The sequence below is a fragment of the Eleutherodactylus coqui genome, chromosome 4 (genome assembly GCF_035609145.1).
Source record: "Eleutherodactylus coqui strain aEleCoq1 chromosome 4, aEleCoq1.hap1, whole genome shotgun sequence".
NCBI classification, from domain to species: domain Eukaryota; kingdom Metazoa; phylum Chordata; class Amphibia; order Anura; family Eleutherodactylidae; genus Eleutherodactylus; species Eleutherodactylus coqui.
Window position 1 is genome coordinate 287,310,817 of NC_089840.1, and position 121,896 is coordinate 287,432,712.

The 121,896-nt window shown below is 48.1% G+C and overlaps 2 protein-coding genes across 3 annotated transcripts; one reads left to right on the top strand and one right to left on the bottom strand.

The window, feature by feature from the left end:
• Positions 1-7,890: 7,890 nt before the first annotated feature.
• LOC136624426 (zinc finger protein OZF-like) lies at positions 7,891-117,910 on the bottom strand. 2 transcript variants are annotated; one of them, XM_066598402.1, is made up of 6 exons: positions 32,774-32,826; positions 23,108-23,252; positions 22,072-22,204; positions 21,665-21,844; positions 21,452-21,575; positions 7,891-9,051 (listed from the first exon to the last, which is right to left on the bottom strand). In XM_066598402.1, the coding sequence occupies exons 3-6, from the start codon at positions 22,147-22,149 to the stop codon at positions 8,213-8,215; spliced, it is 1,221 nt and encodes a 406-aa protein (XP_066454499.1). In that variant the 5' UTR covers positions 22,150-22,204; positions 23,108-23,252; positions 32,774-32,826; the 3' UTR covers positions 7,891-8,212. The 2 variants fall into 2 exon arrangements, with proteins under 2 accessions (XP_066454499.1, XP_066454501.1); XM_066598404.1 differs by lacking the exons at positions 22,072-22,204; positions 23,108-23,252; positions 32,774-32,826 and adding an exon at positions 117,781-117,910.
• Positions 58,581-69,215, top strand: LOC136625016 (uncharacterized). The gene is made up of 4 exons (XM_066598933.1): positions 58,581-58,673; positions 60,804-61,060; positions 67,684-67,953; positions 68,312-69,215. Exons 1-4 carry the CDS (start codon positions 58,581-58,583, stop codon positions 69,213-69,215), a joined length of 1,524 nt encoding a protein of 507 aa, XP_066455030.1.
• Positions 117,911-121,896: the final 3,986 nt, after the last annotated feature.

Here is a 121,896-nt window from a genome sequence, read left to right on the forward strand (position 1 = left end):
GACCATATTTTTCTACTTGTGGTTGTGCAAATAGCCTCATAATCCACAAAAAACCCTGCTATAGAAGTTATTGTGGAATCAGTCTGATATGTCATAACGATCCTTTGTACACTAGCTTAACATTTCTCCTGAAGATCCACGCACACGGCGTGGTGAAACGCGTTGAGATTCAATTACCTGAGCTAAAGAGCATCTTGTTTGAGATCATTCTATCTGAGACTCCATTGTCTGAGCAAAAGAGCATCTTGTTCGGGATTCTTCTATTTAAGATCCCTTTATCTGAGCTAAAAGATTATCTCACTTGAGATTCTTCTATTTGAGAGATTTACTCTCTCTAAGCCAAAGACCATCTCATCTAAGGTTCTTTATTTGCATCAAGACCACTTCAATTTAGTTGTGCTACGAAACTGCACTTACACTGATAATAGTGGACTCGAGATAGGAAATGAGACTGCATCTATGATTCTAGAACAGTCCTCTCTAGAGCCACTAAGAGCAGTTTATTTGAATTATCCATTGAGAATACATTTAGACCTAATTTCAGTTCTGTGAGCCACCAATTAACCCCTTGAGTGGCGGGTTTCCTACCTCCCTGTCGTGCCCACCAGGGCAGGTTTTTTTAAAATGGTCTAATCATTGAATTTCAACTAATTTTGCAGTTGCGTCTCAAGAGCCATAACTTTTTCATTTTTCCATTGACATGGCCATATAAGGGCTTGTTTTTTTGCGGGACAAGTTGTGATTTTTTTAAACCGAGGGGAGGAAAAAAAGAAATGGGGAAAAAAGAAAAAAAAGGGGCCATGTCATTAAGGGGTTAAATAATGTATTAACTTCCTTCTCTGGGTCATTACGACGCACACGGATACCACATGTGTGATTGTATTTTTTATTTTTTACAAAGTAAAGGGAGACAAGTGTTTTTATAATTTTTTTTTATAATTTTGAACCTTTTTTTTTTTTTTTAATTTTTATTTATTTATTTATTTTTTGTCCCTTTAGGGGACTTCCACAGAGACCCATCAGGACTCCCTGATCACATTCTGGAGGGGGGTCCCATGGTGACAGCCCTTTACATGCTGCAGTGACAGCCCTTTACATGCTGCAGCATGTAAAGGGTTAACACAGCAGAGATCGGAGGTTTTCTCTGATCTCTGCTGTAGGAGCTGGTACCTAGCTGTCCTCTCACAGCCAAGCACCAGTTCTCCCTGCCACAGAGACCATCGGCTTGCTTCTGACAAGCCGATGGTCTCTATGGCAACCTGTAAACAAAGCAGGAGATTGCCGGCATATCGGCAATATCTTCTGCTGTTTTTTCAAAGCCCTTGCTTTGTTCTCTGTGGGTCTGTGTAGGCAGAGCACAGTGTCACAGCTTGTGGCATTGTGCTCTGCAGCTCCCATAGTGATACATAGCCCGGAAATCTTCCGGGCTATGTGGCTATGAGCAGTGGAGCTCGTCCCGGAAAATTTCCGGGCGTGCCACTCAAGGGGTTAAACCTGCCCTCTCCTCTCATTATTCAATTACAGGCTGAAGGATAAGGGAGTTTCATGATAATACTCCACTCTCAATTTGAGTGGGGAAATTGGAAGTAATAATGGTGGACCAATAACAAACTGGAGCACTTATGAGAATGATATTTGAAGTGTACACAATAATATTGAATACGCAAACTGCCAGGGCCTATGATTAAATCTCATCCAGATATACAAAAAAAGATATTTGGTCCTAGTGACTATATTTATGTTAATTGTAGTGTCTGTCTTATGTTTTAGTATAATGGGGTATCCATGACCCAATTGGCGACGATACACCTCATATCTTATTATTGATGTCAGTAACTGTGCCCTATGTATACTAATTTTAATAGTTAATTTAATATATACCTTTTTAGATAAGTCTTCCCTGTGAAAAGGGCTTAATTGTAATAGATAGACTTTACTGCCCCCCTGTGAATTCCAATTAGTAGCGTGTGAACCACTGGGAGCTGTATTCAGAGAACAGACCACCTGCTGTTCTCTGAATAAATTCCCTTTGTTCTGCTATGGGGCTGACAGCTAGGGCAATGTAATCAGCGCTCCCTGAGCAGAACACAGTGTGCGGTCCGTCTTATCAGCTCTTCTGATGACTGATCGAAATTATGCCAAACTGAAAATCATTGTTTAGCAGAAAAGTGAAAGATGGGCACATTCACACCAACGATTATCACTCAAAAGATGGCTTTTGAGCGATTATCATTGAGTCTAAATAGGCCTTTAAAGTTGCGAGCACTTTGCTGGAGTCCACAGCCCTGCTGCCTCTCGCCGCATACATCATCATCAGCGGTTTAACAGCGGAAGGGACCTGTAATATATTTAGACAGATATCTGCCAGATAAAAGAAGTATTGATTGAGCTATTCTGAGTCACTTCAAAGCATAACAGACCTCTATCCATTTTCCACTGCTCACAAGCCTTGCACTGATGACATCTAACTAGTGGAACACAGTACAACCTAGTGCCTGAAATCGAAGGTTGTAGCAATCCATAACCTTGATTCTTCACAGAGTATTTCCATAGATCTCATTCAACCTATCAGAATATTCTTTCTCCCACAAATAAGTCATAATTTTCAAACCAACATCACTAAAAGTTCAACTTCCCTCCTCAGCATGTAATAAATTCCGTTCTACTAAGGTCCTGCTCTTCCAAAAACATCCACGTGCTAGCAATTTACTAATGTGAACAAATCAGATCTTCCTCTCCCCCAGCGTAGTGATATTCAAAAGCAGACATAATGGGGAAAAATGCTAGAGTTGCCAACACAGACGCAAGCAAAAGTACTAAGACACCAAAAGAGCCTTGGATAGCAAAAAATTCCTCAAAAAATTTACACCTGGAACTCCGAAACCATTCAAAAGTAAAAACAACACAGGAGAAGACAAATCCTCATCTTTGCTAGGCCTATGCTCAGACTCGGATAGTGCTCTCGATGATGAAACGCAAGTAGAAGTCAACTCTGAGCTGAGAAACTACAATAAGGCCTTGCCAACTAAAGATTGTATTAGAGACGTATTCAAAGAATTCATCAAGACGATTAAAGAGGAAATATCGCAGCTGAGAAAAGACATCAAACAAGTCTATTCAAGAGTTCAAACCCTGGAGGATAACTATATTCAGGTGGTTAACCACTCAAAAAGGTGTCAGAGATCCTTGTTGAAAAACAAAAAGAAGCTTACTTTAAAACATTGCAAATTAATGACCTTGGAAACCACTCGAGAAATAACGTTCTATTTAGAGGAATCCCTGAAACTGTCTTGGGCAAAGAAACACCAGCGGTTCTATCTGCTTTTTTCCAACAAGCTCCTGGGTAAAACAGATAACTACGGTCTGGGGCTGGAAAGGGCGCATTGAGCCTTCAGGCCAAGAATTATCAACACAGATAAGCCAAGGGATATATTGTGCTGCCTGTAAAGTTTCAAAGTTAAGGAGGAGGTCACTCATAAAGCCAGAGCTTTTAAAAAGATTGAATATGCTGACAAAGAGATCTTAATATTTCAAGACCTGTCCAAAATGACTCTTGACTAGCGATGAGCGAGCATACTCGCTAAGGGGAAATTGCTCGAGTGAGCATTGCCCTTAGTGAGTACCTGCCCGCTTGAGAGACAAGGTTCGGGTGCCAGTGGCGGGCAGGGAGCTGTGGGGGAGAGCGGGAAGGAACAGAGGGGAGATCTCTCCCCCTGCTGACTGCCGCAACTCACCACTCCCCCGCGCCGGCACCCGAATCTTGTCTCTCGAGCGGGTAGGTACTCGCTAAGGGCAATGCTCGCTCGAGCAATTGCCCTTAGCAAGTATGCTCGCTCATCTCTACTCTTGACGTAAGAAGACAGCTTCAGCCCATCACTAAAGCACTGAGGAAAAAAGCTATAATTTATAAATGGTTGTTCCCCTTTGGTCTAGCGATATCCAGTCAAAACAGAACATGGACCATCAGAACCCCTGAGGATCTCCCTCATATTTTGGCTAAATTAGATTTGGGTCATATCCAAATTTCTGACTGGACCACAGCTGAAGACCGTCTGGTAATGCTTGCTCTTCCTACTTGCGAGACCTGGTCTTCGTTTACACCACACTAGACTAAGAAGTCTCGTACCCTTGATACAGACTCACTAAGATCTTCTAGGAGCAGGGTACCCAATGACAATGCTTGAACCCTATATCATCCACCTAGCTATGTGGAATTACTTGGCCACACTACTTATTCTCACTTTAACTATTTTGCTTTTCTTGTTTTATATGTTTATTTACTTCTGCTTTCTACTAATTATTCCCTTACTGGTAGCAGACTACACAGAGTCGTGGACTCGCTGTGTCTTCCCACGTCCACACAATTTTTCTAATTCTTGCTTGATATTCTGGTACCAGATACGACTCTGTGCCTATGATTATATCCAGCAGCAAAAAGCTTGCAATGTTTTTGTTCTATGCCGGCCCTGCGAGAGCCGTGGTTACAGGTTTATGTTACGATTACACTGTTTTGAACCTTTATGGCAGTTCTGCTGATGCTGTTTACTTCAAAAATATTTTCCATAATCCTGCCTATGGCTGACCTCTATCTATCCTCATTTAATGTAAAGGGTATTAACATACCGCAAAAAAGGTCCCAAATATTGCATTGCCTAGAGAAACAAGGTGTTGATGTCATCTTTTTTCAGGAGATGGATTTAAAAAAAACTACACGCCTACTACCAAGAATAAATCATTCACCCAAAGGTTTAATGCTTCCACACCAATGGAAAGGCATAAAGGGGTAGCGATAGTCCTACGTAAAAAAGTGCCATTTCAAATGATAAATTCCATATCGGACCCAGAGGGTAGGTTTGTTTTTGTAAAGGTAAAGTCGGTGACAGTTTATTCACCCTAGCAAACGTATATACCCCCAACTCTCACCAAAATTCTTTTTTCGCCAGCATTGTTAACCAACTACAGGAGTTCTCTGAAGGGGATCTCATCTTGGGTTGAGATTTCAATGCCACCCTTGATACATCTAATGGTTCATCAGCAGTCTCCTTGCCCAAATTTAAAAAAATCAGGAAATTGTTGGCCGACCTCCACCTGATGGACCCTTGGAGAATGCTTAAGCCAGACATGAAAATGTCTCTTTACTCCCATAAAAATGTCTCTTTACTCATAAAAATACCCACGAATAGATTGCTGTAATTTGCCCCACCATGCTCCATTGCCTTCAGTTGCTGAACACAGTGCTAAATGTCCTGCGGCCCAGAACGGAGCAGGGCCAAGTCCCTAGAAGGAGTCCGTGTGCAAATTATATCAGCCAATTAAATATCACCTCCCCAGAATCTTTCTGCCTATATTAAGAAGCGCTATGGGATGCCAATTCTCAATAAAAGTTGGATCTTGACCCTTTGACAGAATGATGCATCTGAACTTCCTCATTAACTTTGGCAGAAAGCCTAAAAATAAACCTACATTAATATGTCAGTCAAAGGGGAACCAAGATGTCCTTAAAGGTATTATAAAATCTGCATGTTATGTTATCTGGACCTTTCAACTTATTGTGCTGAAGTCCGTGAATCCACAAGACTAACTTCAGGAAAATTAACTTCATCAAGAAAATCGCGGCAAAAATCGCAATTTTGTTCATGAGATGTCTGAGCGTCGGCGCTGCTTTTTCTTGCATAAACATTGCTGCCGCTTGTGTTTTTTTCGCACGGTTTTCTCACGAGTAAAGATAATAGGACTTTCTAATGTTAAAAACGCATCGCGTGAAAACCGCAAGTTCGTGTTTTGTGATGCAATAAAAAGGCTGTTCCATAGGGAAACATAGGAGATAAAAAAAACGCAGAAAGATAGGAAATGCTACAATTCTTTTTTCACTCCACATCACCATTAAAAACAACGCAAATGGAAATGAGACCATTGAAAATCATGAGTTTCATAATTCAGCATTTTAACTTGTTCTCGTTTCGTGTAAAAATCACGATTTTCTTTCCCACCAGTGTGAAGGCACCCTAAAAATCCCAAAAGTGAGGTCAGCTCTCGGCTCAGGGACAGTTTCAGCCAGGAAAGCCAACATTACATCCTGCTCTAGATCCCGCTCTCCCCATGAGGTGTGAGTAGAAGGATCTGGTAATCCCTGATTGGTGGGGTCTTCAGGATCGCTGATAGATTTTCCCAGAGATCCCTTACTGCTAGCCTAATATATAAAAACAGAGCGGCCCTTTCATTCTGTGAGCATTATCTTGGCTTGTGCTGGAAGTATTAATGCTCCTGGGAGGCCATGAATATCCTTATCTTCCCGGAGACTCTGTCTCTAGTGGGTGGTATTCCACAACACCTTCTATGTCACTTTACCACTCCATTGTCCATATAATACCAATCCGCAGCTGGACTTTGCAGTTGCACCATCAACAAGAAGTATGTTGACCGGAACCCCATACTGATTGGCTTTGCCCAGTAGAAATCAGCAGCGTGAAACCCAAGTATAGGCAATAATCCGGACGTGCTTCATGGTTTGAATCTGATTATTGTGTTATATATTATTGTTGTGAGTATAGTTCAGGTCTTTTCTACTGATACATTGTCTGTACAGGGCGACTTTATGTTATATACATCTTCAGGGCAGCTGATCTGTATAGGATTCCAGGTGATGGTGGAACTGCAGAGCCCAGCTGATCCTTGCATACAGCAGGTTCACAGCCATTGCAGCATCTGTTGAATATTACACGGTGTGAAGAGTATCTTCCTGAGAACAGATTGTTTTTATATTAGGGGCTTTGAAGCAGTAAAGTGACAGTGATTTTACTACATTTGGAGGTATATTTTATTTGCCTGCTCTGGTTTGTTATTGTATGGAGGTGTGCTACAGACACTTATTGGGATCTGCCCTTTATCGACTAACTCACATCTGTAAGCCTTGTTAGATTAAACGGAGTTCCTGAATCACGACACCAATAGATCCCAACATCTGGGAGATGATTTTATACCTACAATGGTTCTGTGCCAGAATTTAAACCTTTTGGACTTTGGTTAGAAGGAGTATTGTTTCTCTTAGGGAAATTACCTAAAAGGTGTGAGAAGACTTATAAAGCCATGCATGCTCCTCTGGGAAATTTATGCAAATGAAAGGATGGAACAGTACCTCTACAGTGACCCCTGTTGGAAGACAGTATTTTCGTAAGGCACTGTAATTGCTTCATCTTTCCATTTGCATAAATTTCTCAAAGTAGCTTGCATGACCTTATAAGTCTCCTCACACCTTTTAGGTGCTCTCCTTAAGGGAAACGACATCCTTCCTGACCCACATCTATAGAGGCCTCTCACTAGCGAAGCCAGCAAACTTACTGCACACTGATGAGGGGTAAAGATCACTAAATGGCTGTCTGTGTATGGTTTAGCTTTTTTTTCCTCGAGAAGATTTTGGCTTATATTACCAGTTATTATTACAAAGCTTGTTAAAAGGTCTGACATTGACTTGCAGGAATGCTGCCTTCCAGTAGGTGGTACTATGGAGGCATTGTTCCATCTTCCCATTTACAACCTTTTGGACAGAAATAATTGATGTTTTTTCTGTGAGGCGCTCAGCCTCTGGTACAATCTACCCTCTGAGACACGACTGTTGGATCATTTTACCAAGAACTAGTGATAACAGCATGCCTGTATACTGCAATCTTAAAAACCTTTTCTAGTAGACCATACAATAGTAATGAGGAAGATGGATGGGAGACGCCATAACCTGCTTCACTGCTCTAAAATGTTTCAATTATCCCCTATAAAATTATCTTTTTCTCAATAATTTGGTTATATAAGTTGCTTTCCCTTTCTCATTAAATGTGACTTTACAGTATGCATTATTTTTTTTTTCTTGGCCAATGTCAATATTACAAGATAAAAAAATTGGGTACTTCCATGATAAATTCTTTAATATTTAAGAAGTGATTTGTGGGTAAAATACTTTTTGAATTCAAAACATGACTATGGCTGCACCATTGTGTGAATTTTGCTGATGGTAAACAAGACTTGATTTCCAAGCAAAGCATTTCCCACATTCAGAACATAAAAATGCTTCACCTCTTTGTGAGTTCTCCGATGTCCAGCAAGATGTGATTTCTGGTTAAAACCTTTTCCACATTCTGAAAATGAATATGGTTTCTTCCCTGTGTGAATTCTTTTGTGTTAAAAAAAATGATTTGTTTGTAAAACATTTCCCACATTCTGATCATGAATAAGGTTTCACCCTTGTGTGAATTCTTTTGTGTTTAAGAAGATCTGATTTGTCTGTAAAACATTTCCCACATTCTGAACATGAATATGGCTTCTCGCCTGTGTGAGTTCTCTGATGTCTAATAAGATGGGATTTCTGGTTAAAGCCTTTCCCACATTCTAAGCACGAATATCGTTTCTTCCCTGTGTGAATTCTTTTGTGTTCAAGAAGAACTGATTTGCTTGTAAAACATTTCCCACATTCTGAACATAAATATGGTTTCTCTCCTGTGTGATTTCTCTGGTGTCTAACAAGATGTGATTTCTGGTTAAAACCTTTCCCACATTCTGAACATGAATATAGTTTCTCCCATGTGTGATTTCTCTGATGTCTAACAAGATGCGATTTCTGGTTAAAACCTTTCCCACATTCTGAACATAAATATAGTTTCTCCCCTGTGTGATTTCTCTGATGTACTATAAGGTGTGATTTCTGGCTAAAATCCTTTCCACATTCTGAGCATGAATATGGTTTCTCTCCTGTGTGAATTCTCTGATGCCTAACAAGATTTGATTTCATGGTTAACATTTTTCCACATTCAGAACATGAAAATGGCTTCTTCTTTTTGTGATATCTCTGTTGTCCAACACTACTACTGTGAATTTTATTTTGCTGTGATGAATAAGAATATAGGATCTGCTTAGAAGGATCAGATAATAGATCTTTGTTCTCAGGGGTTGAGGATATATCTTGGATAATGGCAGGTTCTTCATATGTATCTTGTAGGATATCATGAACATGTAATTTAAAGTCTGTTGATATCAGATGTCCCTCTGAACTTCTGGTGCCATCATCTGCCAAGAAAAAAAAAAACGATTTTATACATTGTTTTAGTAATACAACCATTAAGGAGCACTCTGTGTAAGCTTTTGATCATCACACATTGTGACTATCGAATCCTACTGCTGACTGGAGGTTATTTAATCTATTCATTCCTATGCAACTCATTGTGTGGCTCCATGGGACTAAATAGAGTAAATAGCTTTCAGTCCAGGCAGCAAGCACTGTAGGACTTGGCTAGTCACATGGGCACAATGGGAGACTGAAATAGAATAGACTTTTTAGGAATAAAGCAGCTCTTCACTACATAAAATACATTTAAATGCACTTTATAAATTGTACACAAACAAAAAAAAAGTTTTCTGGGAGCCAGAAAGGACCAGTAGATCATGATGTCCATAGCAGATGTGGAAGAAACAGGCCTCATTCACTTAGAGAACGGACTAGAAAGGCTGATGAATAGTTGTAACCCTATAAATTCGGTAGAAATTGGAAGTCATGGATAGAGGCCTGAAGAACTTCTCTTTTATTGGACAACGTGCAAAGCCAGCATGTGGAAACAGGTTTGGGGGTCACACCTCTTTGTCAATTCGGCTGGATTGAAATATACAAACAACTGGAGATATTTGAAAGCATCTCATACCATCCTTATTGAAAAAATAACCAAATATGAGATTGACAAGGCAACTGTTGCCTGGATTTACAACTGGCTGACAGATAGTACTCAAAGAGTGGTCATAAATGGCTGCACATCCAATTGCAAGAATGTGGCAAGTGGGGTATGTGGAAGCTGGAGCAAGTCCAGAGAAGATCTACCAGTTGGTTGTTGTTTATCCATTCTGACTCTTTGTGACCCCATTGACCAGCGCACGCCAAAGCTTTCTGTCGGCTGTCGCCACCCCCAACAGGGTCCAGTCCATCACCTGGAGGATACCATCCACCCATCTTGCCCTTGGTCGGCCCCTTTTTTTGCCTTCCACTTCTCTTTGTTTTTGATCATGCCCATTTTTTCCTGAAATTTACCTCCTATGTTTCTAATTTTCTGGAAGAGGTCTTTTGTCCTTCCTATTCTATTGTATTCTTCAACTTCCATGCATTGCTTGTTAGAAATAGTTCCTTATCCTTTCTGGCTAACCTCTGGAATTTTGCATTTAATTGGGCATATCTCCTCCTATGACGGTTTCCTTTTGCTTTCCTTCTTTCTTGGGCTTCTTCCAGTGTTTTTCAGCTGACCACCAATCTTGACTTCTTGGTTTTCTTTTTCTTTGCGATGTGCTTTGTTGCCGCCTCCTGAACAATGTTGTGAACTTCTGTCCAAAGTTCTTCTGGGACCCGATCTGTTAAATCTAGTCCCCTAAATCTAATCCTCACCTCCACTGCATATTCATTAGGAATATTAGTGAGATCATATCTAACTGATCTGTGTGTCTTCCTTATTCTCTTTAGTCTGATTCTAAACTGTGCAACAAGAAGTTCGTGATCTGAACTACAGTCAGCTCCAGGTTTCGTGTTCATCGACTGAATTGATGTCCGCCACCTTTGGCTGCAAAGGAGGCAGTCAATGTGATTTTGATGTTGACCATCTGGTAAAATTTATATATAAAGCGGTCTTTTAGGTTGTTGAAAGAGTGTGTTTGTTATGCACAGTGAGTGGTCCTGGCAAAATTCAGCCTACGTCCCGGTGGACACATGCAGTTACAACTCCGTGTGGACCGACAGCATGGGTGGCTCCCTGGAACCCACCGGCTGTACATAAATGTATCCCATTGCAGTGCCCATCACAGCTGATGTAACGTCAGCTTTAATGCAGGTGGGCAAAAAATTAATTGGATTACCCTGTAGGCGAGGGCCCCAAAAAATTGGTGTACCAACAGTACTAATGTACGTCAGAAAAATTGCCCATGCCCAACCAAGAGGGCAGGTGAAACCCATTAATCGCTTTGGTTAATGTGGCTTAATTTGTAACTAGGCCTGGAGGCAGCCCAGTTAAAATAAAAATTGGTTCAGGTGCAAGTTTCAACACTTTAATGAGCATTGAAACGTATAAAAATTGTTTAGACAAATTATATGACTGAGCCTTGTGGGCCTAAGAAAAATTGCCCGTTCGGCGTGATTACGTCAGGTTTCAGGAGGAGGAGCAGGAGGAGGTGGATGAATATTATATACAGATTGATGAAGCTAAAAGGTCCACGTTTTTGATGGTGATAGAGAACAATGCTTCCATCCGTGGGTGCAGCCTACGTATTGTTTAGGTATCGCTGCTGTCCGCTGGTGGAGAAGAGAAGTCTGGGGAAATCCAGGCTTTGTTCATCTTGATGAGTGTAAGCCTGTCGGCACTGTCGGTTGACAGGCGGGTACGCTTATCTGTGATGATTCCCCCAGCCGCACTAAACACCCTCTCTGACAAGACGCTAGCCGCAGGACAAGCAAGCACCTCCAGGGCATACAGCGCGAGTTCAGGCCACGTGTCCAGCTTCGACACCCAGTAGTTGTAGGGGGCAGAGGCGTCACGGAGGACGGTCGTGCGATCGGCTACGTACTCCCTCACCATCCTTTTACAGTGCTCCCGCCGACTCAGCCTTGACTGGGGAGCGGTGACACAGTCTTGCTGGGGAGCCAGAAAGCTGTCAAAGGCCTTAGAGAGTGTTCCCCTGCCTGTGCTGTACATGCTGCCTGATCTCCGCGCCTCCCCTGCTACCTGGCCCTCGGAACTGCGCCTTCGGCCACTAGCGCTGTCGGATGGGAATTTTACCATCAGTTTGTCCGCCAGGGTCCTGTGGTATAGCATCACTCTCGAACCCCTTTCCTCTTCGGGTATGAGAGTGGAAAGGTTCTCCTTATACCGTGGGTCGAGCAGTGTGTACACCCAGTAATCCGTAGTGGCCAGAATGCGTGTAACGTGAGGGTCATGAGAAAGGCATCCTAACATGAAGTCAGCCATGTGTGCCAGGGTACCTGTACGCAGCATATGGCTGTCCTCACTTTCAGGATCCTCCTCCTCCTCAGGCCATACACGCTGAAAGGATGACAGGCAAGCAGCATGGGTACCCTCAGCAGTGGGCCAAGCTGTCTCTTCCCCCTCCTCCTCATCCTCCTCCCCCTCCTCCTCCTCCTCCTCAACGCGCTGAGATATAGACAGGAGGGTGCTCTGACTATCCAGCGACATACTGTCTTCCCCCGCCTCTGTTTCCGAGCGCAAAGCGTCTGCCTTTATGCTTTGCAGGGAACTTCTCAAGAGGCATAGCAGAGGAATGGTGACGCTAATGATTGCAGCATCGCCGCTCACCATCTGGGTAGACTCCTCAAAGTTTCCAAGGACCTGGCAGATGTCTGCCAACCAGGCCCACTCTTCTGTAAAGAATTGAGGAGGCTGACTCCCACTGCGCCGCCCATGTTGGAGTTGGTATTCCACTATAGCTCTACGCTGCTCATAGAGCCTGGCCAACATGTGGAGCGTAGAGTTCCACCGTGTGGGCACGTCGCACAGCAGTCGGTGCACTGGCAGATGAAACCGATGTTGCAGGGTGGCAGCGTCCGTGTGGGACTTGCGGAAATGTGCGCGGAGCCGGCGCACCTTTCCGAGCAGGTCTGACAAGCGTGGGTAGCTTTTCAGAAAGCGCTGAACCACCAAATTAAAGACGTGGGCCATGCATGGCACGTGCGTGAGGCTGCCGAGCTGCAGAGCCGCCACCAGGTTACGGCCGTTGTCACACACGACCATGCCCGGTTGAAGGCTCAGCGGCGCAAGCCAGCGGTCAGTCTGCTCTGTCAGACCCTGCAGCAGTTCGTGGGCCATGTGCCTCTTCTCTCCTAAGCTGAGTAGTTTCAGCACGGCCTGCTGACGCTTGCCCACCGCTGTGCTGCCACGCCGCGCGACACCGACTGCTGGCGACGTGCTGCTGCTGACACATCTTGATTGCGAGACACAGGTTGCGTAGGAGGAGGAGGAGGAGGGTGGTTTAGTGGAGGAAGCATACACCGCCGCAGATACCACCACCGAGCTGGGGCCCGCAATTCTGGGGGTTGGTAGGACGTGAGCGGTCCCAGGCTCTGACTCTGTCCCAGCCTCCATTAAATTCACCCAATGTGCCGTCAGGGAGATATAGTGGCCCTGCCCGCCTGTGCTTGTCCACGTGTCCGTTGTTAAGTGGACCTTGCCAGTAACCGCGTTGGTGAGGGCGCGTACAATGTTGCGGGAGACGTGGTCATGCAGGGCTGGGACGGCACATCGGGGAAAGTAGTGGCGACTGGGAACTGAGTAGCACGGGGCCGCGGCCGCCATCATACCTTTGAAAGCCTCCGTTTCCACAACCCTATACGGCAGCATCTCCAGGCTGATCAATTTGGCTATGTGCACGTTTAACGCTTGAGCGTGCGGGTGCGTGGCGGCGTACTTGCGCTCCAACACTTGTGCTAGCGACGGCTGGACGGTGCACTGAGAGACATTGGTGGATGGGGCCGAGCACAGCGGAGGTGAGGGTGTTGGTGCAGGCCAGGAGACGGTAGTGCATGTGTCCTGAGAGGGGGGTTGGATCTCAGTGGCAGGTTGGGGCACAGGGGGAGAGGCAGCGGTGCAAACCGGAGGCGGTGAACGGCCTTCGTCCCACCTTGTGGGGTGCTTGGTCATCATATGTCTGCGCATGCTGGTGGTGGTGAGGCTGGTGGTGGTGGCTCCCCGGCTGATCTTGGCGCGACAAAGGTTGCACACCACTGTTCGTCGGTCATCTGCACTCTCAGTGAAAAACTGCCAGACCTTTGAGCACCTTGGCCTCTGCAGGGTGGCATGGCGCGAGGGGGCGCTTTGGGAAACAGTTGGTGGATTATTTGGTCTGGCCCTGCCTCTACCCCTGGCCATCCCACTGCCTCTTCCAACCTGCCCTGCTGCTGCACTTGCCTCCCCCTCTGAAGACCTGTCCTCAGTAGGCGTAGCAAACCAGGTGGGGTCAGTCACCTCATCGTACTGCTGCTCTTCCTCCGAATCCTCTGTGCGCTCCTCCCTCGGACTTACTCCAATTACTACTACCTGAGTGATAGACAACTGTGTCTCATCGTCATCGTCCTCCTCACCCACTGAAAGCTCTTGAGACAGTTGCCAGAAGTCCCCAGCCTCATCCCCCGGACCCCGGGAACTTTCCAAAGGTTGGGCATCGGTCACGACAAACTCCTCCAGTGGGAGAGGAACCATTGCTGGCCATTCTGGGCAGGGGCCCGGGAACAGTTCCTGGGAGTCTGCCTGCTCCTCAGAATGTGTCATTGTAATGGAGTGAGGAGGCTGGGAGGAAGGAGGAGCAGCAGCCAGAGGATTCAGAGTTGCAGCAGTGGACGGCGCAGAATTCTGGGTGGTCGATAGATTGCTGGATGCACTTTCTGCCATCCACGACAGGACCTGCTCACACTGCTCATTTTCTAATAAAGGTCTACCGCGTGGACCCATTAATTGTGAGATGAATGTGGGGACGCCAGAAACGTGCCTCTCTCCTAATCCCGCAGCAGTCGGCTGCGAAACACCTGGATCAGGAGCTTGGCCTGTGCCCACACCCTGACTTGGGCCTCCGCGTCCACGTCCTCTAGGCCTACCCCTACCCCTCAGCATGCTGTATTACCAGTAGTGCAGAAACAGAACGCTGTAATTAAATGTGCCGCTTATTGGCCTGTGGTTGGAGGCTGACTTCCCTTACGGAACGCACAGCAGATTCAGGAAACAATTTTGCGCAAGGCTGCTGTAACGCTTAGCTGCGTATTAATTAGAACTACTTCCCCCAGCAGATAGATACTGTAGGCAGCGTATAATATTATGTATACTGTTTCCCTCTGGCGGGATGACGGCGCTGATGTAACAGAGACAGCAGATCCAGGAAACAATTTTGCACAAGGCTGCTGTAACGCTTAGCTGCGTATTAATTAGGACTACTACCCCCAGCAGCTAGATACTGTAGGCAGCGTATAATATTATGTATACTGTTTCCCTCTGACGGGATGACGGCGCTGATGTAACAGAGACAGCAGATCCAGGAAACAATTTTGCGCAAGCCTGCTGTAACGCTTAGCTTCGTATTAATTAGGACTACTACCCCCAGCAGACATGCAGTAAACTGAAGACGGTCACAGGCAGCCCAAATATAGTATTTTTCCCAAATTTTTTGGAAAAAGACCACTGCCTATATAGCCTGAATATCTCTTTCCCTGCCTCACCAGTACTGGCCCTATACTCTGTACAATGACTGCAGACTGCGGACGCAATGCTCTGCACGGCCGATAGACAAAAAAAAAAATTGTGCAACACTGCTAAAAGCAGCCTCAACAGTACTGCACACGGTCAGATGTGGCCCTAAGAAGGACTGTTGGGGTTCTTGAAGCCTAAAATCACTCCTAACGCTCTCCCTATAGCAGCTACGGCACCAGCAGCACTTTCCCTGATCTCTGGCAGAATGCATCTGTGGCGAGCCGCGGGAGGGGGCGATTTATATACTCGGGTGACACCTGATCTCGCCAGCCACTCACTGCAGGGGGGTGGTATAGGGCTTGAACGTCGCAGGGGGAAGTTGTAATGCCTTCCCTGTCTTTCTATCGGCCAGAAAAGCGCCTAACGTCTCAGAGATGAAAGTGAAAGTAACTCGAACATCGCGTGGTGCTCGCCTCCAGTAACGAGCATCTCGAACACGCTAATACTCGAACGAGTATCAAGCTCAGACGAGTACGTTCGCTCATCTCTAATAATGATCTGTTGTCGACATGATGCTAAACAAAAAAAATAAACAAACTATCCGTTACAACTGAAGTATCGACACTGAATCCAATTGGTAAGTAAATGTTGTTTTGTTCTATTACCCAACACTGCTCTGTTTCTGTCTGAATGTAGACAACCCCTTTAATACAGATAAGAATGATGGAACATGACGTCATCCCCAGAATCTCTCACCTCTCCTGTAAGCCGGAAGAGTATCTCTAGGGTGAGGGTGAATATACTCTCCGCCATCTTGTCCCGATTCTTATCCATCCTTGTCGGGTCAATCAGAAGATTATCTGATATAGAAGGTATCAGCTGAGAGGATCCTGAATGGGAAGAAGACGAGACAATGTAACATCATACAAAATCCCCTGAAACAATACAATTACTGAAGCTAACAAGATTTTGGTCTCAGTATAAAACCTTGGGTATAGCTACTGCCACTAAGAGGTAGACACTAAGTAGAAAAAAGTGTTGGCTCCTCCGACTTCCTCTCCTGCAGCCACCAAGCTAAGCAGTTTGTGTGCAAGCAGTAGGAGCAGCTAAGCAGAAATGGAAAAAAGTATATAATACAACACCATGTTAGAACATATGCAAATCAGAGTGGCACCATGTGATTGTTCCCAGCAAGGGAAACCAAGTAATCTGTAAATATGATACCTTTTAATGGCTAACAAAAATACATGATGTTACAGCGAGCTTTCAAACCTACTCAGGGTTCTTCCTCAGGCATAATGAAATAGATCCGAAGAGGCATGCATACACACATACACACACACACACACACACACACACACACACACACACACGATAACAAGGCACAGACATGGTGTGATTAAAAGACACTATGTATTTTTGTTAGCCATTAAAAGGTATCATATCTACAAGATTACTTGGTTTCTCTTGCTGGGAACAATCCCATTTCGCTCTACTGGCTAACACAGTGCCAAGCCTTTTTCACTTTATAGAATGGCACAATGCGCATCAACAGAGGAAAAGCTCCAGTCCGGAGGAATAAAGAAAGGAACATAATTATCTGGGTGGGTGCAGTGTCCCATAATGAACGAGATAAGAAAGTGATTTTATGGGAAGACAAAAACCTTAATTTTTCATCCATACTATTGGGTGACACAGCTGTGTTGGTTTGATGTTTTGTAGCACCAGACTGGATGAGATCAGCTCTAATGCCACCAATGGGAAAATTTTGCACCTGTTGCAGAAAAGTCCCGGACAGGAATTACTCAGAGGAGGAGATTTCAGTTTCCTTCCTTTTGTCCCACACACTTTATTCTTCACAAAGAGGTAGAGATAAGGTTAATGCAGCATGGTCACTACCTCTTTGTGAAGAATAAAGTGTATTTAAATAACAACTTGCAAGCCATCAACCAATCATTTGGGCCTTGTGGAGGGGGTCTGCCTTACTTTCCAGCCAGAGGGGATCTCCCCCCTTTTTCAAGTAAGTGACACTAAGATATCCCTTATAGATTTTATGTACTGATACCGCCCGAGTCACCCAATATACAGTCACACACAAGCAGAATCTTACACGCAAGAACTGGAGATTTTCACACATGCGCAGAGGAGAATTATGAACGCTGGTAATACAGAGTCCCGGTGGAGCTATAGAAGATTGAAAAGCTGTCACTCACGTGCCAAGCCAATAGCAAGGAAGAGTGAGGTATGATGCACATGTAGAGTAGATTTTTAACCCCTTCATGACATGGCCTATTTTGGGCCTAAGGACGCAACAATTTTTGGCGGATTTTCTTCTCCGTTTATCAAAAGTCATAACTGTTTTATTTTTCCGTCGACGCAGCCGTATAAGGGCTTGTTTTTTGCGTGGCGAACTGTAGTTTTTATTGGTGCCCCTTTTGGGTACATAGACTATATTGTAAAACTTTTTTTATTTTTTTTTATGATAGCAGGGAGAGAAAACGCATCAATTCTGCCATAGATTATTTTTTTTTTTTACAGCGTTAATCATGCAGCATAAATGAGACATTCCATTTTTTCTGCGGACCGGTACGGTTACAACGATACCAAAATTCTTACATTTTTTTTAGGTTTTCCCACTTTTCTGTAATAAAACCCCTTTTTTTTGGAAATCTTTTTTCTATTCTAAATTGCTGCATTCAAAGTCCTGTAACTTTTTTATTTTTTGATGTACGGCGCTCTATGGGGGCTTATTTTTTGCGAGACGAGCTGTAGTTTTTACTGGTACCATTTTGGGGTACATATGGGTTTTTTGATCACTTTTATTGCGTTTTTAGTGAGGCAAAATGCTAAAAATTAGGATTTTGCCTCAGTTTTTTAGCGTTTTTTTTTGCGTTTTTTGCCGTGCACAGTCAAAAGCATGTGAAACTTATTGTATGCGTCGTTACGGACGCGACAATACCAAATATGTGGGGTTTTATTTTTTTTTACCTTTTTTTATGCTAATCTGAGAAAAAGCATAAAAAAATATTTTTTTTACTCTTTTTTTAACATTTTTTTAAATTCATTTTTTTAATCTTTGTTTTTTTTTTACACTGTTTGTGTCCCTCTGAGGGCCTTTAACCACTGCCCTGATGATCGTTGTCATAAGGCATGGCAGAGCTACTGCTCTGCCATGCCTTATCGCTTATACAGCGATTTCAGGCATAGGCAATACAGGACGCCAGTGTCTGGCGTCCTGTTGCCATGGTGACAGGCCGGGCTCTCGCGATGACATCGCGAGAGCTGGCCGGAGACACAGAGGGAGCGCGATCCCTCTGTGAACTCTTTCCCTGCCGCGACCTACGTAGATCGTGGCAGGGAAGGGGTTAACAGCGGAGGGCGCATCTCCGATGCCCCCCCGCTGTTGCAGCGGGACGCTGGCTGTGACTGACAGCCGGTTCCCGCTGCGGGATAGCGCGGGATCATATGTGATCTCGCGCTATCTCCAGGACATAGGTTTACGTCCTGTTGCGGGAAGTACCAGGCTGCCAGGACGTAAACTTACGCCTTGCAGCGGGAAGGGGTTAATTAGTGGTGTAAAGGTGATTGGGTAATGGTTTACATAAAACAGTGGCAATAGCAGTATATGTTAAACCGGCTTGACAAAGACCCACGTGACGGGTCGAAACGGCTGTAGCTATTATGATTAAGTATGAAAAATAAACAGACGTGATGGGAGCAGACCTGTGACCTGGAATCATTTTACACCTCTGATGCTGCTCTCTTATACTGAATACTTGTAGGCTGAACTAGATGGACAGTGTCTTCATTCAGCCTAACATACTATGTTACATTGTCAAAGTCCTCATGAGGAGGAAAAAACTGATGATCTGATACCTGCTCGGTATCTGCTACGACGGCTTTTAAACTATTCACCATCATGGAGAGTTTGGACGTCGGCTCCTCGTCAAGATTAGAATTAAAAAGGGGAGACAGTTTGCCCACTGAGTACCGTTGTGTCCTGAGTAACATTTGGAGTGTACTTCTGGAGGCCCTGAATGGGAGGACGAGGCAGGAGGCCCAGATGAGTGACAGGACCTGAACCTCCTTCATGGCCTGCCATGGGAGCAACCCTGAACGATGGAGCTGGCTCTCAGATACATTCTGAAGGGTTGTAATGCACATACGGTCCAACTTATCCAGAATTGCCATGGATGCCCGAATAATACAATTACTGATAACAAGATTTTGGTCCTAGCGTAAAATCACTTTCTCGTCTCGTTCATTGGGGAACACAGATAGAAGACCTTGGGTATAGCTACTGCCACTGGGAGGTAGAAACCAAGTAGAAAAAAGTGTTGGCTTCTCAGACTCCCACCCGCAGGCACCAAGCTAACCAGTTTGTATGCAAGCAGTAGGAGCAGCCAAGCACAAATGGAAAAGATATACAATTACAACGCCATGTTAGAACATATGCAATACAGAATGGCACCATGTGATTGTGCTCAGCAAGAGAAACCAAGTAATCTGTAAATATGATACCTTTTAATAGCTAACAAAAATACATTATGTTACAGCAAGCTTTCGAACCTACTCAGGGTTCTTCCTCAGGCATAATGAAATAGATCCGATGAGGCATGCATATATATACACACATACATACATACATATGATAACAAGGCACAGGCATGGTGTGATTAAAAGACATCATGTATTTTTGTTATGATACCTTGGGTAACAAAAATACATGATCTTATAGCAAACTTTCGAACCTACTCAGGGTTCATCCTCAGGCTTAGTCAAATAGATCCAAAGAGGCATGCATATTATATATATTACACACACACACACACACACACGCGGACAAGGCACAGACATGGTGTGATTAATTTGAAATTAAATGAATACCACAACAGGATAAGTAGAGAAATACATAAATACCTAAATTTACCAACCTGCTGGATCCACTCCTGGTAAAACCAACCATTTTATGATTACTTCATCCGAAAAGGGATACATGAGGTCTAAGCGCTTCGGCACAATGAAGCATTTATCTGAAAAACAACATTCTCTGGTTAACACATTGTAAAAGTCCTGAGGAGGAATAAAATCTGATCAGATACCTGCTCGGTATGTTACGATGGCTTGTAAACTATTTACCATCATGGAGAGTTTGGACATCGGCTCCTTGTCCAGATTGGAATCAAAGGGAGACTCAGACAGTTTGCCCACTGAGCAACTGTTGTGTCCTGAGTAAAATTTGGAGTGCACTTCTGGAGGCCCTGAATGGGAGGACGAGGCAGGAGGCCCAGATGAGTGACAGGAACTAAACCTCCTTCATGGCCTGCCATGGGAGCAACCCTGAAAGATGGAGCTGGCACTGTCAGATACATTCTGAAGGGTTGTAATGGACATACGGTCCAACTTATCCAGAATCGCCATGGATGCCCACAAAAGGCCTGAAACCGTCAGTGACAGAGAGCCATTCTGGGTTGGAGATCTGAGAGGGCTGCACAGAAGGGGCGTCCGTAGTGGGATCTACGGCTGCCTGCTGTGACACAATATAGTTAAGACAAAATGAGTCTAATTGTCCACATGAAAATTTCGAATTGCAGCGACAACAGGCAGAAAATGTAGCTCTGTCTGACACCTGTCTCGATTCTTCCACTATGGTGTCAGACATGGCGCTAAAACAATGCCAAGAACTGTTAACCAAGCAACGTGGTGCAAACGGTCCTGCAGGAGGGTAACCGAATGGGGGAGCTAGCCCACAGACCGGACTGTGCAGAGGAGTGGAAATAACTACAATCCTGATGCCAAAAAGAGTGAGAGGATCCCTCATTGCTGTCCTTGGAGCTCCACTGGAGAACAGGAAATAAAGGGGCAGGTCTCCGAGAAAAAGAAGCATGTGACAGGCCTGCTCTAACCATTCCCCCCCCTAACCTAGCAAAGCACTAGCTGAGCAGAGACCGGGCCCAGAGCCCAGATGGAGACAGGGGGAGGGATAGGTAACATTTAAGAGAACCCCCAGCAGTGGGATACCTGAATTCCCCCGCAGAGGATGCTCCATTTTCCACGAGGATAATGGAGAAAGGGCATGGTGTAAGTGCCAATACTTACCTCGGCGGCGGAACTGTGTCCCCCACACTTGCAAGAAGATAATACGGTGTAGATGTTTTGTTCTCTCTTCTTATACGGAATGGAACAGGAGCTTAAATTCATTCCTTACATACAAATGATAAAGGCCGTGTGGATTTAGACCTGTCTATTACCTGGTGGTGGGAGGGGCTGGTGGTCCTCCATCATGACGTCCTTGTACAGATCCTTGTGTCCTTCTAAATACTCCCACTCCTCCATGGAGAAATAGACAGTGACGTCCTGACACCTTATAGGAACCTGACAACACAATGATACCGTCATCACCCAGACACGTTATACCGCCATAGCGTTACTGTATAATGTCCCAGCATTCCCAGCAGCGTCACCTCTCCAGTCAGCAGCTCAATCATCTTGTTGGTGAGTTCTAGGATCTTCTGCTCATTGATCTTCTCCAGTATCAGGGGGCGAGGTGGAGGTCCTGTGATTGGGCTCAGGGGTGTTCCCCATCCATCAGACACCGGGGCCTGACAGCCATCACTAGAAGTCTTCTTCACTACCGTGTAATCCTGTTTATGGGGAAAAAGATTCATGAATATCACTGCAGTCATTTCTTTTATTAAAGATGTTGTAAACAAAACCCATCGGTAATAACTGGAGTGGCGGCACTGAATCCAATTGGTTAGTCTTATTTTATTCTGTTACCCAACATTGTCCTGCTTTTACTTGAATCTAGACAATCCCTTCAATATAGATAAGAATGATGGAACGTGACGTCAGCCCCAGAATCTCTCACCTCTTCTGTAAGCTGAAAGAGTATCTCTAGGGTGAGGGTGAATATACTCTCCGCCATCTTGTCCCGGTTCCTCTCCATCCTTGTTGGGTCAATCAGGAATATTATCTGATATAGAAGATATCAGCCGAGGATCCTGAATGGAGAGAAGACGAGACAATGCAACATCATACACAATCCCCTGTAATAATACAATTACTGGACATTATAAGGGAAAACCAGTGAGGAGATAATAAAGTGTAGATGTTGTGTTTTCCCTATACGGGATGGAACAGGAGGTAAATGACAGGCGAGAGCTGCCTGTGATTGGCTGAGCACCTCAGCCAATCACATTCAGCTCTTTCAGCAGGCGGGGATTTTAAATCCCCGCCTGCTAATAGATCAGCACCACAGTGTAGGGGACAGCAGGAGAAGACGCAGCTGAGCCCCGACAGCTGAAGCAAGGTATCTATTTTTTCTTGTTTTTTAAACCACTTTTACTTGATTTTCAGGGAAGGCCTTTTATTTAAAGCCCTTCCCTGAAATCAATTGCCGGCAGCAGAATCCTCTACCGCAGCTGACATGTGTGACAGCTGCGGTAGAAAATTGAAGAATTCCTCTGCTGCATCTTTCACTGACGTGGCAGATGTAGCAGCAGGGAATTCTTTTAACTAGCAGGGATGAAGGAAACATCTGCAGCATGCGGCAGATGTGTTTTTCATACCTGCGGGGGTCACGGCAGCAGCAGACAGGTAAATAAATATATATATATATATATATATATATATATATATAATTTTTTTTTTTTTACAATGAAATTTTTCTTTTTCAGGGAAGGGCTTACATGTAAAGCCCTTCCCTGAAAAAGACTGCAGACCATTCTTTTCAATGGTACCGCCGGCAGCAGCCATGGCTCCATTGTAAACAATGCACGGACCTGCATTCACGCAAGTTTTTGAATGTACATGGGTGCGCACCTATGTGCGCACAAAAACACGCTTGTGTGAAGCCACCCTAAAGCAGTATATCTAGAGCTCGATGCCTTCCCAAGTCCTCTCACCTGGGATCACAAGAGTTAAATACGGATCATCTTGGAGCTTCAACAAGTTGTAGGTCCCTACTCCAACAAGAAAACTTCCACATCAAACCTCCTTGCATGCAAGTGATCGTCCTGACAAGGATGGCCCCCGCTGGAACCTAGGGACCTACAAACAAAACACAGCAGGACTGAACACAGCTCAAACCAACATGCCAGGGATTTGCATACAACACAGCACACCATGCACCCTGAACAGGACTGTTCACAAAGCACATCGGCACATGCATCGACACGTAGGAACATGACACTGTTCACACTGAACAAACAGAGCAAAGCCCAGCAGCCTCTAGCAGAGGATCTGGTATATATGAGCAGCAGACCAGTGGTGATTGGCTGGCTGGAGAAATTCACATCAGCTCAATCAACCCCCACCTGTCGGGCTATGCTGTGCTGGAACCCAACACTGGTATTGCTGCTCAGCTAAACTGAAGTAAGCACAGCAGAGCTGCAATACCAAACACAACCTGTGAACAGGTTTGGCGCTATTCTTGGAAGAGAACTTCCATGTTTTGCAATTCGTGAAAGCCCCTTCAGCTCCAGCTGTTACTCCCTGCTTAAGCGTGTTCAAACAAAATGACACGGCCCTTCTCAATGGTACTATTTAATGTGCCATATAATGTACTGAAAAACGTTTAAAAAAATTGTAAGTGGAGTAAAATGAAAAAAAAAAACACATTCCGCCATCTTTCGGTGCGTCCTCTTTCTACGGCGCACAAACTGCAACAAAAATGACCTGATAACTTTATTCTATGGGTCAGTACGATTACTACGATATGAAACTTGTATAGTTTATTTTGCTGCACTACTTTTATTATTTTCAAAGACATTTAATTTTTAAAAATTATTTTCTGCCGCCATTTTCTGTGCGCAATAACCTTTTTATTTTTCCGTCGACGTAGTTTTGCGACGGCTCATTTTTGCGAGACATCTTGTAATTTACGCTGGTACCATTTTAGAATACACACGACTCTTTGATTGCTTTTTAATCGCAATTTTGCTGAGAGACAGGGTGACCGAAAAAGTGTATTTCTGGCTTCAGATTGTTTTTTTCCAGCTGCTACTTTAATAGATCAGACTTTTACGGAAGTGACGATACCAAGTATGTATTTTTGTTTTATGATTTAGATTTTTTTAATATGTTGTGGCAAAGGGGGGGGGGGGGATATAAACTTTTATTACTTTTTTTTTTGTTATTTACAATTAGTAATACTTTGTTGATCTTATTTTAACTTTTTTTTTTTTTTAGCCCTCCTAGGGGACCACAACTAGCGATGCTTTGATCGCTCCTGCAGTATGAAGTAATGCCATAGCATTACATCATACTGCAATCTGACAGGCAGTCTATCAAGCCATGACACTCGCACAGCTCCCTGTGATCTCATCGCGGGGGTAGCATACGGGAGCCCTGAACAGTGTTCAAGGGATTTAAAGGGTAAGTAGCACTGATCAGCCACGCGGCTCATTGCAGCTTTTACCCGCGGGTGTCAGCTGACTTCTGCGCTGTATTAAGAGAGGTTGCCCCTCTCTTAAGCGCAGGAGGATTATGGGTCACATTCGCTGTTTCCAGGGAGAATCCAGGCGAGAATCGCCCCAAATAAAAGGCACTTTATCTTCTATAATCCCATAAAAAAGGCGCAAACAGATGAACAGGCTTCTTATGCCGCACAGCGAACAATATAAACATAAAACACACAAAAAAACTGTTTTATGCCATTTTACATGGAGATGAGCGAGCATACTCGTCTGAGCTTGATGCTCGTTCGAGTATTAGGGTGCTCGAGATGTTCGTTACTCGAGACGAGCACCACGCGGTACTCGAGTCAATTTCATTTCCTTCCTTGCATGTTTAGCGCCATTTTCAAGCCAATAGACAGGCAGGGAAGGCATTACCACTTCCTCCTGTGACGTGCCAGCCCTATCCCACCCCCCTGCAGTGAGTGGCTGGCGAGATCAAGTGACCGCCGAGTACTTAGAGCGGTCAAGCCCACGGCGCACCTCAGACACACACTGGGAGAGTATAGGAAAAGTGCTGCTGAGATAGGGAAAGTGTTAGTGTAGGATTCCTGTTTTCATGAACCCCAACGGTCCTTCTTAGGGCCACATCTGACCGTGTGCATTACTGTTGTGGCTGCTGGGAGCAGATTTGCACAAATAAATTATTTTTTCATCTCGGGCTGTGCAGGCCATTACAGCTATAGCGTTCTCAGTCTGCAGTCTATTTTACAGAGTATAGGGAAAGTGCTGCAGTTTGCGTTACAATACCGCTGTCAGCGTGAAAGTGTACGCAAATAATTCCATAATTATTTGCACCGGTCTGTGTCTGCAGTGAATTATACGCACAGCCCAGGGCCAACACAGCCACTTTTAGAGGGAAAGTGATATAGACAGCATACAGCCTGTATTATTTTTCAAACAAAAAAAATACAGCTCCTTCGCTAAACAGTACTGTAATATTTCCGGGGCCACTGCTAAGTATTTCAGCTCAGCCGCTGTGCAGAGCGTCTAACAATACCATTTCCTTGGTGGGGTTGAGATCACCACAGTTACCAGCACTATCCACTGGCTTTACAGTCTTCTCCCACTCCACACAGCCTCTATTATATCTACAAGTCTCTGCGAGCAGTAAATTACCCCTAGGTATCAGCGCAAGACAGCGGGTTACTTTTTCCTAGCAAAGCATAGAGCCTCCGCTATCTATAAGTCTCTGTGTGCGGTGAATTAAGGCCCACTTGTCAGTGCTGTACAGTGGGGTAATTTATTTGGCCCCTGCTGTATTCGTAATCCGCCATGATGAGGGGTTGGGGTAGGGGTCGAGGACGTGGACGAGGACGCGGATGTCCAAGTGAGGGTGAGGGCACAGGCCGAGTTCCTGGTCTAGGTGAATCACAGCCGGCTGCTACGGGATTAGGAGAGAGGCAAGCTTCTGGGGTCCCCAGCTTCATATCACAATTTATGGGTCCACGTGGTAGACCTTTATTACAAACAGAGCAGTGTGAGCAGGTCCTGTCGTGGATGGCAGAAAATGCATCCAGCAATGTATCGGCCACCCAGTCTTCTACGCAGTCCACTGCTGCAACTCTGAATCTTCTGGCTGCTGCTCCTCCTTCTTCCCAGCCTCCTCACTCCATGAAAATGACATATTCTGAGGAGCAGGTTGACTCCAGGAACTGTTCTCGAGTCCCTGCCTTGAGCGGGAAAAAATGGTTCCTCTTTCACCTGAGGAGTTTGTCGTGACCGATGTCCAACCTTTGGAAAGTTCCGGGGTCCGGGTGATGAGGCTGGGGACTTCCGGCAACTGTCTCAAGAGTTTTCAGTGGGTGAGGAGGATGATGATGATGAGACAGTTATCTGTCAGTGAGGTAGTAGTGAGGGCAGTAAGTCCAAGGGAGGAGCGCACAGAGGATTCGGAGGAAGAGCAGCTGGACGATGAGATGACTGACCCTGCCGGGTTTGCTAAATCTACTCAGGACAGGTCTTCAGAGGGGGAGGCAAGTGCAGCAGCAGGACAGGTTGGAAGAGGCAGTGGGATGGCCAGGGGTAGAGGCAGGGCCAGAGCAAAGAATCCCCCAACTGCTTTCCAAAGCACACCCTCGCGCCAAGCCTCCGTGCAGAGGGCTAGGTGTTCAAAGGTGTGGATGTTTTTCAGTGAGAGCGCGGACGACCGACGAACAGTGGTGTGCAACCTGTGTCGCACCAAGATCAGCTGGGGAGCCACCACTACCATCCTCCCCACCACCAGCATGCGCAGGCATATGATGGCCAAGCACCCCACAAGATGGGACGAAGGCCGTTCACCGCCTCCGGGTTGCACCACTGCCTCTTCCCCTGTGCCCCAACCTGCTACACAGATCCAACCCCCCTCTCAGGACACAGGCACGAGGTCCTTCCTCGGTGCTGGTATCTGCGGCAGTATATGCCACCTCCTCTAAACCCTCTCCCTCCTCCTACGCAACCTCTACCTCTCAATTAAGAAGTGTGAACAGCTCGTCGCCAGCAGTCGGTGTGGCGCGGCGTGGCAGCACAGCAGTGGGCAAGCATCAGCAGGCCGTGCTGAAACTACTCAGCTTACGTGACAAGAGACACACGGCCCCTGAACTGTTGCAGGGTCTGACAGAGCAGACCGATCTCTGGCTTTCGCCGCTAAGCCTCCAACGGGGCATGGTCGTGTGTGACAATGGCCGTAACCTGGTGGTGGCTCTGCAGCTCGGCAGCCTCACACACGTGCCATGCCTGGCCCACGCCTTCAATCTAGTGGTTCAGCAGTTTCTGAAAAACTACCTGCACTTATCTGACCTGCTCGGCAAGGTGCGCCGCATCTGCGCACATTTCCGCAAGTCCACCACGGATGCTGCCACCCTGAGGACCCTGCAACATAGGTTTAATCTGCCACAGCACTGACTGCTGTGCGACGTGCCCACATGGTGGAATTCTATGCTGCACATGTTGGTCAGGCTTTATGAGTGGAATACCAACTCCAACATGGGCGGCGTAGTGGGAGTCAGCCTCCCCAATTCTTTACCGAGGAGTGGGCCTGGATGGCAGACATCTGCCAGGTCCTCAGAAACTTTGAGGAGTCTACCCAGATGCTGAGCGGTGACGCTGCAATCATTAGCATTACCATCCCTCTGCTATGCCTGCTGAGAAGTTCGCTGAAGGCATAAATGCTGACGCTTTGCGGTTGGAACAGGAGACGGGGGGGGGGGGGGGTGACAGTATGTCACTTTATAGCCAGACCACCCTCATGTCTATATCTCAGCACGTTTTGGAGGAGGAGGAGCAGGAGGAGGGAGAAAAAAACAGCTGGGCACACTGCAGAGGGTACCCATGCTGCTTGCCTCTCATCTGTTCAGCGTGTATGGGCTGTGGAGGAGGAGGAGGATCCTGAAAGTCATCTTCCTAGCGAGGACAGCCATGTCTTGCGTATTGACACACTGGCACACTTGGCTGACTTCATGTTAGGCTGCCTTTATCGTGACCCTTGCGTTAGACGCATTCTGGCCAACACAGATTACTAGGTGTACACCCTTCTCGACCCACGGTACAAGGAGAACCTGTCCACTCTCATTCCTGAAGAGGAAAGGGGTACGAGAGTGATGCAATACCACAGGGCCCAGGTGAACAAAGTGATGCTAAACTTCCCATCTGACAGCGCTAGCAGCAGAAGGCGCAGTTCCGAGGGCCAAGTAGCAGGGGAGGCGCGGAGATCAGGCAGCATGTTCAGCGCAGGCAGGGGAACACTCTCCAAGGCCTTTGCCAGCTTTATGACTCCCCAGCAAGCCTGCGTCACCACTCCCCAGTCCAGGCTGAGTCGGAGGGAGCACTGTAAAAAGATGGTGAGGGAGTACGTAGCCGATTGTACCACCATCCTCCGTGATGCCTCTGCTCCATACAATTATTGGGTGTCAAAGCTGGACACGTGGCACGAACGTGCGCTGTATGCCCTGGAGGTGCTGGCTTGCCCTGCCGCTAGCGTCTTGTCAGAGAAGGTGTTTAGTGCAGCTGGGGGAATCATCACGGATAAGCGTATCTGCCTGTCAACTGACAGTGCCGACATGCTTACACTCATAAAGATGAACAAAAGCTGGATTTCCCCAGACTTGTCTTCTCCACCGGCGGAGAGCAACGGAAACTAAATATTCTTTTCGCTGCAACCGCAGATAAAAGCACTCTTCTCTATCACCGTAAAAATGGGGCATTTAGCTTTGTTAATCTGTCTCTGATATTAGTCCTCCTCCTGCTACTCCTCCTCCTGAAACAACACGTCATCACGCTGAACTGCCAATTTTTCTGCAGCCCAAAAGGCTCATCTAACAATTTTTTTACAATTTTTCAAAGTTTCAAAAGTATTGATATTTTAACATGAACCAATTTTTTTTTTTAACAGGGCTTCCTCCAGGCTCTGTTACAAATTAAGCAACAGCGAGCTGTATCTTTCAAAAGTATTTATGGGTTTCACCTGCCCTCTCGGTTGAGCAATTTTTCAGGGGGACATTTGTACTGTTGGTACACTAATTTTTCTGGCCCTCGCCTACACTTTTATCCCACTAATTTTTCCGGCCTTCGCCTACACTAATGGTACCCCAATGTTTCAGGGGTTGGCCTATACTCTTGCTACAGTAATTTTACTGAGGTCGGCCTGCCTATACTTCTGCAACAGAAATGTTACAGGGGTCTGCCTATACTTCTGCCACGTAAATGTTACAGGGGTCTGCCTATACTTCTGCTACGGAAATGTTACAGGGGTCTGCCTATACTTCTGCCACCGAAATGTTACAGGGGTCTGCCTATACTTCTGCCACCGAAATGTTACAGGGGTCTGCCTATACTTTTGCCACATAAATGTTACAGGGGTCTGCCTATACTTCTGCCACATAAATGTTACAGGGGTCTGCCTATACTTCTGCTACAAAAATGTTACTGGGGTCTGCCTATACTTCTGCCATGTAAATGTTACAGGGGTCTGCCTATACTTCTGCTACATAAATGTTACAGGGGGTCTGCCTAAACTGCTGCAACATAAACGTTACAGGGATCTGCCTATACTTCTACTATAGAAATGTTACTGGGGTCTGCCTATACTTCTACTACAGGAATGGTGCTGGGGTCTGCCTATACTGCTGCTACAGAAATGATACTGGGGTCCGCCTATACTGCTGCTACAGAAATGTTACAGGGGTCTGCCTATACTTCTGCTACAAAAATGTTACTGGGGTATGCCTATACTTCAGCCACGTAAATGTGAGAGGGGTCTGCCTATACTGCTGCTACATAAATGTTACAGGGGTCTGCCTATACTTCTGCCACATAAATTTTACAGGGGTCTACCTATACTTCTGCTACAGAAATGTTACAGGGGTCTGCCTATACTTCTACTACGGAAATGGTACCGGGGTCTTCCTATACTACTGCTACCGAAATGCTACTGGGGTCTGCTTATACCTTTTCTACTGGAATGTTACAGGGTCTGTTTATACTATGGTTGCACACAGACTTCCCATCGCGGTGTTTTACCTATCTGGCCCAAAAACACTGACTGACCAGGGCATGAATTGTGGGCCGAGGCCAATATGTATTTTCTCTCGTGTTACCCCAGTTATCCGGGGCACTGCTTTGGCCCAAACAAGCGATACTGCACTTATGAGACGTTCACAGCTGCACTAGCATCGGAGTCCGCTTTATGCCCGCGATTGCTGAGAGTTTTTGCAGAGGCCTATGTCCTCAGCGCAGTGAAAGTCTGCCATGTTTGGGCACTCTGATTTCTTTATGTGTCCTGTCTTTGGGTTCCTTGGACCCACCCATGTTGTGGGTGCACACAGACTTCCCATCGCGGTGTTTGACCTGTCTGGCACTAAAAAAAACACTGACTGACTAAGGCATGGATTGTGGGCCGAGGCCAACATGTATTTTCTATCATGTTACCATAGCTATCTGGGACACTGCTTTGGGACAAACAAGAGGAGCGATACAGCGCTAATGAGACGTTCACAGCTGCGCTAGCGTCGGAGTCCGCTGTATGCCCGCAATTGCTGAGGGTTTGTGCAGAGGCCTATGTCCTCAGCGCAGTGAAAGTCTGCCATGTTTGGGCACTCTGATTTCCTTATGTGTACTGTCTTTAAATTCCTTGGACCCACCTATGCTGTGGGTGCACACAGACTTCCCATAGCGGTGTTTGACCTGTCTGGCACAAAGACACTGACTGACTTGGGTAGGGTACAGAGTGCAGATGGCTTTCCCCTTGCGTTGTCGATGAGGTATCCGACACCCAAACACAATGAGTAGTGTGTGGACACATGGATTCCCCATTGCTATGTCACTCGCAGCACCTTGGGCCACACAAGGTGAAGGCTGGGACCGAGCCTGACCCAGGGCCCGCTCACATACTTCCCACACAGAGTATTGCTGCATTGTGGAGATGTGTAGAAGTGCTGAGCTGGCACCTAAGTCCCCTTTATGCCCACGTTTGCAGCTCGTGACATTTTTGCGACGGAGGTGGCACGGGATTGGAATGATGATCGTACGTCAATTTATCATCAATTCTCAACAGCATTGTGGACTTTCACCCACCCCTTTCGAAGAGGGTCGCTGCCTGGTCCTGCCAACCCTCTGCAGTGTGTGCCTCCGGTTCCTCCTCATCGCAGATGCACTTATAAATAGACATGAGGGTGGTGTGGCTATGCAGCCAGCGTGTGGCATGAGGGCAGCTGAAGGCTGCGCAGGGAAACTTTTGTGTGCGCTGTGGACGTAGGGTCGTGGGGGGGGGGGGGGGGTTTGGGCAGCATATAACCCAGGAGAAGAGGCAGCGGTATGACCCACAGGCAGTGCTTGTGCTTAGTTGGAGGTAGTGTGGTGCTTAGCTAAGGTGTGCCTTGCTGATGAGGGTTTGTCCGAAGTAAAAATGCTGCCCCTGCCCTCCCCTATCCGTTTTTGTGGTGTTTCCATGAATTTCGGATGTTTTCTGGTTTTTCACAAGTGAAGACCTATGCGGAGCATCGGTCATATACAAAAATGCTCGAGTCACCCATTGACTTCAATGGGGTTCGTTACTCGAAACAAGCTCTCGAGCATCGCGGAAAGTTCGACTCGAGCAACGAGCACCCGAGCATTTTGGTGCTCCCTCATCTCTAATTTTACACTCAAAAAAGGTAAGTTAATCATTAAGTTATAAAGACCCCAAAAGTCCCATTAGAGAATACAACTTGTTCTGAAAAAAAACGAGTAACGAAAAAACTGACTGGAAGATAATAAATCTCCGACTCCCGGAACGTGATGGGAAGAAAAGGCAAAAACAAAGCTTCACCCTGAGGGCCCAAAGCTGAACAGTTCTGAGGAGGTTAATGATGAGGCCTCTTTCACATGGACAACAGCGATATTGCAGAAGTGTCTCTGTGCGTTATCGCTGCGTTTTCTCACGGCGATATCCCGATTTTGTAGCGCTCTTTTGCCGGGATTTTCTGGGGAGCTTGAAATTTAGGCCATACTCCAGAAATAAGCCCTGGCTACATTAAAGAAAAAGAGCCAAAGCGTTACCTAAGAGGCGCTGTCTGCTCGGCCGCTCGTCTCCTGCAGCTCCGGTACTTGTCTTCAGCCAGCGCTTCCTGGTCAGAGGGTTTAAAAATCCCGCCCCCAGGAAGCGCCGCCTCTGATTGGTACTTGAGTTTAAAAGAAAATAATCTGCACTGCACCCGTCTGACGGCGAGCTGTGCGGCCCACCCACAGAACAGATCATGGCCGCCTGCACACAGAAGGATCTGTGGAATCTGGGGTGGGGGTCCACAGAGAATACCATCCACAGCACGCTGCGGAAAAGGGATGCTTCCTGCACATCGCAGCACGCTCGATTATCATCCGGATTCCAAGCGGACGGCTTCCATTGAAGTTAATTAACATTGTGAAAAGGGTTCAGAACCTGCGTTATCACCTAGAGACGGTGCGGGGAAATCTGTACTGCGCATGTCCGACAGCGATCCGTGTGCGCCACCCACAGTACAGAAGAAGGAAGAAAATGACAAAACGCGGGGGCGCCGGCCAGCACAGGTGCAGATTGCACTGCGGGCTCCCAGATGTGGAGTCTGACCCGTTCATGTGCCGCCGGCCTAATCTGCCCCCAGTGCTGGTGACCCCACATACCTCCACCTGCAGCCGGACAGGAGCCGTGGGGTTGTTCTGTGCTTACAGGACCTGTGATGATGTCACCGTCATGTGATCAGTGTGTGGGAGGAGACAAGGGGTCACATGACCAGGTCTCTCCGCTCAGTGGATGCCGGACTCTGCTGTGTGAGGATGTATTCAGAGAGTGGATGGAGCAGAGCCGAGTGTGTGTGAGACGGAGGAGCAGAGCCGAGCGTGTGTGAGACGGAGGAGCGGAGCCGAGCGTGTGTGAGACGGAGGAGCGGAGCCGAGCGTGTGAGAGAGGGAGGAGCGGAGCCGAGTGTGTGAGAGAGGGAGGAGCGGAGCCGAGCGTGTGAGAGACGGAGGAGCGGAGCCGAGCGCGTGTGTGAGAGATGGAGGAGCGGAGCTGAGCGTGTGTGAGACGGAGGAGCCGAGCCGAGCGTGTGAGAGACGGAGGAGCGGAGCCGAGCGCGTGTGTGAGAGATGGAGGAGCGGAGCTGAGCGCGTGTGAGACGGAGGAGCGGAGCCGAGCGTGTATGAGACGGAGGAGCGGAGCCGAGCGCGTGTGAGACGGAGGAGCGGAGCCGAGCGCGTGTGAGACGGAGGAGCGGAGCCGAGCGAGTGTGAGACGGAGGAGCGGAGCCGAGCGCGTGCGAGACGGAGGAGCGGAGCTGAGCAAGTGTATGCGAGATGGAGGAGCGGAGCCGAGCGCGTGTGAGACGGAGGAGCGGAGCCGAGCGCGTGTGAGACGGAGGAGCGGAGCCGAGCGTGTGTGAGACGGAGGAGCGGAACCGAGCGTGTGTGAGACGGAGGAGCGGAGCCGAGCGTGTGAGAGAGGGAGGAGCGGAGCCGAGCGTGTGAGAGACGGAGGAGCGGAGCCGAGCGCGTGTGTGAGAGATGGAGGAGCGGAGCTGAGCGTGTGTGAGACGGAGGAGCCGAGCCGAGCGTGTGAGAGACGGAGGAGCGGAGCCGAGCGCGTGTGTGAGAGATGGAGGAGCGGAGCGGAGCGCGTGTGAGACGGAGGAGCGGAGCCGAGCGTGTGTGAGACGGAGGAGCGGAGCCGAGCGCGTGTGAGACGGAGGAGCGGAGCCGAGCGCGTGTGAGACGGAGGAGCGGAGCCGAGCGAGTGTGAGACGGAGGAGCGGAGCCGAGCGCGTGCGAGACGGAGGAGCGGAGCTGAGCAAGTGTATGCGAGATGGAGGAGCGGAGCCGAGCGCGTGTGAGACGGAGGAGCGGAGCCGAGCGCGTGTGAGACGGAGGAGCGGAGCCGAGCGCGTGTGAGACGGAGGAGCGGAGCCGAGCGTGTGTGAGACGGAGGAGCGGAGCCGAGCGCGTGTGAGACGGAGGAGCGGAGCCGAGCGCGTGTGAAACGGAGGAGCGGAGCCGAGCGCGTGTGAGACGGAGGAGCGGAGCCGAGCGCGTGTGAGACGGAGGAGCGGAGCCGAGCGCGTGTGAGACGGAGGAGCGGAGCCGAGCGCGTGTGAGACGGAGGAGCGGAGCCGAGCGTGTGTGAGACGGAGGAGCGGAGCCGAGCGTGTGTGAGACGGAGGAGCGGAGCCGAGCGTGTGTGAGACGGAGGAGCGGAGCCGAGCGTGTGTGAGACGGAGGAGCGGAGCCGAGTGTGTGTGAGATGGAGGAGCGGAGCCGAGCGCGTGTGTGAGATGGAGGAGCGGAGCCGAGCGCGTGTGTGAGATGGAGGAGCGGAGCTGAGCGTGTGTGAGACGGAGGAGCGGAGCCAAGAGCGTGTGAGATGGAAGAGCGGAGCCGAGCGTGTGTGAGACGGAGGAGCGGAGCCGAGCGTGTGTGAGACGGAGGAGCAGAGCCGAGCATATGTGGGACAGAGGAGCGGAGCCGAGCGTGTGTGAGACGGAGGAGCAGAGCCGAGCATATATGGGACAGAGGAGCGGAGCCGAGCGTGTGTGGGACGGAGGAGCGGAGCCGAGCGTGTGTGGGACGGAGGAGCGGAGCCGAGCGTGTGTGAGACGGAGGAGAGGAGCCGAGCGTGTGTGGGACGGAGGAGCGGAGCCGAGCGTGTGTGAGACGGAGGAGCAGAGCCGAGCATATGTGGGACAGAGGAGCGGAGCCGAGCGTGTGTGAGACGGAGGAGCAGAGCCGAGCATATGTGGGACAGAGGAGCGGAGCCGAGCGTGTGTGGGACGGAGGAGCGGAGCCGAGCGTGTGTGGGACGGAGGAGCGGAGCCGAGCGTGTGTGAGACGGAGGAGAGGAGCCGAGCGTGTGTGGGACGGAGGAGCGGAGCCGAGCGTGTGTGAGACGGAGGAGCGGAGCCGAGCGCGTGTGAGACGGAGGAGCGGAGCCGAGCGCGTGTGGGACGGCGGAGAGGAGCCGAGCGTGTGTGGGACGGAGGAGAGGAGCCGAGCGTGTGTGGGACGGAGGAGAGGAACCGAGCGTGTGTGGGACGGAGGAGAGGAGCCGAGCGTGTGTGAGACGGAGGAGAGGAGCCGAGCGTGTGTGAGACGGAGGAGAGGAGTCGAGCGTGTGTGAGACGGAGGAGAGGAGCCGAGCGTGTGTGAGACGGAGGAGAGGAGCCGAGCGTGTGTGAGACGGAGGAGAGGATCGGAGCGTGTGTGGGACGGAGGAGAGGAGCCGAGCGTGTGTGGGACGGAGGAGAGGAGCCGAGCGTGTGTGAGACGAAAGAGCGGAGCCGAGCAAGTGTGAGACGGAGGAGCGTAGCCGAGTGTGTGAGATGGAGGAGCGGAGCCGAGTGTGTGTGAGAGACTGGAGCAGTGACCGATGGACTCGTTGTGCGGTCCCTAGTCATGAGATAAAAAGGTAGTGATCCACCTTAGGCTGGTCTCACATGACTGTACAGAAATTGCGGATTCTGCATGTGTTTGATGAGCGGTAATACGCAGATCAATCAAATGCATTGGATTGCACGATTCCGCTCACATTAGCAAGTCGGGAATTATGTAATCCACTCACAGAAAACAGAACGCAGCATGTTTTATTTTACCGCGGATATCTGCAACACAGAGCCCATTGTGCTTTATGGTCACAGATATGCCAACTACATTGTGTACAGGCTGCGGGGACCCACGTCATCACTAAGCGACAGCGCGGGAAACTCAAACAAAAAAGGTGTACTGCGCATCACTAACTATGAGAGCACGCAATTATGTGCAGTGCATTATGCAGTCGTACGCAGGGCCACGTCTGGGCGTGTGAGCCCGGTATTACTTAGATCGCTACCTGTAATACGTCATTTACAAGAAGCCCCGGGAACGCTCGCCTTCCTGCAATTCCAGGAGCAGCTTGTTGAGGGCTTTCTGTGTGAGACCGCAGCAAGCTTATGAAGTCTCACAGACCGACAATTATTACACCCCATCCCTGCCGCTGAGGTCAAGAAATACCCCCAAAAAGTGCCACTAGGGAAGAGCAATACCCGTTTTTTTTACCCTATGTGCACACGCCAACCAGGCCCCCATAATTACCCCTGTTATCAGACATACCGCACAGTTTACATAATTACTTTTATCTAAGTAATGCCAAAAAGGGGCATTGCGCAAATGAGCAACGGGGCCTGGAATTTATTCAGTTATGCCCTAAAATCCAATGGGCGTTCCCCTTATTATAGACCTAGCCATGTGTCGAGTATGTAGGTTGAGCTACAATGGGAATGTTTCTGAACACGGGACAATCAGGGGAATCCATTTTTGGGGTAAATTCTTCATCCTTATGTGCGCTGTACAAAAAAACTGTTTTTAAATTGACACAATTACCAAAAGAATGAAAATCATAATTTTTTCCTTCTGCTTTGCTTAGATTCATTCAAAAACTGTGGGGTCAAAATACACAGTACACCCCTAGATAAATGACGCTTTTAATAAATATCCACAAATTCTATCAGACTATTTTTACCACCTAAATGAAGTACAGCATGTGGTGTAGAAACAATGTCAGAATCACTTGGATATGCAAAACCTTTATGGAGTTATTCTATGTTAAAGTGACACATGTCAGATTTCCAAAATTTGGCTCGGTCATTAAGATGCAAACAGGCTTGGTCACTAAGGGGTTAAATGTGTTTCCTGAGTTGTGAAGGGCATCTCCTGATCCAGGAGACAGTGGACAGGGATAGAGAAGAAGATGCTGCAGAACCTCTTCCATCACAGCTGTATACTGCTGGGGACCCAGGGAGGGAGTTAAGGTCCATTTAAACACAAAGATGATCACTCAAAAGATGGCACACCCACTGAGCCAGAAGATGTAGAAATCTCTCCAAAAGCAGCACCAGACTATCAGCAATGTATCAATCCCAGAACCACCACAACACTTTCATTCCCAAAAGCAAAGATAAAAATGATAAGCTACATCACAAAAGATATTTCCCAAATTTTTCATGCATTTTATATGGATCCAAAGTCCTGTAGAGTCACTAACAGTTAAGCATAAAAAAATCCATGATTTTTTTGGATTCAGTTAATCTCCCCAGCATATCACCAAATCAACTGCAATCGCTCTACAAACCGATCTCCCTTCAAAAGGTGGAGAAAATAATCCAGTCAGCCCCTAATGGGAAAAGCCCAGGCCCAGATGGCTTAGGGTCATTATATTTTAAAACCTTTTAAAGAAACCCTCTCCCCATATCTAGTACACTACTACAACTCCAGCAGCGCTGAAAATCCTTTTCGAAATGAGGCGCTGACAGCTGATATAACCTTAATCCCTAAGGAAGGAAAAGACGCTACCTTATGTAGTAGCTATAGGCCCATATCCTTCATCAACAACAATGTGATTATATACCACAATCTTAGCCAATAGAATAAAATTAGTTCTACCTGGTCTAATGAACCCCGAACAAGTGGGCTTAAAGGGGTTGTCCCGCGGCAGCAAGTGGGTCTATACACTTCTGTATGGCCATATTAATGCACTTTGTAATGTACATTGTGCATTAATTATGAGCCATACAGAAGTTATCAAAAGTTTTATACTTACCTGCTCCGTTGCTGGCGTCCTCGTCTCCATGGTGCCGACTAATTTTCGGCCTCCGATGGCCAAATTAGCCGCGCTTGCGTAGTCCGGGTCTTCGGCTGTCTTCAATGGGGCCGCTCGTGCAGAATGCCGGCTCCGTGTAGCTCCGCCCCGTCACGTGCCGATTCCAGCCAATCAGGAGGCTGGAATCGGCAATGGACCGCACAGAAGAGCTGCGGTCCACGGAGGGAGCAGACCCCGGCGGCCATCTTCAGCAGGTGAGTATGAAGACGCCGGACCGCCGGGATTCAGGTAAGCACTCTCCGGTTTGTTTTTTTAACCCCTGCATCGGGGTTGTCTCGCGCCGAACGGGGGGGGGGGGGGGGGGGGTTAAAAAAAACAAAAAACCCGTTTCGACGCGGGACAACCCCTTTAAATCACAAATAGAGATGCGAAGGATAATACCTCAAAATTACTCAATCTGATACACCTAGCCCACCATTACAATTCCCCATTAGCCCTCATCTCCACCAATGCCGAGAAGGCCTTTGATAGGGTCAACTGGTTGTTCCTCAAAATGACTCTTCAGAAATGTGGTTTTACAGAAACATTTATAGACAAGATTTTGGCCTGATACACTGCTCCCTTGGCTAAAATTAACTCTGAATTTTCTCCCACAGTCCAGATCAACAACATAAGTAGACAGGGATGCCCTCTGTCCCCTTTATTATTTGTTTTAACTATGGAGACACTTGGGAAAAATCAGACAAAATAACGGGTATGAAATGTGACCCCTGAGAACACAAATCAGCCTCCTACGTGGATGATATGCTGTTCCTCCTCACAGATCCTAAAACTACAATCCCTGCCATCCTACAAGATTTTAAAAATTTTGGCCAAATTTCGAACTTTAAGTTGAATCTCTTGAAATCAGAATTACTAAACATAAACATAGAGTCTGGCTCATGGACAGAAATCTTAAAAATGTCACCACTTAAAAACACAAGTAAACATATTACTTATCTAGGGACAAGAATATCCCAGAGTCTCACGGATCTATACAATTTAAATTTTGTACCCCTACTTGGAAAAATTCAAAAGGAACTCACCTCCTGGTGCTCCTTGCCAATCTCCTGCTCTCTGTCTGTACTCAGATCAATGACAGAGGAAGTAGTTTCCAGATTGCTTCCCCTCACACCTCCTCTTGTCCCTCTCCCTTGTGGTTATCTCCCATCTCGCTACTATATTCAACCTCTCTCTGACCTCTGGAATTTTTACTTCTTCTTTCAAACATGCCATCATACTCCCACTGCTAAAGAAACTGAGTCTTGACTCGACTGATGCTGCCAACTACCGGCCTATCTCAAATCTCCCCTTCATTTCCAAACTCCTAGAACACCTGGTTTACTCCCGCCTTACAACTTATCTATCAGAACAAGGACTGGCTTGATAAAGACTCATGTGGCGGGTTGAAATGGCAGTCGCTGTTAAGACTAAAGAAGAGAAATAAACAGACATGATGGGAGCAGATTTGTGACCCTGAATTATTTTACACCTCTGATGCTGCTGTTTTGTGCTGATAACTTGGTCATCAGAAAACTCTCTTCTCGACAACCTACAGTCGGGCTTCCGCCCCTGCACTCGACAGAAACCGCCCCAATAAAGGTGTCAAATGACCTCCTGGCAGCCAAATCGAGGGGTGACTACTCCCTACTAATCCTCCTTGCCCGCTATGCAGCATTTGACACTGTTGACCATAAACTCCTCCTCAGTATGCTTTGCTCCATTGGCCTAAAAGGACACTGCTCTCTTTTGGTTCTCTTCCTACCTATCTGACCACTCCTTCAGGGCCTTTTTTGCTGGCTCTACCTCCTTCTCTTTCTTTTGCTTTTTGGATACCCCAGGGCTCGGGTCCTCGGCCCCCTCCGTTTTTTCCATCTACACAGCCCCTATTGGACAAGTTATTAGGAGATTTAGCCTTTAATACAACCTTTATACGGACAATACCAAGTTATACACTTCTTCCCGTGACATCTCTGCACCTTTCCTCCAAAACATCACCCACTGTCTGTCTGCTGTCTCTAGCACTATGTCCTCTCTCTACCTAAAAGTGAACCTCTCAAAAACTGACCTGCTGTTTCCGCCCTCTGCTAACTGACCTCATCCTGACATCTCCATCTCAGTGTGTGGTGCCACCATAACTCCCAGACAGCACGCTGGCTGCCTTGGGGTCATATTTGACTCTGATCTCTCCTTTACTCCCAACATCCAATCTCTGGCATGAACCTGTCAGCTGTACCTCAAGAACATCGCAAGAATCTGCCCTTTTCTCACCGTGGAACATGCTAAAAACGCTCACTGTTGCCCTCATCCACTCTTGGCTCGATTATTGCAACTCGCTGCTGATCGGCCTCTTCCGCGCCAGACTCTTCCCTCTTCAATCCATCCTGAATGTGGCAGGCAGGCTCATCTTCCTGTCCACCCGCTACTCGGATGCCTCTGCCCTGTGCTAGTCACTGCATTGGCTGCTCGTTAAATACAGAATTCAATTTTAACTCACTACCTTTATCCGTAAACCTCTCCATAGCACTGCGCCGCCCTATATTGCCTTCCTCATCTCAATCCACAACCCAGCCTGGGCCCACCACTCTGCTAACGAAATCGGACTGAGTGCTCCATTAATTAGAACTTTTCATTCCCACCTCCAAGACTTTTCCAGAGCAGCACCAGTCCTCTGGAACGTGCTACCCAAAACCATCTAGACAATCCCTGACTTACAAAACTTCAGGTGTGCCCTAAAAATGCACCTCTTCAGGGAGGCATACCACATCTCCTAAACCAAGCCACTCTGTACTCCACCTGATAACATGCTCTCTGTCCTACTGACTGCAATCCCCGCTGGCCGCCATTAACCACCCCCTGCACTTATACCGACTCAGCCATCACACGGCTGAAATCTGACCATTGTTTATGTATATAGCATCTCTCGCTCTCCACCTCACCATACTGTGCACATCTCCAGGCCCTTTACCTTCTGTATCACCCCATTATCTGTAGTATGTAAGCTCATTGGAGCAGGACCCTCACCCCTACTGTTTCTATTAACTGATTACTACATGCAACTGTCTTTTTTGTACTTTTGTCTTTCTGTATCTCCCTGTTTTTGTAAGTGCTGCAGAATATGTTGGCGCTATATAAATAAAGTTTATTATTTTTACTATACACACTACAAACCTTACCGATAGAAGTCCCACAGGTTTTCTTTGCCAAATAAAAAAAAACTAGTAGCAAACTTCATCTGGCAGGGAAAAAGACAAACTTAAGCACGCAACTCTTATCAAAACAAAGAAATGTGGTGGCATTGGGCTCCCTGATTTTGAATTATATTGGATTGCGTCACACCTTAACCGCATGGTGGATCTGTCCCACCAAGCAAGCCCCAAACTCTGGGTGGAGCTGGAACTCCTCTGCCTGCAAGATAGTCAGAGACTTTTACTGTGGTCCACTCCTTACAATAAAACCAAACTCAAAGAGATCCAAACCCCCCTCACCCAACTAACCTGTAATATTTACAACCAACCAAAAGTACAAACTTGTACCCCAGGTTAGTGGTTTCACCCCACTCCTTTCACTAATCCCTAAAACATTATGAGAGATACTAGCTTATCCTCAATACAGCCCCACTGTCTAATAACGGATGACTCTGTGCCCCAGGATTTTCAGTTCTTGTATCGGCTGGGGGACACCATATTTAAAGATGAAGAGATGAAGAGATATACATTATCAGAGATACAATTATGTCTTCTTCTCCAGATATCATTGATACAGATCAGAACCTGATATTTCATAAATTATTCTGGAGCCCCCAGCCTGTTACGAACTCGATCTCCAAAATATACAGAGCTCTGATACAATGCAAGCAACAACCCTGCTTTATTCACAGATAGGAGACAGAGTTAGATACCACTTTCACAGATGCAAAGGTAAAGAAAATCTTAAGCAACTCGCATTCAGCTTCATCCTCCACTAGGTTCCAAGAATTCAGTTACAAAATATTATCGAGGTGGTACAAAACCCCTGTATTACTCAACAAAATAGATCCAGATTATTCCCTCCTATGCTGGAAATGCTGGAAAGATATTGACTCCTACAAGCATATCTGGTTCTCATGCGCATTGTTATGACCTTTTTGGGAGGAAATCCAAAGAATAATATGCCTTATCCTCAAAACTAATATAACCCTCTCCCCTGACATTCTCCTCCTAAATCGAGATGAGCGAGCGCACTCGTCCGAGCTTGATGCTCGTTCGAGCATTAGGGTGTTCGAGATGCTCGTTACTCGAGGCAAGCACCACGCGGCACTCGACTCCATTACATTTCCTTCCCTGAGAAATTTGCGCGCTTTTCTGGCCAATAGAAACACACGGAAGGCATTACAACTTCCTCCTGTGACGTTCCAGCCCTATCCCACCCCCCTGCAGTGAGTGGCTGGCGAGATCAAGTGACCCCCGAGTATTTAAATCTGCCCCACCCGCGGCTCGCCACAGACACACGCTAAGATAGATGAGGGACAGTGCTGCTGCTGTTGCTGGTTTAGGGAGAGTGTTAGCGTCTACAAGAACCCCAACGGTCCTTCTTAGGGCCACAGCTCACCTAGTGCACTACTGTTGTGGCTGCTGGGAGCAGTTTTGCACTTGTTTTTTTTTTTTGGTATATCGGGCGTGCAACCCCATTACAGCTATAGCGTTCTCAGGCTGCAGTCTGTACTAAGTAGTATAGGGGAAGTATTGGTGAGGCAGGGGCAGTGGTAGTGTGGAATCCTGTCTACCTGTGCATTTAACTCCGTGGTTGCTGGGAGTTGTAGTACCTCAGCATTGCACTGCAAGGTCTCAGTTCAGCCTTCAGTGTTTTTTGCTGGGGCAGTTAGCGTTACGTAAGCGCGCTCTGCATCCAAGTGCACGTTTAAAAAGCACTAATATTTTTCTCCACTCTGTGTTACCAGACAGCTGCCGGCGCAGTGTACGGTGCCAGACAGCCATAGAGGGAGAGTCCAATACACGTTCCATGGCCTGCATTGCATTGGAAAAAACAAATTTTAAAAAAGGAATCCTTTTGTACGTCTTCTAGTAACCCAGTGTACATAACTGCGTGGCCTGTGGGACTGGAGGTGAATCTCAACTGCATAGTGCACTGCTAGTCCTGCTTGCATCCTTCCTTATAATTTATATCTGGCTATATTTAGCGTTATATTACCGCTGGCAGCCAGCAACTGCGCGGCAATAATTCACAAACATTTTTACACCGCTCTGTCTCTGCTCGATTCTTAATCCACCATGCTGAGGGGTAGGGGCAGAGGACGTTGACGCGGTTGCGGTCGAGGACGCGGAGTCCCAAGTGAGGGTGTGGGCATAGGTCGAGTTCCTGGTCCAGGTGAATCGCAGCCGGCTGCTGCGGGAGTAGGAGAGAGGACAGTTTCTGGGGTCCCCAGCTTCATATCGCAATTTTTGGGTCCACGTGGTAGACCTTTATTAAAAAATGAGCAGTGTGAGCAGGTCCTGTCGTGGATGGCAGAAAGTGCATCCAGCAATCTATCGACCACCCAGTCTTCTACGCCGTCCACTGCTGCAACTCTGAATCCTCTGGCTGCTGCTCTTCCTTCCTCCCAGCCTCCTCACTCCATTACAATGACACATTCTGAGGAGCAGGCAGACTCCCAGGAACTGTTCTCGGGCCCCTGCCCAGATTGGGCAGCAATGGTTCCTCTCCCACTGGAGGAGTTTGTCGTGACCGATGCCCAACCTTTGGAAAGTTCCCGGGGTCCGGGGGATGAGGCTGGGGACTTCCGGCAACTGTCTCAAGAGCTTTCAGTGGGTGAGGAGGACGATGATGATGAGACACAGTTGTCTATCAGTGAGGTAGTAGTAAGGGCAGTAAGTCCGAGAGAGGAGCGCACAGAGGATTCGGAGGAAGAGCCGCTGGACGATGAGGTGACTGACCCCACCTGGTGTGATAAGCCAACTGAGGACCGGTCTTCAGAGGGGGAGGCAATTGCAGCCGCAGGACAGGTTGGAAGAGGTAGTGGGGTGGCCAGGGGTAGAGGCAGGGCACAAGCGAATAATCCACCAGCTGTTTCCCAAAGTACCCCCTCACGCCAAGCCACCGTGCAGAGGCCAAGGTGCTCTAAGGTGTGGCAGTTTTTCACGGAGACGCCGGACGACCGACGAATAGTGATGTGCAACCTTTGTCGCGCCAAGATCAGCCGGGGAGCCACCACCACCAGCATGCGCAGGCATATGATGGCCAAGCACCCCACAAGGTGGGACGTAGGCCGTTCACCGCCTCCAGCTTGCGCCACGGCCTCTCCCCCTGGGCCCCAACCTGCCACTGAGATCCAACCGCCCTCTCAGGACACAGGCACGAATATCTCCAGGCCTGGACCCACACCCTCACCTCCGCTGTCCTCGGCCCCATCCAGCAATGTCTCTCAATGCAGCGTCCAGCTGTCGCTAAGAGAATCATTTGAGCGAAAGCGCAAATACGCCGCCACGCACCCGCACGCTCAAGCTTTAATAGTCCACATAGCCAAATTGATCAGCCTGGAGATGCTTCCCTACAAGCTGGTGGAAACTGAGGCATTTAAAAACATGATGGCGGCGGCAGACCCGCGCTACTCAGTCCTCAGTCGCCACTATTTTTCACGGTGTGCCATCCCAGCCCTGCACGACCACGTCTCACGCAACACCGTACGCGCCCTCACTAACTCGGTTACTGCCAAGGTCCCCTTAGCAACGGACACGTGGACAAGCACAGGCGGGCAGGGCCAATATATCTCCCTGACAGCACATTGGGTGAATTTAGTGGAGGCTGGGACCGAGTCAGAGCCTGGGACCGCTCATGTACTACCGACCCCCAGAATTGCGGGCCCCAGATCGGTGCTGGTATCTGCGGCGGTGTATGCCACCTCCATTAAACCTTCCTCCTCCTCCTCCAACGCAACCTCTACCTCGCAATCAAGACTTGTCTGCAGCAGCACGTCGCCAGCAGTCGGTGTTGCGCGACAGCACAGCGGTGGGCAAGCGTCAGCAGGCCGTGCTGAAGTTACTCAGCTTAGGAGATAGGAGGCACACGGCCCACGAACTGTTGCACGGTCTGACAGAGCAGACCGACTGCTGGCTTTCGCCACTGAGCCTCCAACCGGGCATGGTCCTGTGTGACAACGGCTGTAACCTGGTGGTGGCTCTGCAGTTTGGCAGCCTCACGCATGTGCCATGCCTGGCCCACGTCTTTAATTTGGTGGTTCAGCGGTTTCTGAAAGGCTACCCACATTTGTCAGACCTCCTCGGCAGGGTGCGCCGGGTCAGCGCACATTTCCACAAGTCCAACACGGACGCTGCCACCCTGCGCACCCTGCAACATCGGTTTAATCTGCCAGTGCACCGACTGCTTTGCGACGTGCCCACACGGTGGAACTCTACGCTTCACATGTTGTCCTGGCTGTATGAGCAGTGTAGAGCTATAGTGGAATACCAACTCCAACATGGGCGGCGCAGTGGGAGTCAGCCTCCTCAATTCTTTACAGAGGAGTGGGCCTGGATGGCAGATATCTGCCAGGTCCTTGGAAACTTTGAGGAGTTCACCCTGATGGTGAGCGGCGATGCTGCAATCATTAGCGTCACCATTCCCCTGCTATGCCTCTTGAGAAGTTCCCTGCAAAGCATAAAGGGTGATGTTTTGCAGGTGGAAACGGAGGCGGGGGAAGACAGTATGTCACTGGATAGTCAGAGCACCCTCATGTCTGTATCTCAGCGCGTGGAGGAGGAGGAGGGGCCTGAGGAGGAAGAGACAGCTGGGCCCACTGCAGAGGGTGCCCATGCAGCTTGCCTCTCATCCATTCAGCGTGTATGGCCTGAGAAGGAGGAGGAGGAGGAGGATACTCAAAGTGATCGTCTTAGTGAGGACAGCCATATGTTGCATACAGGTACCCTGGCACACATGGCTGACTTTATGTTAGCATGCCTTTCTCGTGACCCTCGTGTTAGACGCATTCTGGCCACTACGGATTACTGGGTGTACACACTGCTTGACCCACGGTATAAGGAGAACCTTTCCACTCTCATTTCCGAAGAGGAAAGGGGTTTGAGAGGGATGCTATACCACAGGACCCTGGTGGACAAACTGATGGTAAACTTCCCATCTGACAGCGCTAGTGGCAGAAGGTGCAGTTCCGAGGGCCACGTAGAAGGAGAGGCGCGGAGATCAGGCATGTTCAGCGCAGGCAGGGGAACACTCTCCAAGGCCTTTGCCAGCTTTATGGCTCCCCAGCAAGACTGTCTCACACCTCCCCAGTCAAGGCTGAGTCGGAGGGAGCACTGTAAGAAGATGGTGAGGGAGTACGCAGCCGATCGTACCACCGTCCTCCGTGACGCCTCTGCTCCGTACAACTACTGGGTATCAAAGCTGGACACGTGGCCCGAACTCGCGCTGTATGCCCTGGAGGTGTTGGCATGCCCTGCGGCTAGCGTCTTGTCAGAGAGGGTGTTTAGTGCAGCTGGGGGAATCATCACGGAGAAGCGTACCCGCCTGTCAACTGACAGCGCCAACAGGCTTACACTCATAAAGATGAACAAAGCCTGGATTTCCCCAGACTTCTCTTCTCCACCAGCGGACAGCAGCGCTACCTAAAGAACTTTGTCAATCTGTGTATGCTATTCGTCCTCCTCCTCCGGCTCCTCCTCCCGAAACCTCTCGTAATCACCGCGAATGGGCAATTTTTCTGTGGGCCAAAAGGCTCATATAACTTTTCTAAATAATATTTATCTGTTTTCATTAAAGCATTGAAACTTCCACCTGAACCTATTGTTTTTTAGACTGGGCTGCCTCCAGGCCTAGTTAAAAATTAAGCCACAGTACGCTATGCAATGTTTCTGGGGTACATTTGTACTGTTGGTACAACAATTTTTTGGGCCCTCGCCTACAATGTAATCCAAGTAATTTTTATGGGCTTCGCCTGCACTCATGGTACACCACTGTGTCTGGGGTTGGCCTACACATTTGCTACAGAAATGTAACTCTGTTCTGCCTACCTATACTTCTGCCACAGTAATGTTACAGGGGTCTGACTATACTTCAGCAACAGAAATGTAACTTCGGTCTGCCGATACTTCTGCTCCTGAAATGTTACCTTGGTTGGTGCATACTGTTACTACTGTAATTTTACTAATACTGGGCTCTGCCCATAATGCTTTAACATAAATGTTACTGGGGCAGGTCTATACTGCTATAACAAAAAATGTAACTAAGAGTGGGCTTTGCCCATACTGCTTCTACGTTACTGTTGCTGGGGCCTGTCTATACTCCTACTACTGAAATCTTACCAATACAATGCTCTCCCTACACTGCTGCCAGGGAAATGTGAATCTGCTGCTTTGTCCCTACTGCTTCTACGTTACTGTTGCTGGGGCCTGTCTAAACGCTTACTACTGAAATCTTACCAATACTATGCTCTCCCTACACTGCTGCCAGGGAAATGTGAATCTGCTGCTTTGCCCATACTGCTTCTACGTTACTGTTACTGGGGTCTGTCTATACTGATACTACTGAAATGTTACTGGGTCTGTGTATACTGCTGCAAATTAAATGTTAGTGGGGTCTGTCCTCACTGCTGCCAATGAAATGTTACAGGGGTTTGTGCATACTGTTACCGCTGAAATGTTACTAATTCTCGGCTCTGCCTATACTGCTGCTACTGCAATGTTACAGGGTAGTGGAAACGGAGGCTTCCCAAAGACATGATGGTGGCGAGGCCACGCTACTAGGTTCCATAGGCGCGACAACTTTTCAGCGACACGGTCACTGGGAAGGTGCATATAACCACGGACACGGGGACAGGACATGTACTGCCTCAAAAACTTTCCCGTCCTCCTCCTCCAACTATGAAAACATTCTTGGCCGAAGCCCACCTGCATTTAGTCTGACGTTAGCTCTGCTGTCCAGGGCACTGCAATGGGATATATTTATGTACCGCTGGTGGCTTCCTGGGACCCACCCATGCTGTCGGTCCACACGGAGTTGTAACTGCATATGTCTACTTATAAGGAACCCCAGTCTGACTAGGGCATGCAGTGTGGGCCGAAGCCTACCTGTATTTAATCAGACGATAGCTCTGCTGCCCAGGGCGCTGCAATGGGATTTAAGTACCGCCGGTGTGTTCCAGGGAGCCACCCATGCTGTCGGTCCACACGGACTTCACATTAGTGAGTTGTACCTGCCTGTGTCTATGTATTAAAAACCCCGGTCTGACTGGGGAATGCAGTGTGGGCCGAAGCCCACCTGCATTAAATCTGACATTACCTCAGCTGTGCTGGGCACTGCAATGGGATATATTTATGTACCGCCGGTGGCTTCCTGGGACCCACCCATGCTGTTGGTCCACACGGACTTCACATAGGGGATTTGTACCTGCCTGTGTCTATGTATTAAAAACCCCGGTCAGGTTGGGGCATGCAGTGTGGGCCGAAGCCCACTTGCATTTAATCTGACGTTACCTCAGCTGTGCTGGGCAATGCAATGGGATTTATTTATGTACCTCCGGTGGCTTCCTGGGACCCTCCCATGCTGTCGGTCCACACGGACTTCACAATAGGGAGTTGTACCTGCCTGTGTCTACTTATAAAAAACCCCAGTCTGACTGGGGCATGCAGTGTGGGCCGAAGCCCACCTGCATTTAATCTGACATTAGCTCTGCTGTCCAGGGCACTGCAATGGGATATATTTGTGTACCGCCGGTGGGTTCCAGGGAGCCACCCATGCTGTGGGTGCACACGGAATTCCCATTGCGGAGTTGTACCTGCCTGTGACTATTTATAAAAAACCCCGGTCTGACTGGGGCATGCAGTCTGGGCCGAAGCCCACCTGTATTTAATCTGACGTTAGCTCTAGTATCTGGGGCACTGCATTGGGACAAACTACAGGAGCAATACAGCGCTAATGAGACGTGCACAGCTACGCTAGCATAGGAGTCCGCTGTAGGCCAACGATTGCTGAGGGTTTGTGCAGAGGCCTATGTCCTTGGTGCAGTGAAAGTCCGCTTCCTGGCTAGGATTGCTGAAGCTGTGGGCCGAGGCCTATGTCGTGGTCGCAGTGCAAGTCTGCCATGTTTGGCCACTCAGATCAATTTTTTGTTCATGTCTTGGGCTTCCTAGGACCCCCCTATGCTGTTGGTGCAAACTTAGTTCCCATCGCAGTGTTTGACCTGTCTGGCACAAAGACACTGACTGACTTGGGTAGAGGGCAGAGCGCTGACGGCTTTCCCCTTGCAGTGTGGATTGAGCTATGCGACACCTTGATAGAATGAATACTGTGTGGCACATGGATTCCCCATTGCTATGCCCACGTTTGCAGCTCCTGACGGAGGTGGCACAGGATTGGATGTCTCATTGCTTCTGTACAGCATTGTGGGCTATCGCCCTGCCCCTTTTAAAAAGGGTCGCTGCCTGGCCCTGCCAACCCTCTGCAGTGTGTGCCTCCGGTTCCTCCTCATGACAGGCGCACTTATAAACAGACATGAGGGTGGTGTGGCTATGAGGCCAGCATGTGGCATGAGGGCAGCTGAAGGCTGCGCAGGGACACTTTGGTGTGCGCTGTGGACACTGGGTCGTGCGGGGGGGTTGGGCAGCATGTAACCCAGGAGAAGAGGCAGTGGTGTGTCCCGCAGGCGGTGCTTGTGCTTAGTTGGAGGTAGTGTGGTGCTTAGCTAAGGTGTGGCTTACTAATGAGGGTTTGTCCGAAGTAAAAATTGTTAGGGGGGGGGCCCACTCTTGCCGCTATTGTGGCTGAATAGTGGGACCTGGGAACCTGAAATGCAGCCCAGAATGTTGCCCCTCGCCTGCCCTATCCGTTTCTGTGTCGTTTCCAGCACTTTCTTGGGTTTTGTAGATTTTCACCAATGAAAACCTTAGCGGAGCATGGCTGATATACAAAAATGCTCGAGTCGCCCATTGACTTCAATGGGGTTCGTTACTCGAAACGAACCCTCGAGCATCGCGGAAAGTTCGACTCGAGCAACGAGCAACCGAGCATTTTGGTGCTCGCTCATCTCTACTCCTAAAAAATCTATTTCCCGGATCTCACAAATGGAGCTAAGATTTAAATTCCCAGATACTGGAGAAATAATACAATCCCCTCCATTCTGGAGTGGTATAAGGAGGTGAATGCTATCTGCTCACTCGGAAAGATTAAATCTTGACAAGATGGAAGCATGGAAAGGTTCACTAACCTGTGGAGTGATTGGTTCACCTTCTCCTCCGGAGACACTAGTACACCGCCCCAAATCGTTAATACCCCCTAAGTCTATGGATGGCTGTCATCATTCTACTTGTTTTCATTGATTGAATGTTTAATGTCCGCATGTTCGTTCATTGATGTTCTGCAGTGCTTAAGTCAACAGAGCTGCCATTGTTCTATGTTGTTCATTTGATCTACACTGGGATTTACCTATTTTTTTCCCCACCTCTGTTGTAACCCCCCCCCCCAACCCCCCCTCCTTACCCTTTTGAAAAATAAATTTATAAAAAATGAAATCAATAATATTTTGTTAACTAAAAGAATGGATTTCCCATTTGCACATCGCACAAAACTCGTGTGAGAATATCACTTGTGTGGATGAATTATTACCTTTCCCAAGAATCATGGATGAGTCTCATGCCCGATACCTACCTCTCAAGATCCAAGAGTGGGATGTTTTTTTTAATCACAAAGTTGAAAAACTTTACACATAACCTGACAATATATAACTTTTATCTCATTCCACATTATTTATATAACAACCACACAGGAGGAAACATCTAGAAGGATCCTTTCACACAGGATGACCATTGGACTATTGGGTGCAGATGCACTCGACAGTCAGCCTTAGTGATACACTCTACTGTGCTTTTACACCGAAGGAATCATCGCTGAATGACTGGAGGCAGAATAGACCGGAGATCGTTCCGGCTCACCTGCCTCCACTTACAGTATATAGGCAGTCGCTAATAGATGAACGGCATTCCACATTATATATATAACAACCACACAGGAGAAAACATCCAGAAGGATTCTTTCAGACAGGATGACTATTGGACTAATGGGTGCAGACAGTCACTCTAGTGATACTCTTTCCTCTGCTTTGATACAGTAGGGATCATTGCTGAACGACTAGAGACAGAGCAGACTGGAGATCGTTCCGGCTCACGTGCCTCCACTTACAGTATATAGGCATTTGGTAATAGATGAATCACTGCCTGTTTACACGGGACAAACATTGTTTAGTCTTTATACGTGCATAAATTGAACAATAAGCGAATGAATTATCATTTGTCGTTCATTCTGTGCATGCATTTACACTGAGCGATCAGCGTTCAGATTCCCACGATCCAGCAGAATCCGACTGATGAACAGCCTATATAAAAGGGTCCTAAGTCACAATAGATGAAGGAAAGCCAACTCTTACACTTATGCCATTAGGTCTTAGACCAGGATGCCTCTGGCTAGGGATCAACCTTTGACATCACCCACTCTACCTTCTTCGCCCAGAAAATATAAGTGGTGATGTCTTCGGCATATGCCACCATGTTTAGAGTGGCTTTCCACACCTTCTAGTCAATTTTGACTCTCACCAATGGCCCACAATCAACTGTAGAATGGAATGGGTCATTTGCAAACAAAAAAAACGGAAAAACAAGAGGCTCAAAAGGAGAACCCTGACCGACACTGGACCCAAACTCAAAGCAATAGTCAACCTGTGAAAGTAATCGATTATTGGTTTAAAAGGACATCATTCCTACAGTCATTTTGTCTCTTTTCACAAAGCAGTGGGTCAGCAGTAGTTAAATATAATTTCTAATAGTATTCCTTGTGAAAGATGTGCAACATTAAATGCAAGAGCATGATTGTTTAGAGTTAATAGAAAACAATTCCAGGGGTCTTAAAAATGTTGTTGAAACTCCCATTGCTAATGTAGATTTGAGTTTTTTTGTAGAGGTTTCCAGGTTCCATGAAAATGGACAAGGTAGATAGGCTATGCAGTGGTAACCAAAAATGAGGTAATTGGCAAGAAACGACTCCCTCTTGGAAAGTCTTGACAAAGCCCACAAGTGGGTCAAAAAGTTGTCGCTTTTATTTGTCACAGAGGAATAAAGAAGTCTTTGATATTGTGTTACACCAAAGTCTGCTGCCCTAATTTTTCTATGTTGATAGCAGAGATGAGCACTGCCTACCAATCAGAGGCCGCAGCATCACTGTTTGGAACTTCTGGTATCATGGCACCCATAATGTGAGCGCTAATGCCAGGAGAATGGTCAGGGGTTGGCCAACCTTCGACAACATCCATTTTGTCTCCTCTCCCAAGGAAACAATGGCGCTGAAATCTTTGGCATATGCCACCATTCTCAAAGTGGTTTCCTACACCTCCTTATCTATATAGCGGTCTACAATCAACCATCCAAAAAGAAAGGGTCAATTGCAAACATGAAGAACAGGAGACTCAAAGGACATCCATTAATGGTTACTGGACACAACTTTAAAAGAGTTGCCAACCCAAACATTCACAAATGTAAAACCACTCATATAAGACATTAGGTCAATGTAATCCCTTTACCTTTATCTTTGAAGGACTGACAAGAGGTACTCATGCTTTTTTTTTTTTTGAACAATCTCGTTTTTATTCGTTTGACAGAGATGGAAAAATACAATGTACAATAATGAAATCGACACTTGACAGTGTCTAGCACAACATTTTGAACAATTGGTGTCCGCTGCTTTATAATATATTTTGGAGATGATATGTATATGAAAAAGAAGAACATGCATAATTAGAGTGAAATTCGAAAACACAGGCACTGTAATTGTTCCATTTTCCCATTTACATACATATTTCAAAGTAGTATGCATGACCTTATAAGTCTCACACCTTTTGCTCTCCTTAAGGGAAACGACACTCTTCCTGACCCACATCTATAGGCCTCTCTAGAGGCGTAACTTGAAGCTCCTGGGCCCCAATGCAAAACCTGTAACGGGGCACCCAACTATGTTTTATTCATAGTACTGAGCCTTATGCCCCCCCCCCCAAGGCTCCTGGCCCGGGTGCAACCGCATCCCCTGCATCCTCTATAGTTGCGCCCTTGGGCCTCGCAGTAGCAAAGCCAGCAAACCTACTGCACACTGATCAGGGGTAAATATCACAAAATGGCTGTGTATGGTTTAGCTTTTCTTTCTTGAGATTTTGGTTTTGGCTTATATTCCCACTCATTGTTACAAAGCTTGTTAAAAGGTTTGACATTGACTTGCAGGAAAGCTGCCTTCCAATAGGTGGCACTATGGAGGCATTGTTCCATCTTCCCATTTGCAACCCTTTGGACTGAATAATTAATGATCTTTCTGTGAGGCGCTCGGCCTCTGGTACAATCTACCCCTGAGATATGACTGTTGGGTCGTCTTGCCGAGGAGCAGTGATAATATCATATCTGCATATTGTAATCTCCAAACCCTTTCCTAGTAGACAACCAATAACAATGAGGTGGATGGATGGGAGGCGCCATAACCTGTTTCACTGCTCTAAATGTTTCATTCATTTATCCCCTATGGAATTATCATTTCAAAAATGGAAATTGTCCTTATAAATCCCACAATGTCAGGTCTGGGATCCTCGGTGTAATTATCATCTTACTAACTCTATTGAAAATACCTCCCAGCTCTCCTTCACCTCCAGAGGGGCTGAGATGTCTTAACATTTACATTTTGAAGGAAGATACAAACATAAGGACATGGGCTTTAAGAATACACATTTATTAACAATCAGCAACACGTTTTGAGGTAAAGTTAAGTATATTCATGTGGAATATATTATGCACATCGCTGATTTATAAATACGTTAAGCAAGTTGTATTGCTTTTTAGATAACAGACATTGTTGGCAGTTGTATATATTTCTCAATAATTTGTTTATCTAAGCTTTTTCCCTTTCTCTTGTTAAATACGTGACTTTACAGTATGTTTTAATTTATTTTTTAATATAACAAGTTTAAAAAAATGGCTACTTTCATAAGTTCCTTAATATTTAAGAAGGAGTGATCTCTGGGTAAAATATTTCTTGCATTCAAAACAAGACTATGGCTGCACCATTGTGTAAATATTGCTGATGGTAAACAAGGCTTGATTTCCATGTAAAACATTTGCCACATTCTGAATATAAAAACGCTTCACCTCTTTGTGAGTTCTCTGATGTCTAACAAGATGTGATTTGCGGTTAAAACCTTTCCCACATCCTGAACATGAATGTGGCTTCTCCCCTGTGTGAGTTCTCTGATGTTTTACAAGATCTGATTTCTGGTTAAAACTCTTCCCACATTCTGAACATGAATGTGGCTTCTCCCCTGTGTGAGTTCTCTGATGTTTTACAAGATCTGATTTCTGCTTAAAACATTTCCCACATTCAAAACATAAATATGGTTTCTCCCCTGTGTGAATTCTTTTGTGTATAAGAAGAACTGATTTATTTGTAAAACATTTCTCACATTCTGAACATGAATATGGCTTCTCCCCTGTGTGAATTCTTTTGTGTTTCAAAAGATCTGATTTATCTGTAAAACCTTTCCCACATTCTGAACATGAATAAGGCTTCTCCCCTGTGTGATTTCTCTGGTGTCTAACAAGATGTGATTTCTGGCTAAAACCTTTCCCACATTCCGAACATGAATATGGTTTCTCTCCAGTGTGAATTCTCTGATGTATAACAAAAATTGATTTCTTGGTAAAACCTTTTCCACATTCTGAACAAAAAAATTGCTTCTTCCTTGTGTGATCTCTCTGTTGTTCAACACTGGTACTATGAATTTTATTTTGCTGTGAATAAAAATATAGAATCTGCTGCGAAGGATCAGATGATAGATCTTTGTTGTTAAGGGTTGAGGATATCAGATGTGCCTCTGGACTTCTTGCACCTTTATCTGCCAAGAATAAAACAGATTTTATATATATTTTTTTTAGTAATGCAATCATTAAAGGAGCACTTTGTGTAAGCTTTTTATCATTACATATCCTGACTAGCCAAATCCTACTGCAGATTGGAGGCCATGGAGCCAGCCGTTGGAGAGTCTTTTTCCTGCCAGCTTATGTGGGAACCTAAGCCAGGGCAGATCCTGTGGTATCTGGATGGAGGGCAGCCATTTCAACTGTGATTTATCTTGTCCCTGCAGAGGAGTAGGACTCTTATCTGTAAAGCGTCTGACCGCTAAAAGACTCACCGTAAGATTCCAAGCTGACAAGTGTTCTATTCTAGAGGGCAAGCAGACAATAGCTAGTGCCAAGCTGGACGATCATCTGTATCACCTCAACACAGTGAAGGAACAGGCAAAACTATGCACACATAGGCACAATGACTGTATACAAATGTGGCACAGACATCCAGAATGCATACAGGAACTACAAAAGAGGAACCTGACAAAGGATCTAACAGTATCCCCCTGTGCAGTCACCGTAAAGTATGAATTTTGCATCAAAGCTAAGGCTACCAGATCAACACTTCCTGAAGCAAGTCAGAATAGAGCTTCAAGACCGCTTGACCTAATTCATAGTGATGTATGTGGTCCCCTAAACCCACCTACACCCGGGGGCAACAGATACATAGTGACCTTCATAGATGACTATTCAAGATACACACTCAACTCTTTTGATTCATTAAGTAGGTAAGTTCTGGACAAACTACAGGACTGTGTATTGAAGACAAGCTAGAAGTTCCAAAGGAAACCTCAAATACTTTGAAGTGATAACAGAGGTGAATTTACAGGACATAAAATACAGGAGCACTTAAAGGGGTTATCCCGCGAAAGCAAGTGGGGTTATACACTTCTGTATGGCCATATTAATGCACTTTGTAATATACATTGTGCATTAAATATGAGCCATACAGAAGTTATTCACTTACCTGCTCCGTTGCTAGCGTCCTTGTCTCCATGGTGCCGTCTAATTTCAGCGTCTAATCGCCCGATTAGACGCGCTTGCGCAGTCCGGTCTTCTCCCTTCTCTTGGGTCTCGGCACGAGCGGAGTTCTGGCTCCGACCCCTTCTACACGTCATCGCGTAGCTCCGCCCCGTGTGCCGATTCCAGCCAATCAGGAGGCTGGAATCAGCAATGGAACGCACAGAGCCCACGGTGCACCATGGGAGAAGACCTGCGGTCCACCGTGGGTGAAGATCCCGGCGGCCATCTTCGCTAGGTAAGTAAGAAGTCACCGGAGCGCGGGGATTCGGGTAAGTACTATCCATTTTTTTTTTTTTAAATCGGGTTTGTCTCACGCCGAACGGGGGGGCTATTGAAAAAAAAACAAACCCGTTTCGGCGCGGGACAACCCCTTTAAAGCAGAATGGAATAGAGCATCAAAAGCCTGTCCTATACACACCAGAGCAAAACGGAGTAGCTGAAAGGAAGAACAGAACTCTGACTGAAATGATTAGATGTATGCTGACAGACTCTGGATTGATGCAAAAATACTGGGTCGAGGCAGCTATTACAGCCACTTATTTGCAGAGCAGACTTTTCTAGAACAGTGAAGAAAACCCCATATGAACTATGTCACAACGAGAAGCCAAGTGTAAAACACCTAAGAGTTTTCGGTTGCAAAGCGTCTATTTACATTCCAGAAGAAAAACGCACCAAACTCCAAAACAGAGCAGTAGAAGGTATCTTTGTTGGATACAGTGACCATGTCAAGGGTTACAGAATCCTAAATCCCAAGACAGACAAGATCACTATTAGCAACAGCAGAACTTTTGTTGAAGATCTAAAAGATAATGTGATGACAACAGCGGGAGTAAGAACAGAAGAGAAAACCGACACTGATCAACCCATCTCTGTAACTTCTGAGCAAACAGTCGAACTGACCGTGAACCATAGCAGTACCGAAGAGCAAAGACATGCCAACTCAGACACAGGCCCAAGACGCTCAACGAGAGAAAACAGAGGTAAACCAACCGCACGTCTCTCATACAAGACAAGCACGGCCAGCGCTAATGAGCCCGCTACCTGGGACGATATATCTTAGCTTCCAGAGAGAGAAGCCAGTAAATGGATGAAGGCTACCAAGGAACAGATAAAATTCATGAATGACACTAAAACATGGACACTTGCAGAACTACCACCTCGAAGGAAGGCCATAAGTTGTAAATGGACCTTTAAAGTGAAATACAATGCTGATGGCACAATTGAACAATACAAAGCGAAACTCGTTGTCAAGGGATATTTCCAAAAATTTGGAGAAGACTACGATGAGACATTTGCTCCAGTAGTCAAACATGCTACATTAAGGACCTTACTGACGGTTGCCGCCAGAAGAAAAATGCAAGTGAAACACGAGGATGTGAAAACTGCATTTCTACATGGTGAGCTGACAGAAGACATCTACATGGAACAACCACCAGGATTCAAAGATGAACAAAGACCAGACCTAGTATGCAAACCCCAGAAGGGTATATAAGGTCTAAAGCAAACTCTAAATCAGCACTTTGAGACTAAAGATCTTGAAAACATAAAGAATTCTCTCAGCATTCAGATTGAGAGAGAAGAAAATGGCAGCTTTGGAACGGAAGACTCCAAACCGGTAAAGTCTCCAATGGAGACCAACTATCTGAAGGAGATGAGCAGCCAAAATACTCTACCACCAACCAACACTCAGTACAGGAAAGCAATAGGAAAATTGCTATACATTACCACTGCTACAAGGCCTGACATTGCGGCAGCTATCGGGATCCTATGCAGAAAGGTGTCAACACCAAGTCAGACAGATTGGAATGCTGTAAAGAGAGTCATTCGCTACCTTAAAGGGACTTTGAACTACAAGCTAAAGTTAGCAGCAAGTGATGAAAGCACGCTGACAGGATACGTGGATGCCGACTGGGCCGGAGACACTATTGACAGAAAATCTACCGGTGGATACTTGTTTCTTCTGTCAGTTGGATTAGTAGAAAATAGCTCACTGTTGCACTATTGAAGCAGAGTATGTTGTGGCAGCACAGGCAAGTCAAGAAGTTATATGGATGAGACAATTGTTAGCAGACCTAGGTCAACAACAGTTGGAAACAATGAAAAATTTTGAAGTCAACCAAGGATGCATTGCCCTTGCGCAAATCGAAAGAGTCGAGGACCAAACATATCGATGTGAGGTTCCACTTTCTGAGAGATCTTCAAGAACAGGGACTTCTTGAGTTACTTTATTGCCTGACTGAAGATATGACAGCGGATATCCTTACCAAGCCTCTGACCGCTGAAAGACATTCAGGGCTTACAAAGAAGCTAGGCCTAATAGACTATGCCTTAGCTGTTGAGAAGGGGTGTTGGAGATACAGAAGCTTCACCTTGTCATGTATATTGTTGGAAGGACTGCAGTTTACTAACAGGACAGCAGATGGCGCTGTCACTAATACTTATACATAGTCTCTTTCAGGTATTGAATTGTTCTTGCTGTACTGCTGTATACTCACTGGTTTTTTTCCCTTCCTTCTTGCTCTCTGTGTAGTCCACCATGTTAGGTTTTAGCTCTCTGTGAATCCACACATGTGGTTCCAGTAAAGACAAGTTGTTTCTCCACAATGTCTGCCTAAAGTGACTCCGTCACAATCAGCACTCAGACTCTGCAACAGGAGTTCTGTGAACTGAGAGCCCAGTTGCAATCTATCCCTACTAGAGAGGATATGGAGGTGTATCACTAGCGCTTAGAGTCCACATACAAAGCTGAGATCGGCTCCGTCCGTCAGGACATCCACCACTTGGGAGAGAAGATCTTGATGAGTGAGGCTGATATGGCGTCCGTTCTTGATAGAGTGGAGTACCATGAGTCTGCCCTGGCCACCATATACATGTTATAATGGACTCTCTGGATGATGTGGAGAACAGGTGTCATAGGAACAACATTCGTATTAGAGGCCTCCCCGATTATATTGAGCCTCCTCAGTTAGAGGTAACTGTGTGAAGCATATTCAGTGACCTGCGAGACGCTCCTCCTGATACTCTGTTAGAGCTGGACAGGGGGCCCGGAACTGACCTTTGGTCGACCCACAGGCAGTTTCTAGTTTTTATCTCTCCCGTTTTTCTGCTTTTTGGGGTGCAGACACACTGGTGGTAGGAGGTGGGAGCACCCTTGCTACTCGGGGGCCTCTGTTTCGTTGAGGAGGCGGCTGATATTCTGGTTCTGAGTAAACCTCATTTAAGTGTTTTTTTGTGTTAATTGTTGTTTCTTGTCTCCCGCTTTTTCTATCTGCGGCGATACTGTCTGCTCTTGCCCCTCCCCTTCTATTGTCACCTTTGTAGTGCGGGGTAAGGCCCAAGTGACTGGGGATTCTCTGTGGTGGCTCCTGCTTCTCCCCCTTAGGGTCTAATTTTTTTTTACTTCTGCTGGTCTCTCTTGCTCCCCCTACCCCTCATCCCCTCCCCCCCTTCCCATCCTTTTATGGTTCTTTCTCACTCTCTTCTCTCTTTTTGTTTTGTCCTCTTCCTCTTGTGCCTAACATTCTGGGTGGTCTCCGTTGTGCTACAGCTGCAGTTCCTAAACATGGCTAAGTGAAATCTCTGCTCTCTAAATGTTCAGAGCCTCAATGTGGCGCAAAAAAGATGTCAGATATGGTATCAAATGCATAAGCTGAAATCTCAGGTCTTATTTCTTCAGGAGACACACTTCCGCGCAGGATACGTCCCGGCTCTGAGAGATTGGCATTTCACAGCATAGTACCATAGCACGAACCTGACAACCAAGTCAAGAGGGGTGTCAATAACAATTCACAGAGCAGTGCCACATGAGGTCCTGAATGAGGTGACTGATCCTGAGGGGCGGTTTGTCTTCTTGAAGGTTAGAATGTGGGGTAAACTCCTTACTCTGGCGGCATGATACCTTCCCAATCAGAGTCCTGTACACATGGGTAGAAACATATTGGGCAGGTTGGCGGATTTTGCGGAGGGGGTGGCGGTGTTTGGGGGCGACTTTAATTTCCAGTTAGACAAGAGAGAGGCTGCACATCAGGATGGGCGTTGGTCTTAGCTGCACAGCTTCACATGTTTCTTAAGGCTCTTAGACAGCTCCAATTGGTAGACGTCTGGAGGGTGACTCAAACCTCAGAGTGAGATTACTCCAATTTCTCCCTGGCACACCAGTCGCACAGATGCATTGACTTAGTCACGAATCATCATGCTCTGACTTGGGGCCCGGTGGCATTCATTGGGTCAGCAATTTGGTCAGATCACACCCCGGTTCTCCTCCCTTTGATTGTTCTGGGTGCTCCAGAGAGGCCTTGGTCATGGAGGTCTAACGACATCCATTTGAAAGATCCGTTGTGCTGTGCGGACTTGAGTAGCACCATTGAAAATTTCCTCAATGATCACTCAGCTGACACAACATCTAAACTGGTCCGGTGGGAGGCACTTAAATGTGTCCTGAGGGGGGCCATTATCAAGCATGGGGCGTGCCTAAAATGGGAGAAAGTGGCTAAAATGATCTCCCTACTAGCCAAAATAGCAAACCTAGAGAAATTGTTCCACCAGTCTGGAACCCCATTCACTCAGAATGAACTACTAAACATAAGAGAGGAATTGAGTAGAGATGAGCGAGCATACTTGCTAAGGACAATTGCTCGATCGAGCATTGTCCTTAGCGAGTATCTCCCCGCTCGGAAGAAAAGGTTCGGCTGCCGGCGCGAGTGACAGGTGAGTTGCGGCCATGAGCAACTCCCGAGCGGGCAGGTACTCGCTAAGGGCAATGCGAAATCGAGCAATTGCCCTTAGCGAGTATGCTCGCTCATCTCTAGAATTGAGGCACCTCGTGGACCAAAAATACTTGCGGATTACTTGCGAATACTTGCCAATAAATGTGGACGCTCACTCGCGCGCTTTCTCCATAAAAAGACTAACCTCACATAGCGGATAGTACCGGCCAGGGATGAGGCAGGGCTGTCCCCTGTCCCCTCTTTTTTACGCCATCGTTAAGGAGCATTTGACAGTGGCGCTGAAAAACAATCCTGATGTGTGGGGCCTGCGAATTTGGACCCGGTCCTTTAAGACGGTCTTCTATGCAGACAATCTTCTTCTATTCATTTCTCAGCCACGCACTTCATTTCCGGTGATCCTGCGGGAGTTCTCCAATTTTAGGCACCTGAGCAACTTCAAAGTTAATCTGCACAAATCAGAGGCCATGAACATCCCAGTTCCACCTGGCGAAGTAGCGCTCCTAGCGGATCAATTTAAATGGCGTCTTACCTCAATCCAATACCTTGGGGCACATATAGCGGCAGATGTTTCATACTTATACCATCTTAAATATGTTCCTCTGCTGGTAAGAGTGACAAAGGAGCTGAGCGGGTACGCTACTAAACAGTTGAGATGGTTCAGGCGAATTAACGTATTGAAAATGGATGTGACCCTAAAGTTTCTCCATCTTTTCCAGAGCCTGCCAACTAACGTACCGGTACATTACTTTAACCCCTTAGTGACCAAGCCTGTTTGCGCCTTAATGACCAGGCCAAATTTTGCAAATCTGACATGTGTCACTTTAACATGGAAAAACACCAGAAAGGTTTTGCATATCCAAGCGATTCTGACATTGTTTTTTTGCCACATGTTGTACTTCATTTACGCGGGAAAAATAGACCGATAGAATTTGTGTTCATTTATTAAAATCGCCAAAATTGGGAAAATTTTGAAAAAATCGTCATTTTTCACATTTCCAACTGCAATATCTTAAATATGTGCAAACATAATATAGAAATTTTTGCTAAGATTTATATTTCCACCTGTTTACTTTATTTTGGGCGCACATTGGAAAAACGTTCGCTTTTTTTAACCATTTAGGAGACGTACAAATTTAACATTACTTTTTAGCATTTTGAGGAACACTTTGTTTTCCTATACCAAGCCAAGATTGGAAAGGTTCATGAGTGTCAGAATAATAGATACCCCCCCAAATGACCCCATTTTAAAAACTACACCCCTTAGTGTATTCACTGAGGGGTGTCCTGAGTATTTTGACCCACAGTTTTTTTTCAGGAATTAATTCAATTTAGAGGAGAAAAAGTAAAATTTCATATTTTTGCAAATATGTCATTTTAAAGACATATTTTTTTCCTATAGTTTACATGAAAATCAGGATTTACAGCCCAAAATGGATACCCCTATTTCTCCCGTGTTCAGAAATATACCCATTGTGGCCCTAATGTTATATCTGAGTCCACAACGGGGCCCAAAATGAAAGGAGTAGTCAGTGTCTTTCAAAACAGAAATTTTGCTTGAAGTCCTTTTAGGCCCCATAGCACACATGTAGAGTTCTTGAGCGCCCAAAACCATAGAAAACCCCCACAAATGACCCCATTTTGAAAACTAGACCCCTTAAGGAATTTATCTAGGGGTGTACTGCATATTTTGACCCCACAGTTTTTGAATGAATTCAAACCAAGCAAAAGGAAAAAATTGCGATTTTCGTTTTTTCAGCAATTCTGTCATTTTAAAAACAGCTTTTTTGTACAGCAGACATATGAATGAAGACTTGCACCCAAAAATGGATACCCCTGTTTGTCCCGTGTTCAGAGACATACCCATTGTGGCCCTAATCTTATGTCTGGATACACAACGGAGCCCAAAATGAAAGGAGCGACCGGTGGCTTTCGGAACACAAATGTTGCCCACTTGTTGGGTTCTTGAGCGCCCAAAACCATAGAGAACCCCCACAAATGACCCCATTTTGAAAACTAGACTCCTTAAAGAATTTATCTAGGGGTGTACTGCATATTTTGACCCCACAGTTTTTGAATAAATTCAAGCAAAGCAAAAGGAAAAAATTAGGATTTTTGTTTTTTGGCAATTCTGTCATTTTAAAAACAGCTTTTTTTGTACAGTGTACACATGAATGAAGACTTACACCCCAAAATGGATACCCCTGTTTGTGCTGTTTTCAGAAATATTGTAGCCCTAATATTATGTCCGCATGCACAACGGGGCCCAAAAGGAAAGGAGTAATCGGTGGCTTTCAGAACATAGATTTTGCTTGAAGTCCTTTTAGGCGCCATTGCCCACTTGTAGAGTTCTTGAGCGGCCAAAACCATAGAGAACCCCCACAAATGACCCCATTTTGAAAACTAGACCCCTTATCGAATTTATTTAGGGGTGTACTGTGCATTTTAACCCTACAATTTTTGAATAGATCTAAGCAAAGCAGTAGGAAAAAATTACGATTTTCATTTTTTGGGCTATTGTGTCAATTTAAAAACTGTTTTTTTTGTACAGGACACATATAAATGAAGGCTTTCACCCCAAAATGGATACCCCTATTTGTCCCGTGTTCAGAAACATACCCATTGTGGCCCTAATAGACTTACAGGACCCATGGCAAGGCCTATAAAGGAGGGAACACCCGTTGGATTTCAGGGTACCACTGAATAAATTTCAGGCCCCATTGCCCACTTATAGAGCCATTGAGCGGCCAAAACTATAAAGAACCCCCTCAAATGACCCCATTTTGAAAACTAGACCCCTTAACGAATTCATCTAGGGGTGTACTGCGTATTTTGATGCCACAGTATTTGAATGAATCTAAGCAAAGCAGAAGGAAAAAGTTACGATTTTCAATTTTTTTGGCAATTTTTTTCAACTTAAAAACAGTTTTTTTGACCAGTGTACATAGGAATGAAGACATTCACCCCAAAATGGATACCCCAGTTTGTCCCGAGTTCAGAAACATACCCATTGTGGCCCTAATCTTCTTACAGGACGCATGGCAAGGCCTATAAAGGACGGAACAACTGTTGGATTTTAGGGCACAACTGAATAAATCCCAGGCCCCATTGCTTATTTGTACAGAATAAAAATTGACTCCTTAACCCCCCCCCCCCCCGCCCCCACACACACACTCTGCGCCCTTTTTGGCGTTCGCAAATCTTAGATAAAAGTAATAATGTGAACTGTGTAGTATTTCCGAAGACAGGGGTAATTACGGAGGCTGGTTGGGATGGGCCCATGGGGCAATAAAACCGGTATCCCCCCTCCTCTCATGTATTTTGAGGGGCTTTTCTTGACCTCAGTGGCGTATATGGGGTGTAAAAAGTGGCATTCTGTGAGTCTCCGTAAGCTTGGTGAGGTGCGGCGGTCTCACACAGAAGGCGCTCAACAAGGTGCTCCTGGACCTGCAGGAAGGCGAGCGTTCCCGGGGCTTCTTGTAAATGACGTATTACAGGTAGTGGTCTGAATAACGCCAGGCTCACGCAGCCGTAGGTGGAATCCACTTGCGGAGACCCACAGCGGATCCCAGCTGTGAGCCCGGCTGTGACCCTGCGTACGGCCGCGTAATGTACTGCACATAACTGCCTACTCACACAGGCGGTCATGCGCAGTACACCTTTTTTATGTTTGTATTTCCCGCACCGTCGCTTAGCGATGACACGGGTACCTGCAGCCCATACACAAGGTAGTTGCGTATGGGCTGCGGGTATATTAGCGACCATGGAGCACAATGGGCTCTATGTTGCGGATATCCGCGGTAAAATAGAACCTACTGCGTTCTCTTTTCTGCGAGTGGATTACACAATTCCAACCCGCTAATGTGAGCGGAATTGTGTAATCCAATGCGATTGATCCGCGTATTACCGCGGATCAGACGCACGCGGAATCCGTAATTCCTATCCGGTCATGTGAGACCGGCCTAAGGTAGATCGCTACCTTTTTATCACGTGACTGGGGAACGCTCAACGAGGCCACCCGTCACTGCTCCAGGCTCTCGGCGACTGTTGGTCGCTGGGAGCAAGGAGATTTTAAGTTTCCTGGGCTCCCCGACTCCTGCGCATGTGTCCGGTGTTTTGCCGGCGGTCGCATGTGCAGAATTCGGGAAGGTCCACGGAGGAGGATCGCGTCGGAGTTCAAATATGCAGGCCTCCGGTAAAAAGTTTCATCTCCGCTCACCAATCGGATCGGTGAGGGGAGATGAAGCTTCAAATTTTTTTTTTAACTTTTACATGATCGCCATTATTGGATAATGGCGAACACGGGATCAGGAACCACTCACCGCGGCCCCCCGTGAAATCTCCATGCTCTTGGCTTTTTGTAGCCAGGAGCAGGGAGAATTTAAATTATCCTGGCAATCCACAGCTTTTGCGCATGCGTCTGCCATTTTGGCGACGGGCGCGTGCGCAGAAACTGTGGTAAGGTCCGCGGATAAATCCGGGGGCCTTAGGTACGTCATTTCATCCTCCCGCACGGATATGATCCGTGAGGGAGATGAAACGTATGCTTCTTAAACTTTTTTTTTAACTTTTTAAAACTTTGTTTACCTTTTTTTTTTTTTTACTTTTTTACACTTTTTTTTTTACTTTACATGATCACTGTCATCCATTGGATGACAGTGATCATGTCCCCGGTATAATCTCTCTGCTCCTAGCTACACATGGCAGCCAAGAGCAGAGGGATTTCAAATTTCCCGGGGCTCGAGCCCCTCTGTGCACATTGACATCGGGCGCGCATGCGCAGACGGGGATTCGGGTCCCGGGACATCGGGACACCGCTGAGGACTGGGGGTGAGTATTTTCACCTCCCCTCATGGATCCGATCCATGAGGGGAGGTGAAACTGACTTTTTTTAAACTTTCTTTTTACTTTTTCGCGATCGCCGCTATCCATTGGATAACGGCGATCGCGGTACCGGGGACCGCTCACCGCAGTCCCCGCTGACATCTCCTGCCTCCCGGCTACCTACAGGAGCCGGGAGCCAGGAGATTTTAAATCTCCCGCGCCGCCGGGCCTTCTGCGCATGCGGCTGACGTAATGCCGCCTGGCGCGCATGCGCAGAAGACCGGCTTCGGGCCCCGGAGCGGCAGGAGAGCGGGGAGCAGTGTGCCGGACCTGGGTGAGTATTTTCAGCTGCTCCGATGGATCCGTTCCGATGTACTTTTATTTACTTTTTTGCGATCGGCGCTATCCATTGCATAGCGCCGATCGCAATGCGGGGGGGGGGGGTCCCCGCAGCCTGGGATGACAGCTCCATGCTGTCGGCTACCTGCGGACACCGACAGCATGGAGCTGTCACGTCCACAGCCCGAGGGGCTTTATTCTCTGCAGGACGCATGTTTTTACGTCCTCAGAGAATAAAGCCCACTTCGGGAGGACGTAAAAAGGCAATGGGCTGGTCGTTAAGGGGTTAAGCAGATTCAACAGGTGTTTCGTAGATTTGTGTGGGGAGGGAGGAGTAGCCGTATTAGTTACTGGACCAAGTCATGCACAAAACCCAGGGGGGAGAGTGGGTCTCCCAGACCTGAAAATCTACTACTCGGCCACTGTCCTCACCAGACTGGCAGACTGGCATCATCATGCAGCCTCGAAGCAGTGGGTGGGATTGGACACAGTCTTGATCTGACCCCACGTGCGATTATTGCCATGGATCTCTGTGGAGGATAGACCCACAGCTTTGCTGCATACTTCACTGACTCTGAACTGCTTGGACGCGTTGGACAGACTGACTGCTAGAGGTGACGTTGCGGTTAGCAGGGGAGCATTGACCCACATATTCCATAACCCCACGTTCCCCCAAGGGCAGGAAAGATTTAGTTTCCTCAGCTGGAAAGAGGAGGACGACACGCGGTGCTGCCAGATTGTGGGTTCCGGGGGTTTCCCATCATTTAATGAGCTGCAGGCGTCACGCCCAGGACAGAGACTACTGTGGATGGAGTATCTCCAGCTGTTTTCATTCTGGAGGACCCGTTTAGCGTTGTACCACTTCAGGAACCCCCCTGAACCCATTGAGGAATGGTTTTTGCGAGCCATTCCCCTGGTTCTCTAAGATCTATAGAATCATTCCGGAGAGGCTTACACGGTATGTCGGGGGTTGGGAGAGGGATCTGGCCTTGGACTTGCAAGACTCTGATTGGGAGAGGGCTTTCACATTCACACACAAATTACTTTTGGCCTGTGTGGCACAGGAGAACAATTTCAAGCTCCTCTCCAGGAGGTACAGATGCCCTGATCTGATTCACCGCATATTTCCCTCAGTTCCAGAGGAGTGTTGGAGGTGTGGGTCAGAGCTTGGTACCATGCTGCATATCTGGTGGGACTGCCCACTCATCCAACCTTTTTGGAAAGGGGTTTTAGAGCTGTATGAGGGGGCATTGCATAGCACGGTCTATCATTCCTGGCCTTTTCACCACTATTAAAAAAGGTCTTCTGCAGCTGAACCACTAATGTACAGCGAGGAGTCGGGCGATGATGGTTCAGAGGGGCTATGCTTGAGTGGACATGCCTGGGTACTGTGGAACGTATACCGTCATTCAGCTGACTTCCAGAATGTGGTGGGATGGTAGGGGGTTGGGCATCGGGGGGTTCCATGAGGAGATGCTGAGCTGAAGTCATGACCTGATCAAGGCGAGTAGGAGCCGGCAGATGGATCTCCGATGATCAGCCTACCTGACAGATAGGCTGACCGCGGAGAATTGCGGTAAATCACAGCATGCTGCAATTTGCCGTCCACGAGCGGAGAATTGCAATGATTCTCTGCTCGTGGACAGGGGGGAAGCGGTCTCCATAGCAACGCTATGGAGAGCTTTCACTGCGTTCTCCGGATTATCGGCGCAGGGAACGCAATTAAAACTCACCTGTGGACAGGCAGCCTTAGGCCACCTGCACACGAGCGTTCCGGATTCCGCTAGCGGATTTTCACGCGCGTATGGTACCTAAATGTGCTTGCGGATAGGTGCGGATGCGTGGAAAATCACGCGCGGATATACGCGGATGTGTTGCGGAAAAAACGCGCAGAAAAACCAGCAGACGCCCCTTATTGTAAACCCAACCCCTAGAGAACTGCCCATTCCTTGGAAAACAGCTTAAAAACCAACACCCAGTCTCCGTTTTGTCCATCTTGCTTGGGAGAGCAGCGTTGAATTATTCTGGCAACATGCTTTCACCCGGTGAGCAGATGTCTTTGTGGGCATGGTTGATCCATGTAACTTTTTTCAGACGTACTGCGGTAACGGAGGAGGAAGAGCCCCCCAGGAAAAAAAGGAGGTACTGGGTGCACCCTTTAGTGTCACAACGATATGAAAAGGGGCACTTCCAAGCCCTCTATACTGATCTTCGTACACACCCGGAGAAGTTTGCTTCCTTCACCCGCATGTCCGTGGAAGCATTTGATAAATTGTTGGAGCAGTTGCGGTCTGGCTTGAGCTTCCAAAACACCAATATGAGGAAGAGTATTTCACCTGAAGAACGCCTGCTGATCACCCTGCGGTAAGTTTAAGCTTTTTTATATCCCTTGACTATTGTAGATGTTTCCGCAATTGTCCAAACATATGTATATCTTTCTATTATTCTTGTTCCTCTTTTTACATTTAATGCTTTTCCTCTAGGCGAAGTCTAATGAGTGTGTGCATGTAACTTGATCCTTTGTTCTGTTTTGCTTTTTCTTTCATTCTTTCTGAATGCGTATTGTAACTGTTTGTTCCCAAATTCACTTTTCCCTTAAATTGGTTTCCCATAGGGAATGAATAATTTTGTCTTTTCCCTGCATTTATTTCCTTCATAGCTTCTCCCTTTTGATCGTTTAGAATGTGACCAAAAATTGTGTTTGTTTTTTTTGTCGTTTCAGATTCCTTGCCACCGGGAACTCGTTTGCATCATTGCACTTTGAGTTCCTGTTAGGGCAAAGCACCATCAGTGGAATCATCAGGAGGACCTGCTACCTTCTTTGGGTGCGGCTGAGGCGGTCCGTCATGTCTCCTCCTTCCACAGAGGAATGGCAAAATATAGCTGCCGGATTTGAAACATCAGCGCAGTTCCCAAACTGCATTGGGGCCCTGGATGGTAAGCACATCCGTATAAAGAATCCGCCGGGCTCAGGGTCCCGATATTTTAACTACAAACAGTACTGTTCTGTAGTCCTGTTGGCAGTAGCCGACAGCGATGACAGATTTGTACTGGTTGATATCGGGGCCTATGGAAGTACTGCGGATGCACGCTTCTTCAGGACTTCCAGAATTTTCCAGCAGCTTCTTTCCAAGCAGCTGGCTCTGCCAGGGCCACGGTTGCTTCCTGGTTCTTCAGGTCCTACAGCCCCATTCGTAATTGTCGCGGATGAGGCGTTTGGCCTGTCAACCCATGTTCTGCGCCCATTTCCCCGCAGAGGGTTGGACACCAGAAGGAGAGTCTTTAACTATCGACTCACGCGTGCTCGGCGTTTCGTCGAATGTGCGTTCGGAATCCTCACCAGTAAATGGCGAGTGTTCCTGGGCACTATTCAGATGGAACCCGAAAGCGCGTGCTCGCTAGTGAAAGCCGCTGTGGTTCTGCACAATTTTTGCCGGATCAATGATGCGGGTTGGACGTTTGCGGATGATCAAATGCCAACAACTTCACAAGTTGCTGACATAGATGAGAACCAAGCGAATAGGCAGGCATCCTCAGGAATTCAGGTTAGAGACAGCTTCGCGGACTACTTCCTGACGCCGCAGGGAGAAGTGCCGTGGCAGCTGGCCTCTATCCATGAAGGCTGAGTTTCCTGACTTTCTAAACCGCGTTTTTGATTTTTTTCCCGGCTGCCAAATTTTTTTGTTAGTTTTTTTTTTTTCTTTTTTAGTTAGGGACTCGCAAGAGAATGAGGATCCTTGACGTGGATTGCGAGCTTACATAATACGGGTAAAACTAGCGGACAACTGTCTGTTACTTCTGCCCATATTATCAACCAATACCTCATTACCCCTTTTTTTTTCTCACCAGTCCATTTTCATTGTATCGAGTGTAATTTCTGTGCCGGTATATTTTTGGTACCACGGCTCTGTTTTTTTTGGGTTTTTTTAAATAACGGCATCACCAATTTTATTTTTTCATTTATGATTTCCTAAATCCCTAGTTTTAACCGTGTGCTCCGTGCCAGGTATGGAGAACCGAGCTGAACTGCTGTGTTCTTCATACCCCCCCTGGCATCATGGAGCGGGATACAGCTGAAACAATAGTATCAGCTGTTTTCCGCTGTGATTCCCTGATGAGGCTCATCGTCACCACGCTGATAGAGAACGATCAGCAACGGCTTAACGAAACCTGCACGATGTTAGTGCAGTTAGTTTGACACAATGATTATCACTCAACAGACAACTTGTGAGCGAATTTTGAGTGATAATCGTTGTGTGCAAATGGGCATTAAAACATAACGTTTATTGCTCAAAAGATTGCTTTTGAGTAAATTTTGAGTGATAATCATTGTGTGTAAACGGGCCTTTGCCCCGGACAAAAGCTGGGCAAACGATCCCGACACTCGTCCGCCCATATAGATAATGGCATTGTGTACTGCAAAAATAAAGACACAGACAAGAAAATGAAAGCAAATGAAGATTTATATAAGTGTAAAAATAAAGACATTGTGCAAAACATTTCTTTTGTCTTACATATTTACAATGGACCATTTATACGAAATAGTGCAAAACGTTTTTGAATATAACAATTTTAAGAGAGTGCAAAAACTTTTTTTTTTTAAATAAAAACACATGCAAAACAGTGCTGAAATGAGGCACTAATTTTAACCAACACAATTAGAGATGTTGAAACCGGGGAACACCTTCTTCCCTCTGGGTATTGCCTTGCTCTGACCCACGCTCAGTGGTGCCCGCTTGGTGACTAAAGTGATGCCAAGCATGCAGCTGTAGTGGCGCTGCTGGGGCATACTGTTGGGAGACAGTTCCATATGCTGTATTTAAGCGCATCCATATATGGACCGCTAAACTGATAGTGGCGAGGTGGTTGCAAAGTTTGCGGTGGCGGTGGTGGTGTTTGTGCACCCTGTATGAGGCGGTGCCTGTATACATCCACCCATGCCTCAAGCTCAGCAAGGCTGGCGGGTGTTTTCGCCCTGTCCAAGATGAACAGTATAAGCCCCTGAGCTTGCAAATGCTGTTCAATAGGCACCGTGCGCATCAGAGATGCCACGTGCTGGCCAAAGCTATCACATGTGTCGCGAGCATCGTGCTGTCGCTGCAGTGTGCTCAGGACCTCCCGTTGCATGTCCACCTGTATCTGTAGGGTTGACAGTGCATCGCTTCTCGCCTGTCTCCGTGCTGTTATAACTGCCGATGTCGGAATCTCGGAAGTTAGCGCTGTAGCAGTGCTCGTCGAAGGAACAGCCTCATCCAGCGGTAGCGATGCTACCACAGTGCCAGCCGTTTCCTGTTCAGGCTCTGTCAGTGTGTCCAGATTGTCACTTGAGCTATAAAAAAAGATTTAAAATTTTTTGTTAGCTTGGTTTATAACAGTTGGTAAAGGCCTGTTTAGACACAGATTATTAGTCAAAAGATGTCACTCAAGGAAGTATTGAGTGTTAATCCTTGTGTCATTTACAGCACTAGATGATCGCTTAAGAATAGCGATCACCTCACGGTGACAGTGAAGGATGCATAAGACAAGCGGGGTGTCGCGACTTGTCTTCTGTAGCGCACGGATGTTATACAGCCGAGTGCTCGGAGTGTAGGATGCAGAAGAAAAGCGTCAGAGATTGTCTTCTGCATAAAGATGTTCCCACGTTCTAGCACCCGGATGTTATATAGAGGATCGCTCTGTGCCTCTGTTCTTCACTCAGAATGTTGTCAGGGATCGGGATACAGCTCAAACAATAGCATCCAATGAAATAAAGATCAGGCAGCAGGTTTCAGGTGCAGAAAGAGATTTTATGCTTCCGTAGGAATGGTGGATGGAAATCACTTCATCACACGGAGAGGCGACGTTTCGACCATATCATCAGGTCTTGGTCAAGCTTGAGTAATATCGACCATATGGTTGAAACGTCGCCTTTCCGTGTGATGAAGTGATTTCCATCCACCATTCCTACGGAAGCATAAAATCTCTTTCTGCGCCTAAAACCTGCTGTCTGATCTTTATTTCATTGGACTACATATCTGTTGGGATTTGGATTCAATCCCAGTTCAGGTGTGCAGTCTATGCCTCAGAACCCCCCCCCCCCCCTATTGGATTGTGGTGAGTGCTGCTGAATTCACCTATATTGATTTCCAAATAATAGCAGCAGATGTATCACACTGTAATTCACTGATAAGGCTCTTTCAGCTTGCTAGAGACGATTATCAGCCTAGTCAGGGATTCAAAGCTCTCTGTGCAGAATACATCAGATCAGGATGTAGAAGACAAGCGGTGCCAGAGAGTCTGCTGAAATAATTGAGACACATCCTGGAGGGTTGGCTAGAGAGACAGGGCAACTCAATGAACTGATATCAGTGTTTTCCTGACCTTTGAGCTTTGAAAAATATAATAATTTAAAATCGCTGCATGCTGCTAGCTGACATCTACAGAGCCACGGACAGCGGCAGAAGTAAACGCTGAATCCCGGCACCCATCAATGGCTTTTCAGGGAAGGGCTTATGAAGCCCTACCCTGAAAACCCATTGGAAAAAAAATTAATAAATAAATACTCACCTCCCTTCAGCTGCGGTGGCTCAGCAACGACTTCTGCCGCTGTCCCCGCCTCTGTAGTTCTGAACTATCAGCAAACGGGGTTTTTAAATTTGAGATCTACAGAGCCAGGGACAGCCAGTAGAATACGCGGTTGAGCCATGGCTGTCGAGAGGAGGCGAGTATGGTTTTTTTTTCAACACTTTTGTTTGTTTATCAGGAAAGGGCTAATATTTTAAGCCCATCCCTGAAAAGCATTTCAGGCGTGACGGCAGACTATTGTTTTCAATGAAGCCGCAGCAGCTCCCTTGAAAAGAAGTCAGGCAGCTACCAAGTATCGGTCACCCTGAAAAATGGTGGGATCTCCCATCGACTTCAATAGAGTACGTTACTCGAAACGAGCTCTCGAGCATTAGAAAAAGCTCGCCTCCAGTAACGAGCACACGAGCATTTTGGTGCTCGCTCATCTATATTAGGGACCTATGCTGATAGGTCCCTAATAGTACTCCCCTGTAAAATAAGTACTGCAAAGAGAAACATACCCTCGAGTCCCCATTGTTGGTCCTAGGTACAGCATTTGCTGGTACCACAGTTATGGCCTCTTCCTTTTACCAGAGGACCCACTGGGAGGGACTGCTGTATATTTCTTGCGGAATTGATCCCGGGCGCTTCTCCAGCGGGTCTTTATTTCAGTCACTGCAAAAAAATTCACAAGAGGAATTCATTACTACAGATTTTGCGTTCTTACATCCTGCATTGGCAAGAAATACTACCTATCTCCCTCTACACATTGCTGAACAAGGCTATTAACCCAATAAATGCCGCTTCAGTGGCACCAGTGGAAAATACAACTGTTCCCGCAAAAAACAAACAGGGAGGCCTTAGTAACTTGGGTGCATCCTGGCGGCTGATGCACCCGTCTTCCTGCATAAGACGGCCGCAATGCAGGATGGACGTCTTTCCACAGAGCTGGAGGAAAGAACACAAGTCCGGCAATGGAGCCGGTCATGTGCTCTTTTCTGCCAGCGTTGCGGAGAGTCGTCCGTCCTGCAGTGTGACCGTTTTGGTATCGCTGTATCCGTAATAGTCTGATCTATCAAAGTAATGTATGATTTACCCTGCACGGTGAATGTGGGAAAAAAAATAAAGAAACTACGCCCGAAATGCACTTTTTCGGTCAACCTATTTCCGAGAAATAATGTAATAAAAGGTGATCAAAAAGTCAACTATATGCGAAAATGGTACCAACAGAAACGTCAGGACATACCGCACAAAATGAGCCCACGCACAACGATGTCGCCAAAGAAATAAAAAAGTTGTTGTGCGCAGAAAATGGACACAGAAAATAATTTTAAAAAATTAAATATCTTATAAAAAAATATACAAGTACTACAACAAAAAAAATACTATATAAGTGTGGTATCGTAGTAATCTTGTAGATATGATACCTTTTAATGGCTAACAAAAATACATGATGTAATAATAGCGAGCTTTCGTACCAACGCAGGGTACTTCTTCCGGCTTAAATGGATTGGATCTGAAGAGGCATGCATATTTATACACACTTATAACATACATACTTATGACAAGGCACAGATATGGATGTGATTGGTTCGCACTTAAAAGGAATTCTGCAAACCAGAAAACAAACTTTTTTTGTCTAGGCACTGATAGCGGAGTGAAAGTTTTATGGTCTCTAAATTACTGTTGGAGGGGGGGAAAAGGTCAACAGGCTCGAATTGTTATAAGAGATACACAAACATTTTTAGCTAAATACTGATAAGCGAGTGAAAGTTTATGGTCACTGAATTACTGTTGATGGGGGTCTTATCTGTGCAATCAAGTCTCACACTTCCCATTCACGCATAAATCCTGGGGAATAATTTAACCCAGTATTCAGCGTGTCAAAGGTTGTTATCAATTTATACTCCCAAATTCTTCTGTGGTTTTGTGACTTGAAACCACCCTTCAATATCAAAACTCTCATATCTCCTATGTCATGTCCATGGTTAGAGAAGTGTTCGGCCACAGGTAATTCTCTTCTTCTGTGTTCAATCGTGTGGCGATGAGATCTCATCCTGGCTTTGAGTTTCTGTCCTGTTTCTCCAACATAAAGACCCCCAACAGGACATTTACTGCACATGATCAGGTACACAACATTGGACGAGGAACATGTGAATGTCCCCTGGATCTTATAGTCCTGCTGTGTGTTGGGGATCCGTATCCTGTCCGCAGTCAGTACATGTGAGCAGGTCTTACAGCTCCTTACATTACAGGGATAAGTTCCTTTTTGTGTGTCAGAGGGTAATGCACTCCTGATTATAAAGTTCCTCAAGTTAGGAGGTTGCCTGTAACACAGAAGCGGAGGGTCCGGGAATATGGTTTTCAGACGGTCATCCTTGTGCAGGGTATGGTGGAGTTTTCTTGCGGTTTTCCTTAGTACCTCTAGTTGCGGATTGTAGGTCACTACTAGAGGCACACGATTGTTTCTTTCCTTCTCCTTGTATTGGAGTAGTTGACTTCTGGGTATCCTGGTGGCTCTGGTGATTTGGTCATCAATTGAGGTGGGATGGTAGCCCTGATTTATAAATGTTCTTTTAAGATGGTACAAATGTTCCTCTCTGTCTGTTGGGTTGGAGCAGATCCGGTTGTATCTGATGGCCTGGCTGTAGACAATGGACTTTTTGATGTGTTTAGGATGGAAACTGTCCCATCTGAGGTATGTGGGCCGATCAATCGGTTTTCGGTACAGGGATGTCTGTATTGAGTTATTTGAAATCTTTATGGTGGTGTCCAAAAAGTTGATTTCTGTATGCGAGTAGTTGTATGGGTGGAAGGCATCCTCAAACCACTGGTGAGAAACACAACCAGCTACCTGCAAGACACCACGGACCTACTGAACAAACTGTCAACCGTAGGTCCCCTCCCCAATGGCACCATCCTGGCCACTATGGATGTGGAATCCTTATATTCCAACATCCCACACGAGGATGGACTGACTGCCTGCCAGGCGCACCTTGAGGCCAATGGGGTCGCCTCTGATGCAGTGCTACAACTCACAAGATTCATTCTCACACACAATTATTTCTCCTTTGGCAAAGAGAAATTCCTGCAACTCACAGGGACTGCCATGGGCAGTAAAATGGCACCGCAATATGCCAACCTTTTTATGGCAAAACTGGAGAGTGACTTTCTGGCCTCTTGCCCCAGCAAACCATTGGCCTACTTCCGCTACATTGATGACATCATGATCATCTGGACCAACACTGAACAAGAATTAATAAAATTCCATGAAAGATTCAATGCATTCCACCCCACCATAAACCTGACATTAAACTACTCGCATACAGAAATCAACTTTTTGGACACCACCATAAAGATTTCAAATAACTCAATACAGACATCCCTGTACCGAAAACCGATTGATCGGCCCACATACCTCAGATGGGACAGTTTCCATCCTAAACACATCAAAAAGTCCATTGTCTACAGCCAGGCCATCAGATACAACCGGATCTGCTCCAACCCAACAGACAGAGAGGAACATTTGTACCATCTTAAAAGAACATTTATAAATCAGGGCTACCATCCCACCTCAATTGATGACCAAATCACCAGAGCCACCAGGATACCCAGAAGTCAACTACTCCAATACAAGGAGAAGGAAAGAAACAATCGTGTGCCTCTAGTAGTGACCTACAATCCGCAACTAGAGGTACTAAGGAAAACCGCAAGAAAACTCCACCATACCCTGCACAAGGATGACCGTCTGAAAACCATATTCCTGGACCCTCCGCTTCTGTGTTACAGGCAACCTCCTAACTTGAGGAACTTTATAATCAGGAGTGCATTACCCTCTGACACACAAAAAGGAACTTATCCCTGTAATGTAAGGAGCTGTAAGACCTGCTCACATGTACTGACTGCGGACAGGATACGGATCCCCAACACACAGCAGGACTATAAGATCCAGGGGACATTCACATGTTCCTCGTCCAATGTTGTGTACCTGATCATGTGCAGTAAATGTCCTGTTGGGGGTCTTTATGTTGGAGAAACAGGACAGAAACTCAAAGCCAGGATGAGATCTCATCGCCACACGATTGAACACAGAAGAAGAGAATTACCTGTGGCCGAACACTTCTCTAACCATGGACATGACATAGGAGATATGAGAGTTTTGATATTGAAGGGTGGTTTCAAGTCACAAAACCACAGAAGAATTTGGGAGTATAAATTGATAACAACCTTTGACACGCTGAATACTGGGTTAAATTATTCCCCAGGATTTATGCGTGAATGGGAAGTGTGAGACTTGATTGCACAGATAAGACCCCCATCAACAGTAATTAAGGGACCATAAACTTTCACTCCCTTATCAGTATTTAGCTAAAAATGTTTGTGTATCTCTTATAACAATTCGAGCCTGTTGACCTTTTCCCCCCCCTCCAACAGTAATTTAGAGACCATAAAACTTTCACTCCGCTATCAGTGCCTAGACAAAAAAAGTTTGTTTTCTGGTTTGCAGAATTCCTTTTAAGTGCGAACCAATCACATCCATATCTGTGCCTTGTCATAAGTATGTATGTTATAAGTGTGTATAAATATGCATGCCTCTTCAGATCCAATCCATTTAAGCCGGAAGAAGTACCCTGCGTTGGTACGAAAGCTCGCTATTATTACATCATGTATTTTTGTTAGCCATTAAAAGGTATCATATCTACAAGATTACGTCGTTTCTCTTGCTGAGAACAATCACATTTTGCTCTACTGGCTAACACGGTACCAGATCTTTGTTATCGTAGTAATCGTACTGACCCATAGAATAAAAATATCAGGTCGTTTTTGTTGCACTTTGCGCGCTGCAGAAACAGGACGACCGAAAGATGGTGGAAAGTCTTTTTTTTTCTCTCCGATTACAATTTTTTAAAGGTTTTTCAGTACATTATATGGTACAATAAATAGTGCCATTGAAAAATACAACTCATCCCGCAAAAAACAAGCCCTTATACAGCGACGTCGATGGATAAATAAAGGAACTACGATTTTTTAGGGAGTAGGGGGAAAAAAAGGAAAAAAGCAAAAAAGCTCCGTCACTAAGGGGTTAAAAGTGGGGATGGAAAAAAGCACAATAAAAACAAAAGTAAAACTGCTTGGCCACTAAGGGGTTAAAATGAAAAACAAAAGTACATTTGACGCAATAGCGAATAATACTCATGCAAGTTCTTCTTTTCCGCTTCTATTGCGTTCGTCCAGGCATCCCCATAAACCTGAGCGGAGAGTTGAAGCCAGGATTGTTCTTTTCTATTCTTGTCGAGGTACTCTGGGGAGTTACTGTCCCATATGCTGGGGAAGTCCTGCATCATTGCGACAAGTTTGCCCATGTCGATCATTATTCGTTACGCCTGGTGGCTGCAGGCTGGTGGCTGATGACTGGTGGCTTGTGGCAGGCTGGTGTCTGCTGGCTGCTCTCTGGTGGATGAGGTGACTGGAAGGGCAGTGCTGCTGCTGAAATTTGCCTGTGAAGCTCTGCTGTGTGTTGGGACGCCTCCTACCATGCCTACTTCCTGTAGTCATAGCAACCAGTGACTCCATCCGCAGCTGCACTGCGGATGTACTGCGTGAAAAAACGCACCCATTCACTTGTATTGGAGGCTTCACGCGCAGAATCCGACCCAAATTAGAACAGGTCGCAGATTTTTTCAAGCGCGTGAAAAAACGCGATACAAATCCGTCCGTCTGGGGACAACTGCGGATCCTCATAGGAGTATATTGGCTGCGGTCTGGGGCGGACAATGTGCATAAAATAACGCGCTAGAAATTCCGTTCGTGTGCAGGCACCCTTAGGCCGCCTGCAGACAAGCGGGTCGGATCCGGCAGCGAGAATTCTCGCCGCGGGACCCGACGCGAGAGTCTGCAGGGACGAGCGCGTACTCACCCACGCCTGGCGGCCCCGGCTCTTTCATGTGCCGGCTGCCGCGCAGCCGGCGCATGTGCAGACAGGAGCCGGGTGAGTGCGTGCCCCGCACAAAAATAGGACATGCCGCGGTTTGTTTGCCGCGTGAGATTTCGTGCGGCCAAACCGCGGCCGTCTGCATAGGAGTGCGTATTGTAATGCACTCCTATGCAAACTTTCAGTGGCGGAAATCCCGCGGGAAATACCGCCGCGGGATTTCCGCCCGTGTGCAGGCGGCCTAAAGCTTGGGGTGAAGTCATTCACTGGTTGAATGGACTTTTCTTTGAAGTGCGTGGGAGTTGGAGTCTCCGGCCGGACTCTGTATAGAGGTTTACAGGTCTTTATGGTTACTGATGAGTTATTTAATCTCTGATGAAGCTGTAATAATGAAGGCAGCGGCCATGTCTGATTATCTCCACACCTCGGGGTCCGGGCCCACTCATTATAGATAAACAGATTTCTATGTGGAGAGGTTCTCTCGACTCGTTTAGACTGACGATGTTCTGAGTCCGACAGGTCAGCGACTCCTTGCTCTGCGGACGCACAGAGGATTATGGGTCACATTCGCTGTTTCCAGGGAGAATCCAGGCGAGAATCGCCCCGAATAAAAGCACTTTACCTTCTATAATCCCATAAAAAAGGCGCAAACAGATGGAAAGGCTTCTTATGCCGCACAGCGAACAATATAAACATAAAACACACAAAGAAAACTGTTTTATGCCATTTTACACTAAAAAAAGTAACAAAGTTATTCATTAATTATAAAGACCCAAAAGTGTCCCATCAGAAAATACAAAACAAACGAGTAACGAATAAACTGACGGGAAGATAATAAAAGGTCAGAAACCAGGAGCATGATGGGAAGAAAGGGCAAAACAATGCTTCACCCTGAGGGCCCGAAGCTGAACAGTTGTGAAGGGGTTAATGATAAATCTGCCCGGGGTCTACCGCATGCAGAATCCAACCCGTTCGTGTGCCACCGGCCTAATCTGCCCCCCAGTGCTGGTGACCCCACATACCTCCACCTGCAGCCGGACAGGAGCCGTGGGGTTGTTCTGTGCTTACAGGACCTGTGATGATGTCACCATCATGTGATCAGTGTGTGGGAGGAGACAAAGGGTCACATGACCAGGTCTATCTGCTCAGTGGATGCAGGACTCTGCTGTGTGAGGATGGATTCAGAGAGTGTATGGAGCAGAGCCGAGCGTGTGTGCGAGACGGAGGAGCGGAGCCGAGCGTGTGCGAGACAGAGGAGCGGAGCCGAGCGCGTGCGAGACGGAGGAGCGGAGCCGAGCGTGTGTAAGACGCAGGAGCGGAGCTGTGTGTGAGACGGAGGAGCTGAGCCGAGCATGTGCGAGACGGTGAGCGGAGCCGAGCGTGTGAGACAGTGGAGCGGAGCCGAGCGTGTGTGAGACGGAGGAGCGGAGCCGAGCGTGTGTGAGACGGAGGAGCGGAGCCGAGCGTGTGTGAGACGGAGGAGCGGAGCCGAGCGTGTGTGAGAAGGAGGAGCGGAGCCGAGCGTGTGTGAGAAGGAGGAGCGGAGCCGAGCGTGTGTGAGAAGGAGGAGCGGAGCCGAGCGTGTGTGAGACGGAGGAGCGGAGCCGAGCGTGTGTGAGACGGAGGAGCGGAGCCGAGCGTGTGTGAGACGGAGGAGCGGAGCCGAGCGTGTGTGAGACGGAGGAGCGGAGCCGAGCGTGTGTGAGACGGAGGAGCGGAGCCGAGCGTGTGTGAGACGGAGGAGCGGAGCCGAGCGTGTGTGAGACGGAGGAGCGGAGCCGAGCGTGTGTGAGACGGAGGAGCGGAGCCGAGCGTGTGTGAGACGGAGGAGCGGAGCCGAGCGTGTGTGAGACGGAGGAGCGGAGCCGAGCGTGTGTGAGACGGAGGAGCGGAGCCGAGCGTGTGTGAGACGGAGGAGCAGAGCCAAGAGCGTGTGTGTGAGACGGAGGAGCGGAGCGGAGCGTGTGCGAGACGGAGGAGCGGAGCGTGTGCGAGACGGAGGAGCGTGTGCGAGACGGAGGAGCGGAGCCGAGTGTGTGTGAGACGGAGGAGCAGAGCCGAGCGTGTGTGAGACGGAGGAGCGGAGCCGAGCGTGTGCGAGAAGGAGGAGCGGAGCCGAGCGTGTGCGAGACGGAAGAGCGGAGCCGAGCGTGTGCGAGACGGAAGAGCGGAGCCGAGCGTGTGCGAGACGGAAGAGCGGAGCCGAGCGTGTGCGAGACGGAAGAGCGGAGCCGAGCGTGTGCGAGACGGAAGAGCGGAGCCGAGCGTGTGCGAGACGGAAGAGCGGAGCCGAGCGTGTGCGAGACGGAAGAGCGGAGCCGAGCGTGTGCGAGACGGAAGAGCGGAGCCGAGCGTGTGCGAGACGGAAGAGCGGAGCCGAGCGTGTGCGAGACGGAAGAGCGGAGCCGAGCGTGTGCGAGACGGAAGAGCGGAGCCGAGCGCGTGCGAGACGGAAGAGCGGAGCCGAGCGTGTGCGAGACGGAAGAGCGGAGCCGAGCGTGTGTGTGAGACGGAGGAGCGGAGCCAAGCGTGTGTGTGAGACGGAGGAGCGGAGCCAAGAGTGTGTGAGACGGAAGAGCGGAGCCGAGCGTGTGTGAGACGGAAGAGCGGAGCCGAGCGTGTGTGAGACGGAAGAGCGGAGCCGAGCGTGTGTGTGAGACGGAGGAGCGGAGCCAAGAGTGTGTGAGACGGAAGAGCGGAGCCGAGCGTGTGTGAGACGGAAGAGCGGAGCCGAGCGTGTGTGAGACGGAAGAGCGGAGCCGAGCGTGTGTGAGACGGAAGAGCGGAGCCGAGCGTGTGTGAGACGGAAGAGCGGAGCCGAGCGCGTGTGAGACGGAAGAGCGGAGCCGAGCGCGTGTGAGACGGAAGAGCGGAGCCGAGCGCGTGTGAGACGGAAGAGCGGAGCCGAGCGCGTGGGAGACGGAGGAGCGGAGCCGAGCGCGTGGGAGACGGGGGAGCGGAGCCGAGCGCGTGCGAGACGGGGGAGCGGAGCCGAGCGCGTGCGAGACGGGGGAGCGGAGCCGAGCGCGTGCGAGACGGAGGAGCGGAGCCGAGCGCGTGCGAGACGGAGGAGCGGAGCCGAGCGCGTGCGAGACGGAGGAGCGGAGCCGAGCGCGTGCGAGACGGAGGAGCGGAGCCGAGCGCGTGCGAGACGGAGGAGCGGAGCCGAGCGCGTGCGAGACGGAGGAGCGGAGCCGAGCGCGCGCGAGACGGAGGAGCGGAGCCGAGCGCGCGCGAGACGGAGGAGCGGAGCCGAGCGCGGGTGAGACGGAGGAGCGGAGCCGAGCGCGGGTGAGACGGAGGAGCGGAGTCGAGCGCGTGCGAGACGGAGGAGCTGAGTGCGTGTGAGACGGAGGAGCGGAGCCGAGCGCGCGTGAGACGGAGGAGCGGAGCCGAGCGCGGGTGAGACGGAGGAGCGGAGCCAAGAGTGTGTGAGACGGAAGAGCGGAGCCGAGCGTGTGTGAGACGGAAGAGCGGAGCCGAGCGTGTGTGAGACGGAAGAGCGGAGCCGAGCGTGTGTGTGAGACGGAGGAGCGGAGCCAAGAGTGTGTGAGACGGAAGAGCGGAGCCGAGCGTGTGTGAGACGGAAGAGCGGAGCCGAGCGTGTGTGAGACGGAAGAGCGGAGCCGAGCGTGTGTGAGACGGAAGAGCGGAGCCGAGCGTGTGTGAGACGGAAGAGCGGAGCCGAGCGCGTGTGAGACGGAAGAGCGGAGCCGAGCGCGTGTGAGACGGAAGAGCGGAGCCGAGCGCGTGTGAGACGGAAGAGCAGAGCCGAGCGCGTGGGAGACGGAGGAGCGGAGCCGAGCGCGTGGGAGACGGGGGAGCGGAGCCGAGCGCGTGCGAGACGGGGGAGCGGAGCCGAGCGCGTGCGAGACGGGGGAGCGGAGCCGAGCGCGTGCGAGACGGAGGAGCGGAGCCGAGCGCGTGCGAGACGGAGGAGCGGAGCCGAGCGCGTGCGAGACGGAGGAGCGGAGCCGAGCGCGTGCGAGACGGAGGAGCGGAGCCGAGCGCGTGCGAGACGGAGGAGCGGAGCCGAGCGCGTGCGAGACGGAGGAGCGGAGCCGAGCGCGCGCGAGACGGAGGAGCGGAGCCGAGCGCGCGTGAGACGGAGGAGCGGAGCCGAGCGCGGGTGAGACGGAGGAGCGGAGTCGAGCGCGTGCGAGACGGAGGAGCCGAGTGCGTGTGAGACGGAGGAGCGGAGCCGAGCGCGCGTGAGACGGAGGAGCGGAGCCGAGCGCGGGTGAGACGGAGGAGCGGAGTCGAGCGCGCGTGAGACGGAGGAGCGGAGCCGAGCGCGCGTGAGACGGAGGAGCGGAGCCGAGCGCGTGTGAGACGGAGGAGCGGAGCCGAGCGTGTGTGAGACGGTGAAAATGTCCCTGAAATAGAATGAGTATAAAGTTGTGCCAATCAGCAGTCACACTTTATAATAACTGTAATGGGGTACTTGCTATTAGTGTATCTTGACACCACCAGGTTTTCCTGGTGGAGCCAATATTCACAGGGGGGTGACGCCCCATAATGCTGATTGGTTGACAGGCTGTAGAGCAGCAGGTCCTGCAAGGCCAGTAAAGATTTAGCTATGAAGCACACAGTGCCCCACTGCGCTTCAGTGACTAACCCCTCGGAGCAAGCGATTTACTCGGCGGCGTGAGAGGGGGCAGAGGGGCGAACCCCCACCCTGAGAATGGAAAGGCTGCGTGACGTTGCCAAAAGGGAGGGAAACGGCAAATCACATAGTTTTCTGGGAGCCGGCGTCACTGAGCAGCGCCAGCGGCCGGGAGGGAGGCGCGCTAGAAAACTAAAATGTCAGCGGCCACCGGAACAGACAGCGGGAGGGAGCCGCTGCACAGAAATGAGAGCTGAGCGGCTGGACGCATAGGCCGCATGGGTGCATCGCTGGCCCGTGACACAGCAGTAAATTGACCGGCGGAGAAGACCTGTGCGGCGCGAGCAAGCCGGAGCTGGACAGAAGAGCGCAGACTGCGCAAGCGCGTCTAATCGAGGCAGAAGGCGGCTTTGGTCGGCGCCATGGAGACGGGGACGCCAACACCGGAGGGGGTAAGTATATAACTTCTGTATGGCCAATATTTAATGCACGATGTATATTACAAAGTGCATTAATATGGCCATACAGAAGTGTATAACCCCATTTGCTTTTGCGGGACAACCCCTTTAAGCTGACACTTGCTATACTTTGCCGTACATTATGACATCTAAATGCTGGCATGTTACAGCGGTAACATGCCAGCATTTACAGGTAATACTGTTAGCCTAAGAACTATAGTAACCGCCAGCCTAAGGCTCCAGTGCTGCCACAAACCTTTCTGTCTTGAGCCAATCGGAACCTGGGGGTGTGACAGGGGCGTTCCTCCTGTCAAACTCCTAGCTTCTGGTGGCGTCAAGGTACACTAATACCAGGGTACTCCAGGTCCTATCAATATCAGCCCTGCAGGGAATCTGTAGGGCGGTGCACAGTATGGTGGCCACAGGAGAGGATAAGTGATCCTGGCAATTCTGGAAGTAGCAGTGTTCTAGAAATGCTGCTGTATGTCCTGTGTCTTTGTCTCACGCGGCGTATTAGTCACTGGATTCCTTAGAGTCCTGGTGTTGCTGCCATCCACAGCTGTCAATTGTGGCTTCTGAATGTCTGTCTCTGCTCTGGCAGGTGAGCACTGATGCAGCAGAGCTTTGCTACTCCCCTTCACTGAAGCCTCCCTGTGTGCTCCCTCATCAGCCCCTTTGTGTTTGTGTTTTTTGGCTTTGGCAGCGGTAGCTGCACTCCTCCTTGCTTTACAGGGGGGATTCACGCTGCAGCGGCTCCCTCTCCTGCTTGTCCCCTCTGCCCTTATCTCCTTCACCTCTGCTGCTGCACAGCAGGACCCTCAGTATTCTCTCCTGCTGCTGCAGGAGCCAGCCGGTCAGCTTCCTCCAAAACATGGCAGTGCCCAGCACATGCTGGACCACCAGTAATGTTCGGGCTTCGGCAATGGCTGAGGGTGTGCCCCAGGAGACCCCTCGCCAACTCTCCAGGCACCGGATGATTTGTGCTGTCTATTGGGACTACAGGGGCCCCAGGATCAGGTCAAGATGATGAGTTCCCATGGTCTATAGCAGGAGCTCCTGCTACATGTGGCCGGACACACTGGGGGTTAACTCTCCTATCCAAAGACGCAAGGCTTTTGAATACTATCATAGGACTCGGGCTGAGCTGGTTTTCCTCCAGGAGACTCATTTTGCCCCTGCTTTTACTCCAACGTTCTTTCACCACAGCTACCCAACTCAATACCTGGCTTCCACAAGGGAGAAAAAGAGAGGCGTGGGGTTATGGATCCCCAGATAACATCATTCGCACTATGAAAGATCCACCAAGATCCTAAGAGTAGGTTCTTAATAGTTTCAGGCACACTTAATGGCTCTGAACTCACACGGTTAATTATTATGCCCCCAACACAAGACCACTCCCATTTCTGCATAATCTACTATCCACGTGGCTTCCTCGCTTAGAAGGCCCTATTATTATGGGTGGGGGTTCTAATTTAGCCCTGGATATTTTCCTTGGCAAATCGTAGTCGGATAAATCCAAACTCATTCCTCCTTCAGCTCCTGCCCACCAATTTGCTAAACTCCTGCAGTCCTTTGACCTTGTAGACATCTGGCAGAACTCGTACCCCTCAGATAGAGATTATACATATTATTCTGTAGCTCATAATCTTTACACCAGAATAGATCATGGTTTTATACAAACTAGAGTCATCCCAAAAATAGGCCAAGCAAAAATGCTATGTGTGCGTAATGGCCACGGAGGAGGCCCTATATGGGTGTTATGGCCACGGAGGAGGCCCTATATGGGTGTTATGGCCACGGAGGAGGCCCTATATGGGTGTAATGGCCACGGAGGGGGCCCTATATGCGTGTAATGGCCACGGAGGGGGCCCTATATGCGTGTAATGGCCACGGAGGGGGCCCTATATGCGTGTAATGGCCACGGAGGGGGCCCTATATGCGTGTAATGGCCACGGAGGGGGCCCTATATGCGTGTAATGGCCACGGAGGGGGCCCTATATGCGTGTAATGGCCACGGAGGGGGCCCTATATGCGTGTAATGGCCACGGAGGGGGCCCTATATGCCTGTAATGGCCACGGAGGGGGCCCTATATGCCTGTAATGGCCACGGAGGGGGCCCTATATGCGTGTAATGGCCACGGAGGGGGCCCTATATGCGTGTAATGGCCACGGAGGGGGCCCTATATGCGTGTAATGGCCACGGAGGGGGCCCTATATGCGTGTAATGGCCACGGAGGGGGCCCTATATGCGTGTAATGGCCACGGAGGGGGCCCTATATGCGTGTAATGGCCACGGAGGGGGCCCTATATGCGTGTAATGGCCACGGAGGGGGCCCTATATGCGTGTAATGGCCACGGAGGGGGCCCTATATGCGTGTAATGGCCACGGAGGAGGCCCTATATGGGTGTAATGGCCACGGAGGAGGCCCTATATGGGTGTAATGGCCACGGAGGAGGCCCTATATGGGTGTAATGGCCACGGAGGAGGCCCTATATGGGTGTTATGGCCACGGAGGAGGCCCTATATGGGTGTAATGGCCACGGAGGAGGCCGTATGTGTGTGTAATGTGCACGGAGGGGGCCATATGTGTGTGTTTAATGTCCACGGAAAAGGCCATGCGTGTGTGTAATGTATATATAGTTAGTGCTATGTACATATACAGCAGTGCTGTGTACATATCATTTCATTAAGTGCAATTAGTTCCAAAGGTATTCAAGAGCTTGGAGATGTCACGCGGGCTGTGATATGCAGTTCCTGGTCACGTGATCGTCTTTATCCAATGGATATTGATGATTGCATAAAAGTAGAAGTTTCATCTCCCCTCACTGATGCAATCTGCATCATGTTACCCCGACGTGATCCTCCTCCACGGACTTTTCCCTACTTCTTCGCATGCGCCTGCCGGCAAAATGCTGGAAGCATGCACAGGAGCCCGGGAAGGCCCAGAAAATTTAAAATCTCCTGGCTACCAAAAGTAGCCAAGACTCTGGCGCAGTGACCGGCGGCTGAGTTGAGCGGTCCCCGGCCATGTGATAAAAAGGTTGCGATCTACCTTAGGCCAGTCTCACAAGAGTGGATAGGAATTGCGGATTCCGCATGCTATATCGATCGGTATGCTCACTCAGATTAGGTTCAATTCATCCCTGGTTGCAAGCCATTGATCAAGATGGGCAGTTATTATCTCGGTTGTGCGGTCCGACTGGGACAGAGAGGGAGCCAGACAAAGACTCCTCCTCAATCTAGACCTGTGAAAGGCTTTTGATTCAGTCTCCTGGCAATATTTACTTTTTATCCTTTAGTAGATGGGAATTGTGACAAAATTCAGAACCCTAATCCAAGCTCTTTATTCCTTCCCTTTCGCTTTAAACTGGATACGCAGCTTTGAGTTCAACACAATAACAATTTAGAGGGGTACACGGCAGGGTTGCCCCTGATCACCTCTCCTGAGTCTGTAAGGGCTCTCTGCTGGGATCTGTTGTACTACATAGGTTTTCAGCAGCACAGCTCCACAGGTGGCGTTGATTGTGCTGGCTGGCTGTGGTTTGCTCCAGTCAGCCAATCTCATAGGTCTGTTGCTTATATATACCAGCTCCTTTGTCAGTGTCTGCTGGTTTCCCTCCTACAGTGTGAGCAGTTTTGTGTTCCTGCTTGTCTATGCAGGCTTAATGTGAACTGTGTTACGCTCCTTCATGTTTGTGCAGTCTTCTGAATCTCCTGTGCATGTGGCTGGACATGAACTGTCTGTGCAGCGTTCAGGATGTTCAGTGTGAACAGTGTCATGCTCCTGCATGTCTGTGGCTCTCGGTATGTGTGGTGTGAACTGTGTCTTGCTGTGGGTCCTTTATCATCTAGAACGAGCTAGATTCCAGCATGGGGTCATCCCTAACTGAACAATCGCCCCGCATTTCAGGCAGGTTTCATGAGGTTTGCTGTCTCCTTACTGTAAGGAACCGCAAGACAACAAGGACCCTTGAAGTCGGGCTCAAGTATCTTGGCCAAAATACAAACTAATACCTTGTATTGTATCTATTCCTTCTGGTGTACACGCAGGTATGCTTGGTGCGTATGTTGAGCATTTATCAGCCATTTGTTTCTGCCTCCGCAAGTATAAAGTTTATTCCTCAGTTCCGTGGTTCAGTCTGAGTTCACATGCCGGCAAGTTTTGTGTCCAGTCCGCAGTTCTGCACTTCACGTGCTGGTAAGACTCTGCTCAGTGTACATGTCCCAGAATATACATGTACACACATAAGTAGGAAGGTGAAAAAAAACCCCAAAAAATAAGGGTGGAGCTACCTGACTGGATGAGTAATTTGAAAAAATTATAGGTAGAGAAATGTGTGGAAGATGTGATTCTTCTCTGTCGTTAGGATGGTGGGTCATGGAAAAAGACCTAGTTGTTCTGGAGCAGCCAACCCAATGATAGTCACACTGGCAGATAAGCCAATTCTGATGGATTAGTGAAGAAAGAAATGTGATGGGTGTAGGCGCAGCTGACCGAAATATAGCATTCAGTACAATACAAAAACTAAGTAAGCTAAGCCTCTCCATTTTATTTTTCAAACCAACATAAAAAGACGCGTTTCGTGGCAACGCCCCTTCCTCAGGTATAGCTGGGGATACACCTTGTGTTAGCTGTTAGTATGTGCATGGTGTACCAGGCAGAGAGGCAGAGCTGAGCTTACTTATTTTTTGTATTGTACAGAATTTTATATTTCAGCTGTGCCTACACCCATCACATTTTTTTTTTCACTATGTACACACGTAAGGAGGTATTTGCTCATGGCTGTTTTCCCCTTTTTCAGTATATGTTTGCCAGTCTTTTTACAGAGCCGTTGGCATCCTTGCTCAGAGTGAATGCAAATTTTAAGGGTATCCACATAGGGAGACAAGAGCACAAATGCCTCTATATGCAGATGATATGCTGTTATTTGTTTCCTCACCTCCGTTTCCCATAATATATATATATATGGTATCAGGCATCAGGGTCAATGACACCAAATCCTTGGCTATGAGTCTAATCTTTTCTCTCCCCATGCCTAAACTTCTAAAACTTTAATTTTCAATGGGTCACAGAGAGTCTGCCCTACCTAGGTATCCACCTCACAAACTCCTATATGACCCTAATTATCTTTCCTTGATTAAGAAATTAGAGCGAGACCTAAATACTTGGGCAACCTATAATTTAGTCTGGCTAGGTAGAATCCACTCTATCGAAGTGTCTTGGCTCCCAAGTATACTACACCTCTTCTGTATTTGGCCCATTTATAAGCCGATTTAACACCTATAATCCAAACTGTTGTCCTTCATTTGGTCTAACAAAGCCAGTTATATCCAGCAGTTAGTCCTATACGCTGCCCAACTGGCACAATTAACCTCCATTTTCTCCCGTCACGATAAACCCCTTTGGGCACAGGCAGTCTCACCACAATCACCTGAAGATGTCATTTGGCACAGATGGAAGCATAAAAAGGCAATAATGAACCCCACCCTGTCTTCTTCCCTGGCCTTTGGGATAGACTTTCTAAAAGTTAACCTGATATCCCACACAGAGCCCCCCCACAGTGGTCCCTCCACAGTGCCCCCACACACAGTGCTACCCCTCAGTGCACCCCCCCTCTACAGTGCCCACATACAGTGGTCCCCCCACAGGTTTCCTCCACAGTGCCCCCTACACAATGCTCCCCCACAAGTGCACTGACAGGAACCCCCGCCCCTCCACCCCACAAGTACAGTGACATGTATACATAGATAACACAGGACCCACCATTCACAATAGACACAGCTTACCTCCTCCCCTGCATGCACAGACAGGATTACACCGTGTGTGAGAAATTACTGTATCAGCTCCCCTCTCAGCCCCCAGCGCGACAAATTACTGTCACAGACCCCTCCCACCCCATGCGACAAATTATTGTGACAACCCCCCACCACCACCTCCCCTTTCCCCCAGCGACAAGTCTATGTGACAGAACTTCACAGCAACAAGTCTATGTGACAGCACCCCACATTGACAAGTCTATGTGACAGCACCCCCACCCCAGCGACAAGTCTATGTAACAGCACCCACAACCTCCGGCGACAAGTCTATGTGACAGCACCCCAACCCCCGGTGACAAGTCTGTGACAGCACCCCATGGCAACAAGTCTATGTGACAGCACCCCACTATGACAAGTCTATGTGACAGCACACACACACCCCGGTGACAAGTTTATTGGACAGAACCTCGCCAACCCCCCCATGGCGACAAGTCTATGTGAAAGCACCCCCCACAACAAGTCTATGGGACAGCACCCCACGGCGACAAGTCTATGTGACAGCACCCCCCCCCCCCCCCCCCCGGAGACAAGTCTATGTGACAGAACCGCACCAACCCCCCACCCCCACCCCCCCATGGCGACAAGTCTATGTAACAGCATCCCCCAGCGACAAGTCTATGTGATAGCACCTCACAGTGACAAGTCTATGTGACAGCACCCCACGGCAACAAGTCCTTGTAACAGCACCCCACGGCAACAAGTCTATGTGACAGAACCCCCACCCTAGCGACAAGTATGTGACAGCATTCCCTGGGCGACAAGTCTATGTCACAGCACCCCACAGCAACAAGTCTATGTCACAGCACCCCCACCCCACAGCGACAAGTCTATGTGACAGAATCCCACAGCCACAAGCACACCACCCCATGTGACAGCACACACACACACCCCGGCGACACGTCTATGTGACAGAACCACACCAACCTCCCACGGCGACAAGTCTTTGTGACAGCACCCCATGGCGACAAGTCTATGAGTCAGAACCCCCAACCCATGGCGACAAGTCTATGTGACAGAACCACACCAACCTCCCACGGCGACAAGTCTTTGTGACAGCACCCCCGGCGACAAGTCTATGTGACAGCACCCCCATCCCTGGTGACAAGTCTATGTGACAGCACCCCATGGCGACAAGTCTATGAGTCACAACCCCCACCCCACGGTGACAAGTCTATGTGACAGCACCCCATGGCGACAAGTCTATGTTACAGCACCCCCACCCCTGGCGCCAAGTCTATGTGACAGCACCCTCACCCTCGGCGACAAGTCTATGTGATAGAACTCCCAGCCACAAGTCTATATGATAGCACCCCACGGCAACAAGTCTATGTGACAGAACCCCACAACCCCGCGACAAGCCTATGCGACAGCATTCCCCCGGGCGACAAGTCTATGTCACAGCACCCCCATCCCCAGCAACAAGTCTGTCACAGCACCCCCACCCCAGATGACAAGTCTGTGACAGCACCCCACAGCAACAAGTCTGTCACAGAACCCCCACCCCACAGCGACAAGTCTATGTGACAGAACCCAACAGCCACAAGCACACACCCCCATGTGACAGCACACACAAACCCCGCAACTTGCCTATGTGACAGAACCACACCAACCCCCCATGGCAACAAGTCTATGTGACAGCACCCCCATCCCCGGCGACAAGTCTATGTGACAGAACCACACCAACCTCTCCACGGCGACAAGTCTATGTAACAGCATCCCCCAGCAACAAATCTATGTGACAGCAACCCACGGCGAGAAGTCTATGTGACAGCAGTTCACGGCAACAAGTCTTTGTGACAGCAGTTCACAGCGACAAGTCTATGTGACAGAACCCACCACCCCCGCAACAAGTCTATGTGACAGATTTCCCCTGGGCGACAAGTCTGTGTCACAGCACCCCCATCCCCGGCAACAAGTCTTTGCGACAGCACCCCCACTCCCGGCGATAAGTTTATGTGACAGCAGCCCATGGCAACAAGTCATTGTGATAGCACCTCCACCCTACAGCGACAAGTCTATGTGACAGAACCCCACAGCCACAAGCACATCCCCCCCATGTGACAGCACACACCCACTCGGCGACACGTCTATGGGACAGAACCACACCAACCCCCCACGGCGACAAATCTGTGACAGCACCCCCATCCCCAGCAACAAGTCTGTGTGACAGCACCCCCGGCGACAAGTCTATGTGACAGAACCACCATGCCATGGCGACTAGTCTATGTGACAGCACCCCACAGCAACTAGTCTATGTGACAGCACCCCACGGCGACTAGTCTATGTGACAGCACCCCACGGCGACTAGTCTATGTGACAGCACCCCACGGCGACTAGTCTATGTGACAGCACTCCACGGCGACTAGTCTATGTGACAAGTCTATGTGACAGCACCCCCATCCCCGGCGACAAGTCTATGTGACAGAACCCCCAGCGACAAGTCTGTGTGACAGAACCCCCAGCGACAAGTCTGTGTGACAGAACCCCCAGCGACAAGTCTGTGTGACAGAACCCCCAGCGACAAGTCTGTGTGACAGAACCCCCAGCGACAAGTCTGTGTGACAGAACCCCCAGCGACAAGTCTGTGTGACAGAACCCCCAGCGACAAGTCTGTGTGACAGAACCCCCAGCGACAAGTCTGTGTGACAGAACCCCCAGCGACAAGTCTGTGTGACAGAACCCCCAGCGACAAGTCTGTGTGACAGAACCCCCAGCGACAAGTCTGTGTGACAGAACCCCCAGCGACAAGTCTGTGTGACAGAACCCGCAGCGACAAGTCTATGTGACAGAACCCGCAGCGACAAGTCTATGTGACAGAACCCGCAGCGACAAGTCTATGTGACAGAACCCGCAGCGACAAGTCTATGTGACAGAACCCCCAGCGACAAGTCTATGTGACAGAACCCGCAGCGACAAGTCTATGTTACAGAACCCGCAGCGACAAGTCTATGTTACAGAACCCGCAGCGACAAGTCTATGTGACAGAACCCCCAGCGACAAGTCTGTGTGACAGAACCCCCAGCGACAAGTCTATGTTACAGAACCCCCAGCAACAAGTCTGTGTGACAGAACCCCCACCCAATGGCGACAAGTCTATGTGACAGAACCCCCACCCAATGGCGATAAGTCTATGTGACAGAACCCCCAGCCCCTGCGACAAGTCTATGTGACAGCATTCCCCCGGCGACAAGTCTATGCAACAGCACCCTCATCCCCGACGACAAGCTTATGTGACAGCACCCCATGTCGGCAAGCCTATGTGACAGCACCCCACAGCAACAAGTGTATGTGACAGAACCCCCCACCCCTGGCGACATGTATATGTGACAACACCCCATGGCGACAAGCCTATGTGACAGCACCCCACATTGACAACTCTGTGACAGCACCCCCACCCCCGGCAACAAGTGTATGTGACAGCACCCCCCCCCCCCCCCAGTGACAAGTCTATGTGGCAGCACAACCCTAGCGACAAGTCTATGTGAGAGCACCTCAAAACAAGTCTGTGACAGAACCCCCCACCCGCCAAGTGTTATGTGACAGCACCGCCACCCAATCCCTCCCTGGCAAGTGTTACATGACAGCAGATCCTCCCCAACCACCCCTTTACCAAGTATAATGTGGCAGCACCCCCCACAGGATCAGTGACTGCCCATCCCTTTCTCCCCCCAGGACCAGTGACAGCCTGGCATATCTCCCCCCCCCACCCCCCCACCAGGACCAGTGACAGCCCGGCACCTCCCTCCGTGACATACATGCTAACCCATCAGCTGAGGATGGTCCACTGGGGAAAGCTACTCTTCTTCAGCAGGAGCCAGCTGGCAACAGTGAATCCGTTGCCATGGAGTGAGCGGACTGTGCATGCATGTGCACCAAGTGCGTTTACGAGAACCTGACCAGCAGGCAAGAGCTACTACGCCTGATCGACTAGAAGATGCAGAGACACCGCTGAAATAGTCGTATCCAAGAACAACAAACAGGTAAATCTAGGGGGGGGCACCTGATCAGGTAACTATATATCTTCTGTATGGCGTATTTACAAAGCACACATTATATTACAAAGTACTTTGTAATGGCCATACAGAAGTATATAGATCCATTTGTCACAGTGGGACAACCCCTTTAAGGTATTTTCTACTGATACGTTGTCTGTAGTGCCACTTTATGTACATCTTCAGGGTAGCAGATCTGTATAGGATTGCAGTCAACGTTTCCAGTTGATGGTGGAACTGCAGAGCCCAGCTGATCCTTGTATACAGCAGGTTCACAGCACATGTAGCATCTGTTGTATATCGCATGGTGTTAAGAGTATCTTCCAGAGAAAAGGTTGGTTTTATATTAGGGGCTTTGAAGCAGTAAAGTGACAGTGATTTTACTACATTTCGGGGTATATTTTATTTGCCTGCTCTGGTTTGTTCTTGCAGGGAGGTGTGCTACAGACACTTATTGGGATCTGCCCTTTATCGGCTAACTCACATCTGTAAGCCTTATTAGAATCAACGGTGTTCCTAAATCACAACACCAATAGATCCCAACATCTGGGAGATGATTTTATACCTACAATGGTTCTGTGCCAGAATTTAAACCTTTTGGACTTTGGTTAGGAAGAGCATAGTTTCTCTTTGGGAGAGTACCTAGAAGGTGTGAGAAGACTTATAAAGCCATGCATGCTCCTCTGAGAAACTTATGCAAATGAAAAGATGGAACAGTACCTCTACAGTGACCCCTGTTGGAAGACAGCATTCCTGTAAGGCCCTAATTGAGAAATTTATGCAAATTGGAAGATGGATCAAAGGTGCATGCATGACCTTATAAGTCTCCTCCCACTTTTTAGGTGCTCTCCTTAAGAGAAACCCTTCCTGATCTGCATCTATAGGCCTCTCACTAGCGAAGCCAGCAAACCTACTGCACACTGATGAGGGGTAAATATCACAAAATGGCTGTCTGTGTGTGGTTTAGCTTTTCTTTCTGGAGAAGATTCTGGCTTATACTCCCAGTTATTATTACGAAGCTTGTTAAAAGGTCTGACATTGACTTGCAGGAAGGCTACCTTCCAATAGGTGGCACTGTGGAGGTATTGTTCCATCTTCCCATTTGCAACCTTTTGGACGGAAATAATTGCTGTTCTTCTGTGAGGCGCTCAGCCTCTGGTACAATCTACCCCTGAGATATGACTGTTGGGTCGTCTTGCCGAGGAGCAGTGATAATATCATATCTGCATATTGTAATCTCCAAACCCTTTCCTAGTAGACAACCAAGAACAATGAGGTGGATGGATGGGAGGAGCCATAACCGGTTTCACTGCTCTAAATGTTTCATTCAATTATCCCCTATGAAATGATCTGTTGCAAAACAGAATGTGTCCTTCTAAATCCCACAATGTCAGGTCTGGGATCCTCGGTGTAATTGTCTGCTTACTAACTATATGCTAAATACCCACCAGCTCTCCTTCACCTCCAGAGGGTCTGAGATGTCTGAACACTTACATTTTGAAGGAAGATACAAACATAAGGACATGGGCTTTAAGAATACACATTTATTAACAATTAGCAACCTGTTTTGAGGTAAAGTTAAGTATATTCATGTGGAATATATTATGCACATCGCTGATTTATAAACATGTTAATCAAATTGTATTGATTTTTAGATAACAGACATTGTTAGTAATTGCATATTTCTCAATAATTTGGTTATCTTCGTTGCTTACCCTTTCCCTTGTTAAATATGTGACTTTACAGTACAGTTTGATTAAATTTTTTCTTGGCTAATGTCAATATAACAAGTTAAAAAGAGAAAAATGGCTACTTCCATACGTTCTTTAATATTTAAGTGGGAGTTATCTGTTGGTAAAATATTCCTTGCATTCAAAATAGGATTATGTGCTTATTCAAACGGGTGTATATCGGTCGGGTTTTCACGCTCGGCCAATATATGCTGTCGCTCTCTGCAAGGGGAGAAGGCAGGACGAAACAGGAGCTAGTGCACTGAGCTCCCCCCCTTCACCACTGTTTGCAATGGGAGGGCCGGAATGGGGGCGGAGTATATCAGCAGAGAGGGGCTGCATGCACCATTGTGTAAATTTTGCTGATGATGAACCAGGCCTAATTTCCAAGTAAAACATTTCCCACTTTCTTAACATAAAAACACTTCACATCTTTGTGATTTCTCTGATGTGTTACAAGATGTGATTTCTGGTTAAAACCTCTCCCACATTCTGAACATGAATATGGTTTCTCCCCTGTGTGAATTCTCTGATGTGCTACAAGATGCGATTTCTCTGTAAAACATTTCCCACATTCCGAACATGAATATGGTTTCTCCCCTGTGTGATGTCTCTGATGTTTTATAAGATGTGATTTCTGGTTAAAACCCTTCCCACATTCTGAACATGAATGTGGTTTCTCCCCTGTGTGAGTTCTCTGATGTTTTCCAAGATTTGATTTCTGGTTAAAACCTTTACCACATTCTGAACATAAATATGGTTTCTCTCCTGTGTGAATTCTTCTGTGTTTAAGAAGAACTGATTTGCTTATAAAACATTTCCCACATTCAAAACATAAATATGGTTTCTCCCCTGTGTGAGTTCTTTTGTGTATAAGAAGAACTGATTTATCTGTAAAACATTTACCACATTCAGCACATGAATATGCTTTTTCCCCTGTGTGAATTCTTTTGTGTTTAAGAAGAACTGATTTATCTGTAAAATATTTCCCACATTCTGAGCATAAATATGGCTTCTCCCCTGTGTGAGTACTCCGATGTCTAACAAGATGTGATTTCTGGCTAAAACCTTTCCCACATTCTGAACATGAATATAGTTTCTCATCTGTGTAAATTCTCTGATTTCTAACAAGATTTGATTTCATGGTTAAACCTTTTTCACATTCAGAATATGAAAATGGCTTCTTCCTTGTGTGATCTCTCAGCGGTTCAACACTGCTACTGTGAATTTTATTTTGCTGTGATGAATAAAAATATAGGATCTGCTTAGAAGGATCAGATAATAGATCTTTGTTCTCAAGGGTTGAGGATATATCTTGGATAATGGCAGGTTCTTCATATGTATCTTGTAGGATATCATGGACATATAATTTAAAATCAGTTGATATCAGATGTCCCTCTGAACTTCTGGTGCCGTTATCTGCCAAGAAAACAAACAGATTTTATATTAAATATATATATACATAGTATATATATATTTTTTTTAATACAACCATTAAGTAGCACTCTATGTCAGCTTTTTAGCATTACATATTGTGACTAGCCAAATCCTACTGCAGACTGGAGGTCTTTTAATCTATTCATTCCTATGGGACTCATTGTGTGGCTCCCATGAACCTAAATAGAGAAAACAGCCTTCAGTCCAGGCAGCAAGCACTGTAGGACGTGGCTAGTGACACGGGCATGCCGAGAGACTGAAACAGAATAGACATCTTAGGAATAAAGCTGCTCTTAACTACATAAAATACATAAAAATGCACTTTGTCAATTGGACACATAGAAAAATAAAATGTTTTCTGGGTGCGCTCCTTTAATGTCAAGTATATATCATAACATTTCTATATAAAATCTCCATACAAATTGAAAGGCAGGTAATAAAATCCAAATGTTAACACTGGCAGCAAAACAAATTGCAGTTTAACAGTAGACCTCAGAGCAAGGACCAGTAGATCATGATGTCAGGCTACCAGGTTGTTCTCTTGATATTATTAATTTCATGTATCGGTGCGCCTGTCATCACTGTTTGTAGTGAAACGTTTGGTTGGCTTCAGACAGGCATATTGGGCACGCAATTAGTATAAAATAGAAACCATTGATTTCAAATCCATTAGTTTTCATTTCCCACTTTTTACGCACGCAAAAAAATAGGACCTGCTCTATTTTTATGTGTATTTGCGCAGCGAGATGTGCAATACGCTCTGCAATTCCATGCTGGTAGAAGATAAAACAAGGGGATCTGCTATTTTGGACTTAATTCTTACCAACAGGGAGGAAATGGTTGAAGGTTTACAGGTGGCTGGGACATAAAGGTGCTTTTAGACTGGACGAATGTTGGGCAAACGATGCCCAACACTCGTCCCTGTACATACTCTCTTCTGTGCTATTGCATGGAAGCTACTAGCATCACTGGCTCGCTCACAGAAGCCGCCAGCATGGGGGCGGGGCAGTGGAGGAGATTTCTCTCCCTGCACTCCCCTGGCCCTCTCCACTGACTTAACATTGTGGCCGTTCAGCACTGAACAGCTGCTATTTACACTGAGCGATCAGCGTTCACTTCATCATTTATGCAGCATAAACATGCGATGAGCAGAATAATGAGAGTTCAGTGTAAATAGCAGCCGTTCAATATTGAGCGGCCGCTATGGTAAGTCATTGAAAAGGGACGGGGGAGAATGAGAAGAGTAATCTCCTCCAGCCTACCTGCTGTGAGCCAGAAATATTAGCTGCTGTGCAGCAGCACAGGAGCTAGTATGTGTGGAGATGTGACGGGCATCGTTTGCCCGACATTTGTCCAGTCTAAATGGGCCTTTGGAAGGCTGTGATCATGCTATCCTTGAATTTTGGATAACAAGAGAAGGAAGACCTGAGAAGACTCAGACCTCATGGTTGGATTTCAGAAAGGCAGACTTTGATGGACTCAGAAAGAGGGTAAGAAGGATCCAATGGCTGAATGTTCCTAAGGACAGAAATGTCGAAGAAGGTTGGGAAATATTGCAAAATGAGATTATCAAAGCAATCACTAAAAGAAGGATGAAAGAGAAAGATTTAAAGAGACGGAAGGATGGATGAAAACAGAACTTGCACACGTTGTAAAAGAAAAATGTTAGCCGCTTAGTGCCGAACCCTGTTTGCGCTTTAATGAAGAAGCCAAATTTTGGAAATCTGACATGTGTCACTTTAACATAGAATAACTCCGTAAAGGTTTTGCATATCCAAGTAATTCTGACATTGTTTTCTCGCCACATGTTGTACTTCATTTAGGTAATAAAAATAGACTAATAAAATTTGTGTATATTTATTAAGAGCGTCAAATTTGGGAACATTTTTTAAAAATTTAAATTTTTTCACATTTTCAACTGCAATATCTCAAATATGTACAAACATACTGTACAAATTTTTGATAAGATATATATTTCCGTTTGTTTACTTTATTTGGAAGTACATTGGAAAATCTGTAGTTTTTAACCATTTAGGAGACATACAAATCTAACATTATTAAATTGTTAACATTTTAAGGAACATTTTGTTTTTCTGCACCAAGCCAATATTGCTAAGGCTCATAGGTGTCAGAATGATAGATAACCCTACAAATGACCCCATTTGAAAAATACACATCCTAATATATTTACTGAGGGGTCAGGATAATTTTGACACCACTGTTTTTTTCGGGAATTAAAGGAGATGTCTCGAGGAAGCAGTGAATTTTTTTTTTTTTGCCCAGTCCCCCTAATTAAACATACATTACTAATTACCCCTGTAAATGACTTTCCTAGCTGGTTTCTACTTACCGTTCCAGCGTTTCAGCAACTTATAAAACTTTTTCCCAAGATGGCCGCCAGCTCTTTTTGCATCGCTTGCTGTAGCCCGACGTGCGCGCTCCCGAGACGCTACCAGCTGTGTCTCCATGGCAACCAGACGCCCCGCAGCCGCCGACCGGACCCCTGGAGTGAACACGGCCGACCAGTCACCCACCGCCAGGCAGAAGGTAACCGGCGCAGCCCCCCCCCCATCACAGCGGCAGCCCCCCCGGCCCAGCGACAGCCCCCCCCCCCCCCCCCGGCCCAGCGCTAGTTCCCCCGGCGCAGCGACAGCCCCCCCCGGCCCAGCGCTAGTTCCCCCAGCCTAGCGACAGCCCCCCCCCCGGCCTAGCGACAGCCCCCCCCGGCCCAGCGCTAGTTCCCCCGGCGCAGCGACAGCCCCCCCCCGGCCCAGCGCTAGTTCCCCCGGCGCAGCGACAGCCCCCCCCATCGCAGCGACAGCCCCCCCATCGCAGCGGCAGCCCCCCCCCGGCGCAGCCCGGCGCAGCGACAGCCCCCCCCGGCCCAGCGCTAGTTCCCCCGGCCCAGCGCTAGTTCCCACGGCCCAGCGCTAGTTCCCACGGCCTAGCGACAGCCCCCCCCCGGCCTAGCGACAGCCCCCCCCGGCCCAGCGCTAGTTCCCCCGGCGCAGCGACAGCCCCCCCCCCGGCACAGCGACAGCCCCCCCCGGCCCAGCGCTAGTTCCCCCGGCGCAGCGACAGCCCCCCCCCTCGCAGCGACAGCCCCCCCATCGCAGCGGCAGCCCCCCCCCCCCCCCCGGCGCAGCCCGGCGCAGCGGCAGCCCCCCCGGCCCATCACTTACCAGGACAGCTGGACGGCGGGACAGCTGGGCGGCTTCTCCGGACAGCTCGGCAGCTCTGCACCTTCCTCTAACAGAGGAAGGTACAGAATGGCCGCTCCAGCGCGCTCCCGAGCAGTGACAGCTCGTCTGCGCATGCGCAGAAGAGCTGTAGCGGGGAGCACACTGAAGCGGCTCGTGCTGAAAGGAGAAGACCGGACTGCGCAAGCGCGTCTAAAAAAGCAAGCTGCCAGCGAATTTAGACGGAACCATGGAGACGAGGACGCCAGCAACGGAGCAGGTAAGTGGAATAACTTCTGTATGGCTCATATTTAATGCACGATGTATATTACAAAGTGCATTAATATGGCCATACTGAAGTGTATAACCCCACTTGCTTTCGCGAGACAACCCCTTTAATGCAATTTAGAGGAGAAAAAATAATTTCTAAAGTTCTTTTCATGCTCTAGAAAGGCTAGTCAATAGCCGAAACGTGTTGCATGTTTTAATAAATCAACTTTGAGGACACTACTGGTACTGAACCCCCGTTCTTCCACCACCTACCTACCTATATATACACACAACGTTGGCTTGGACTAGGGGTGCACTCAGAAGCACCGCTGTAAAGTCCTACACTATTCTTATTGGGAGTTTTTTTGCTCATTTGAGCTCTGGGCCTTTTTGTAGCTCATGTATTGTATCTTTCCCTATCCGATATACATGTATATTCAGAGTCCCCATATGACACTCTCCTAAGTGTGAATGTCGTAAGGATCAGTGACCCCCGAATCACCCACTACAATATACTACCATTTGGATTCACCTGAGCTCCCTGTCCCCAAGGGAGATCCCAATACACCAGGATCCCTCTACAGAGTCATTCACTGCCTACCTGGATCTTTGACATATCGGTATTCCCTAGGGGAACCTGGGTACGTCAGGATGAGTTAATAATAATTTATTTTCTCTACCATCACATTTTGTACATCTTTAAATACTCCTCCCTACTCTGGAGGGCTGCCTTCTGATTTCTTTCTTTTATCTCCTCTTACAGATATGATCTTTGAGGGAAGATGAAACAAACTTTTTTTAAACTTCTTTTTTTTTTTTTTTTTTAACTTTTCATGATTGCTGTTATCCATTGGAACCACATACCGCGGTGCCTGGTGACAATCTCCCTGCTGCTCATACTAGCCGGAAGCAGGGAGTTTTTAAATTTCCCAGGCTGCTCAGCCTTCTGCGCATATATGTGACCTAATGATGTCTGGCGCACATGTGCAGAAGACCGGCATCAGTTGTGGAGGACCAGAACACTGGGGAGCATCGCGGAGGACAGGGGTGAGTTCTCTCAGCTCCCCTCACGGTGCCGATCTGTAAGAGGAGCTGAAACTTTAACTTTTTTTTAAACTTTATATTTACTTTAATGCAATCGCCGTTATCCATTGGATAGCAGCGATCGCACGATGGGAGGGGGGGCTCCCCGCGGTCTCCCATGACCGCTCCAGGTTGTTGGCTACCTCTGTCAACCGACAGCAGGGAACTGTCACGTCCACGGGCCCTAGGAGTTTAATCCTAAAGGCAAGCATGTTTTTATGGCCCTGAGGATTAAAGCCCACAAAGACCAGATGTAAAAAGGCAAAGCAGCAGTCACTAGGGGGTTAATCAAATGGAAAGAGAGGGAATATCTAAAGAATATCTAAACTGTAGGGCAAGTGTCAGAAAATCCTAAGCTAATAATGAATTGAAGCTTGCTACATAGGCAAAAAGCAAATTAAAAGGAATTTGGGGGGTGTGTGTTAAAGTATCTCATACCATCCTTATTGAAAAAAATATCCAAATATGTGATTGACAAGGCAACTGTTGGGTGGATTTACAACTGGCTGACAGAGAGTACTCAAAGGGTGGTCATAAATGCTGCATATCCAATTTCAAGAATGTGGCAAATGGGGTATGTGGAAGAGCTACCAGGTGGTAAGCTGTCTGCAAATCATGTCTTATGAGGTACAGTTAAAGAACCTGGTAATATTTAGCTTGCAAAAAAGAGGGATCAGCCCTATTCTCATCTGTAGAAAGAAAGACTAGAAGTAATGGGATGAAGCACAAATTAGATATTAGACAAACACTTTCTGGCAGTGAGGGTGATCAATGAGTGGAACAGATAGCCACTGGATTATTTAGTGATGCTGCATAGAGTTTGGGGGTTGCACCCGATGACCCAGAAGGTCCTTTCCATCTCTACCATTCTATGATTCTATATGCATGCAAGATTTATGTGTCTCGCAATGCACAAATCTTGGGCAAGTTTCTCGGCTGTGTGAAATCGGCCTTACATTGCTGATCCCCCCCCCCCCTCGCAGGGGTCTCTGTAGAATCAATATGGATCAGATCTTTATCCTAATTCACAAGCTGTTAGGTATTTAGTCCTGTCTATTACCTGATGGTGGTGGGAGGGGCTGGTGGTCCTCCATCATGACGTCCTTGTACAGATACTTGTGTCCTTCTAAATACTCCCACTCTTCCATGGAGAAATAGACAGTGACGTCCTGACACCTTAAAGGAACCTGACAACACAATGATACCGTCATCACCCAGACACGTTATACCGCCATAGTGTTACTGTATAATGTCCCAGCATTCCCAGCAGCATCACCTCTCCAGTCAGCAGCTCAATCATCTTGTTGGTGAGTTCTAGGATCTTCTGCTCATTGATCTCCTCCAGTATCAGGGGGTGAGGTGGAGGCCCTGTGATTGGGCTTAGGGGTCTTTCCCATCCATCAGACACCGGGGCCTGACAACCATCACTAGAAGTCTTCTTCAGTACCGTGTAATCCTGTTTATGGGGAGATATATCCATAAATATTACTACAGACTAGAGATGAGCGAGCACCAAAATGCTTGGGTGCTTGTTACTCGAGTCGAACTTTTTGTAATGCTCGAGAGCTCATTTCCAGTAATGAACCCCATTGAAGTCAATGGGAGACTCAAGCATTTTGTTAAGCTGACCGATGTTCAGCGATTCGCCTGAAAACATCAGAAACTGATGGAAACACCACAGAAATAGATAGTGAACAGTAGGGGCAGCATGCATGGATGTATCTGAAGCTCCCAGGTCACACTATTAGGCGATGGACACCTTGTCGGGGCTAATGGGAAAGAGCTGTGGTCTTTGAGTTTTCTCAAAGTGCTGAGAAGGAGCGGGGATGCACTCAGTCACTGCACCGCAGCCTCCCCTCTGCCTCCTCCCTTGGGAATTGCTTATAATTTAACGTATGATCATAATTCCAATCCCATGCCACCTCCGTCACAAAATTTCATGAGCCACAAACGTGGGGATAAAGGGGACTCAGATGCCAGTACTTCTACACATCTCCACAATTCAACAAGCCATTCTAAAACAAAAGATTTTTTTTACCCAGAGTGCAGGTGAAACCCTTGAAAGATTTGTTTACCAAGAGTATAGGTAAAAACCTGAAAGATTTTTTGAGCGACAGCTCTTACTTGTTTAATGGGATTCAGGTGGCGGTCCACTGACAGGCAAGCTACCGCCTGTCCCAGCCCCTGTCTCTCCCTGAGGGGCTTTTTCTCCAGTGCCCCAGGGAAAGACAGCATGTACTATGAAGAAATTACAGTGGTCAAACTAGGACAATTCATTCTGTCTCGGTGTCAGATAGCTGGACACTGCGCTGTGATACATTTGTGGATTCTGTGGGCGTATGAAGGTGGAACCAGCACGATTGCTGAACTCTAGTGGTTAATCTCTTCAAAATTGGGGGCGAGAACCTGGAGGCGACCCTCAGAACAATTGTTTTGTCAGAGCCTGGAGGCATCCCTCCGAATAAAATAGTTTTTACAGAGCCTTTTGGCCCTCTGAAGAATTGGCTGTTCAGCGTGTTGACATGCTGGTTTAGGAGGAGGAGAAAGATCATAGAAGGATAGACCAAGCTACTTAACCCTTTTTTGGGGTGATAGAGGGTACATGGTTCTCCAGTTCCAGCTTAAAGATACTTTATGTTAAGCTGCTTTCCACTGGTGGAGAGGAGAAGTCTGGGGAAATCCAGGTTTTGTTCATCTTAAAAAGTGTAAGCCTGTCGGCGCTGTCAGTTGACAGGCGGGTACGCTTATCTGTGATAATCCCCCCAGCAGCACTAAACACCCTCTCTGATAGCACGCTAGCGGAAGGGCAAACCAGCACCTCTATGGCGTACAGCTCAAGTTCTTTCCATGTGTCCAGCTTTGACACCCAATAGTTGTATGGAGCAGACGGATCACGGAGGATGTTGGTACAGTTGGCTTTGTACTCCCTCACCATCTCTTTACACTGTTCCCTCCTACTCAGCCCAGACTGGGGAGAGGTGACACAGACTGGCTGGGGTGCCATAAAACTGGCAAAGGCCTTGGAGAGTATTCCCCTGCCTGCTCTGAACATGCTGCCTCTTCCCCTTAGTCTCCCCTGCTAGTTGGCTCACTGAACTACGTCCTCTACCGCTAACGTTGTCAGATGGGAAGTTTAGTATCAGCTTTTCCACCAGGGCCTTGTGCTATTGCATCACTCTCGTACTCCTTTCCTCTTCGGGAAGGAGAGTGGAAAGGTTCTCCTTATAACGTGGGTCAAGAAGGGTGAACACCCAGTAATCCGTGTTGGCCAGAATGCGTCTAATGCGAAGGTCACATGAAAGGCAGCTTAACATGAAGTCAGCCATGTGCGCCAGAGTCGCAGTATGCAACACATCGCTATCCTCACTAGGAGGATGACTCTCAGTCTCCTCCTCCTCCTCCTCCTCCTCCTCTTCAGGTCATACACGCTGAACAGATGTGAAGGAAGTAGCATGGGTACCCTCTGCATTGTGGGCAGCAGTCTCTTCCCCCTCTTCCCCCTCCTCCTCCTCCTCCTCCTCCTCCTCCTCCAATACGCGCTGAGAAACAGACCAGAGGGTGGTCTGGTTATCAAGCGACGTATTGTCACCCCCAATCTCCTGTTCTATCCGCAAAGCGTCGGCCTTAATGCTTAGCAGCGACCTTCTCAGCAGGCAAAGCAGCGGGATGGCTACGCTGATAATAGCGACATCGCCGCTCACCATTTGTGTTGACTCCTCAAAGTTTCCTAACACCTGACAGATGTCAGACATCCATGCCCACTCCTCCGTGAAGAAGTGCGGAGACTGACTACCACTCCGACCGGGATGTTGCTGCTGGTATTCAACAATGGTTCTACGCTGCTCGCAAACCCTGGCCAACATGTGCAAAGTTGAATTCCAGCACGTGGGAACGTTGCACAACAGTCAGTAAACTGGCAGCTGGAAGCGCTGTTGCAGTGTCCTGAGGGTGGCAGCATCTGTGGTGGGCTTTCTGAAATGTGCGCACACAGGACGCACCTTGCTGAGCCTGAGACAAATTGGGGTAGTTTTTAAGAAAGCGCTGAACCACCAGATTGAACACATGGGCCAGGCATGGCATGTGTGTTAGTCTGCCAAGCTGCAGAGCCGCCACCAGGTTACGCCCATTGTCACATACAACCATGCCTGGCTGGAGGTTCATCAGTGAAAGCCACAGATCTGTCTGCTCCGTCAAACCTTTCAACAGCTCTTGGGCGGTGTGCCTCTTGTCACCTAAGCTCAGGAGTTTCAGCACAACCTGTTGATGCTTCCCCACGGCAGTGCTGCAGCTCCTCGAGCTACCGACTGAAGGTGACTGAAGCAAGGGGTGGGTTGGAGGAGGTGGCATAATAAGCCGGAGAAACCATGACCGAGGTAGGACCCTCGGTGTGGGTAGCATGTGAGCAGACCCAGGGTCAGACTCAGTCCAAGCCTCCATCAGGTTAACCAAGTGTGTTGTCAGGGAGATGTAGTGTCCCTGCCCACCAGCACTTGTCTACGTGTCAGTGGTTAAGTGAACCTTCCCAGTAACCGCATTGGTGAGGGCACGGTAGATTTTCCGTGACACGTGCTGGTGTAGGGCAGGGACGGCACTGCGGGAAAAATAGCGGTGACTGGGGACCGAGTAGCGAAGGACGGCCACCACCATAGGGTTGCGGAAAGCCTCAGTTTCTACCAGCCTATATTTCAGCATCTCCAGGTCCAGAAGTTTGGAGATATGCACATTTAACGTCCATGCTGGTGGGTGGCTGCATATTTGCGCTTGCGTTTTAATGCTTGTGTTATGGACAGCTGCATGCTGCCCTGGGACACATTGGTGGAGGCAGTGGAGGACCGTGCAGGTGAAGGGGTGGGTGCTCATGCCTGCATCCTGGGAGGGGGATTGCATCTCAGTGCCAGCATGTGACACAGGGGAAGAGGCAGTGGTGTGACCCGGAGGCGGTGAATGGCCTTGGTTCCACCACGTCGGGTGCTTAGCTATCATATGCCTGCACATGTTAGTGGTGGTCAGGCTGGTAGTGGTGGCCCCCCTGCTGATCTTGGTGCGGCACAGGTTGCAGACCACTGTTCGTCAGTAGAGATGAGCGAACGTACTCGTCCGAGCTTGATACTCGTTCGAGTATTAGCGTGTTCGAGATGCTCGTTACTCGAGATGAGTGCCACACGATGTTCGAGTTACTTTCACTTTCATCTCTGAGACGTTAGCGTGCTTTTCTGGCCAATAGAAAGACAGGGAAGGCATTACAACTTCCCCCTGCGACGTTCAAGCCCTATACCACCCCCCTGCAGTGAGTGGCTGGGGAGATCAGGTGTCACCCAAGTATATAAATCGGCCCCTCCCGCGGCTCGCCACAGATGCATTCTGACAGAGATCAGGGAAAGTGCTGCTGGTGCCGGAGCTGCTATAGGGAGAGCGTTAGGAGTTATTTTAGGCTTCAAGAACCCCAACGGTCCTTCTTAGGGCCACATCTGACCGTGTGCAGTACTGTTGAGGCTGCTTTTAGCAGTGTTGCACATTTTTTTTTTTTTGTATATGGGGCGTGCAGAGCATTGCGTCCGCAGTCTGCAGTCATTGTACAGAGTATAGGGCCAGTACTGGTGAGGCAGGGAAAGAGATATTCAGGCTATATAGGCAATGGGCTTTTTCCCAAAAAATTTGGGAAAAATACTATATTTGGGCTGCCTGTGACCGTCTTCAGTTTACTGCGTGTCTGCTGGGGGTAGTAGTCCTAATTAATACGCAGCTAAGCGTTACAGCAGGCTTGCGCAAAATTGTTTCCTGGATCTGCTGTCTCTGTTACATGATCGCCGTCATCCCGCCAGAGGGAAAGAGTATACATACTATTATACGCTGCCTACAGTATCTATCTGCTGGGGGTAGTAGTCCTAATTAATACGCAGCTAAGCGTTACAGCAGGCTTGCGCAAAATTGTTTCCTGGATCTGCTGTCTCCGTTACATCACCGCCGTCATCCCGCCAGAGGGAAAGAGTATACATACTATTATACGCTGCCTACAGTATCTATCTGCTGGGGGTAGTAGTCCTAATTAATACGCAGCTAAGCGTTACAGCAGGCTTGCACAAAATTGTTTCCTGGATCTGCTGTCTGTTACTTCAGCGCTGTCATCCCGACAGAGGGAAACAGTATACATAATATTATACGCTGCCTACAGTATCTATCTGCTGGGGGTAGTAGTCCTAATTAATACGCAGCTAAGCGTTCCAGCACGCTTGCGCAAAATTGTTTCCTGGATCTGCTGTCTCTGTTACATGATCGCCGTCATCCCGCCAGAGGGAAAGAGTATACACAATATTATACGCTGCCTACAGTATCTATCTGCTGGGGGTAGTAGTCCTAATTAATACGCAGCTAAGCGTTACAGCAGGCTTGCGCAAAATTGTTTCCGAGATCTGCTGTCTCTGTTACATCAGCGCTGTCATCCCGCCAGAGGGAAACAGTATACATAATATTATACGCTGCCTACAGTATCTGTCTGCTGTATCAGCTCAGCATTTTAAAAAAATAGAAACAAAATACTTAAGGCCTACTACTGGCCTTTGGCCACTTGACTGCTTCTGTGCTGTGAATTCCACTAGCTCAGTCATACGCACCTACGTCTCACTACAGGCGTGCGCAAAATTGTTTCCTGGCTCTGCTGTGCGTTCCGTAAGGGAAGTCAGCCTCCAACCACAGGCCAATAAGCGGCACATTTAATTACAGCGTTCTGTTTCTGCACTACTGGTAATACAGCATGCTGAGGGGTAGGGGTAGGCCTAGAGGACGTGGACGCGGGCGAGGACGCGGAGGCCCAAGTCAGGGTGTGGGCACAGGCCGAGCTCCTGATCCAGGTGTATCGCAGCCGACTGCTGCGGGATAAGGAGAGAGGCACGTTTCTGGCGTCCCCAGATTAATCTCACAATTAATGGGTCCACGCGGTAGACCTTTATTAGAAAATGAGCAGTGTGAGCAGGTCCTGTCGTGGATGGCAGAAAGTGCATCCAGCAATCTATCGACCACCCAGAATTCTTCGCCGTCCACTGCTGCAACTCTGAATCCTCTGGCTGCTGCTCCTCCTTCCTCCCAGCCTCCTCACTCCATTACAATGACACATTCTGAGGAGCAGGCAGACTCCCAGGAACTGTTCTCGGGCCCCTGCCCAGAATGGGCAGCAATGGTTCCAAATCCTCTCCCACTGGAGGAGTTTGTCGTGACCGATGCCCAACCTTTGGAAAGTTCCCGGGGTCCGGGGGATGAGGCTGGGGACTTCCGGCAACTGTCTCAAGAGCTTTCAGTGGGTGAGGAGGACGATGATGATAAGACACAGTTGTCTATCACTCAGGTAGTAGTAATTGGAGTAAGTCCGAGGGAGGAGCGCACAGAGGATTCGGAGGAAGAGCAGCAGGACGATGAGGTGACTGACCCCACCTGGTTTGCTACGCCTACTGAGGACAGGTCTTCAGAGGGGGAGGCAAGTGCAGCAGCAGGGCAGGTTGGAAGAGGCAGTGCGGTGGCCAGGGGTAGAGGCAGGGCCAGACCGAATAATCCACCAACTGTTTCCCAAAGCGCCCCCTCGCGCCATGCCACCCTGCAGAGGCAGAGGTGCTCAAAGGTCTGGCAGTTTTTCACTGAGAGTGCAGACAACCGACGAACAGTGGTGTGCAACCTTTGTCGCGCCAAGATCAGCCGGGGAGCCACCACCACCAGCCTCACCACCACCAGCATGCGCAGACATATGATGGCCAAGCACCCCACAAGGTGGGACGAAGGCCGTTCACCGCCTCCGGTTTGCACTGCTGCCTCTCCCCCTGTGCCCCAACCTGCCACTGAGATCCTACCCCCCTCTCAGGACACAGGCACTACCGTCTCCTGGCCTGCACCCACACCCTCACCTCCGCTGTGCTCGGCTCCATCCACCAATGTCTCTCAGCGCACCGTCCAGCCGTCACTAGCGCAAGTGTTGGAGCGCAAGCGCAAGTACGCCGCCACGCACCCGCACGCTCAAGCGTTAAACGTGCACATAGCCAAAATTTATCAGCCTGGAGATGCTGCCGTATAGGGTTGTGGAAACGGAGGCTTTCAAAGGTATGATGGCAGCGGCGGCCCCGCGCTACTCAGTTCCCAGTCGCCACTACTTTTCCCGATGTGCCGTCCCAGCCCTGCACGACCACGTCTCCTGCAACATTGTACGCGCCCTCACCAACGCGGTTACTGGCAAGGTCCACTTAACAACGGACACGTGGACAAGCACAGGCGGGCAGGGCCACTATATCTCCCTGACGGCACATTGGGTGAATTTAGTGGAGGCTGGGACATAGTCAGAGCCTGGGACCGCTCACGTCCTACCCACCCCCAGAATTGCGGGCCCCAGCTCGGTGGTGGTATCTGCGGCGGTGTATGCTTCCTCCACTCAACCACCCTCCTCCTCCTCCTCCTACGCAACCTCTGTCTCGCAATCAAGATGTGTCAGCAGCAGCACGTCGCCAGCAGTCGGTGTCGCGCGTCGTGGCAGCACAGCGGTGGGCAAGCGTCAGCAGGCCGTGCTGAAACTACTCAGCTTACGAGAGAAGAGGCACACGGCCCACGAACTGCTGCAGGGTCTGACAGAGCAGACCGACCGCTGGCTTGCGCCGCTGAGCCTCCAACCGGGCATGGTCGTGTGTGACAACGGCCGTAACCTGGTGGCGGCTCTGCAGCTCGGCAGCCTCACGCACGTGCCATGCCTGGCCCACGTCTTTAATTTGGTGGTTCAGCGCTTTCTGAAAAGCTACCCACGCTTGTCAGACCTGCTCGGAAAGGTGCGCCGGCTCTGCGCACATTTCCGCAAGTCCCACACGGACGCTGCCACCCTGCGCACCCTGCAACATCGGTTTCATCTGCCAGTGCACCGACTGCTGTGCGACGTGCCCACACGGTGGAACTCTATGCTCCACATGTTGGCCAGGCTCTATGAGCAGCGTAGAGCTATAGTGGTATACCAACTCCAACATGGGCGGCGCAGTGAGAGTCAGCCTCCTCAATTCTTTACAGAAGAGTGGGCCTGGTTAGCAGACATCTGCCAGGTCTTTGGAAACTTTGAGGAGTCTACCCAGATGGTGAGCAGCGATGCTGCAATCATTAGCGTCACCATTCCTCTGCTATGCCTCTTGAGAAGTTCCCTGCAAAGCATAAAGGCAGACGCTTTGCGCTCGGAAACAGAGGCGGGGAAGACAGTATGTCTCTGGATAGTCAGAGCACCCTCCTGTCTATATCTCAGCGCGTTGAGGAGGAGGAGGGGGAAGAGACAGCTTGGCCCACTGCTGAGGGTACCCATGCTGCTTGCCTGTCATCCTTTCAGCGTGTATGGCCTGAGGAGGAGGAGGAGGAGGATCCTGAAAGTGATCTTCCTAGTGAGGACAGCCATGTGTTGCGTACAGGTACCCTGGCACACATGGCTGACTTTATGTTAGGATGCCTTTCTTGTGACCCTCGCGTTACACGCATTCTGGCCACTACGGATTACTGGGTGTACACACTGCTTGACCCACGGTATAGGGAGAACCTTTCCACTCTCATACCCAAAGAGGAAAGGGGTTCGAGAGTGATGCTATACCACAGGACCCTGGCAGACAAACTGATGGTAAAATTCCCATCCGACAGCGCTAGTGGCAGAAGGCGCAGTTCCGAGGGCCAGATAGCAGGGGAGGCACAGAGATCAGACAGCATGTACAGCACAGGCAGGGGAACACTCTCTGAGGCCTTTGACAGCTTTCTGGCTCCCCAGCAAGACTGTGTCACCGCTCCCCAGTCAAGGCTGAGTCGGCGGGAGCACTGTAAAAGGATGGTGAGGGAGTACGTAGCCGATCGCACGACCGTCCTCCGTGACGCCTCTGCCCCCTACAACTACTGGGTGTCGAAGCTGGACACGTAGCCTGAACTCGCACTATATGCCCTGGAGGTGCTTGCTTGTCCTGCGGCTAGCGTCTTTTCAGAGAGGGTGTTTAGTGCGGCTGGGGGAATCATCACAGATAACCATACCCGCCTGTCAACCGACAGTGCCGACAGGCTTACACTCATCAAGATGAACAAAGCCTGGATTTCCCCAGACTTCTCTTCTCCACCAGCGGACAGCAGCGATACCTAAACAATACGTAGGCTGCACCCGCGGATGGAAGCATCGTTCTCTATCACCATCAAAAACGTGGACCTTTTAGCTTCATCAATCTGTGTATAATATTCATCCTCCTCCTCCTGCTCCTCCTCCTGAAACCTGACGTAGTCACGCCGAACGGGCAATTTTTCTTAGGCCCACAAGGCTCAGTCATATAATTTTTGTAAACAATTTTTATACGTTTCAATGCTCATTAAAGCGTTGAAACTTGCACCTGAACCAATTTTTATTTTAACTGGGCTGCCTCCAGGCCTAGTTACAAATTAAGCCACATTAACCAAAGCGATTAATGGGTTTCACCTGCCCTCTTGGTTGGGCATGGACAATTTTTCTGACGTACATTAGTACTGTTGGTACACCAATTTTTTGGGGCCCTCGCCTACAGTGTAATCCAATTAATTTTTTGCCCACATGCATTAAAGCTGACGTTACATCAGCTGTGATGGGCACTGCAATGGGATATATTTATGTACCGCCGGTGGGTTCCAGGGAGCCACCCATGCTGTGGGTCCACAGGGAGTTGTAACTGCATGTGTCCACTTCTAAAAAAACCCAGTCTGACTGGGGCATGCAGTGTGGGCCGAAGCCCACCTGCATTTAATCGGACGTTACCTCAGCTGTGATGGGCACTGCAATGGGATACATTTATGTACAGCCGGTGGGTTTCAGGGAGCCACCCATGCTGTGGGTGCACACGGAATTCCCATTGCGGAGTTGTACCTGCCTGTGACTATTTATTAAAAAACGCGGTCTGACTGGGGCATGCAGACACCTTGACAGAATGAATAGTGTGTGGCACATAGGTTCCCCATTGCTATGCCCACGTGTGCAGCTCCTGATGGCGGTGGCACAGGATTATATTTCTCATTGCTTCTGTACAGCATTGTGGGCTATCGCCCCGCCCCTTTTAAAGAGGGTCGCTGCCTAGCCGTGCCAACCCTCTGCAGTGTGTGCCTGCGGTTCCTCCTCATAGCAGACGCACTTATAAATAGACATGAGGGTGGTGTGGCATGAGTGCAGCTGAAGGCTGCGCAGGGACACTTTGGTGTGCGCTGTGGACACTGCGTCGTGCGGGGGGGGGGGGGGGGGGGTTTGGGCAGCATGTAACCCAGGAGAAGTGGCAGCGGAGTGTCATGCAGGCAGTGATTGTGCTTTGTTGGAGGTAGTGTGGTGCTTAGCTAAGGTATGCATTGCTAATGAGGACTTTTCAGAAGTAAAAGTTGTTGGGAGGGGGGGGGGGCCTCTTGCCGCTATTGTGGCTTAATAGTGGGACCTGGGAACCTGAGATGCAGCCCAGCATGTTGCCCCCTCGCCTGCCCTATCCGTTGCTGTGTCGTTCCCATCACTTTCTTGAATTGCCCAGATTTTCACAAATGGAAACCTTAGTGAGCATCGGCGATATACAAAAATGCTCGAGTCGCGCATTGACTTCAATGGGGTTCGTTACTCGAAACAAACCCTCGAGCAGCGCGAAAATTTCAGCCCGAGTAACGAGCACCCGAGCATTTTGGTGCTCGCTCATCTCTATTCGTCAGTCATCCGCGCTCTCAATAAAAAACCTCCAGACCTTCGAACACCTAGCCCTCCGCACGGGAGCTTGTCGTGAGGAGGTGCTGTGGGGAACAGTTGGGGGATTACTTGCTCTGGCCCTGCTTCTCCCTATGGCCACCCCACTGCCTCTTGCAACCTGTTCTGGTGCTGCACTTGCCTCCCCCTCTGAAGCCCTGTCTTCAGTAGGCTTACCAACCCAGGTCGGGTCAGTCACCTCATCATCCACCAGCTCTTCCTCTGAATCCTCAGTCTGCTCCTCCCTCAGACTTCGTGCCCTACCAACAATCTCACTGACAGACAACTGTGTCTCTTCATCATCATCAACAAATACCTCTTGAGACACTACTTGGAAGTTTCCACCCTCATCACCCTGAGACTGTGAAAGGTCCAAATTTTGGGCATCGGTCATGACAAACTCCTCAGGTGGTCGTGAACCCTTGCTTGCAACTCAGGGGACGGACCTGAGAACAGTTCCTGTGAGTATGCCTGTTCTGAATCTCTCCTTTTCCTGGAGTGATCAGGCTGGGAGGAAGGAGGATCAGAGTGAGGATTCACAGGTCCAGTTACTTGGCTAGCGTGAGTGGACTGTGTGGAAGACTGGGTGGTGGATAGATTACTGAACACGTTATCCGCCATCCACGTCATCACCTGATGGCACTGTTGTGGTTTTAATAATAGTGTACCACGCGGACTTGCAAACTGTGAGGTGAAGCTATGGAACGTAGATCCGCGGCGTTCTGCTTCTCCCCAAGCAGCAGGCACTGTTTCACCTTGCCCAGGACCTTGGCCTCTGCTCACACCCTCATTCGGACGCCCCCGTCCTCGACCCTTACCTTTAGTGTTGATCATGTGGTATAATGCACTGCATCAAAATGCTACACAAACTGCGAGGTATTTTGTGTATGCTTTTAGCCAAAAATAGGCAGCGTAAAATGCTTACAATCTTGTTATATAGTGTAGATCGACAGGACACACACTGGGGTATTTTGCATACGCTTTAAGACAAAACAGTATGCTGTATACAGCCGGGATGCTTGTGAATGCTTTGTGCGCACTACTGGTCTCAGGCAGCCAAACTGATGATGCACAAAAGTGGAGTTGTAGTCCTAAAAAGGACTGTTGGGTTCTTTGCAGATGGATCCCTGCCTAAACGCTCCTTCTAACCTACACTGACGCTCTCCCTCATTCACAGCAGCTCTGTCCCTCAGCTAATCCAGCCTCCATGTTAGGCGAGCATCAGGTGACCCGAGTTCTTATGATCCCAGGTCACCTGATCTGGCCTGCCAATCACTGCTATAGGTGTGCACAGGGTTGGGACATCATAGTAGGAGGTACCAAAGCCTTCCCTGCATGTTCATTGGCTAAAAAAGCTGCTAAACATGTAGGGAGGAGAGGGTGAAATGTTCTCGAACGTGTGGTGCTCGCTCGAGTAACGAGTACTTTCGAGTATGCTAATGCTCGAACAAGCATCAAGCTCAGACGACCATGCTCGCTCATCTCTACTACAGTCATTTCTGTTATTAAGGTGGCTATTATTTTAGACAAAAAAAATTAAGTAAGCCTTCTTTTATTCAACATTGCCTACCAGCCCTGCCGCTTCAGGTCTCCCCAATGGATTGCGCTTACCTTGCTGCAGTGATGGAATCATGTCAGAAACAGTTGACTGCTGCAGCCAATAGCATATATTGGCCAGTAACTGCACCGCAGTGATAATCTATATTAATAAAAGTGAAAGCCCTCGCTGACTGACTGACTCTCCCCTAATTCTCTAACGTCCTGGGATCATACAAACGTGAAATTTGCCACAACCATTCTATAGGTCCTAAAGAGGAAAAGTAAAGGAATCACAACTTGAATATTGAATACTAAGTGCAAAAGTAAGTGACCCTCTATGTAATGTACATAATCTAATTCTCTAACTTCCTGGTGTCGTAGAAACTTGAAATTTGTCACGACCTTTGTTTGGGTCTGAAATAGGAAAAGTAAAGGGATCGCAACTTGATTACTCAATTCTAAGTGCAACAGGAAGTGACTTCCTATGTTAAGTAACATAACATGATCCCCAGAATCTCTCACCTCTCCTGTTAGCTGGAAGAGTATCTCTAGGGTGAGGTTGAATAAACACTCCACCATTCCGTTCCAGTTCCTATCCATCCTTGTTGGGTCAATCAGGAGATTATCTGATATAGACGGTATCAGCTGAGAGGATCCTGAACGACAAGATGACAAGACAATGTAAAATCATACAAAAATCCCCCTGAAATAATACAATTACTTAAGGGAACACAGCTTGAAGACCTTGGGTATAGCTACTGCCATTAGGAGGTAGGCACGAAGTAGAAAAAGAGAGTTAGCTCCTCTGACTTTCTCCCCTGCAGCCACCAAGCTAAGCAGTTTGTGTGCAAGCAGTAGGAGCAGCCAAGCAGAAATGGAAAAAATATAAATACAACACAATGTTAGAACATATGCAATACAGAATGGCACCATGTGGTTGTTCCCAGCAAGGGAAACCAAGTAATCTGTAAATATGATACCTTTTAATGGCTAACAAAAATACATGATGTTATAACGAGCTTTCGAACCTACTCAGGGTTCTTCCTCAGGCATAATTAAATAGATCCTAAGAGGTATATTTTATATATACATACATATACACCCCTACATATGACAAGGCACAGACATGGTGTGATTAATTTTCTCTTAAAAAAATACCACAACAGGATAAGTAGAGACATAAATAAATAACTGGTTCACTGATAAAAATGTGAAAGTTTTATCATCTCTAAATTAGTGTTCGGGGGTCACCAGGCCAGAGTTATCTGTGCTATAGATTTCTCATACTTCCCAGTGACAAATAAATCCTCTTGAAGAATTTAGGCCTCTGTTGAAAGTGTGAAAAGTTGTAAAACTTTCACATCTTTATCAGTGGATTATTTACGTTTTGATTTATTTCTCTATTCATCCTGTTGTGGTACTTTTTTAAATGCAAACTAATCTCACCATGTCTGTGTCTTATCCTTTTATGTATATACATATGCATGCCTCTTTGGATCTATTTCATTTTGCTTGAGGAAGAACCCTGCGTTGGTTCGAAAGCTCGTTAGAACATCATGTATTTATGTTACCCTTTAAAATGTATCATATCTACAAGATTACTTGGTTTCTCTTGCTGAGAACAATCACATGGTGCCACTCTGATTTTCATGTGTTCTAACATGGCGTTGTATTTATATATTTTTCCCATTTCTACTTGGTTGCTCCTACTGCTTGCACACAAACAGACAGCTTGGACTGGGTGAAAATGTGTGTATCTGGGTAAAGAACTGGCTTGGAGATTAAGGGGAGACAGTTTGCCCACTGAGTAACTGTTGTGTCCTGAGTAAAATTTGGAGTGCACTTCTGGAGGCCCTGAATGGGAGGACGAGGCAGGAGACCCACATGAGTGACAGGACCTAAACCTCCTTCATGGTCTGCCATGGGAGCGTCCCTGAACGATGGAGCTGGCTCTGTCAGATACATTCTGAAGGGTTGTAATGGACATACAGTCCAACTTATCCAGATTCGCCATGGATGCCCAAATAAGGCCCGAAACCACCAGTGACAGAGAGCCATTCCGGGTTAGAGATTTGAGAGGGCTGCACAGAAGGGGCGTCCGTAGTGGGATCTGCGTCTGGCTGCTGTGACACAATATAGTTAATACAAAATGCCTCTTGTCTGCATGAAAATTTCGAATTGCAGTGAGAACAGGCATACAATGTAGTTCTGGCCAAAATCTGTCTCAAATCTTCCACTATGGTGTCAGACATGGTGCTAAAACAATGCCAACCTCTGTTAACCAAGCAACGTGGTGCAAACGGTCCTGCAGGAGGGTTAACAAAGGGGAGCTAGCCCCCAAACCGGACTTTGCAGAGGAGTGGCGATAACTGCAAATCTGATGCCAAAAAGAGTGAGAGGATCCCTGTATTTCATGCATTGCTTGGCATGAAACCACAAATCCCAGCACACCCCGCTGTCCTGGGAGCTCCACTGGAGAGTAGGAAATAAAGGTGCTCAACTCCCTGCTGTGATCTACACCAGGAGCGGCCACTAAGCCGAGGCAGGCCATCACCCAGAAGGGCCCCTTATGCCATGTCATCCACCCTGGGAGCAGCCACCCCCGGTAACCCATAAGGGGGAGGCCTGCTCTAAACATTCCCCCCCCCCCATAACCCAGCGAAGCACTAGATGAGCAACGACCCTGGCCCAGAGCCCAGGAGGAAACAGAAGGAGGAACAGGAAACATTTAAGAGAACCCCCAGCAGTGGGATACCTGGATTCCCCCACAGAGGATGCCCCATTTCCCACGAGGATGACGGAGAAAGGACAGAGTGTAAGTACCAATACTAACCTCGGCTGTGAAACTGTGTCCCCCAATGATATGGAGGAGAAAAGGGGAAACTTGCAAGAAGATAATAAAGTGTAGATGTTTTGTTCTCTCTTCTTATATGAAGTGGAACAGGAGTTTAAATTCATTCTTTACATAGAAATAATAAAGAACTTATGAACTTAGACAGGTCTATTACCTGGTGATGGGAGGGGCTGGTGGTCCTCCATTATGACGTCCTTGTACAGATCCTTGTGTCCTTCTAAATACTCCCACTCCTCTATGGAGAAATAGACAGTGACGTCCTGACACCTTATAGGAACCTGACAACACAATGATACCGTCATCACCCAGACACGTTATACTGCCATAGCGTTACTGTATAATGTCCCAGCATTCCCAGCAGCGTCACCTCTCCAGTCAGCAGCTCAATCATCTTGTTGGTGAGTTCTAGGATCTTCTGCTCATTGAACTCCTCCAGTATCAGGGGGTGAGGTGGAGGCCCTGTGATTGGGCTCAGGGGTCTTCCCCATCCATCAGACACCGGGGCCTGACAGCCATCACTAGAAGTCTTCTTCACTACTATGCAATCCTGGTTATGGGGAGATACATCCATAAATATCACTACATACATTTCCAGAGTCCTTCACGTCTCCAGTCAGATCCGTTATTAATGAGGTTGTCTGATTTCAGCCAAAAATAAGTAACGTTTGTTATATGTAACATTGCCTACCAGCCATAATGCTGCAGTTTTACTTCGATGGATTTTGTTCACCTCGCTGCAATGATGACATCACATCAACAACCCTTGACTGTTGCAGCCAATCACTGGCCTCAGCGGGACACCAATAATACTTTATAATAGCCGCTGAGTCGGCTGCAGTGGTCATGTGTTGTCAACGTGCCATTACTGACACTGGGTAAACAAAGCCAGGAATAACTGGAGTGGCGGCACTGAATCCAATTGGTAAGTCTTATTTTATTTTGTTACCCAACATTGTCCTGCTTTTGTCTGAATCTAGACAATCCCTTCAATATAGATAAGAATGATGGAACGTAACGTCATCCCCAGAATCTCTCACCTCTCCTGTAAGCTGGAAGAGTATCTCTAGGGTGAAGGTGAATATACTCTCCGCCATCTTGTCCCGGTTCCTCTCCATCCTTGTCGGGTCAATCAGGATAATTATCTGATATAGAAGATATCAGCCGAGGATCCTGAATGGGAAGAAGACGAGACGATGTAACATCATACAAAATCCCCTGTAATAATACAATTACTGGAGATAATAAAGTGTAGATGTTGTGTTCTCTCTTTATACGGGATGGAGGTGAATAGTTTGTAAAGTCAGTTCCTCCATGTTGGAGGTAAAAGCATCTTCACATGATCGCTACAGTCAGTCACAAGTTACAACAGTGATTTCAGTATAAATCAGTATATCTAGAGTTCGGTGACTTCCAAATCTGATTCATTGCAGAATTTGCAGTAGAATCACTGGAAAAGCTGCTCTGGATAATCCCCCATGTGCAGCCGTGGCCTGTTGGGTTTGTCCAGGATTGGAGAAATATGGGTATTTTCTTCCTAAAACAGCAACATACCTGTCCATTGATTCTGTCTGGTCTTGTAGATCAGCTACATTAAAGTCAGCACAGCAGAGTTGCAATACCAAACACAACCTGTGAACAGGTGTGGCGCTATTCTTGGAAGAAAACTTCTATATTTTCTAATTTGTGAAAGCCCCTTTAGCTCCAGTTGTTACTCCTGGCTTCAAAATGCTCGTTCTTTTCTGTTCTGTAAGTTATAAGTAAACCATTCAGACCCGTGACGGGTTTGAATGGTTTACTTATGGATGGCTTTCACCAGAGGCACAGCTCAAATGCATCAACCCTCCTCCTATCAGCTTTTTTTGCAGTCCAACTGTCACATCCATACATGACTATGAGGGAAAACGACAGTTTATACTATCCTGCATTTAGTTGCTATACCGATATCCCTACGTCTCCAGATTTGGTCCATGTTGGGCATTGCGCTTTGCCCCAATGCTATTCTTCGTTTTATCTCTGGCATAAATTCTGAAGCCTGGTCAATTTTTGAGCCAAGATGATGAAGCCTCACCTGCATTCTATGATCTCACCGGCATTCATTGTCACTTTTAAATTGAATTTGGCCATTTTTTGTCAAAATTTCAATTTTCTTTAAACTTAGGCAGAGGCCTATTTTTTCACTTTCAGCTTTCATTTTATATGTCAGCTGCTTTGGACCTGCTTCTGTTTCTGCAAACAGAGTTGTGTCATCCGCATAACGGAGATTGTTGATGTTTCTCCCACCTATTCCCACCAGATTTCCAATTTGTCTAGGCCCAATCTATGCATGATCACTTCCGCATATAGGTTAAACAGAAGGGTGAGAGGATGCAGCCCTATTGGACGCCTTTGCTAATCCCAAATCGATCTGTGTCGCCATACTGTGTTCTCATAGTGGCTTCTTGATTGGTATCAAGTGATTTTATTAGCTTGTTGGATGTGCCGATACGCCCAGCTCTTGTAGGCCCTGCCATAGCTTGTCATGGTTGACGCAGTCAAAGGCCTTCATGTAGTCGATAAAGCACATGTAGATATTCCTTTTGTATTCTTGAGCTTTTTCCATGCTGTATTGGATGTTTGCAATATGGTCGCTGGTGCCGCGTGCTCGCTGGATTCCTGCCTGCGCATCAGGGAGTGCCACTTTAACTACTGATCTCAGCCTATCCTGTATAATTATGAGATACAGCCATATATCCTATATACGCCATTCCCAAGCCTGCATAAATAGGGATGGTTAGGGAAAGACCTGGCCACCTCCCCTGTGAAAATTTGCATTGGAAACTCTATAAAAGAGCTCTCAAATGATTCAGATATGGTATCCAATGGCAAGCCCCCAGGCCAAAGGATTCTCTAAATCTACTGGAGAAGAGCAAGATCTGGGTACAAGTAGTCATGGTTTTCCTCATGGCACAACTGGGGGAAGCCCTCAGGAGGCCCAGCCGCTCATGATGAAAGGAAAGGACTGCGCTGTAACAAAGCTCACATACTAGCAACATAGAATGTGTGTGGCATGAGTCTAAGGAAATTGGAGATTGTGAAACGTTAAATGACAAGACTTAACATTGATATTCTTGGGATTAGCGAATTACACTGGACAGGTAATGGATATTTTCAGTTCGATGACTTCACATTGCACTATGCCGGACACGAGGAAACCAAGAGGAATGGAGTAGCCCTTATTACAAACAAGCAGACCTCAAAGGCAGTAGAAAGTTTTAGGACAATAAGCGACCGTATTATTGCTATCCGGATACGTGGTAGGGCAGTGAACATCTCCATCTTACAGGTCTATGCCCCAACGACGGATACCGATAAGGAAAGCATTGGAGATTTTTATGCAAACATTCAGGAAACTGTAAACGAAGTGCCAAAGAAGGACATCATTTACATTATGGGCGACTTCAATTCCAAATTCTGCAGCCATCCAGAATCAACCATCACAGGAAGATTTAGGCTTGGGGAAAGAAATGCAGCCAGTGATCGCCTGGTACAGTTTAGCCAAGAAAATCGGCTCAGGATAGCAAACACATGGTTTATGTAAGCCAAACTCTGACCGTACCCGTGGACATCCCCCAAACTCTGACCGTACCCGTGGACATCCCCCAAACTCTGACCGAACCCGTGGACATCCCCCAAACTCTGACCGAACCCGTGGACATCCCCCAAACTCTGACCGTACCCGTGGACATCCCCCAAACTCTGACCGTACCCGTGGACATCCCCCAAACTCTGACTGTACCCGTGGACATCCCCCAAACTCTGACTGTACCCGTGGACATCCCCCAAACTCTGACTGTACCCGTGGACATCCCCCAAACTCTGACTGTACACATGAACATCTCCCAATGGCCTCCATCAAAATCAGATTGCTTACATCCTGTGTAATCATTGTTGGCGAAGTTTAGTCATTGCAATAAGAACCTTTTCTGGCACTGACGGTGGCACAGATCATGAACTCCTTGCAGCTAAGATCAAGATCCAATTTCATAGCATTAAGAAAGTCGCTCCATTGAGAAAATTCAACACCTCTTAAATCCTCCAATCATACACTACTGAGTTGGTAAACAGATTCGAACTACTTGACTCATCAGAAAATAATCCAGAACTATGGCAGTGTTGCAAACAACTAAAGCAATAGCCATGAAAGACCAGATGCGAGGCCTATTCTCACAGGTCAATAAGGCCCGAAAACCTTCCATGGCACGCAACAGCATAATCAAAGGCAAAAATGGGAAGGAACTGAATGATCAACAGAGTATCGATGATAGGTGGAGGGAATACTCAGAGGAACTGTATGCCCGCAGCCACATGTCTGGACCATTAATGACGTGGAGCCTGTGGACTTCGAGCCCTCCATTATGGAGTCAGAAGTGGTTATGGCAATAAAACAACTAGCCAAAAATAAAGCACCAGGCATGGATAACAAACTGGCAGAGCTAGTGCTGCCAGTACCAGTAAAAAAAAAAAACATCACAGTGCTGTGCCAGGCAGTATGGGCATCCACACAATGACCACCCAACTGGAAAAGATCTGTTTATATCCCTCTATCAAAGAATAGCTTCAACTACCGAACAATAGCCCTCATTCCGCATGCAAGTGAGGACTGAATACTATAAAATAATTGGCATCACCACAACCATATTGACTAAGGCCTGTTTCAGGCTTCGCTCTCGCCGGAGTAAGGAATTCTGGTTTTCTGTTTCATGGTACTAACAGAAAAACAAAATGAAGTCAGGGATGGATTTAGACTGTGACAAACATGAACGACACCAGCCAGACTCCATTGACTGTAATAAGGTCCATTGATTTCCTGTCATAGGTAGTGATAAACTTTTGAAAAGCTTGGTTTAGTCAGTTTGCCAAACTTTTGCAAAAAGTTTTGTTCAGTCCAAATTAAGCTAGTTCCACCCGGGCGATCATTTTGCTGCAGATGAGAAACCAACCTGAGAGCCCTAAAAGCCCGGCACAAACACTCTGACCATCACGTCAGGCTTTTATGGCTCTTGGACGGTGTTCTACAAGTGTTAGGGGTTTTGGTTCAAACTAAGAGTGGTTTCCCACGGCTAGAAAATTGCGCAATGCAAGAGTGAGTGAAAAAGCAGATTTATTAACCCAAT

What these genes read in the sequence shown, in the direction of transcription:
- LOC136625016 (XM_066598933.1), top strand. Translation starts at nt 58,581, where the DNA reads ATGGACTCTCTGGATGATGTGGAGAACAGGTGTCATAGGAACAACATT. An exon ending in TTGAGCCTCCTCAGTTAGAG is followed by an intron (nt 58,674 to 60,803) that starts GTAACTGTGTGA and finishes TTCATTTCTCAG; the next exon opens with CCACGCACTTCATTTCCGGT. An exon ending in GTGACAAAGGAGCTGAGCGG is followed by an intron (nt 61,061 to 67,683) that starts GTACGCTACTAA and finishes AACTTTTTTCAG; the next exon opens with ACGTACTGCGGTAACGGAGG.
- LOC136624426 (XM_066598404.1), bottom strand. Translation starts at nt 117,858, where the DNA reads ATGGAGAGGAACCGGGACAAGATGGCGGAGAGTATATTCACCTTCACC. An exon ending in TCTTCCAGCTTACAGGAGAG is followed by an intron (nt 21,845 to 117,780) that starts GTGAGAGATTCT and finishes CCCCATAAACAG; the next exon opens with GATTACACGGTAGTGAAGAA. An exon ending in CCAGCCCCTCCCACCACCAG is followed by an intron (nt 9,052 to 21,451) that starts GTAATAGACAGG and finishes TTTTCTTGGCAG; the next exon opens with ATGATGGCACCAGAAGTTCA.